We start from the raw sequence: 120,608 nt of genomic DNA on the forward strand, positions 1-120,608 counted from the left end.
CAGTTAACCTGACCATTTATCATGATGTTTCCTGTAGTGCGTTCTTCTAGCTATCAGGTATTTTGTATTATTGCTTTCTTGAAGGGGACTGAGCCCAGAGGACTTGGTGGCTGTTTTCAGAATGTGGAGGTGGGCAGGGTGACCCCAGGTTCTGACGCCAGAGCTGGGAGGACGAATGGCAGCAGGAATGGCCGGGCACGCGTGTCCACGAGGTCGCGGACTTGCCTCTCCTGCCCCCCGCTCCCCCAAGCGACTGCCCTGCCACGACACGCCTCGGCCTCAATGAGGGTTTGAGGGTCAGACTCACGAGCTGCTTCAAAGTCTTTATTGCAACCGGGGAGAGGGGCCAACAGGGCAGGGAATGCAGGTGGGTATGTGGGGTCCCCTAGAAAGGCCAGGGTGGGTCGTCACTGTGCCTGACAGTGGCTGTCACCCCAGGGCACCCAGCCGGGTGTGGGCAGGCCGGTCACCAGTGGAGGACACCGGGGCAGTACTTGTCAATGAGCCCCTGGTAGTAGGGCCGCAGCTTGTCCACATCTGGCAGGTCAGAGCTCTTGGTGTAGAGATCGAACTTGCTGCAGCGCAGAGGGACAGGGCCTCATGAAGCCCCGAGTGCCCTCCCCCCCTCCCCCCCACGGGCATGACCGTACTTGAACTCCTGCACCCAGGGCAGCATGGCCAAGTCCTGCTCATTGCACAGCTGCTGGTAGTCGCCGCCCGTGTGCCACGGGTAGAAGGAGTGGAACCGGATGATGTAGAAGGCCTGGGGCAGGAGGAACCACACCCCACGCTCCAGCTTGGGCTGGACTGGGCCAGGCTGGGCTGCACTGGGATGAACTGGGATGGACTGGGATGGACTGGGCCAGGCTGGGCTGCACTGGGATGAACTGGGATGGACTGGGATGGACTGGGATGGACTGGGCCAGGCTGGGCTGCACTGGGATGAACTGGGCTGCACTGGGATGGACTGGGATGAACTGGGATGGACTGGGCCAGGCTGGGCTGCACTGGGATGGACTGGGATGGACTGGGATGAACTGGGCCAGGCTGGGCGGGGCTCTTGGTTTGGTTCCTCCCCCACACCTACCTCCGGTGGGAGGGAGAATCTGTTGAACTTCATCATCTGGTACATGTACTCTGTGGGAGAGAGGGTGTCACCACCAGGCACCCAGAGGCGTGGCCCCCACCTCGGTCCCCACTGTTCCTGTCTCTAACTGGCCTCACCGTCATGGCCCCAGGACATGAGGACGTTCTCGAGCCCACAGTGGGGCTGGTACATGCCAAGCTCTGTGCTGCAGGGAGAGACAGAGGGTGAGGGGGGCTCAGGAACACCCCGCAGAGGGGAGGACCAACGGCGAGGGAGGCATACCTGTACAGAGGATCCTGGAGGTCAGGGTTGTCCTGGAAGGTAGAGTCACAGAAAAGCACAGAGCCTTGGGGACGGCAGCCAACTGGGAAGGTGTCTCCAACGACTGCCCACTGGGGAGGGACAGGCAGCGGTGGGTGGGCCTGACTGGCCTGCCCACCAAGTGGGTGTCCAGAGCCCAGAGCCGAGGCTGCCCTGGGCCCCGCCCTGCCCACCCCCTCCACCCCTCTCCTCACCTGGGGCTCCCCTGCCAGAGCCAGGACCTTCCCCAGGTCGTGCAGGAGCCCGACGAGGTGGAACCAGTCTGGGGGAGAGAGAGAGGCAGGGCAGGCTAGAGGGGGTGCAGGGGCCAGGGCAGAGGGGCAGCCTTGGGGCTGGGGTGGGGGGCAGGGCCTGCTGGGAGAGGGCCAGACCTCTACCCTCCCCCACCACCAGCTGGGGCGGGTGGGCAGCACACCCTTGTCAGGATGGGCCTTCCGGATGCCCTCGGCCGTCTGGAAGGCGTGGAAGGAGTTGGGGAAGTCCACGTCGGGGTCCGACTCGTCCACCAGCCCATCCAGCATGTCCACAGCCTCCATGACAGTCATTCTCTTATAGGAGAAGCTCCCAAACTGGGCATGCTGGGCCAGTAAGGGAGAGGTCAGCGTAGCCCCAGGGCCGGCCCTCGGGGGGTTCGGGTTAGGAGTCGTCCAGCTACCTTCCTCCTGACGAAGTCCACGGTCTGCCACGTGTGCATAAGCTTGTAGGTGGTGAAGACACGGTCCAGGAGAGGGCCGGACTGCAAGCCAGAGGGTCCGCCGGGCAGCTCGCCAACCCCTGCCCTTCACACCCAGGGGGCCACTGCCTCCCTCTCCCAGGCCTGGCCCCACAAGATGTGAACGGGGTATCCCCAGGGTGGCCTCTGGAACTGTGCAAGGGGACAGGTGCTGCCCTTCCCAGGGGCGGGAGAGGCAGGGGCGGAGTGGGGGGCGGCCGCAGGTGCTCACCGTGTAGTTTCGGAAGCTGCCCTTGTCTTTGGCCGCCTCTGGCTCCATATCAGGCCGGTAGACCAGGGGAGGGTCCGGGTCCTGGTTGGGTGGGGGAGTGAACCCATTTCACCACAATGCCAGCTCCATGAGGAAGTGAGGGCATCCCCAAGGGGGCACGAGACTGTCAGAAGTGGAGCAGCCGCGATGCAGTGGGCGCCCCGGGGCACAGCCCCTCCCAGCACAGGCGCGGTGGATACTCCAGGCTCCTGGTGTCCTTATCTGCAGGGTGGATGCCGAGGATGCCTGCTTCCCCAGTGATGCACGGCTCTGGAAGCACCCCTACCCGGCATCTCCTTCTCGAGACCTGGGTCTGCAGGGAGCCCAGGGGTTGGGCCGACGACCCTTGCCCCAGCTAGCCCACGACAGGAAGGACGGAGACCTTTGACCCAGATGAGTGGGCCGGCAGAAACCCGCTGGGAGAGGGCATGGTGTCGCTGCCCCTTCCCCGAGGGAGCAGGCTGTGCGGGGTCCGGGGCGCTCACCACAGCCACCTTCATCCTGCGAGGGGGCAGAGCTCCGCAGGCCCGGGTGCCCGTATATATGCCCACAGGTTACATAAGTGACCGGACACCACCCAGCCCCTTGGCCTTGGCCCTCGGTAATGAGTGACCATCCACCCTCCTCCTGGCCTCTGAGAGTTAATGTGTCAGCACAGGAGCAGTCCCAGCGGCCCGGCCCCCCCCCCCCACCGCCAGCCAACCTCAGCGTCCCTGGAGCAACTGACCTGCCTGGGAGGTCGAGGCTGCTCTGTAGCCAGACTCCCACTCCTGCTTCCCAAGCTTTAAACACCTCCGTGCCCCAGGCGGTAGGCCCCTCCCAACACCCAATCATCCCCAAGCACCTGGGATTTGGGGCGGGGCGGGGCTTATTTCAGAAAGTCATTTTGACACTTGTTAAAATGGGATAGAAGACTTTTATTCACGTTTCCCTAGAGGGGAGAGGTCGGGCTCCACTCTGAACACAGAGTAAATCCCCAGCACAGTCAGCTGGGGATTTACAGCCACCAGGCAGGGCGGGGGGCTGGGGTGGGGTGGGTGGGCAGGGGTCAGGAGGGAAAATTGCCAGTGGAGACATCAAGGGTGAGGGCACTCTTGCTAAACCCCAGGATTCTGTCAAGGGCGTGATTCTCGCTAATACTGGGTGAGGCTGGAGCCTTGGGCTCACGTTTGGTCCAGGGGGTCTTTGTCAGGCTCTTGAAGTGAGGGGCTCCATCTCGAGTCAGCGCAGACATGAATTCACAGCACTGGCCATGTGTGGGCTGAGTTAGGCAGGGAGGACACAGCAGGGGCCGCACTGCCTGGAGCTGACGGTCCCGTCATTGGAAAGAGGCCGGCGCTCTGGCGAAGGATGGGGCACTGAGTGTGGTCAGGGTGCAGTGGGACGGGAGAGGGCAGTGGGCGAGATGCGAGGGTGCTGGGCACTCCGCGAGGCTCCTCCTGCCCACGCTGAGAATCAACTGGGCCCCACTTAAAATGGCAAAGTGCTCTTGGCCCCTGTGAGCCCACAGCGCCTCCAGCTTCCCACGTGCATGTGCATCCCTCACGCGCTGTACTTTTGAGGTTGGTTTCCTCTGCCTCCTCCCACTGGAATCTCAGTCCCTGGGGGTGGGGGAGGCGGGGTTTATTCGCTGTTTCCGCAAGTGCTCAGAAAATATTTGCTGCAAGGATGGAGAGGGGACTGGGGAGGTGGGACGGGGACTGGAGCCATCACCCCAAAGCAGGTGGTGGCTTGGACCAAGAGAAGGGACAAAGGGCCGGCCAGTGGATCCGGATGAGGAGAGAGAGGGGCAGCAGCAGGGGGAGGGCAGCGGGTGGGGGAGCTGGGGGGTCTGGGGGGCTGCCACCAGGCCTCCAAGCGGGGTGCCAGATAGGCAGCCAGGACACGGTCTGGAGCTCAGGGGCCATGTGGACGACAGTGCGATGCTGTGACCATGGCAGGTGACCATAAGGAAAAACAGCCCAAGGCTCAGGCAAGGGCACCAGGTGGTGCAATCCTGGGGGCCTCCTGGCATTCTGTGTTGCCACAAGGAGGGTGCAGTGTGGGGTGGTGTTCTGGCAGGGGAAGCATCCTGCGTGGAGAACCAGACCGCAAGGGACTTTGCCCCAGGGCCGGAGCCAGGGAGGGTCTTGGCCGAGCTGAGCTCCTGACTCTCCCTGACTCGGCCCTCCTGGAGCCCTCCTCTTCCTCATCCCCCAGTCGCCCTGGCCCTGTGCCATAGCCCCCCCTCCCTGCCTGCTCTACCGACACCCCTCGGTGACCACAGGCTCCCGGCTCTGAGGCCCAGCCTGCCGCCCATCCAGCCCCCACGCACACACCTGTTCCAGCCTCCCCCCAACATCCACGCCTCCCCTGGGCTCAGGGCCTGGGCGCTCTCAGCTCCTCCCCTGGGGCCCCTGCCGTCCTCAGTTCATCTCCCCAGCGGGGCAGGGACCAGCCTGAACTATTCCCACGGGGCCTGGTGGAGGGAAGGTAGGCCCTGAGCTGGAAGAGCAAGCACAAGGGTGGGAGGCCAGATGGCGCTTCCAGGAGCCTCCCGCCCTTAGGGGGCCCCCGGGGGTCTGAGGGGCAGGCCTGCCAGCGACCCAGGGTATGGGCTGCAGGGACCCGCAGGCACCTCCCTGATCTCTGGCTGCAGAGCTGGGATAAAGGCATGCTCTCTTCACAGGGTGGCTGAGAGGGTGACAGGGCAAACGTCAACAAATTAAGTGCTGTATGAACATTTGTTAAATAACGGAAACCACATTTCTGAACCCATGAGGCATAGGGTGCCAGTACTACAGGACTGGCAAAAGGCTCTGGTGTCACAGCACTTAAAGCCCCTCCCCCTCCCCCCATCCCAGGTGGGGGGGGCAGACACACACCGAGAACTCCGCCCTCTGGCTGTGGACTTGTTCCTATTTGAGGCCAGTCCCCTCCCCCAGGCTCCTGGCAAGCCTGCTCCAGCCTCCTGTTGTCCCCACGCCAGGCAGGATGGGGCTCAGGGAGTCCCTGTGGCCCGCGGAGCCCCAACCCTTGTTAGGCCATCCCTACCCACCTTGAGGTGGTGGTGCTTCTGCCTTAACTGAGACATTTGCGCTGGGAGATTTGCCCCTCCCCACTCCCACCCTGCCCTAGGGAGTGGGAAGGGTGTTCTGCCCTGCTCTGCCCCGGAACCCCTACACCCTTTCCCCAGCTGCCCTCAGGGCACCCAGGCAGGGAGTCTCCATTGCGACCTTGGGCCCAGCTGGAACAGGGCAGTCCAGCCTTAATCCTACCATGTCAGGACCAGCAGGGAAGAGGCCATGCTGGGCCCACTCTGGGCCCCTCTCTCCTGCTTGCCCAGAGGTGGCCCAGGGTGTTCAGGTCCCTGGCATCTGCCCTACGTGCCTGGGCAGACCCTCTCCTCTAATGCTGCCAACCACCTCCAAGTGTTACACTCCCCAGGGGCAGAGCCCCTGGGTGTTCAGGCTCTGCTGGGTCCACACACGTGCACTGGCTTCTGTGTCCGCGGTTGTTCGAGGTTGGCTGCTGCAGAACCTGGTGGGGGTAGGGTGGGGCGGGGGTGTCCTCAGGGGCCTGCACCGCTGTTCCAGCGACCGCTCTTTGCAGCAGCTACGGGGCTGGTTCTGGGCTGGGGGCTCAGCTGCAGCTCCGGGATTAGGGCGCAGCATCCCAGCTGGGACAGGCAGGGGTACGGCCCGCCGCGCCTCAGCCGTAGCTGTGAGGGCTGCTGGGGTCCACAGGGGCTGAGTCGTGTGGGCCGGCTGAGCCGACAAGCTGCCATAGGCGGTGGCTGAGGTTCTGCACCTGGCAGGTGCCCAGCACACAGCCGACACGCAGGAGCTGGGCTCGGGGCCTGCGGGGACCCAAGTGTCGGCGGGGGCCGTTCCGGAGAGGCTGACCCATAGCAGGGCCCAGGCTGGCACTCCTCTGGGGCTGGAGGGCCTGGTGCAGCTTCCAGACCACAGACCGGGCTGCAGGGTGCCGGGACTGCAAGCCACTGGAAGGAGTCCGGGCTGGGGGCTCCCTGCAGAGGGAGATGGAGGAAGTAAGCCCGGTGGGCCAGCCTTTCAGGGACCCATGAACCCACCCGCTTTCCCTTCCACACAGGCCTGGGGTCACTGGCAGGGGAAGCCCACTGAGCTCAGGGCTCAGGGCCTGGCCCTCAGCCATCTCAGTAGCCCATTTACCTGCCCCTCCCTGGGCAAGGGGCAGCCCTGGCCTCTGTGGGCCACTAAGCTCAGGACTCAGGTGACTCCCTCTCAGCCCTTCCCTTGGGGTGGGGGAAGGTGGGCAGGCCTGAGGGCCCCTCCAGCCTCGCCTCCCACAGCTGACCTTTCCTTTTGAGGGGTCTGCTTGCCAGTGGAGGAGTGGGCATGCCTTAGGAGGAGAGGCAGAGAAAGAGGGGCCTCTTGCCCTGCTCAGGGGTTGCTTAAGGCCTGGGGCTGGCCCTTGATCTAGGGGGTGAGCCCAGCAGCAGGTGGGGGGTTTCCCCAACCAGGGGCTAGAGGGCCTGGGGAGGGGGAGTGGTCGGAGGGAGGCCTCCCCCAGCACTCCGGTTTCCTGCCCCGGCAGCCAGGGTGGTCTGAGACCTGCTCACCTGGGTCGCGCGGGCGGCCGGCTCCGGGCCAGGCCGAGGGACAGCGCGCCTGGGAGCTGCAGGTAGAGGAAGCTGATGCAACCGAGGGTGACCGTCAAGAGCCGGGCCATGAGGGCGGGGCCGGAGGGGGCAGTGAGCCGGGCAGGTGTTGGGGGCGGCCCTAGGCTGAGCCACCGCTTCCGTCCGCACCTCGGGGCGCGCGGGCTGGCGCCGGTGGGTCGGCGAGGGTCTCCAACACAAAGCGACACGAAGCGGGCGGGCGAGTCTCCTGCCGGTGGCGCGTGAACCTCCTCGGTCAGCTGGCGGTCGGAGCCCTGCTGGGGCCGGAGCCTCAGCACCTCGGGGCTAAATAGTCTTCCAGGGAGGCGGAGCCGGACGCGCCGGCGGGGCGGGGCGGGGTGCTCCCGCCCGGACCCCAACTCCGCCCGCCGCCCGAGAGAGGGCGGCGGCCGTAGGGAGCGCGGGTGACTGGCCAGAGACCCCGGCAGGCCAGCCTCACCTCCGCCACCTTCTGGTGGGGGACACTGGCCCTGAGCCTGGAGGGGTAAAGAGCTGGGAGCTGCGGAGTGCGATCGGCGGGGCTGGGTCCCGCCCGCCACCTCTAGGTCCCTGGGCCTCGCCTCCCAAATGTCCGCGCCGATGAGTGGCAGGGGCCTGGCCAGAGGCGATTTTGAGACCCCTCCTCAAGAGGTCCTAGCAGCTCTATTACTAAAAGCTCTACCCTCCCCGCTCCCCACCCCCCACTATTACTGAAGTATTAACTGGTTTTTGTCAGAAATTTAAATGAGTAAAAAGTGAGACCCTCTCACTGCCATCCGGTGGATTCCTCTCCCAGGTCCGGATGGGTGCCCCGTTCTTGACTTTCTCTTGTGTGCATTTTGTTGAGGGGGGGGGTTGCATCCTGTGTGTGTGCACTATATACAGACACATATGCATATATAGGTAAAAATATATGTAAACATAGAGACTGCCATTCTTTCTTATGGTTGATCCTACACCAAAATGTAGGTGTTCTGTGGCTTAATTGATCCTTTACTGGGAAGCAATTAGGTGATTTCCAAGCTTTCCGAGAGCAAGAACCCTTCTTCATGAGCTCATGGATGTGTCTCTATATGATACTTCCGCAGACATGGGAATTCTGGCTGAAGGTGAGCCCGTGTTTGTGTTGACAGATGGAGCCAAACTGCTCTCCACAAAGCTGACGCACTGTCCACCGATAATGGACTTGGTGCCAGGGTTCTTCATCCCTTTGTCCCTCTGAGAGGGGACAATTATTCCATCACATGCTCAGACATTTCTGATCATCTGAGCATCTCTGCACCCATTTGTATTTCCTCTTCTGTCTTCCCTGCCCCAGTCTTGCTCCCTCTATCGGGTCATCATGAGTGACCCGGTCACTCTCCGTCCCTCCTTCTGCACACGCCATGGGAGCTCAACAAACATTAGCTGCATGAATAAATCAACAAGTGGAGACCACCTGCCATGTTAAAGAGCGGTAGGGAAGCATCAGCAGGTATTCCCGTTTTTATTTGTTTATTTATTTTTACCGGAAGGAGGGTGGGTGATGTGATCACATCCATGTTAGAAAAGTGGAATTCAGCAGGGAGGTGGGTGCTGAAGGGCTGGCAGGAAGGGTGCAGTGGGGACAGAGCGGTTGGGTCAGAGAAACAGAGCAGAGTGGGGGGGCAGATAAGGAGGGTCAGCCCACCCATCTGTTTGCTGATGCAGGGAGAGTGGGGGGAGGGGTTAGCTACCTGGGGGACATCCTGGCAGGAATGTCTTGCTGGCCTCCAGCGTCCTGGGCCTCGGGCTGAAGAGAAAGCAGCCCTGGAACACAGTCTGGGGAGTTTCGGAGCTGGCAAGGCTCTGAGAGGTGAGGAGTGTGCTGAACATCACCCACAGAGAGTGAAGAGAGAGGACAGAACCTGGCGTGGGAAGAGGGGCAGGCAAGGGACCCCAGGGGTGGGCCCGGTTCTGCAGCTGCTTCTTCTCCCACCAGCACCCCCGTCCTCCCTCAATCTGCCTTCCACAGTGCTGCCAGTACCGTCTTTCCAAAACACATGTGACCGTATCACTCACCCCACCAATAAAGAAGAAATAGATAAATATTCGCAGTCTCTTAGGCTGTCGGCCACTGCATTCTTTCTCTCAGAACACTGGCTGCCACCACAGGCCTAGGGTCTCATTTCCCCGACAGCCCACGGGCAGGGTGTCCTCTGGCCTCAGGCCTCAGCCTGGGAGCTTATTTCGCCCCTATCCCTCTTGACTGGATCAGAGACCCCCTGTGATCCCACAGCCCCTGCACAGCACAGCTCATGGCACTTGTGGTCTGTAAGTGTCCGCGTGCCCCCCGGGGGGAAATCCACGGGCTTCCCGCACTGATCCTCGGTGGAGGAGCCGCCGCTGTGGAGGCACCCAGAGCACCGCTCACCCGTGGAGACACACAAGAAGCAGACCAGAGGTTCCCCTGGAGCAATGCTTTAGAGAGAAATCACCGTGGAGCAGGAAAAGCGAGGGTGGCAATTGGCTGGGCAGACAGCATCTAAGGAGGTTTCTCTTGAGTGTTTTAAGGTGGGAGAGACTGAGTGTAATCCCGATGGCGAGGGTCCATAGAGGGGGCAAGATTGAGGGTGGGGGTACCTAGCAAACAGCCAGAGGTGGGGAGGGGGCAGGAGGGGCAGAGCCTCTGTGGTCGCTGTGGAGGGGGAGGCGGGGCTGAGGGGGGCAGACTTGGGGTGATGCAAGTCTGTTTTCTCTGTGAAGGAGGGCAGTGGGGTCATCTCTGAGACACGGGAAGGGGGTCAGAGGAGACTGCAGAGAGAACCGAGCTGACCAGATGCCAGCAGGCTGGGAAGTGGGGAGAGTGCATCCACAGCTGGGGCCGCGGTGTCACTGTGGCTACTCTGCACCAGCTGGCGCTGCAGGCCTCGAGGAGACGGATGGGCAGGACTGTGCGTGGCTGGGGTTTGCCAGGTGAGGACAGTGACAACAGTTGGGGGGGGGCGACGATGTTGGCAGGATGACAGGTGACTGGAGCCACACTGGGAGGAAGCGGGCGGCAGCGAGTGCCTCTGAGGGTAACATGGACAGTGTGGTAGCCGGGAACTTGAGTGGGGCTATCTATCATGGTCTAGAAGTGACCCCAAACCTACCCTTGACCCTAAGGTGCTCAAGGAATGGGCTCCTTGCAAGGAGGGCATGAGGGTGGAACAAAATGGAGTGCAGGGTCCCCACCATCTCTGTGGAAGAGCCAGTCCTGGGCTCATGTGCTAGGCCAGAGGGCTTCCCTGGGACACTGCCTGCCCATGCACAAGCTCAGTGGTGTGGTAATGTGGCGGTGAGGACCTTTTTGGGTGTAAGTGACAAAAACCAACTCAAGACAGCTGGGGCAAAAAGGAGGGGTTCTCAGCCTATCTACCCAGTACCGTACAGAAGCAGAGGAGGCTGTGGCTGGGCATGTGCCCAGGGGCAGGGAGGGGAGCCTGGTGGTCCTCCCCCTCAGCTCTTGTCTCTGGGTTGGGTTCCACTCATTCTCCAGGCGGGCCCCTGCGAGGGGGTGGAGGAGGAACGCCAGCGGTTTGTTCCTTCATAGGTTCTTGAAGCAGCCAAAGTCACCCCAAAACAAGTTCAACCCTGCCTCCCCCTCCCAGCCTGTCAGCGAGCAGCCCTGAGGCTCCCCCTCCCCCCACCCCCTCTCCTAGCGTGTTCTGCCCTAGACTCTGTGTCCCCCTTGCCCATCCCTGTGTCACTGCGGGGGAGGCCCTGGCCGGCCCCGGCCCTGAGGGTGTTGGGCACCGTCAGGGACCCTGAGTGGTGCAGCCTTCTCCCAAGCAGCGCACCCGGGCCCCGGCGCCTCACGGCCTAGTACGCGGCTCTTTACAGCAGGACGTGCAGCGCGCCTTTTAAAAAGTACATGTGTTAAAAATAAATGAATGCATGAATGAATGAATGAATAAATAAATAAATAGAAATAAAAAAATAAAAGTACATGTGTTAAGCGTTTCACCTCACTTAGACTGGGCTTCCAAGTGGGGCCAGAGCCCTCCTCAGGCTGGGAACCCCACGGGTAGGGCCTGGGTGGGTACTCCCCCCTATCACCAGGCTGGCAGCCCCAGGGGATGGCTTAGGGCCCCAGTTTGGGAGACCTGTGGGTAGGGCCGGGCCTTCCAGCTTTCCTCCAGACTGACAGCGCCGGGGCAGAGAGCCCCGGGAGCCGCGCGGACCCCAGACAGAGCTCCCAGAGGCGGGGCCCGACCCCTCTCCGCCCTGCGTGGGAGCCGCGACGGCGAGGCGCGCCCTGACCCGGCCCGCGTCTGCCGCTGACCCGCCCGAGCCGCCGTCGCTGTCACCGCTTGAGGGTGGTGAGCGGCTGAATCCCGCCCCCGGGAACCGAGCCCGCGCCGCTGGTCCAATGAGGGAGCTTCGCTCCGGACCCCGCCCACAGGGGCGGAGCGAGGCCGCGCAGGCGCACGGCGCGGCCGGGCGGGCCGGCTGGCTGGGAAGATGGCGGCGGAAGCCCTGGCCGCCGCTGTGGAGCGGGCCCGAGGCGTCCGGGGTGCGCGGGCCAGGGCCGGGGCCGGGCCATGAGAGCGCCGTCCTCTCGTCCCCGAGCCGCGGAGCCCGCCCGCGCCCCTCGCCATGGCGCGGCTCGCGGACTACTTCGTGCTGGTGGCGTTCGGGCCGCACCCGCGCGGTGAGTGCCGGCGCGCGGCCGAGGGCTGAGGGCTGGGAACCGGGAGCCGGGAAGGGTCAGCCGGGGCGGCGGGGCAGCCCCAGGGTCAGCCGGGCACCTGCCGCCCTGGTTCGGGGTCCGGGGTCGGGGGTCACGGAGGGCCGACCTCCCCGAGGTGGGCAGCGCGGCGAGACGGGGCGGGCCGAGATTGCCCACCCCAATCAGGGCAGAACCGGACCGACAGCGCCTCGGCGTCGCCCCGGAGGTGGGAGGGCCCTGGGGCGGCTCGGCCTCCCGACTCCCAGTTGGGTGGGATGGGCTCTCTCTGCCTTGGCGGACTGCCGGGCGGCTCTGCTTCCAGGGGCACGGAACGTTCACTTGCAAGCCCCTCCTCTGACCCCCAGTGCCTCTGGTCTGGAGCCTCCGGCCCCTGTGCCGTGTCTCAGGTACAGGAGGCTGGGGGGCATGCAGAAAAGGGGTGGGGTTCAGGGACTACTGCTTGAAGAGGTGGTGTTTGAGTTGGAGGAACTGTGGAGAGGAGAGAGAAGAGTGTTCCTGGCAGAGGGCCTGCCGACTTCATGCCTGCAGCCAAGCCCTGGGTGGGAGAGTGGCGTGGTGACTGGTGCCGATGGCCAGGAGGTCCGTGTCTAGGGTCAGCGCCCGTGTCTGAGAGCCCTTCAGTCCAGGGGGTAGGAGAAAACAGCCTGACAGTGACATCAGCAACAGCCGTGGAGACAGCGGCGTTGGGGTGTGCACTCAGCGTGCCAGGCCCTGCACAGCCCTTTGTTGCGTGATCTCACTTCTTCCTCCCAGCAGCCCACCGAGGTTTCCCTGTCATTGCCCCCATGTGTAGAGTGCAGTCAGGGCTGAGAGGTTGAGTGCCTGGTCTGAGCCCCCAGAGGGGCTGGGACTTCGCACCCAGGCTACCCCAGAGCTAAGCTGGGGTCTCAGATCCCAAACTGCAGGAGGGCACGCGTGTCATTGGGGGGGTGGGGTGGCTGTGTGGTCAGGCTGGGGCTGAACCTTGAGCCTGAGAGTGGGGTCGAGACCCTCAGTCTACCCTGCTTCTTGTCACCCCAGCTGCCTCTGTCACCATCCAGGACCCGGACTTGCACTCCTCTTTGCTTTTCTTCTTGCTGAGCCTATACCTGCTGGACTCCACACTCTCCAGACCCTCCTCATGCCCTTTCACTCAACACTCACTCCTCCTCTCCGCTCCTCCTGTCGTATCCATCCCGACACCGTCAGTCATGAGCATGTCTCTCCCTTCAGGGAGGACATTCTTGTGGGCAAGGACCAGTTGTCCTCGTCCTGCAGTCTGCACGTGGCAGGCTCACTGTCAGTGTTGAACAGGCCCAGAGGGAGGGCCGTCTGCTCCAAGGCATGTGGGGAGGGGGCAGTGAGGAGGACATGCCAACTGCAGCAGCGGGGTGCACTGGATCCAGGGAGACGGGGCTGGCCAAGGTGCTGCCCCAGCGTGAGGGCCCCCAGGCTGCGTGCCAGGGCAGGGGCTGCATGAGCAGAGTGAGCTTGGAGGCTGAGGAGGCTGAGGGCAGGTGGGAGGCGTGCTGGTGGTGGTGGCAGCTGGAGTGAATGTGAGGGAGGTGCGAGGAGGCATGGGTGGGCTCCGTGACAAGCTGGCTGGAGCCACACGGGTGGTGGGCACCGCAGGTGTGTGTGGCCTCTGAGCAGAGCCGGGGAGAAGGCTGGTGCCACAGCGCCGGCTCACCCCGTGACTGGAAGGAGTGACTCTCAAGGTGTCCCTTCAGTAGGGCTGGGGGGCCATGGAGCCATGGTTAGGGGTAACCACTGTCTTCCGGGATTGGAGCTGGTCAGCTGCTGGCCGGCTGCCCAGCCTCAGGGCCTCCCTTGGCATGGCCGGTCCATCCCTGTGAGGAGCAAGCCCACGAGCTGGAGTCCCGGCTGTGGGACTGAGGGCAGAGCGAGGTGGTGGGGACGTCTGAAGCAGAGGAGCCCCGCGTGAGGCTCAGTGGTCCCTGCTTTGCCACTGGGACCTCTGTGACCTTGGACCAGTCTTTCGGCCCTCCGCACCTCACCTTCCTCATCTGGGGGTAGGGTGAGTGACACAGACCTCCCGGGCTGCCGTGAGCACAAGGTGGACATGCACACGTGGAGCTGCTCACACAGAAGGCTCCAGGAAGTGATGGGTGTCTCGTTAGTGCTGAGCAGCCAGTGTGTGGACGCCACTTGGCACAGACAGTGGGCACCTCTGCGGGAGGTGGGGACCCCTGCGTGCTGGCAGGCCTAGGACACGAGGGCAAGACATAGGATCTTTTGGGTTCAGTGGAGGGTGTGGGGGGGTAGAAGTGCTGTCCTTGGCCTGGGTCTGGACATCCTGCTGGAGCTTCTGGATGCAGGGCCTGGGTGCTGAGTCCCCGAGTCCTACCGGAGGAAGTGTCCTGGCTTCATGGTTACTACCTGGCAGACCGCTCCAGGCAGGAGGACAGGGAGGGGGTTGGGGGGTTCCCTCTCATTCATCCCAGAAGCTGTAGGCTCCTCCCTTGGTGAGTTGGGGGGGCTCCTTCACTAAGGACATGGGTTTAGCCTGTATTGCACCCTGGCCCAGCTCTGGGGACATCATGGGGGCCAGAGAGACTACCTTGCCCGGTTCCTGGCCAGGGAGTGCCCTGATGGTGGTCAGCTGATTTTACACAGTGTGACCAGTGCCGGGGTGTGTCTTTGATCTGACCAGATGGCCGAGTGCATATCTGCCAGGGAGGAGGGGCTGGACCCCTCCTGGTGCTGGGGTTTCCACCCCCAAACATCTGAGAAGAAGACTTTCCACCCCTGGCCTGGCCTCTTTTGGTCCTGACCATGTTGAGCTGGCCACATTCCTCCGCCCCATCTACTCTCCCCACCCATATTCCTGCCCTCTCTCTGGAGCAGGTTGGGGCTGTTTGGGATGGCCTTGGCTGGCTCCCAGCCCCACCCTGGGAGCCCGAGGGTCCAAGTCCTTGGGTCAGAGCCAGTCGGGTCTGACCGGAGAGGTTTGAGAGGTTGGAGAGGTTGCAGCCCCTCTGCACATGTCCCGTGCTGTGGCCAGCTGGGAGCGGCCTGTGTGTTGAGGTTTGTGTTGAGGTGGGAGGTTGGGTTTGCAGCAGGACGGTGCCGTCCTTCCTACGGCCCGGCTGGTCTCAGGGCGTGTGTGCTGGGTGTGGGGAGGGGCGGGCAGAGGAGGCTGCCATCCTCCCTCGCCTCTGCCCACAGCACATGCTGGCCTGGGCCAGCCCAGGCGTCGGAGCCTGGCACTGGTGACGGCGTTGCCAGCAGATGACGGACGTGAGCTCTGGGTTCCCCGCCCTGGGGCTGGCTGTGGGGACACAGCTCTTGTCCCCGTCTGTGTTTCAGGGGACCTCTGTGCCCTTCCTCCTAGGGCCCCCCCGAGTCCCGCCCTGTGACGCACGGCTGTGCTGGTTGGATTAGTCCTGTCACCATGGGGTGGAGGTGTCCTCTCTCTTGTCTACCCCAAGGTGTGGCAGCTCTGGTGGGGCAGGGGACTCAGCTGCTGTAGGTCCCCTTCACGGCCTCAAGAGCTCGACTGGGTGGGGGACACTGGGAGATGTGGCAGAGCCCTACCCCCACCCCTAGGATGCAGGCCAGCAGCCAGATTGCAGCCCGGCCCCTGTGCCTTGGCACAGAGCTGAGGCATGGGCGGGGGTCTCAGAGAAGGGTGAGGGAGTCAGGACACATCCACGGTGCACCCTTCCAGGGAGGGCCGGCGAGCGCTGGTGTGCCTTGGGGCTCCAGGAGCTGCCCTGGACTTCCTACTGAGGAACCTGTTTGCCTGTGGGGTGCGAGCGGGGCTGACGGTGGGGGGAGGGTGGTGCCGCGGCTGTCTGCGATCAGGAAGCCCTAATTAGGCGGGGGGCTGTGCAGCGCTGGACGCGGAGACGTGGCTTCTTGCTCGTGGAGCTCCTGTCTGGCTCAGCTGGCCAACAGGTGCACCAGGAATCCCAGAAGGCTGTGGTAGAGGGTGGGAGGTTCTTGGGGTCCCACTGCAGGCCCCAGACTTGGGCAGGGTGCAGAGAGCTGGCTAGAGGAGGTGACGCTCTTTGGGCTGAGACCTGAGGGCCAAGTTTGGGGCCATCATGGCCCAGAGGAGGAGCTGGCGGGGGAATGCTCACCTGCCTAGCCTAGCGCCATTCTCCCGCCCCCCCCCCCCACCTCTGTAGGCGGCCCAGACGCCTCCAGGAAAGCCTGCGCTCAGTTCTTTGGAGGGTGGAGCCCTGCACGTGGGAGTAGAGTAGACGTGCCACACGATGACTGGGGTAGGGAGGGTGGGCAGTGGCCGGTGGCCAGCCACTCTGCCCACTTCCCTGGGGGAGAGGCTGTGGAGAGCAGCCCCCGAAGGCCACCTGCCCACTGGCTTTGGGAGGGAGATGGGGCGGAGGCTACTGTCCCCATCCGCACACACCCCCCTTCCTTCCTTCTCCTCCTGCCTCGTGGCAAGAACTGGGTGAGCCCTGGGTGCCAGCCAGGGCTGAGCCCAGATGGTGGTTTGGGGCTGCACACAAGTTGGCCCTGGGGGAGGAGCCACAGTTCAGGGTGAGCCAGCCTGGGCCTGTTGAGGGTGCCCCTTGGGAGTGGGCCTGGAGGGACCCTGGGGGCTTCGGGGGGTGGGGGTGTGTGTGTGTGTGTGTAGGTAGGTGAGGCACCAGCAGACACCTGTCCTCCCCCACCCTGTCTTGTCTGCCACCTCCTCTCCGTGTCAGTGGTGGGAGGGGGAGGGGAGCAGGAAGCTGAGGTTTGGTGAGGCGGAGTCACGGTCCCTCACTACCCCTGCTCCCCCAGCCAGCAGCAGCCTGCCTGCTGCTGACCTTTTAGGCCTTGCCTCCGTGATCCTGGAGGGTGGCGGGTTCCTAAGATTGCAGCCCAGCTCCTCTGCCTCTGGGGGCCTGGGGAGTGTGTGCTCTTGGGCTGCTGGGGTCCGTTTGCCAGTGCCCTTGGGTCCAGGCCTGTGCCCAGGCCCCCAGCTCGGTCTGAGGCTCCTGTGCCCACTCAGGTCACAGGTGGACCAGACAGGCTGGACGTGGGACTGCATCTCACAGGTCCTCAGAGGCTGCACACGGGGGCTTTCTGGGCCTTCCCTATCCGCCCCTGCTCTTCTGCTGCTGTGGGCAGCAGTGTTGAGGCTGGTCTGAGTGGAGGGCTGGACCTGCTTGTCGAGTGTGGGAGGTGAAGGTGGAGAGCTTTTGCCTTTCCTGCTTCAAGCTGCTGCCATGCTGGGTGGGAGCTGGGGGAAGAACAGGGACCCCCGTCCTTCCTCCACGACGCCTGGGTGAGTGCTTCCCCGACTTGACCCTCGCCATGCCTCCAGGTTTGTCTCCACAAAGGGTGGGCAAGAGGCAGGGGCCTCCAGCTAGCCCTGCCAGTGTGGACTGGACCTGGGAGCACTGCCCTGGGCATGTAGTGGGGGGAGCAGACCGGAGGGGGCTCAGTGGGCCAAGTGGTTTCGGGAGTGGAGGGGGGTCTCTGGGGAACACATGGGGGGCTAGCAGGCTGGGGGTGCAGGGACATGCCCTTCTCCCTGGTCTAGAGGACCCTCAGGGCTGCACGTGGCGACCTGGTCTGTGGCTGTGTGCAAGGTGGCCTTTGCGGGCAGGGAGCAGGCCTGTGTGCCACCATGTTCAGGGCTCAGGAGAGCACTCCTGTCCTTCCTGCCAGCCCCACCCCTCTCTGGCTGTCTTCTGGGACCTTTGCTTGTGGCGTCTGCCTCCTGAGGCAGCGGGGACAAGCAGCAGTTTGGGGCTGTAGGCACGGGTGGTCCTTCCGCCGGCACAGGTGGCAGGTGTGAGACCTCTGCACCTCTCAGGTGGGCCCAGGGCTGGCAGGTGAGGCGGAGGCAGGGAGCAGGGCTGTGGGCCGAGTGCCTAAGCCGGGCGCTGGCTGTGGAACAGTCTGGAACAGCTCTCCCCTTGCTGGAGGGGCAGGTGCTATGCAGTTGGGCGGGCACGCTGGCATGTGGCAGGCTGGGTGTGGGTTCTGGCTGGGGGTGCTGACACAGTGGGCGGGACCCAGGAGGGGGGTAGTGGGGGTGGGAGTAGGGAGTACCCCCCCCTACTCCCCTGGGCTGGGGCTCCTGTGCCCTTTTTTTTTTTTTTTTTTTTTGAGGCTCTCACAGTTTATTTTATTTTACTTTATTTTTTAAAAATTTCCAGGTCATTTAAAAAAAGTTTTCTATTGGGGTATAGTTGATTTATAATGTTGTGTTAGTTTCTGCTGTACAGCAAAGTGAACCAGTTATACATATACATACATCCACTCTTTTTTAGATTCTTTTCCCGTTAAGTTCATTATAGAGTACTGAGTAGAGATCCCTGTGTTATACAGTAGGTCCTTATTAGTTATCTGTTTTATATACAGTGGTGTGTATACGTCAGTCCCAATCTCCCAATTTATCCATCCCCCCCCCCCCCCTCACCGGTAACCATAAGTTTCTTTTCTGCATCTGTGACAGGCCTCCTGTGCTCTTGTTGCCTGGCCCAGCCAGAGGCTTGCAGGGACCCCAACCCCACAGCAGGGGCTTCTCTCCATGCCCTCTGGTGGTCCTGGGGTCTGTGGCTGCCTAGCAGCCCCTCCTCACAGGACTGTCTTTAGGGAAACCATAGGTTTGGGAGCTGGGACTGGTCTGGTGCCACGTGAGGGCCAGGATGGGTGAGATGTTTCCACTCGGACCCTCGAGGCTCCTGACCGGGTGCGGGTGTGGGAGGTGGGAGGTGCTCTGACCCCTGCTCCTGTCCTCAGGGAGTGGGGAAGGCCAGGGCCAGATCCTGCAGCGCTTCCCAGAGAAGGACTGGGAGGACAACCCGTTCCCCCAGGGCATCGAGCTGGTGAGTGCGGGCGCTCCCCCGGGGCCCGGAGCCGAGGGCTGGGGTGCTGAGACGGTGGGGGGCAGGCACCGTGAGGGCCCCGCTGGGTACAAGCAGACGCCAGCGCGTTGGAGACCGTGGGGCGGGGGTGCAGGCTTGGCTGGCCGGGCGCTTGGGGCCCGCATCGCGCCCTGTTGTCCCTCCCTCGCGGTGGTGGGGACCGCGCCCTGCGTCACAGGGTTCTCGCCCCACACACTGAGGCCGGAGGCTCTTGCTCTCCTTTGTGGGGGAGAAGGCTGAGGTCCAGGAGGCAAGGCACGTGGGTCGCAGAGCAGGGCGCTGCTGGCTGCACTGGAGCCCGGCCTCCAGGCCCTGGCTGTGCAGTCCCTCGCAGGCAGGGGGCTAGAGGGAACTGACTGCTGACCCCCGTCCCCTTCCTCCCCATAGTTTTGCCAGCCCAGTGGGTGGCAGCTGTGTCCTGAGAGGAACCCGCCGACCTTCTTTGTTGCCGTCCTCACCGATATCAACTCCGAGCGGCACTACTGCGCGTGCTTGACTTTCTGGGAGCCCGTGGAGCCCACACAGGTAACCCTGCAGGGGCCGAGCCTCTGGCTGTGGCCGACTCTCTCTGTCCTGTGTGTGTCTCCCCGTGTGTGTCTCGTCCTGGTGACCCAACCCCACAGAGGCTGAAGTTTCCAGAGGGCCAGTCCTGTCTGAGTCACCTGTGTCCCGTCCGCCGCCTTCCCCCCGCCACCCCCGCCCCGGGCCTCAGGAGACCTGCCTGAGAGCCTGGCACATGGAGCTTCTGTCCGCAGGAAGGGCTGTGCACCGAGGACACTGCCGAGAGGGAAGAGGAGGCAGGTGAGGGAGGCCTAGTGGGACTGTCACCCGCAGCTCCTGGCCCGCCCGGCCAGCTTTTTGCTCCAAAGACGCTGGTGCTGGTGTCTCGACTGGACCACGTGGAGGTGTTCAGGGTGAGGTGGGCAGCCAGGGCACAGGGCAGGATGCGGGGTGCTCCCGCTGGCTGGGCCGTCATTCCCCGGTCTGTGGCCCTTGCAGAACAGCTTGGGTCTCGTCTACACCATCCATGTGGAGGGCCTGAACGTGGGCCTGGAGAACGTGGTTGGGAACCTGCTGACGTGCGTCATCCCTCTGGCCGGGGGCTCACAGGTGGGTCAGGAGGCAGCTGCTGTCCACCCGCAGCCACAGGCCCCGCTGGTGCCTGAGGCCACGGGGTGGGGCCTGCTAGGCATTCGGAGTCCAGCCTGGGCAGAGCGCGGCCCCGGCCTCGGACACTGTCCTGCGTCTTGGTGCCGCCGCCTGTCCCCTTTCCTTGGCCCTGCCTGTCTCGTGTCCCATGTCGCACCTGGCTCTCTACCTGGCACCCTTTGGTTCCTCTGTCCTCTCGCTCCTTGGGTGTGCCTGTCTCTGGGTGTCAGTGTTGGCTTATCTGTCCACCCCCCGTCTGTGTCCCCGCGTGTGGGTGTGTCTAACTGTGTCTCTCTGCCTATCTGTCCCGTGCAGCTGGACTCTGTTGAGGACGGAGTGGTACGGATTCTTTGTTTCTTCTGCCCACCCAGGCCCCATCCCCACCCCAGGTCAGAGGCCCGGAGTTTTCTCTGCAGCACTGCTTGGGCCGACAGAGGCCGGGCGTGGCCTTTCCCTTGTGCCGTGCTGCCCGTCCCGGCCAGTCCCGCCTCGGGGTCTGTCCTTCCCCCAGGCCCGCCTGAGGCTGTGAAGCTGGGGGTGACCCAGGTGTGGGTGGAGCAGCTGAGCACTGGTCCCTCTCTCTCCACAGAGAACCATCTCTTTGGGGGCTGGGGACCGGCAGGTCATCCAGACGCCACTCACCGACTCGCTGCCCATCAGCCGCTGCAGCGTGGCCCTGCTTTTCCGCCAGCTGGGTGAGCCTGGTGCCCCCAGCCCCAGCCCCTGCACAGTCCTTCCTCTCCCCTCCCGGGGCCGGTGGACAGACATCGAGGTTTCGCTGCAGGGCGGGCGCCTGCGCCCTCTAAGCCTGTCCTCCTCCTCAGGCATCACCAACGTGCTGTCTCTGTTCTGTGCGGCCCTCACGGAGCACAAGGTGCTCTTCCTGTCCCGGAGCTACCAGCGGCTCTCGGACGCCTGCCGGGGACTCCTGGCGCTGCTCTTCCCTCTCCGATACAGGTGCTTACCTTACCGCTGCCCACTGCCCCGCGGTCCCTCCGCTCGGCCCCGCCCCTTGGGCTGTCGCACTGAGCCTTGGCCTGTTGCAGTTTCACCTATGTGCCCATCCTGCCGGCGCAGCTCCTGGAGGTGCTCAGCACGCCCACACCCTTCATCATCGGAGTCAACGCTGCCTTCCAGGCAGAGGCCCAGGAGCTGGTGAGGGCCCTGCTTTGTGTCTGCCTCGCTGCTCCAGGCTGGGCCGACCCCAGGCCCCGCTGACCGGCCCGCGGCTCCCTGACCTCTCGCTCCCTTTGGTCCACAGCTGGATGTGATTGTTGCTGATCTTGATGGCGGGACGGTGACTGTGCCCGAGTGCGTGCACATTCCACCCCTGCCAGAGCCACTGCAGAGCCAGACGCACAGTATTCTGAGCATGGTGAGGCAGGACCAGGGGCCTTGGGGAGGCTGGTGCCTCGGGCAGGCTGGGGTGGGGTCACTTGGTGGCCAGAGGAACCCAGAGCCTGGGGCTCGTGTGCAGCTGGCCCTGCTCCCCACTGCTTCCACAGGTCCTGGATCCAGAGCTGGAGCTGGCAGATCTTGCCTTCCCTCCACCTACGACGTCCACTTCCTCCCTGAAGATGCAGGTGGGGGTCGCTGCCCCTCTGGGGGCCCAGGCCCACCCGGTGCTGAGCGCTCCTCCAGGGGGTCGCCAGGGCCGCGTGGGGTGGGTGTGAGCCTCGGAGGGTCCTGCACAGGAGTGGCCGTCGGCGCCGAGTCTTAGAGGAGGCACTGTGGCTTGTGTGGAGGAAGGTTGGAGGGTCAGGAGGGCGAGGTGCCTGGAAGGCTCAGGGCCTGGCACTCACCTGCCCTCACGTATGCCCCAGGATAAGGAGCTGCGCGCCGTCTTTCTGCGGCTCTTTGCTCAGCTCCTGCAAGGCTACCGCTGGTGTCTGCACATGGTCCGCATCCACCCGGAGCCTGTCATCCGCTTCCATAAGGTGGGCGTCAGGCGGGGGCGGGGGCGGGCAGAAGGTGAGTGCCCGAGGGGCTGACCTCTTTGTGCACCGCAGGCAGCCTTCCTGGGCCAGCGTGGGCTGGTGGAGGATGATTTCCTGATGAAGGTGTTGGAGGGCATGGCCTTTGCAGGCTTCGTGTCGGAGCGCGGGGTCCCCTACCGCCCTACGGACCTATTTGATGAGGTGCACCCCGACCCCACCTGGGAGGAGCCGCCATCACCCCTCTCCCTGCCCCAGCCAGCCCGCCTGACCCTGCTTCCTCCCCCAGCTGGTGGCCCACGAGGTGGCACGGATGCGGGCGGATGAGAACCACCCCCAGCGTGTCCTGCGTCATGTCAAGGAACTGGCAGAGCAGCTCTACAAGAACGTAAGGCAGGCGGCACGAGGGGGCGGGCTGGCCAGGTGAGGTCACTGTGCTGCCCTGGCCCAGGCTGCTCGCCCATCCTGCCTGTGTCCCCCCCCAGGAGAACCCGTACCCTGCCGTGGCTATGCACAAGGTGCAGAGGCCAGGGGAGGCCAGCCACCTGCGGCGGGCGCCCCGGCCCTTCCCCCGGCTAGACGAGGGCACGGTGCAGTGGATCGTGGATCAGGCCACAGCCAAGTTGCAGGGCGCACCCCCGGCCGTGAAGGCCGAGAAGAGGACCACCGTGCCCTCAGGGCCCCCCATGAGTGCGTAACCGGGAGGGGGAGCCTAAGTGTGGCCGAGGGTGGACGTGAGGTCAGAGGTAAGCACGTTCTCTGCTCCCCAGCCGCCATACTGGAGCGGACCAGTGGGCTCCACGGCAACAGTGCGCGCCGGCTGGAGGTGGTCCGGAACTGCATCTCCTACGTGTTCGAGGGGAAGATGCTTGAGGCCAAGAAGGTGAGGGTAACCCGGGCACAGGGAGCGCTGTGGGCTCTGGATGGGGGCGGCCTGGGCCAGGGCAGCGGCTCTCAGAGGAGCCCTGGCCCTCGTTCTCCTGCAGGGGGCTGGAGGGAGCTGGGCTGGCGAGAAGGGCAGGTGGACGCCAGGTCCGCCTCAGAACAGCTGGGGGCAGCCTGCTGGGGAGGCTCAGCGGGAGGAATTTACTTCAACTTTTAGTCATCAGAACGCTCTGAAAGTTCCTACTGTTAAGTTTCTTCTTTATCTCTCACAAAAACTAGTGTAGACTCACACGTGTGTTTTGTTTTACTTGCAGAAAGTGGAGTTCATTTAGCATTCTGCCCTCTGTGATGTCCACTGACACTTTGGGTCTCTCAGGACAGCCAGTTTGAGTCTGTCTTGTGTTTCACAGCTGCGTGGTTCTCTGTGAAGCACCTAGTTCTTAAACCAGCCCTTTATCGGGTTCGTGGTTGTTTCACAGTGTGCGGTAGTGTCAACAGGACAAGTGCAGCCCTTTCTGTGGCCCGCCCAGTGCTGAGCCGGCTGCTGGCTCTGCGTTAGGCTTGTGCGTTCTAGGCGCTGGGGCCCTGGCTGGCCATGGGGCCTCGCTCAGAGCGCTGGCAGTGTCGTGAGCTTCGTGTGGGGAGGGCTGGCTCCACTAGAGCATTGGTCTCTTTTGGGCGGTGAAGCCCCAAGTCTGGGCACACCTGACCAGATGGCTTTCGGTCTCCTCTGTGCTGAGAGCCTGGGCTCTGGCCCCCACGTCTGGGCCAGGCCTTCCCTGTGCCTCAGGGCACGGTTGGGTCCACATAGGCTCGTGCCCTCATCCCTTTGTTTCCCCGTCCGCAGCTGCTTCCGGCTGTGCTGAGGGCCCTGAAGGGGCGTGCGGCCCGCCGCTGCCTTGCCCAGGAGCTGCACCTGCACGTGCAGCAGAACCGGGCGGTCCTTGACCACCAGCAGTTCGACTTCGTGGTCCGCATGATGAACTGCTGTCTGCAGGTGAGGCCGGGCCTCACACCCTGCTGGCGCTGTGGCCACAGGGTGGGGCCGGGCAGGGGTTCCCCGGCCTACCCATAAGGGTGCATCTTCTGGTGGAGCCGCCAACTGGGGAGACCCCGGTCTGCCGGTGAGGGTGGCGTGGGGAGAATCCTTGTTGGAGGCTGGTGCAGGGGTCTCCTGCCCTCAACCTCCGAGCAGCCCTGGGGAACTGGTGCAGATGGTTCAGGGACGGACGGGAGGTGCTGCTCTGTCGGCGGTGCTGGTGGGGGTGTGAATGGCGCGGGCCCGGGATCCGACGCCCCCGGCCCTACCGCAGGACTGCACCTCCCTGGATGAGCACGGCATCGCAGCGGCTCTGCTGCCCCTGGTCACTGCCTTCTGCCGGGTGAGTGCTGGGGCGGACGGAGTCTCCCCAACCCCCTTCCGGCTGCACCCGCTGACTCCCTCTTGGCTTCTGCAGAAGCTGAGCCCAGGGGTGACGCAGTTTGCGTACAGCTGCGTGCAGGAGCACGTAGTGTGGAGCACGCCACAGTTCTGGGAGGCCATGTTCTACGGGGATGTGCAGACCCACATCCGGGCCCTCTACCTGGAGCCTGCCGAGGACCGAGACCCCTCCCAGGTGTGTGGGGACTCCCTGGGCCCGCAGGGTGGGGCTGGCCTGGCTCTGGCTCACCCGCGGCCCCTGGGGCAGGTTGGGGAGGCACCCGCACAGGCGGACGAGCGCTCTGCCCTGGACGTGGCCTCTGAGCAGAGGCGCCTGTGGCCCACGCTGAGCCGCGAGAAGCAGCAGGAGCTGGTGCAGAAGGAAGAGAGCACCGTGTTCAGCCAGGCCATCCACTATGCCAACCGCATGAGCTACCTGCTCCTGCCCCTGGACGGCAGCAAGAGCCGGCTGCTCCGGGAGCGCGCAGGGCTGGGTGACCTGGAGAGCGCCAGCAACAGCCTGGTCACCAACAGGTGCGGTGTGGCCTGGGGGCGGGACCTGAGCGGGACAGGCCTTGGGTTGGGTGGCCTGTGCCCACCGTGCCCCTCCCCGGCCCAGCATGGCAGGCAGCGTGGCGGAGAGCTATGACACAGAGAGCGGCTTCGAGGACGCAGAGACCTGTGACGTGCCCGGGGCCGTGGTCCGCTTCATCAACCGCTTCGTGGACAAGGTCTGCACGGAGAGTGGGGTCACCAGCGACCACCTCAAGGGGCTGCATGTCATGGTGCCAGGTATGGGGTCTGGGCCTGGAAACACTCCCCTTGGATGGGTGGGCGCAGGCCAGGGCATCAGAACTGCTCTCCCCCAGACATCGTCCAGATGCACATCGAGACCCTGGAGGCCGTGCAGAGAGAGAGCAAGAGGCTGCCCCCCATCCAGAAGGTGAGTAGGGGCGGGGGGTGGCGGGCACTAGGACTGCGCTATGTCTGAGGCGCCGCTCCTGTCCCCACACAGCCCAAGCTGCTTCGGCCACGCCTGCTGCCCGGTGAGCAGTGCGTGCTGGACGGCCTGCGTGTCTACCTGCTGCCGGACGGGCGTGAGGCGGGTGCCGGGGGCAGCAGGGGCGGCCCCGCACTGCTCCCGGCGGAGGGCGCCGTCTTCCTCACCACGTACCGGGTCATCTTCACGGGGATGCCCACCGACCCCCTGGGTGAGCCTTTGGACCCCTCTGCCCCCGCTCCCCCGGCCCAGGTCTTCGGACTAGTGGGACTTCTTCTGCCTCTCCCTCTCCCCTTCTCAGGGGTTTAGGGTCTCTGTGGGAGATAGGCTGTTGTCTTTCCTCCCCACCCTCCCGGTCTACCCCATAGCTCTGGTACCCTGAGACTCTCTGACCCCTGGCTCCTCCCGTCCCCCTGACTCTGCACCCGGCTTGTTATAAGTGGGGGAACAGGTGGTGGTCCGCTCCTTCCCGGTGGCTGCGCTGACCAAGGAGGAGCGCATCAATATCCAGACCCCCAGTGACCAGTACCTGCCGGACGGGCTGCAGCTGCGCTCCTGCACCTTCCAGGTCGGCTGGGGTGTGGGCTGGGTTGGGTGGGGTCTGTGGGCCCCTGAGTCGCAGCCCTCTCCAGGATGCAGCATCTGAGCCCTAGTCTTGTTCTCGTGAGCGGGTGTTGAGCCAGCATTGAGCCCTTTGTGATTCCTGAGTTTACGGGGAAGTCACTGTGCCTTAGCTTGGTGTCCTCTGCCCGCGCCATGTGCCAGTCTTTGGGGCTCTCCCGTTTCCCTTGCAAAGCCCGAACCCTAGAGACCGTGTCTGGAGCGTGCTGCGTGAGCCCAGCCCAGCTGAAACCTACACAGATTAGATGAAACACAAAGACTGGGTTCCTGAGTCTCCCGCTACATGCAGTCTGGGTAGCAGACCCTCGGCTAACCCTCTGTCCTTGGGGCGCTCCTTCAGGACGTGTCCATCACCAGATGGAGAGGCGAGCCTGGCCCTTCACAGTCCCACGGTAGACCTAGCCGCCTTTCTCAGGGCCGTCTGGCCACAGGGCCCTCACCCGTCCATCCTGTTAGAAACACCTGAGTTCCAGTGATGCAGCATGGGGCGTCCCGTAGGCCTGTCCACCTTTGTGGCCAGGGCTCAGGCCCACGGGCCTCCCAGCCTCTGAGGGCCTCATGTGTGACACAGCTGCTGAAGATGGTCTTTGACGAGGAGGTGGGGTCTGACAGCGCTGAGCTCTTCCGTAAGCAGCTGCACAAGCTGCGGTATCCGCCAGATATCAGGGGCACCTTCGCACTCACCCTGGGTTCTGCCCACACACCCGGCCGGCCGCCCCGTGCCACCAAGGACAAGGGTCCTTCCTTCAGGTAGGGAGCTGGGCTCCAAGGCCAGAACACCTTCCCTTCGCAGAACCACTGTGTGTGTGTGTCCCCTTGTCCATCTCCTCACCTCTGCTGACCCTGCAACTGTACTCCTCGGGCCCCCCCAGGACCCTGTCCCGGAACTTCATGAAGAACGCTAAGAGGACCATCGGGCGGCAGTATGTCACTCGGAAGAAGTACAACCCCCCCAGCTGGGAGCACCGGGGCCAGCCATCCCCTGAGGACCAGGAGGACGAGATCTCAGGTGGGGGTGTGGGAGCCATGGGCGGTCTGGGTGAAGACCCTCACGTGGAGGGGTAAGGGACCCAGGCAGCCTGTGGGTAATGACCCCCGTGTGCCTGGCCTGCCCCAGTGTCGGAGGAGCTGGAGCCCAGCACGCTGACCCCTTCCTTGGCCCTGAAGCCCTCGGACCGCATGACCATGAGTAGCCTGGTGGAGAGGGCGTGCTGCCGGGACTACCAGCGCCTGGGGCTGGGCACGCTGAGCAGCAGCCTGAGCCGCGCAAAATCCGAGCCCTTCCGGATCTCCCCGGTCAACCGCATGTACGCCATCTGCCGCAGGTGAGCAGTGAGTGCGGCAGGCTTGGTGGCCTCCAGGAGGCCGAAGGCCCAGGGGCGCCTGGCTGTGGGTCCAGAGTGCCTTTGGCCTGCTTCTCCCCTCACGTCCGCCTCCTCGCAGCTACCCGGGGCTGCTAATCGTCCCGCAGAGCGTCCAGGACAACGCCCTGCAGCGCGTCTCCCGCTGCTACCGCCAGAACCGCTTCCCGGTGGTCTGTTGGCGCAGCGGGCGCTCCAAGGCCGTGCTGCTGCGCTCAGGGGGCCTGCACGGCAAGGGGGTCGTCGGCCTCTTCAAGGCCCAGAACGCGCCTTCTCCGGGTAGGCTCCCTGCTCACGCTACAGCCCGCCCCGCCCCCGGCGCCCCGGCGCCCCGCCCCCAGCGCCCCGCGCCCGGCGCCCCGCCCGCAGCTCCACTTCCTCCCGCAGGCCAGTCCCAGGCCGACTCCAGCAGCCTGGAGCAGGAGAAGTACCTGCAGGCCGTGGTCAGCTCCATGCCGCGCTACGCCGATGCGTCCGGTCGCAACACCCTCAGCGGCTTCTCCTCGGCCCACATGGGCAGCCACGGTGAGGCTGCTCGGGGCGGGAGGACCTGGGGGGTTGTGACGGCATTTATGGAGGGCAGGCCAACAAGGGGGCAGAGTGGGGTGCGGGAGCAGGTGAGTGTCCTGAGGCCCAGCTCTGACCACTCCTCTGGGGGTTTACAGAGGAGGCAGCAGGCCCAGGAGTTTGGGGCATGCGCCCAGGGGCCATCCTGGGCCCTACCCCTTGCTGTCGGGGTACTGGTGCAGGGTGACCCTTAGAAGAGCATGTTGTCCACAAGCGGTGGTCTGGTCTCCTGGGGTGACACGCGGGGACCCTGTTGTGGCAGGGTGAGCCATGTGGACGCCTGGCGCTGGGAGAGGATTTTAGACAGAAGACACCCAGGAGGGCTCCAGGGCGTGCAGGCAGGGGAGGGTTTGTGTCAGGATGGGCAGCCTCACCCCAGGGTCTTGCTCCAAGGCAATCGCTTCTGCACCCCGCTTACCCTCCACCTGACCCCATCCTGCCCCCGCACCTCCCCCATCTCCCCCCGTGACAGCCTCTCCCCTACCTGCCCCTGTCTCCCCCCATCTCCCCTCCTGGACCCTCCGTCACTGATCTTCTGGTCCCGTCTGGTTCATCCTCTTGGCCCTCCTGGAAGCTGCTGGGCCTCCTGGAAGCTGCCCTCTAGCCCATGTTGGTGATCCACGAGCTGCCTCTCAGTGCGTGCTTGGAGGTTTCATCACCCCGCTGGAGGCATGAGGGCTGGGGGGCTGCCCGCACTGGGCCTGACCATTGCCCAGATGCTGGCCTGAGCCAACCCCCGCCTGTACCTCAGCAGATGCGGTGACAGTGTCTACCAGGGATCTGTACACACCTGGAGCCGTCCTGGCGGTTGTGTGTGCAGAGTTGGCAGATGTCACACGAGGGTCACTTCTCTCTGTGAGACCCTTCCCCCACCCTGGCTTGTGCAGGCATCACACCAGGGGTCACTTGTCGCTCAGGCCCTCCTGATTCCCTCCCTCTCCTCACACTTGTGTGCGTTTTTCTCTGCTGCTGCTCTAGCTTCCAGATGCACTGGCTCCCAGATGCATTGCTCTAGCTCTCAGGTGGCTTGGGGGCTGGCAGACCACCTGTGGGGCTGAACCTTCTAGAAGCCCGGGCATCGTCCTTGATTCTTCCCTCTCTGCCCACCCTGAGTCCTGTGAGCTCACCACCCGAGTCTGCAGCCATCCCCATGGCCAACTGCCCCCACGCTGGCCCAGGCTGCTCCTGCCCGTGGCACAGGGCCTCCTGGGGCAGCCGCCACTCGTTCCTGCAGCTGGAGGGCCTTCACCCCTCCCAAGTGAGGCCTGAGGCGCACCCCAACCGCAGGCACGTCCGCTGCTGCTGGCGCACAGCTGCCCCAGGGCCCGTGCAGCTTGTCGTTCGGTGCTCCGCCTGCAGCTGTTGTCACCACTTGCTGGCCGCCGGGGCCCAGGGGGCTGGGAACAGCGTGGCCAGGCTGCCCTCACGGTAGTTAACGGGGACGCTGCCCTAGGAAGCGCTGGACGCGGTGCCACCTTCCGAAGCGGCACAGGCCTTCCTCCTCTTGGTCCTCTGCTGGGAATACCGCTCTCTAGTTTGAGTGGCTTTTAGTTTTCCAAACATCAGAGTCCGTCACTAAGTATGTTCCATGGTTACGCTGTCTTCCTGCCTTCTGCCCCCTCCAGAGGTTCTGATTGGCCCCTGCCGGCAGCACCCTCCCCACAGGGTCTTTGGTCTCCTAGTGCCTGTGTCTTCCCTAGTGTTGCTTGGGCATCTCTGACTGTCCCCACAGCCCACTGGTGGTGCTTCTTGCTGTCCCCCGAGTTCTGGGCACGGGCCTTCCCCCTCATTGCCTAGGGGCGTACACCGGTTCCAGTCCAGACTCTGTGTCATGAGGACACACCATCCTCACTGGGGGTGACCGTGCTTCTGCCTGCAGCGTAGTGGGCTGGCGCCATGCTGGCCTCTGGTGCCCTGCGCCCTCTCTGTAGAGGCGAGTGAGCCCGGGTCAGAGCCAGGTGCAGGCTTTGGAATCCAGAGGCCACTGTGGATCCGCCTCCTGCGGGCTCCCTGTGCCTCCAAGCTGGGCCGTCCCAGCCCGTAAGCCTCGGGCCTGGTCCTCACAGGTGGCTCTGTGCTGGGACTCGGGCCTGCCTGTGTCCTGGACTGAACCACCCTCCGAGGTTCCAGGCTGGGAGCTCCCAGGCTGGGCCTCCTCTTCTCTGGGCTGCACCTCACGGGCACCTCCTGCTGCTGTGTGCTGGGCAGAGGCCGCTTGGTGGCCGTGTGTCATGAGCAGCTTAGGCAGTGTCCACGGGGCTGAGGGTGCAGAGGAGGCGGCCCAGGGTCCTGCCTGTCCCCTGAGCCTTTCTACCTGCCACCGGGTCCTCTGTTCCCTAGTTTGCCCTGGGGGCCCAGAGGGCCTTGGTGCTGATCCTCACTGTCTCTGGAGCCCCCGGGGGGGTTGGTGGCGACCCAGCCCTGCACCCAGTCTCCTTGGGCCACAGCTCCCCCCTTGCTGGGCGCACCCCCGGGCCTGGGGCCAGGCCTGAGCCTTCTCTCTGCTGTGCCCCCAGTGCCCAGCCCCAGAGCCAGGGTCACCACGCTGTCCAACCCCATGGCGGCCTCGGCCTCCAGACGGACTGCGCCCCGAGGTACCGTACTGGCCGTGCGGGCTGGCTCCCCACTCCTGGCACTGATGGCCCCGTGTGACTGCTCATGGGCACTAACGTCCCCCACACCTGGCACTAACGGCCCCGTGTGACAGGCCAGCATAACCCAGCCCTCCCCACAGCCCCGGGCACTAACAGCCTGACGCCCTGAGTCCCGCCCTTGCCCTCCCTGGGAGCTCAGCCCCAGGTAAGTGGTGCCCTGGCCCTGCTTTGGTGCTCACCTGGTTTCTCTGTGCAGGTAAATGGGGCAGTGTCCGGGCCAGTGGGCGCAGCGGTGGGCTCAGCACTGATGTAGGCACCCGGCTAGCAGGCATGGGTCCCCCCCAGGCCAACGGGGCCCCCCCCGACCCAGGCTTTCTCCGGCCCCAGCGTGCAGCCCTTTACATCATTGGAGACAAAGCCCAGCTCAAGGTGACTGGGACGGGGTCCTGGGGCCAGGTCGGGGCACGGGGCCTGGGCGCGTCTCACCACAGCCGGCTTCCTCCAGGGTGTACGGCCAGATCCCCTGCAGCAGTGGGAGCTGGTGCCCATCGAGGTGTTCGAGACGCGGCAGGTGAAAGGCAGCTTCAAGAAGCTGCTGAAGGCGTGTGTCCCCGGCTATCCTGCCACTGAGCCGGGTTCAGCCTCCTTCCTGTGCTCGCTGGAAGACTCAGAGTGGCTGATCCAGGTCTCTCCACTGCCCCTGCCCCACCGTGGTGGAGGGCTACCCGGGGGGAGGGGATGCAATGGGCCGGGCCCCCCACTTACCTAGAGCCATGGGTGGGCGGGGTCTGGGCTTGCTCTTTTGATAGCATTGGGCTTCAGGAGGGGATGCTGGCCACTTCCCAGTGGTGGTACCTGGACAGGGGAGGGAGGCCAGGGCCCAGCTGTGTTGGAGACCTCTGCTCTCTGTCAGGGTGGGGCTGGGCACGTCAAGGAGAGGGGGCGCCTCTTCAGGCCCAGAAGATGCTGATAGGCGGGTGGGTGGGTGGGTGGGCGGCCGGGCGGGAGGAAGCACGCCAGAGCATTTCGGGTCCATCCAGGCTGTGCTGCCTCGCGGGGTGTCCCCTGGCGTGGGCCTGCGCGGCCGCCGCTCCTGTGGATGTGTGGGTCCTGGGGGCCCGGCTGGGTGCTGGAGTCTTAGGCCGCAGGCTCTGGGAGGTGCTGAGGGGCTGCGGGTCCCTGCAGATCCACAAGCTGCTGCAGGTGTCGGTGCTGGTGGTGGAGCTCCTGGACTCGGGCTCCTCTGTCCTGGTGAGCCTGGAGGACGGCTGGGACATCACCACTCAGGTGCGCAGTGGCCGGGGTTGGGGGGGGTGGTTGGGCCAGGTCCCCACGCCCTGCTGACCCACGGCGCTGCTGGCAGGTGGTGTCCCTGGTGCAGCTGCTCTCGGACCCCTTCTACCGCACCCTGGAGGGCTTCCGTCTGCTGGTGGAGAAGGAGTGGCTGTCCTTTGGCCATCGCTTCAGCCACCGCGGGGCCCACACCCTGGCCGGGCAAAGCAGTGGCTTCACGCCAGTCTTTCTGCAGTTCCTGGACTGCGTGCACCAGGTGAGCGGGCGGCCGTGGTGGGGGGCGCTGTGCGTGCTGACCGCTGGCCGCTGACTCCTGACGCCCCACAGGTCCACCTGCAGTTCCCCATGGAGTTCGAGTTCAGCCCGTTCTACCTCAAGTTCCTCGGCTACCATCACGCGTCCCACCGCTTCCGGACCTTCCTGCTGGACTCGGACTACGAACGCATCGAGTTGGGTACGGCGGGGGCAGGGGCGGGGGACAGTGGGCGGGGGCGGTGGGCACGGGGGCGCGGTCGGCAGCCGGGGTGGGGCCGCGCTCAGCGCTGCCCTCCGCAGGGCTGCTGTATGAGGAGAAGGGGGAGCGCCGGGGCCAGCCGGCCTGCCGCTCGGTGTGGGAGTACGTGGAGCGGCTGAGCAAGAGGACGCCGGTGTTCTACAACTACCTGTACGCACCCGAGGACACAGAGGTGAGCCGGGGCCTGGTCGGGGCGGGTGGGCCCCTCCGTGCTCCGGTGCTCACGCCAGGCCCGCCCCCAGGTCCTCCGGCCGTACAGCAACGTGTCCAACCTGAAGGTGTGGGACTTCTACACCGAGGAGACGCTGGCCGAGGGCCCCCCCTATGACTGGGAGCTGGCGCAGGGGCCCCCTGAGCCCCCGGAGGAGGAGCGGCCCGATGGGGGTGCCCCCCAGAGCAGGCGCCGGGTGGTGTGGCCCTGCTACGACAGCTGCCCCCGAGCCCAGCCCGACGCCATCTCCCAGCTGCTGGAGGTGTGTGTGGCCCCTGAGAGGGGAGAGGGGGTCCTAGCGCACGTCAGTTCGGTGGCCCTGCCCCTGCCCCCCCCCCCCCCCGCCCCCCGACGTGGACGGTGCTCTGCTGGGTTCCCTCCTGCCTGGTGGTTCCCCCTTCAGAGAGAGATGGGCCTGGAAGCTTGGGGTTGATGTTCAGGCTTCTCTCACCCTCGCTTTGCCAGACTTAGTGGGCGTGTCTGCTTAGCCTCAGCAATCAGGATTCAATAGGACATGGGCCCCCGGAAGAGAGAAAAGAGCCCCTTGGGGTTGGGGTTTGGGGGGAGGCTGGGGTGGCATGGAGGGTGGCTGTCCGGTGGCTGGAGTTCTCCCCCGGGGCCTCAGGTCCGGACCACAGGAAGGTTTGCATGCCCCTCCCCACCCCTTGGCTGGGTGTCTTTGGAGGGATATCTAAGCATCCTGATCTTCTGCTTCCTTGGGGGGAAAGTGGGGAGGCTGATTCCTGCCTCTCGGGGAGGTGGTGAGGTGTAAACAAGCAGGTGACAAGGTTTTGACAGCCCAGCAGTGGCCCAGGCTGAAGGCACTGGCCCCCCAGGGTTTGGGGAGCCTGGGTCATGGTTTTGTGGGTGAAGGGGATCCACAAGCACAGAGAGCAGAGGACCGTCCTCTTATCTCTGGTACTACTCGTGGCCTTGGAGTCGGTGCCCCTAGGCCAGCGTCTGTGTGGCGTGATGTCTGGAGTGCTTTCACTTCTGACTGGTCTCTGTCTTTACAGTTAAGGTGAGTTTCTGGATGGTACTCAGCATGTGGTTAGGTCTTCTTCTTACCCATTTCTATCTTTCATTGGACTTTTTTTTTTTTTTTTGCTGCTTTCTTCCTTTTGTTATTTTTCCTGACAGTTGAGTATTACTTTTCCATGTTATCTACTTTGTGTGGCTTTTGAGCTGTATCTTTGTGTTATTTTTAGTGGTTGTCAGTGACTGCCGTCCCAGCCCCTCTGGGATTGAATTGCACACCCCCCACGGGAACTGCCCACTCCTGTCCTTCTGCCTTTGTCATCACCCCTTTTACTTTTACCTGTGACATCAGCACAGAGCATGGATTATGGTGGTTTTAAATGGTCAACTTTGTTTTAAAAAAATGAGGAAACAAGAGAAAAGCCTTCTATGCTTTTATGCTTTTTGCTGCAACCCAGTATTTTTCATTCTCAGTGTAGATCTGGTATTGTATCATTTCCCTTTAGCCTGAAGAACTTTTAATGTTTCTTGTAATCCAAATCTGCTAGTGACAAATTCCCTCAGCTTTTTTTTTTTTTACCTGAAAATGTCTTCATTTTCTTTTCTTTTCCTTAATTTCACCATTTCTGTTTTTATTGTATAGTTAATTTACAATGTTGTGTTAGTTTCAGGTGTATAGCAAAGTGACTCAGATATATATATATCCTTTTATAGTGTCTTTTCCATTATAGATTATTACAAGATGTTAACTATGGTATGCTGTGCTATTCAGTAGATCCTTGTTGATTATCTGTTTTATATATAGTAGTGTGTATATGTTAATCCCAAACTCCTAATTTATCCCTCCCGCCATCCCCTTTGGTAACCATAAGTTTTTATTTATTTATTTATTTATTTATTTATTTGCTGCGTCGGGTCTTATTTGTGGCCCGCTGGCTTCTCTCTAGTTGTGGTGCGCGGGCTCCAGAGCACATGGGATCCAGAGCATGTGGGCTCTTTAGTTGTGGCCCATGGGCTTAGTTGCCTGACCAGGGATCGAACCTGTGCTCCCTGCATTGGAAGGCGGATTCTTAACCACTGGACCACCAGGGAAGCCCCCATAAGTTTGTTTTCTATGTCTGTGAGTCTATTTCCGTTTTGTAAATAAGTTCATTTATATCATTTTTTTAGATTCCACATACGTGATATCATATGATATTTGTCTTTTTCTGTCTGGCTTACTTTACTTAGTATGATAATCTCTAGGTCCATCCACGTTGCTGCACATGGCATTATTTCATTCTTTTTATGACTGAGTAGTATCCCATTGTATAAATACGCCACATCTTCTTTATCCATTCATCTGTTGCTTCTGTCTTGGCTTTTGTGAATATTGCTGCTATGAACATTGGGGGGGGGGTGCATTTATCTTTTTGAATTAGAGATTTTGTTTTTTCTGGATATATGCCCAGGAGTGGAATTGCTGGGTCATATGGTAGTTCTGTTTTTAGTTTTCTGAGGAACCTCCATACTGTTTTCCATAGTGGCTGCACCAATTTACCTTCCCACCAGCAGTGTAGGAGGGTTCCCTTTTCTCCACTCCCTCTCGGCATTTATTATTTGTAGACTTTTTTTTAATTTACGTTTATTTATTTAATGTATTTATTATTTTTGGCTGCGTTGGGTCTTCGTTGCTGCGCGTGGGCTTTCTCTAGTTGCGGTGAGCGGGGGCTGCTCTTTGTTGCAGTGCGTGGGCTTCTCATTGCGGTGGCTTCTCTTGTTGCAGAGCACGGGCTCTACGCGCATGGGCTTCAATAGTTGTGGTGCACAGGCTTAGTTGCTCCGTGGCATGTGGGATCTTCCCGGGCCAGGGATCGAACCCTTGTCCTCTGTGTTGGCAGGCAGATTCTTAACCACTGCCACCAGGGAAGTCCCTCCCCTGTAGACTTTTTATGATGGACTTTCTCACTGGTGTGAGGTGATACCTCATTATAGTTTTGATTTGTATTTTTCTAATAATTAGTGATATTGAGCATCTTTTCATGTGCCTGTTGGCCATCTGTATGTCTTCTTTGGAGAAATGTCTATTTAGGTCTTCTCATTTTTTGATTGGGTTGTTTGTTTCTTTGATATTAAGCTGTGTGAGCTGTTTGTATATTTTGGAAATTAATCTCTTGTCCGTAGCATTGTTTGCAAATATTTCCTCCCAGTCCATAGGCTATCTTTTCATTTTGTTTATGGTTTCCTCTGCTGTGCAAAAGCTTTTAAGTTTAATTAGGTCCCATTTGTTTATTTTTGTTATTATTTGTTACTCTAGGAGATGGATCCAAAAAAATATTGCTGTGCTTTATGTCAAAGAGTGTTCTGCCTATGTTTCCCTCTGGGAGTTTTATAGTATCCAGTCTTACATTTAGATCGTTAATCCTTTTTTTTTTTTTTTTTTGGTGGCGCCATGCAGCTTGTGGTATAGTTCCTTGACAAGGGATCAGACCTGTGCCCCCTGCAGTGGAAGTGTGGAGTCCTAAGCACTGGACTGCCAGGGGATTCCCTTTAATCCATTTGGAGTTTATTTTTGTATATGGTGTTAGAGAATGTTCTGATTTCATTCTTTAGCACGTAGCACCACGTATTGAAGAAGCTGTTTTTTCTCCATTGTATATTCTTGCCTCCTTTGTTGTAGTTTAATTGACCATAGGTTCATGGGTTTATTTCTGGGCTCTCTATCCTCTTCTATTGATCTGTGTCTGTTTTTGTGCCAGTACCACACTGTTTTGATTACTGTAGCTTTGTAGTATATTCTGAAATCAGGGCACATGATTCCTCCAGCTCTGTTCTTTCTCAGGATTGTTTTGGCTATTCGGGGTCTTTTGTGTTTCCATACAAATTTAAAAATTTTTTGTTCTAGTTCTGTGAAAAAGGCCATTTGTAATTTAATAGGAATTGCATTGAATCTGTTGATTGTCTTGGGTAGTGTGGTCATTTTAACAGTATTGATTCTTCCAATCCAAGAACACAGTATATCTTTCCATCTGTTTGTGTCATCTTCAGTTTTGTTCATCAGCATCTTATAGTTTTTGGAGTACAGGTCTTTTGCCGCCTTAGGTTTATTCCTAGGTATTGTATTCTTTCTGATGCAACGGTAAATGGGATTGTTTCTTTAATTTCTCTTCCTATGCCTTTATTTATTTATTTTTTAAAGGAATATTTATTGATTGATTGATTGCCACGTTGGGTCTTCATTGCTGCGCTCGGGCTTTCTGTAGTTGCGGCGAGCAGGGGCTACTCTTTGATGCCGTGCACGGGCTTCTCATTGCGGTGGCTTCTCTTGCTGTGGAGCACGGGCTCTAGGTGCATGGCTTTCAGTAGTTGTGGCTCGTGGGCTCTAGGAGCACAGGCTCAGTAGTTGTGGCACACAAGCTTAGTTGCTCCGCATCTATGCCTTTATTTATTATTATTTTTTAAATTTATTTATTTATTTATTTATTTATTTATGGCTGCGTTGGGTCTTTGTTGCTGTGCGCGGGCTTTCACTGCGGCGGCGTCTCTTGCCAGAGACCACAGGCCCTAGGCGTGTGGGCTTCAGCAGTTGTGGCTCACGGGCTCTAGAGCACAGGCTCAGTAGTTGTGGCGCACGGGCCCAGTTGCTCCACGGCATGTGGGATCCTCCCGGACCAGGGCTCGAACCCGTGTCCCCTGCATTGGCAGGCGGATTCTTAACCACTGCGCCACCAGGGAAGCCCTATGCCTTTATTTTTTAAAGGGTGTTTTCTTTGGATGTAGAATGCTAGGTTGACAGCTTTTTATACTTGGCAGTTTAAAGATGTCGTTCCAGTGTTTTCTGCTTGCATTGTTTCTGATTGAGTGTTGGTGCTCGTTCTTATCCTTGTAAACCGTGTGTAACATCACCCTTTTTTTCCTTGACTACCTTTAAGGTTTTGTCTTCATCTTTAGTGTCAGCAATTTGGCCATCACATGGTTTTTTTTGTGTGTTTGTTCTGCTTGGAGTTAAGCTTCTTAGATGTATGGGATGATAGTTTCAATCAAACTTCGTACATTTTAGGCCATTGTTTCTTTTTTTTAGTCTGTGCCCCGCGGCATGTGGGATCCTAGTTCCCCGACCAGGGATCGAATCCACGCCCCCTGTGTTGGAAGCGCAGAGTCCCAACCACTGGACCACCAAGGAAGTCCCTAGGCCATTGTTTCTTTAAAAAGTTTTTTCTGCATGATCTTGTCCCTCATTTCCTCTGGGACTTTTTTGCCCGATAGGTCACTGAGGCTGTATTTGGTTTTTTCCTCCAATCTCTCCTGTCTGCAGTTTTTTTTTATGATTCCTATTACATTGTTTTCAACTCTACTGCTCTTTTCTTATGTTTAATGTGCTCTTAAGCCTATTTAATGAATTTTCCACTTTAGATATTGTATTTTTCAGCTCTAGTGTTTCCATTTTTTTTTATAGTTTTTCTTTTCTGTAGAGATTCCCCATTTGCTCAACCATTATGTCCATCTTTAAATCTTAAATGTATTTATAACAACTGTTTTGAACTTCTGGTATGCTAATTGAGTGTCTAGTTCATTTCTGGATCTGTTTCTTTTAACTTTTCCCCTGAGGATGCTTCTTATTTTCCTGCCGTTCTGCTTGTCTAATAATTTTTTTTAAATTTATTTATTTTTGGCTGCGTTGGGTCTTTGTTGCTGCACACGGGCTTTCTCTAGTTGCGGCGAGCAGGGGCTACTCTTCATCGCAGTGCGCGGGCTTCTCACTGCGGTGGCTTCTCTTGTTGCGGAGCACGGGCTGTAGGCACGTGGGCTCAGTAGTTGTGGCGCACGGGCTTAGTTGCTCCGCGGCATGTGGGATCTTCCCGGACCAGGGCTCGAACCCGTGTCCCCTGCATTGGCAGGTGGGTTCTTAACCACTGCGCCAGCAGGGAAGTCCCTTGATTATATTTTTTATGTCTCTTCAACTGTTGTCTCCAAATACTGATTTTGCCCAATCCCTCCCCCTTGCCTCCTCCTCCTCCTCCTCCTGGACAACAGTTATACATTCGTTAGATCTTTTCCCTGTCTCCTTTCGTACATCTTCCATCCTTTTATCCTTTCGTGTTCTAGTCTGGGTACTTTCTTCTGCGTCATCTCTCACTGATTCTTCTCCAGGAGCTGCAGCGGCTGGAGACAGAGCTGGGCCGACCCCCTGAGCGTTGGAAGGACGCCTGGGATCGGGTGAAAGCTGCCCAGCGCCTTGAAGGCCGGCAAGACGGACGTGTGAGCGGGGGTGGGTGTGGGGGGCTGGGGTGGGCTTGCTGCCAGGAGGAGGTGGAGGCCACCCCCCTGACACGGGCCCACCCTCCTGCCCCCAGGGCACCCCCAGCTCCCTGTTGGTGTCCAGTGTGCCCCACCACCGCCGCTCGCTGGGTGTGTACCTGCAGGAGGGACCCGTGGGCTCCACCCTGAGCCTCAGTCTGGACAGCGACCAGAGCAGCGGCTCAACTGCATCCGGCTCCCGCCAGGCAGCCCGCCGCAGCACCAGCACCCTGTACAGCCAGTTCCAGACAGCTGAGAGCGAGAACAGGTGTGAGAAGCAGCTCTCTCTGCACCACGGACACCTCTGAGCTAGAGGGACTCAACTGGGGTCCCAGGCAATTCTCAGATGGGTGGGGGGCAGGTGTCTTTGGGGAGCTTCTAGTTATTTCTTAGGTGGACTGATTTGCGGGGGAGGCCATGATGGTGGCCTGAGCCTAAGCTGTGACCATTACTGGGGAGAAGCAGGTGGGCTTCGAAGGGGTTTGGGATATAGAACTGGTGACCACAGCCAGGCCACGGTGGCTGCGGAGGAGGAGAGGGACAGGGACCATGGGATACCTGTGAGGGTGGGCCAAGTGCCCAGTGAGGTTGGGGCAGCTTCCAGCAGAGGCTGGGGCCCGGCAGGCTGCATGCCACCCTCTGGGCCTGGAGGGGCCACGTTGCCGCAGTCGCCTCCCCAGACCTGCCTGCTCCGTGTCAGGGGTCCCTGCTCTGCACGTAGGGCTGTTTCCCTGAGACCCTGAGGCTCTGGTGTGGGACCCTCCCGAAGTGTCTGTGCTGTGACGGGCATGAGGGGGTCCTTTCTGGGAACAACCCCAGGCTTCTTCGTGTTCCCTTGCCCAGTGCTCCGGGCTTGGGTCGGTCTGGGGACAGGGACCTCGGTCTTGCTGCTGGGGCTGGCGGGGCTGGCGAGGCGGGGCCGTTGCCGGGCCCTGATGGCTGTTCTGGCTGGTTCTTCTGCAAACGCAGGTCCTATGAGGGCACCCTGTACAAGAAGGGGGCCTTCATGAAGCCCTGGAAGGCCCGCTGGTTTGTGCTGGACAAGACTAAGCACCAGGTGAGTGGTCAGTGGGCCGGCAGGGGTAGGGAGTTGAGGGAGCCCTACCCTGACCTCCTGCCCTGCTCAGCTGCGCTACTACGACCACCGAGTGGACACGGAGTGCAAGGGCTTCATCGACCTGGCGGAGGTGGAGGCCGTGGCGCCTGGCACTCCCACTCTGGGTGCCCCCAAGACCGTGGACGAGAAGGCCTTCTTTGACGTGAGCTGCGGCTGGGGGACGGGGGGGGCGCGGGGGGGGGGGGGAGGCAGCCCGCGTGGGGCCGTGGAGTCAGTGTCCCGTGTCCCCAGGTGAAGACGACGCGTCGTGTTTACAACTTCTGTGCCCAGGACGTGCCGTCAGCCCAGCAGTGGGTGGACCAGATCCAGAGCTGCCTGTCGGACGCCTGAGCCCGGCCCTGCTGGGCGGCTCTGCGTCCAGTCGTTACAGACCACTAGGGGTGGGCAGGGCCCCCCGGCCATGTTTACAGCCCCCGCCCTTGACAGTATTGAGGCCCCGCCCCCAAATGTGTGTACAGCCCCCGCCCCCACCCCGCCCCGCCCCGCCCCGCCCGGCCAGCTCTAACTTATTTTGGAGCCCTGGCTGAGCACCCGCCGGGAGCAGCCACGGTACAGCCCTCGCGGTGGGCCTGTAAATATCCCCCCTCCCGCCCTGTCAACGTGCTGGCCCCGGCCGGCCAGCCGCAGACAACCTGTTCCTAGAACCAGAGTCTATAAAGAGCGCTAATGACACACCGCACGCCTGCGTCTCCTCCGTGTCCTGGGGCCGGGGTGGGTGGCGGGGGCCAGCATCACCAGGCTTCTGCTTGGTGCCCGGCCACCCATCCCTCCAGGCCTCAGAGGCGATCCTGGGGCTGGTGCAGAAGGCGCCCCCTAGAGGTGTGTGTGTTGTGAAGAAGTGGGTACAGGGGAGGTGGCCCCCAGGAAGCTGTCCGGAGTCCAGACGTGCTGGTTCTCCCCTGGTCAGATGAGAGTCAGTCAGTGGGATGGGGCCTGAGGAGGGGGAGACAACACCAAAGAGGGTGGGCTCTCTGGAGAGCAAGGGTGCTGGAGGGCTTGACATGGGGGGCTTATGTATGGGGAGGTGGGTCCCCAAGGACCCGACGGCCTCCACTATGGGCACTTTGCTCCAAAAGCCTGCCTCTGCCTCTCCCCTGGGGTCCTGACCATCCTCACCCGGCCCCAGTCTTGGCTGTAACGCGGGTCACTCTCCCATTCAGACGTGAGTCCCACCCAGGCTAGGGCCTCACTCGCAACGGGTGCCAACCAGGGGCGGGGCGGGGCAGGGCTGGGTGGGCAGCAGGTGGGGGGTGTGTGGGGTGGAATGTGGCACCGCGGAGGCTGGGAGAACATCCCAGAGTGGTCGGGGTGGCGGCCACAGCTCCTGGTCAGAGGGGCTGGTGGTGCGGGGGGCCCGGCCAACAGCGGCACCCGTCAGTGGGCGCCAAGGCGGGGCTCACCCAGGTCCTCCCTGGGCCCACGGACAGCCGCCGGGCCGATGTTCCTGTTGCCCAGGAACCTGTGGGTTTGGGGTTCCTGCCCGAGACTCAACCTCCAGGCAGAGCTCGTTTCACAAAGAAAAAAAAGCTCGGTCTTTACTCAGGAGTTGACTCAAAGACGGGCCCGGGGGCAGCAGACGACCCCTGCTGCCAGCCAGGTTGGGGATCCAGGGCCCGCAGCGTAACAATACGTGGGTCTGTCGGTGAGAATAACAACTTTTATTGGGAGTCGTGGGGTCTGGGTGCCCTGTCAGATCATCAGAACAGTAACATGAGATACCCCGCCCTTCCCGGCAGGTGCAGGGTAGCCCCCCACGCCCGGGCACTGCTGGGCCCTCCACACCCCGTCCTGCACGCCTGTGGCCAGCTCCTGCCAGGCGCCCCCCACTGCCCACTGTGGACAGCCTGCCAGGCTGCGGGGGGCTTGTTTGTTTTTTTAAGGCAGTCAAGTTTGCAGCCTGGCTCAAGGCCAGCTCCCAGGGCCACCGGGCAGCTAAAACCCTGCCTGGCCAGCCCAGCTCCAGACCCACATTTGTCCCCAGAGCCTAGGAGACCCTCTCCTGCGCTAGATTAAAAAGTGCAAACACGTGGCTCTATCCGCATTTGTTAAAAAATGGATAAAAACAGGCTCAGAGCCTGTGGCGCAGGCAGAGCCCCTGTCTGAGGCCTTATTGCTGTGCGTGGGGCTGGACCCTCAAGGCCCACCCGGAGTCAGGCAGGAGAAATGCAGGCTGGGCCGTCTGACTGGTTCCAACTGCCAGCTTTACCAATGCAGCATTTATTTTAAAATTAAATTAAATTAAATTAAAAAAGACAAACTGCGTCACCAGGTAGTTTTCTTGGTTGGGGTGCCAAGGCTGGGCGGCGGCAGCATCACACGAGGCCATTTAAGGCGGCTCCCGCGGGCGGCGGCCCGTCAGTCTGCCTGCGGGGGTGGGTAGGAGTCGCTCAGGGCAAGGGTCCCCACCCAGCCCCTCCCCTGGTCCGACCTGCTCACCTGTCCTTTGTCACCGTCCCCAGGGTGGCCGCTGTGGAGACAGCTGGGCCAGCTGGGGCTGCAGGGGTGACGGCCGCGGCCAGCACAGGAGAGACTGCTGGGGTGGCTGGGGCGGGGCTGGCGTTGCCTGGTACTGTGGTGGCCGCCACGGCAGCCTCGGGGAGGACGGCCCTGACTGGGGCAGAGGTCACTTCCACAGGCGCAAGGGAGGCCAGGTCTGGAGGCGTGCTGGTGGCGCACTCAGCCCTGCGTGGCCGACAGGCTCCGGTTACTGGACCACCTCCGGTGGGGCTCCACCCTGCAGAGTGGCGCAGGCCCTTCTGCCACCCCAAGTTCCAAACACGCCAGAGACCGCCTGTCAGTCCACCAAAGCGTTGAGCCTCCTCCCCAGCAGCACTCATCCCGGGCATCCCATCCCCCTCGGCCCCCTCCAGACGGCCCTCGCCACACCCCCACCCCAGTCTGGAACATGCCGCCTAGGTGCTCCCAGCAACCCTCCCTCACCACTCTGTGGACCACACAGGCCCAGGGCCCTTCCCTGGACACCTCTCAGGCCACGTCTGTCCACAACACTCCCGCCCACACCTAGAAAGGCTGAGAGCAGGAGGCAGGCGGCCTCGGGACACCCAGCCCTGGCACTCAGCTCTGGTCTGGGGCCCGGAGAGCAAGCCCATGGTCCCCCCACCAGCCCAGCGCCTGCTTCTGCTGTGTGACGTCTCCTCCAGCCTGGCACTGACCCTTGTGAGCCAGTGAGGGCAGAGCCTGGAGACAAGCCCCGCGTGTCCACCCACAATGGCCCAAGGCTTGTGAAGACCGCAGGCTGCGCGAAGACCACCCCGAGAACCAGAAGGCTTGCTTTCAGAACATCAACTGCTTCTTGGAGCCGGGTGGGTTTTTGGGGGAATGGGGAGTTAGGAAGAGGAAAAGGTTTTAAGAATTTCGATGACTCTAAGCTTCAAGAAGGAATCAAACCGTTTGGGAGCCGCGTGTGCACCTTTACCCCAGCGCTGAGGTTCTCCCTGGGCCCAGGCGTCAAGCTCGCGCCACCCTGCAGCGGCGGCGTGAACCGCGCCTCCCCCGACACGCACTGCGCAGCTTGACCCTGCTCCCTCCAGGCTGTGCCCACTGCCGCGAGCCCCAGCGCAGGGCGCCAGCGGGGACAGGCGCGCCCTGGGGTCCTGGGAGCTGGACTGGACCCCCAGCATCAGCAGGGACGCTCCAGGGTCACTGGGTGGGGACCTCACAGGAACAGCACCGTCACTCTCTGCTCCTCGTCCCCTCGTGGGGGTCTGGCCTGGCCCCCCGGGCCCTGCCAGCCCCTTCAGGCCTTGACCCCAGCACCACCTTCTCCCTCACGTCTCACCAGCCCTCCTGCCCCGTTCCGTCTTCACCACACGCGGTTCCTCACGCTGCCCACCCGCCCCACCCACCCAACCAGGAGGCATGTGTCCACCAGCTGATCCCAGAGGCCTGGACCTTCCCCCTGGGCGCAGGGGTGGGGTGCGCGGGCCAAGCCTGCAGGGAGGACGACCCGGGTCAGGGCCCCAAGCACAGTCCCGAGACACCCCCGTCCTACCGGTCCAGCGTGATGGACATGTGCGTCCGAGACACCCGGCTGAGGCGGGCGCAAGTCTGGGACTAGGCACCCGCCCCAGGAGAGCGGCAGCTCCAGAGCCCACCCGGAACCCCCAAAGCCTGGCCATTCTCTCTGATGCGGCCTGAGATGGGCTAGTCCCGTGCTGTCTCAACGACCACCCCAGCTTCCACTTGGACGAAGCGGTGTCCCTCCTGTCCAAAGCTGGCCTCCAAGGAGCCACGGGGCCACCAGGGCAGGAGGGTCGGCCTGCTCCCAGGCCAGCGGAGTGCTGGGGACAGCCAGACCTCCGTGTGCACCCGGGGGCCCCCCACCCAGCCTGTCCTGCTCACCTGGGGACGAACACAGGCGGCGGGGGGGCCTCCCGACCGGGGCCCATCCTAACGGCCTCCGAGGCGACAGCCACCTTCTGCTTGTCCTCGCGGCCGCTGGAGGCCACCAGGGGCGCCTTTCTGGCAACACATGCGTTCCAGGCACCCGGAGCGGCCGGGCCAGCTGCAACACAGGGAGCCGGCGACACCAGGTGAGGACAGAGGGACCGGTACAGCGCACGCGAGAACTTCAGCCTGCAACTGGCGACAGACCTGTCCCCCACACCCCCTGCCGCGTGCGTGTGCCATGCACACGTGCATCTGTGAATTCACAGGAACTTCAGGAGGAACGGTCCTCCCTGCAGGGAGGGCCACCACTCAGCCTTGTGGCTTCCAAGTCCCTCCCCGTGTGGCCCTGATACCCTGGGGGGGCTTCCAAGCCCATCTGACAGGGAGCTCAGGGCCAGGGCCCTAAACAGGTCCTAGGACAAGCACTGGGGTGGCACGGCGCACACGTGTGATCCACACCTAGAAGGCGGCCGGGCCTGGGGAGACAGGCTCTGCCGGGGGTCCTGGCAACACAGACGGGTGTGGGCTGTTCGGACCTGTGCGCTGAGGCCAGCCCAAGGGCCTCGCCGGCCGTCCTGTGCCTGGAGCCGGGGCCCTGCCCCTTCCACACACCCACTCCAGTCCCCGCACGTGGCGCCAACCCCAGCATCACCAGGGCAACACGGCGGCCCCGAGGTCTTGGCCTCCCTCTCCCGCCCCCCTGCCCCTGGGGCCGCCCCTACTCACGGGTTCTCTCTGGGCCCCGGTTCAGGCCACCCTGGGCATCGCCATGACCTCTGTCCACGGGGGAGCTGCACCTGGGCCCCGACTCAGAGCTGCAGACAAGGCCAACTCTGAGCCCACGCCCAGGAGACCCGGCCGCCAGGCAGCCGGGGCCGCCCCCCGCCCCAGCCCCGCCTTACCAGCAGAATGGCTGGAAGTCGGCGAACTTGGCCCAGCCTCTCTCCTCTGCAGCCGAGGCGCTGGGCGCGCTGGCCGCCCACACACTGGAACCCACGTCCATCGCCACTGCCGGGGCCAGGCCCGAGGCCGTGGAATTCACCGGCTCATCAGACACCGTCCACGGGGCGCCTGCTGGGGGAGACGTGGTGTCCAGGCCCCACAGCAGTGGTGCGGGTGTGCCTTCCCCCACGGTACTGGGGCACACCCGCCTCTAGCCGTGACGGCGTGGCCACGAGTGACTGTGACAGGGCGGGAGACCAAGGGCTGAGCGTCACCACAGTCAGGGGCATAGGAGCATATTTGAAAGTGTGTGCCGGGGGGGTCAGTGGGCATCAGGCCCACGGCAGCCCAGCCACACACACACACAGGCCAGGGCACCAAATCCTCTGTCCCCCATGTTCCCGCCCAAGCCCCTTGCCCGGCCCGCACCCTGTGGCCCCATCATCTACCTTCTGAGCCACCCTCAACACAAGGACCTTCCTTCTGGACGGCAGCCCGAAGGGCGCCCGCCCGAGCCCCGTCCCCGTCTGCTTCCGAGCTCTCCTCCCCACCTTGACCTCGGCGCTCCGGGCCGTCCTTCCGGCAGCTCTCTGAAGCGTGAGGGCCCCCGAATCTGGGGGGAGACCCATGGTCAGAGCAGCCCTTCCCGCCCGCCCCGGGCGCCATGGCACGGCTGAGACAGGGCTGGTGCCCGTGTGGCGCCCAGGCCCACCTGGCCCACCTGGCTCTGGTCACTCGGGCCACACAGTGTGTCTCCTCTTCCTCCCAGAGGTCGTCGTCCTCGTCGAAGGGCTGGATGTGGTCACTGCAGCAGGCCTCAAACAGAGTGGCACCGGGCTGCAGGAGAGCACACGTGGGCCACATGGCCCCCACACCCGGCCACCCCCAAGGGGCACCCACGGGACTCACGCTGTCCTCGTCAGCGTCGACGCTGAAGTTGATCTCCGCGATCCTGTCAAATGGGGCGCTGCGAGGACAACAGGGACGCCGTCAAGTCCCACCAAGAGGGAGAGAAGGAGGAGGCAGCCCACCAAGGGAGGCAAAGGCAGGGGCGGGGGGCCAGGGCTGCAGGCCAAGCCCGGGTGGGTGCACGGGCTCCCCTCCCCCACCTCTGGATGGGCGGCCAGGGGTGACTCCCCACCCGGCTGCTCTGCCTCCCCAGAGGGCGTCTCCAGGCCGTTGGGTCACATGTGGCTTCCAGCTGAGGAAGTGGTGTGATGGCCCCAAAGGCCAGGCAGGGCTGAGCCACAGGCCAGGGACCTGGTCACACCGAGCAGAGCCTGGCTCCCTCCCAAAGGCAGGAGGGTGGGGCAGGTGGGCACGTCCCACTGGGCTCACTTGACGCTGTCGTCCTGCTCAGCAAACTCCTCGTCACTGAAGCCAAATTGGTCCACGAAGGTGGCCGTCATCTGCTGGACCTGGTACTCGGAGAAAGCCTGGGCGACAGGACCCCGGCTGCTCTCAGGAAACCCCCTGCTACTTCAGTGGCTTCTCCCAGGCCCTGTCCTCTCGGCTGGGCGCCCACAGGCAGCCACGTCCAAACAGCCTGTGACTCTAACTTTCCATTCGCCTACCACGTCCCCAAGGGTCTCATCAATGTCAAGTGGCCCTGGGGGCGCCCCCTAAGCAGAGGAGGGTGAGGCTGCGCCCCCTGCAGGAGCGCGGGGATGAGCGCCTCCCCCGGTCCCACCCGAGGCTCTGGTGACGCGGGCAGGACACTCTCGAGGCCGAAGCGCCGCCGAGAGTGTGGGGATGAGGGGGCCTGGCCTCACGCACCTGCTGAAGGGACAGCTCATTAGGGAAGACGCCCTCCATGTCCTCGTCTTCACTCGAGGGGTGAAGATGGTGGGTGCTAACCTGCAACGGCCAGGGTGGGTGGGCATGAGCCGGCGTCCGGGGCCGCGCCGACCCACCCTCCCCACGCAGGGCGCACCAGGCCTCGGGCACCAGGAGTCCAGCGAGCCCAGGGCGGGCAGGGACCGGGGGGAGGACAGCGCTCTGCCCGGCCGGCCTGGGGCCTGCTCACCAGGTCCACCGCGTTCCTGCGGTTGGCCTCCGTCAGCGTCTCCTCCACAAAGCTCTCCCAGCGCCCGCGGCAGTCCGAGGGTAGCCCTGCGCGGAAGGCTGCCCGGTGAGCCCTTGAGACGGAGCCAGCGGCTGCATCCTGGTCCCGCGAGGGCTCACGGGCCGACCGGGGAGCCCCGGGGGACACAGGAACCACGGAGCACAGTCACGTCCCTCTTGGCCTCACAGGCCCAACCCAGCAGGCCTGGGTGTGTCTGTTTCTCTGGGGAGGTCGGAGCCCAGAGACATTCACAGTCCAGAAGGAGAGAGCCTCACGCTCGCCCCCAACCCCACACCGGGCCGTCCCGGGTGCGCACAGGTGCCGACGGGCTGGGGGCCAGACCCCAGCCCAGACACCACCGACCGAGAGCAGCCCCCCGAGCCTCCTGGCTCACAGCTGCCCCGGGACCACAGGGGCCACGGCCAAGGTCACCATGGGGCAACTAGGCAAGGGCACGGGGGCGGGGGGCCACGGAGGCCACGCCCCCTGCACGACCAACTGGACGTCTGCGGGGCAGCTTCCCCAGCCCAGGACAGGGACAGGCCCAGCACCTCCCCTGCCTGCCCCGGGCTCAGGGCACCACGGCCCCCAGAAGGGATGGGGACCACCCCACCCCGACAGCACACTCAGCACTCAGGGGCCCCTCAGACAGTGCTCACTCCCGTTCGCTGTTCACTGAGCACACGCGCCCCCCTCCCCCTTGGCCAGCCCTGTCCTCAGGCCCCCACACAGCACGGGGGACGAACTGTCTTGGCTGTGAGACCAGCATGAGCCCCCAAGTGCTCTGTGGGCCGCCACTGTCCATCACCCTCAGGCTGCCCCGAGCGCATGCCCCTCCTGTCACCCTAGCACGTGCTGCTCCTCCCCAAGAGGCCACACAGACCCTTCTAAGCTGCCCGCCTTCTTCCATCTGAACCGAGACCCCTCGGGCTCTCCCCAGCTCAGGCCAGAAAGCCCAGTGCCTGGGAGCTGCAGACTGGGTGCCCAGGATGTGCGAGGGCTGGTAGGGGGCGTGGGCGGTGGCCCCCCGGTCGGGGCCCCGGATCGCGACGAGGAGGCCCGGGGGGTATGAGGGAGAGAAGGCCTGGCCAGGGGGGCCTCTGCTCAGCCCCTGCGGCCGCTCTCAGGACACAGAGGCCCCCTCGCCAGGCTCCCCAGATGAGCCACGAGCTCAGAGAAGAGCCGGACGGTGGGGCAGGAGTGCAGGCGTTCGGGCAGGCGCGGGTGGTCCAGGGCACAGGGGAAACTGCCGCCCAGGCCCAGGCCCAGCTGACAGGACAGCCCCCGTGGGAAGGTGGGCCAAGTGCCTGGTACCAGTGCTGGTCCCGTCCACTGAGGGGCCGAGGGCAGGGGCAGGGCACCTCGAGTAGCGACACCTGGGCCTGGAGGCGCTCACCTCGGAGGACCTCGCTGACCTGGGTCTGCACGGGGCCCCCCTCCAGGCTCTGCACCACTGCGTTGGCGATCCGCGTGAGATGGCCCATGTTCCCGCGCCTCATGCCACCCGCTGCCCTGAAAGAGAGGGTGGCGTCAGGGCTGCTGCCGGCCCTTCTCTGCGGTGCTTCCACCCGGCCCGGCCTCGGCTCTGCAGCCTCCCGCGGGCCTCCTCCCCGCGGCCCCCACTGCCCTGCGAATCTGTCTCGTGGCCTCGCCTGCAGACTGCTTATTTTTGGAGCACCTGGTCCGCACCAGCGTCACTCCACTCCCCGCCTAGAAGTGGGATGGGCATTCGCTGCTCCCACTCTGCGCAGACCACAGGCCTGCAGACCCGCGCCCAGTTGGGGCTGCGAGTGTTGACCAAGCACGTCCCGAGCCCCCAGAGAAGACCGAGGATGGACCCAGGACCCGGGAGTGGGCAGGGCAGCAGGGGCAGTGGCCTGGCTCCCGTCCACATGCACGTCCCACACGGCCGCAAACACATGGCTCTCCCTCAACTTCTCATCTCTCCCACACAGGACCCAACAGAACAGCAAGTTTTCAGATCCCTGATGCACTAGGAAGAGCATCAGATGTAAGACTTCCGCACGTCTGTTACAGAATCACAGCCCTTGAATCCCAGAGTGGACAGCACTTGCTTTCAGCAGTGTTCTCTCTCCTCAGAGCCTGACGACAACCAGAGAGGAAGCGAAGGTGGTCCTCAGTCGGTGGGCCCACCCGGCAGAGGAGGGGGGTCAGGAGAGACCGGGCGGAACTGGCCCAGAGGTGAAGCGGGGCTGAGGGTGGAGGCCTGTGGGCAGCTGTCCAGGTCGCAGAGGACTGCGCCGAGGCCGCGGCCTGCAGGCACCCGGGCGCCCACGCCCGCCCACGGCTTACTGTGGCCCAGGGGCCACTCGGTGACAGCCGTGAGCCCCCCCGACACAGGCACACACATGTGTGCACCAACACGCAGAACACACAGGAGCAGATTCGGCACAGGACCCCCTGGGCACTATGCACACCGGCCCCATCTTGCTTGTTGCTCCTTGGGAGCGGACGCAGATGTGTGGATTCAGTAACAGCAGGACAGAAGGGATGAACTAGGTGAGGTCGCAGAGCTCTCCCCACCTGCCCAGAGCAGCCCCTGGTAGGGCAGAGTAGGAGCACAGGGGGGCCAGGGCTGCCCACTGGACCCTGCAGTCACACCAGGGACCTGGGCAGTCAAGACTTTCAAGCAGGAAGTGACACCACCTGCTGGTTTCAGAAAGATACCAGCTTATCATGCAACAAGAGGGCAGATGGGGCAAGAAGGAAGCAGAAAGTGGCCCAGATGCTCTTTCACGGGTTTGAGGCTTCAGTAAGAGAAGTGGCTGGAGGCTGGGATGGGGACGTGGGAGGATTCGGGACACAGTGCAGGCACAAGATTGGGGTCTCCGCTGATGGACGGGCAGGGGAGGAAGAGGGTGAGGGGCCCACGGAGCCAGGGGCTGGGGTGTGCAGGCCGCGAGGAGCAGGACCAGGACCACAGCCCAGGCCGCGTTACCCTGCCCTGCGCCCCAGCCTCGCCAGCAGCACTGCAGCTGCTCCCACAGCGGTGGGACCCTTCCTTGAAAACAAACCCTCCGTGGCAGCCCTGGAGCCCCACGCCGAGCCCCAGTGGTCCTTACTGTGTGTGGTCATTGGCTTCCCAGGCCTCCAGGATCCTCTGGACCAGGCAACACTTCTGGAACAGCTGGCAGACAGGCGGCACGAGTCAGGCCAGCAGGGCTGCACACTCCCCTCCACCCCCGAGTGGGCTGAGCAGGCAGCAAGCTCACACGTCAGCCCCAAGTTCGCTGTGGGCAGTGACGGCATTACAGCCCAGCCCTGTGGTCCCCATCCGACACCCAGGCCGGCGCTGCTCAGGGTCGCCCACATGGAGACGGGGGTCAAGTCAGGACATTCTCATTCCCCGCAGTCTCCCGGCCGGTCGTGTACTCCCCCTTGGGCCACTCTACTGCCTTCTCTGTCCAGGAGGAAGGCCAGCGGCCCCAGGGCTCACTTGCTTCCAGGCCCTCACCACAGGCAGCTTCCCGCACCTGGAGTGTTTGTTCCGGGCCCCAAATCACATGCCCACCCGCGTGTGGCCTCACCCTCTGAGTGAGGATCCCTTGCTGGCCTGCATGGCCGCCGCACACGCCCAGCCCCTGTGGCTCTCAGCACTGAAACCGCCCGCTCCGGGCCATGTACCCCCTTGGCTGTGTTCCGGCTCAGGCCTGCAGGTGCGGCCCTTCACGACCCTCTCCCAGGCCTCTGACCAGAGACCTAGGGGCCCCGTGGCCAAGCCCCTCCTGTCTGAGCCTTGCAGCCACCTGGGGGTGGGGGGCAGAGCTGACCCCCAGGGCCCTGCATGCAAAGGTGGGCTCCTCGGCTTGGGGACCGTCTGTGCCACGTGCTCCACCCACGTGCTGCTTCCTTCTTCCTTCCTTAGCGAACACCCACTACGGCCGACTCCCTGCAGGCCCCGCGCGGCCGCTCAGGATGCCTCTTGCTCGCGGCCCCGGGAAGGGCAGCCCCAGGCGGTCTCCGCACGGTGTGCTCGGGTGAGCGGGAAAGCGTCAGGGAAGAGGCGGGCCGTGCAGGGCACCCACACTTTCCAGAGGCTCAAAATCCCAGAAAGTCTTCTTGTGAGAACTGGCCATGTTCACGCCTCCCCTGGCACTTTCCCGGCATGGCATTCACACCACGATGGGGCTGCTCGCCCTCACGGCCTGGAGAAGCCGACTCGGGGGCAGCAACGGGGCTTCTTCCACACCCCTCCCGGGCCCTCCACTCGACCAGCTCTGGGGCCCTGGCAAACAGGGACACCTTCCTGGTGACTTCCCGTCTCACAGGTGAAAGGAGAGCAGCGCACCCGTGTCACGGGAGGATTAGAGGAGAAAACACACGAGGGCCCAAAGCAACGTTAACGTTCCTATGGTCTGGGTGGGGTTCAGCACACGCAGCAGCACACAGGATGCACAGGACACGCAGTGACACACAGGACATGCAGGACACAGCTACACGCGTGACACTGGCTGGACTTACGTGGGTCACCATCGTGCTCTCAGGGTGGCTGGCGGCAGGCTGGGGGGTCTCTGGGTCCCCGCTGGAGGGTGGAGGCTCCACCCCGCCCTCAGGTCCACTGGCCACAGCCCTGTCCTCCCGGGCAGCGTGGGACAGGATGGCGGCTATGCACAGCTCCACTTGCAAGTGCAGGAAGTTATTCCAGGCGTACTTAACAAACAGGTCCTGGGGAGACAGAGGGTGAGGGAAGCCCCGTGTCTTGCAGACTGAACGTGAGGGGCCCTGCTGCTCTGCCCACCTCCCCATGCTGTGTCCTGACATCCGGGCGGCCACGGGCCTTCCATCTCCATCCAGCTCCGTAATCTCTGCTCATATGACCGCTTCCTATGGTTTCTTTATCCTCTGTCCTAGGTTAGAAGCTTCACCCGCAGACCCTCAACCTCCCTCCTTCTCCAGTGCATCTTTACAAGGCTGTACGTTTCCCTGTAAAATCCACCTCAGCTACACTCTACACATTTTGCTATGTAGTATTTTTATCGTCTTTCCTTTATGATTTTATCTTTGACCCACAAGTTACCGGGAGTGGGTTCAATTCTCCAACCCCTGGGGATCCTATTCAGGAGGGCCATGGAATCAGGAGGCGCACACATGGACACTCCCCAAGGGAGCCCCAAGGGGCCCAAACAGAAGCTCCCAGGCGGACGCCGCCAAGGAGGCTGAATGGGCAGCTGCATCCCCTCTCCCATGGCCTTTTCCAGACCTGCCCCTGAGGTGAGCAGGGTGGCACCAGCAGGGAGGCGGGACAAGCACACCTACCACGTCCGCAGGGGCACCTCACACCCAGCAGGGGCCACAGCTGCCTGCACCCTACACCCTCTGCTGCCTACATGGAAGGAAGTGGGGTGTGCAGGATGGGGAGACGGGGCTGGGGAAAGGGGTGTAGACTCCAGCCCAGGATATAAGTCTGGACCCTTCTTTCCCACTAGGGAGTGGGGAGCTGGATAAGGAAGGAGGCCCGTCTGCCTGACACAGCTCTCCTCCCCCAGAGAAACACAGTCTCCAGTCTCGGCTTCACCTTCTCTGCCTGTGTGACTTTGGGTGACATTGGAGGTGGCTTCATCCATGCTGCCTCGTCTTCAACAGTGAGACCCACCTCCCAATAAAGAAATGCCCATACCAGTTGCCTCAGGCAAAACAACCAACAGGGAGGGAACCCAGCCCCACCCATCAACAGTCAAGTGGATTAAAGTTTTACTGAGCTCTGACCACCACAGCAACAGTCAGCTCTACCCACCACCAGAGCCTCCCATCAAGCCTCTCAGATAGCCTCAACCACCAGAGGGCAGACAGCAGAAGCAAGAAAAACTACAATCCTGCAGCCTGTGGAACAAAAACCACATTCACAGAAAGACAGACAAGATGAAAAGGCAGAGGGCTATGTACCAGATGACGGAACAAGATAAAGCCCCAGAAAAACAACTAAATGAAATGGAGATAGGTAACCTTCCAGAAAAAGAATTCAGAACAATGATAGTGAAGATGATCCAGGACCTCGGAATAAGAATGGAGGCAAAGATTGAGAAGATGCAAGAAATGATTAACAAAGACCTAGAAGAATTAAAGAACAAACAAACAAAGATGAATAATACAATAACTGAAATGAAAACTACACTAGAAGGAATCAATAGCAGAATAACTGAGGCAGAAGAACGGATAAGTGACCTGGAAGACAGAATGGTGGAATTCACTGCTGCGGAACAGAATAAAGGAAAAAGAATGAAAAGAAATGAAGACAGCCTAGGAGACCTCTGGGACAACATTAAATGCAACAACATTCGCATTATAGGGGTCCCAGAAGGAGAAGAGAGAGAAGAAGGACCAGAGAAAATATTTGAAGAGAGTATAGTCAAAAACTTCCCTAACATGGGAAAGGAAATAGCCATCCAAGTCCAGGAAGCACAGAGAGTCCCATACAGGATAAACCCAAGGAGAAACACGCCGAGACACATAGTAACCAAATTGGCAAAAATTAAAGACAAAGAAAAATTATTGAAAGCAGCAAGGGAAAAACGACAAATAACATACAAGGGAATTCCCATAAGGTTAACAGCTGATTTCTCAGCAGAAACTCTACAAGCCAGAAGGGAGTGGCATGATATACTTAAAGTGATGAAAGGGAAGAACCTACAACCAAGATCACTCTACCCGGCAAGGATCTCATTCAGATTCAACGGAGAAATCAAAAGCTTTACAGACAAGCAAAAACTAAGAGAATTCAGCACCACCAAACCAGCTCTACAACAAATGCTAAAGGAACTTCTCTAAGTGGGAAACACAAGAGAACAAAAGGACCTACAAAAACAAACCCAAAACAATTAAGAAAATGGTCATAGGAACATACATATCGATAATTACCTTAATGTGAATGGATTAAATTTTCCAACCAAAAGACACAGGCTTGCTGAATGGATACAAAACCAAGACCCATATATATGCTGTCTACAAGAGACCTGCTTCAGACCTAGGGACACATACAGACTGAAAGTGAGGGGATGGAAAAAGATATTCCATGCAAATGGAAATCAAAAGAAAGCTGGAGTAGCTATACTCATATCAGATAAAATAGACTTTAAAATAAAGAACGTTACAAGAGACAAGGAAGGACACTACATAATGATCAAGGGATCAATCCAAGAAGAAGATATAACAATTATAAATATATATGCACCCAACATAGGAGCACCTCAATACATAAGGCAACTGCTAACAGCTATAAAAGAGGAAATCGACAGTAACACAATAATAGTGGGGGACTTTAACACCTCACTTACACCAATGGACAGATCATCCAAAATGAAAATAAATAAGGAAAGAGAAGCTTTAAATGACACAATAGACCAGATAGATTTAATTGATATTTATAGGACATTCTATTCAAAAACAGATTACACTTTCTTCTCAAGTGCGCACGTAACATTCTCCAGGATAGATCACATCTTGGGTCACAAATCAAGCCTCAGTAAATTTAAGAAAACTGACATCATATCAAGCATCTTTTCTGACCACAACGCTATAGATTAGAAATCAATTACAGGAAAAAAAACGTAAAAAACACAAACACATGGAGGCTAAACAATACGTTACTAAATAACCAAGAGATCATTGAAGAAATAGAGGAAATGAAAAAATACCTAGAGACAAATGACAATGAAAACACGACGATCCAAAACCTATGGGATGCAGCAAACGCAGTTCTAAGAGGGAAGTTTATAGCTATACAAGCCTACCTCAAGAAACAAGAAAAATTTCAAGTAAACAACCTAACCTTACACCTAAAGGAACTAGAGAAAGAAGAACAAACAAAACCCAAAGTTAGCAGAAGGAAAGAAATCATAAAGATCAGAGCGGAAATAAATGAAAAGCTGGTTCTATGAGAAGATAAACAAAATTGATAAGCCATTAGCCAGACTCATCAAGAAAAAGAGACAGAGGACTCAAATCAGTAAAATTAGAACTGAAAAAGGAGAAGTTACAACAGACACCACAGAAATACAAAGCATCCTAAGAGACTACTACAAGCAACTCTATGCCAATAAAATGGACAACCTGGAAGAAATGGACAAATTCTTAGAAAGGTATAACCTTCCAAGACTGAACCAGGAAGAAATAGAAAATATAAACGGAATTACATTCAGTTTTAAGTAGTGACATTGAAACTGTGATTTTAAATCTTCCAACAAACAAAAAGATGGCTTCACAGGTAAATTCTATCAAACATTTGGAGAAGAGCTAACACCCATCCTTCTCAAACTCTTCCAAAAAACTGCAAAGGAAGGAACACTCCCAAACTCATTCTATGAGGCCACCATCACCCTGATACCAAAACCAGACAAAGATACTACAAAAAAAGAAAATTACAGACCAATATCACTGATGAATATCGATGCAAAACTCCTCAACAAAATACTAGCAAACAGAATCCAACCACACATTAAAAGGATCATACACCATGATCAAGTGGGATTTATCCCAGGGATGCAAGGATTCTTTGATATACGCACTCAATCAACGTGATACACCATATTAACAAATTGAAGAATAAAAACCATATGATCATCTCAATAGATGCAGAAAAAGCTTTTGACAAAATTCAACACCCATTTATGATAAAAACTCTCCAGAAAATGGGCAGAGAGGGAACCTACCTCAACCTAATAAAGCCCACATACGACAAACCCACAGCAAACGTCATTCTCAATGGTGAAAAACTGAAAGCATTTCCTCTAAGATCAGGAACAAGACAAGGATTTCCACTCTCACCACTATTACTCAACATAGCTTTGGAAGTCCTAGCCATGGCAATCAGAGAAGAAAAAGAAATAAAAGGAATACAAATTGGAAAAGAAGAAGTAAAACTGTCACTGTTTGCAGATGACATGATACTATACATAGAGAATCCTAAAAACGTCACCAGAAAACTACTACAGCTAATCAATGAATTTGGTAAAGTTGCAAGATACAAAATTAATGCACAGAAGCCTCTTGCACCCCTATACACTAACAACAAAAGATCAGAAAGAGAAATTAAGGAAACAATTCCATTCAGCACTGCAACAAAAAGAATAAAATACCTAGGAATAAACCGACGTGAGAAGGTAAAAGACCTGTACTCAGAAAACTATAAGACACTGGTGAAAGAAATCAAAGATAACACAAACTGATGGAGAGATATACCATGTTCTTGGATTGGAAGAACCAATACTGTGAAAATGACCATAGTACCCAAAGCAATCTACAGATTCAATGCAATCCCTATCAAATTACCAATGGCATTTTTTACAGAAGTAGAACAAAAAATCTTAAAATCTGTATGGAGGCACAAAAGACCCCGAATAGCCAAGGCAGTCTTGAGGGAAAAAAACGGAGCGGAGGAATCAGACTCCCTGATTTCAGACTATATTACAAAGCTACAGTAATCAAGACAGTATGGTACTGGCACAAAAACAGAAATACAGATCATGGAACAGGATAGAAAGCCCAGAGATAAACCCACACACGTATGGTCAACTGATCTATGACAAAGGAAGCAAGGATATACAATGGAGAAAAAGACAGTCTCTTCAATAAGTGGTGCTGGCAAAACTGGACAGCTACATGTAAAAGACTGAAATTAGAACACTCCCTAACACCATACACAAAAATAAACCCCAAATGGATTACAGACCTAAATGTAAGACCGGACACTATAAAACTCTTAGAGGAAAACATAGGAAGAACACTCTTTGACATAAATTACAGCAAGATCTTTTTTGATCCACCTCCTAGAATAATGGAAATAGAAACAAAAATAAACAAATGGGACCTAATGAAACTTAAAAGCTTTTGCACAGCAAAGGAAACCATAAACAAGACGATAAGACAACCCTCAGAATGGGAGAAAATATTTGCAAACAAATCAACAGACAGAGGATTAATCTCCAAAATATATAAACAGCTCATGCAGCTCAATATTAAAATAACAAAGAACCCAATCCAAAAATGGGGAGAAGACCTAAACAGACATTTCTCCAAAGAGGACATACAGATGGCCAAGAAGCACATGAAAAGCTGCTCAACATCACTAATTATTAGAGAAATGCAAATCAAAACTACAATGAGGTATCACCTCTCACCAGTTAGAATGGGCATCATCAGAAAATCTACAAACAACAAATGCTGGAGAGGGTGTGGAGAAAAGGGAACCCTCTTGCACTGTTGGTGGGAATGTAAATTGATACAGCCACTATGGAGAACAGTATTAGAGGTTCCTTAAAAAACTAAAAGTAGAATTACCATATGACCCAGCAATCCCACTACTGGGCATATACCCTGAGAAAACCATAATTCAAAAAGACACATGCACCTCAATGTTCACTGCAGCACTATTTACAATTGCCAGGTCACGGAAGCAACCTAAATGCCCGTCGACAGACGAATGGATAAAGAAGATGTGGTACATATATTCAATGGAATATTACTCAGCCATAGAAAGGAACGAAGCTGGGTCATTTGTAGAGACATGGATGAATCTAGAGACTGTCATACAGAGTGAAGTAAGTCAGAAAGAGAAAAACAAATATTGTATAGTAACGCATATATGTGGAACCTAGAAAAATGGTACAGATGAACCACTTTGCAGGGCAGAAATAGAGACACAGATGTAGAGAACAAACGTATGGACACCAAGGGGGGGAAGCGGGGGGGGGCGGGGTGTGGTGGGATGAATTGGGAGATTGGGATTGACATGTATACACTGATGTGTATAAAATGGATAACTAATAAGAACCTGCTTATAATAAAATAAAATAAAATTCAAAAATTCAAAAAAATAAAATAAAAGGCATCTAAATTGGAAAGGAAGAAATAAAATTATCTCTGTTCACAGATGATACAATCTTTTTTTTTTTTTTAAAGGTTTGCATTTTTTTAAAATTTATTTATTTATGGCTGTGTTGGGTTTTCGTTTCTGTGCGAGGGCTTTCTCTAGTTGTGGCAAGCGGGGGCCACTACTTCATCGCGGTGCGCGGGCCTCTCACTATCGCGGCCTCTCTTGTTGCGGAGCACAGGCTCCAGACGCACAGGCTCAGTAACTGTGGCTCACGGGCCCAGTTGCTCCGCGGCATGTGGGATCTTCCCAGACCAGGGCTCGAACCCGTGTCCCCTGCATTGGCAGGCAGATTCTCAACCACTGCGCCACCAGGGAAGCCCCAATACAATCTTATATGCAGAAAATTGTACAAATTCCACATAAACTGTTAGAGTTAATAAACAAATTCAGCGAAGTTCCAGGATACAAGATCAACACACAAAATTCTGTTGCATTTTTTCCCACTAACGATAAACAATCCTAAGAACTAAATCTTCACATATATGGTCAATTTATTTACAACAAGGGTGCCAAGACAATTCAGTGGGAAAAGGATAGTGTTTTCAACAAAAGGTGCTGAAAGAAATAACGAGTGTTGGTGAGGATGGGCAGAAGAGAGGACCTTGTGCACTGGTTGTGGGAATGTAAACTGGTGCAACCCTTGTGGAACACAGTGTGGACGTTCCTCAAAAAATTAAAAATAGAACAATCATATGATCCAACAATTCCATTCCTGAGTATTTACCCAAAGAATACAAAAACACTAATTTGAAAAGATATATGCCCCTCCATGTTCACTGCAGAATTATTTACAATAACCAAGATATGGAAATGACCTAAATGCCCATAAACAGATGAACGAATAAAGAAGATGTGGTACATACATACAATGGAATATCACTCAGCCATAAAAAAGAATGATATAATGCCATTTGCAGCAACATGGATGGACCTAGAGGGTATTATGCTAAATGAAGTAGGTCAGATGGAGAAAGACAAATACCGTATAATTTCATCAATAAAAAACAAACAAAATAAACAAACCAAACAAAAACAAACATGTAGATACAGAGTAGTGGTTACCAGTGGTAAGGGGCAGGGTAGAGAGGAGGACGAAATGGGCAAAGGGGATCAGCTGTATGGTGACAGATGGAAACTAAATCTTTGGTGGTGAGCATGCAATAGGGTATACAGAAGTAGAAATATAACCTACGCGTGAAACTTACATTCAAAAAACGAAACAAAACAAATGGTGCTGTGATATCCACATGCAAAAGAATGAAGTTGGACCCTTACCTTACACTGCATACATATACAAACTCAAAATGGACCAAAGACCCGAAAGAGCTAAAACTATAAAGTACTTAGAAGAAAACACAGGGGGAAAGCTGCATGACAGTGGATTTGGCGATGATTTCTTAGGTATAGGTATGACACCAAATGCACAAGCAACAAAAGAAAAAAACAGATAAACTTGGGACTTCCCTGGTGGCACAGTGGTTAAGAATCCGCCTGCCAACGCAGGGGACATGGGTTTGAGCCCTGGTCCAGGAAGATCCCACATGCCGCAGAACAACTAAGCCTGTGCACCACAACTACTGAGCCTGCGCTCTAGAGCCCACGAGTCATAACTACTGAAGCCTGCACGCCTAGAGCCCGTGCTCCACAACAAGAGAAGCCACTGCAATGAGAAGCCCACGCATCACAACGAAGAGCAGGACCCGCTCACTGCTACTAAAGAAAGCCCACACACAGCAACAAAGACCCAACGCAGCCAAAAATAAATAAAATAATTAATTAAAAAAAAGAAAAAAACAGATGAACTGGACTTCATCAAAATGAAAACCTTTTGTGCATCAGAGGACACCATCAAGAGAATAAAAAGACAACTCACAGAATGGGAGAAAATATTTGCAAATCATGTATCTAAGCGCTTAATATCCAGAATATATAAAGAACTCCTTCAATTCAACAACAACAACAAAACAAACAACCCAATTCAAAAATGGGCAGAGGACTTGAACAGACAGTTCTCCAAAGAAGATACACAAATGTCCAGCAAAAGCACATGAAAAAATGCTCAGCATCACTAATCATTAAGGAAACGCAAATCAAAACAGTGTGAGATACCACCTCAGACCCATCTGGATGGCTATTATCAAAAAAATGGAAAATACGTGTTAGTGAAGAAATTGGAACCCTCATACATTGCTGGTGCGAATGTAAAACAGTGTACCCACTGGGGAAAACAGTGTGTGGGTGCCTCAAAAAGTCGAACATAGAATTACTATATGACCCATCAATTCCACTTCTAGGTATGTAGTCAGAAGAAGTGAAAGCCGGGGCTGAAACAGATATTTGTACATCCATGTTTATAGCAGCATTATTAAAAATAGCCAAAATGTGGAAGCAACCCAACTGTCCACCAACGTATGAATGGATAAACAAAACGTAGTATATCCATACAATGAAATATCATTCAGCCTTAAAAAGGAAAGAAATTGTGACACATGCTACCACATGGATGAACATTATACTAAGTGAAATAAGCCAGACAGGAAAGGCCAAACACTGTTTGATTCCCCTTACATAGGAATCCCTGGAATAGTCGGGTCCACAGAGACAGAAAGCAGAAGGGTGGGTGCCAGGGCTGGGGACTGGCGGGGGGAAGAGGACCGAGCATTTAATGCTCAGAGCTGGAGAAGATGAGAAAGTCCTGGAAACAGTGGTAATGGTTATACAACAATGTGAACGTTGAACCATACGCTTGTAAGTTATTAAAATGGTGTATTTCGTGTTACATATATTTTGCCACAATAAATGAAAAGCAGAAAGGGGGAGTGGGAGAGAGAGAACTTTCTCAGAGAAGAGGAAAGGAAACGAGGTCTTTCCTAGTCGCCCTCTGACCCACATCCAGGTTCTACAGTCACAGCAGAGCCCAGTGACTTCCAAACGCTGAAAGGACTCCTGAGGCAGGCAGTCCTTCAGGCCCAGGTCCAAGGCAGCTCCTGGGATTGAGACTTAAATTTAAGGATATTTCAGCTTCCTGGGAGCAGAGGCCCAAGGGCAAGGCTGAGGAGAAGGCTGGGGATGCATCAGCCGGGTGCACAGCTTGGGCGAGGTCCCCTCCCTGTCAGCACCGCCCTGTGGTCACTGCCTGCAGACCCTCCCTCAGACGCCCAGGGCATGCTCACCAGAGGAGCTCCCCACAGGCTCTGCCTTTACTGTGGGGACGAGGAGCAGCTCTTTAGGGCGTTTTAGGCTGAAGAGCTACAAAGTTCTCCACTAAGGCAGAAATCAGAAAGGGGAAGGACCATATTACCCGCCCCCTCTGCTTCCAGGGCAGCCCTGCATGAGCCTACGCGGAGGCGGGTCCCAGCGTTGCTCAGTGCGCCTCACCAGTGACCTGGCGTCAAGCCTGGGGGGCAGGATGCAGTCTTTGCACAGACTGTGCCTGTCCCAGGACCGAACCAGAGCCTCCCTTTGGGTAGGCCTTCACCGGGGTGCTGAGGTCCGGCTGCCCAGCCCCGAGGCCCCAGGCCGGGCAGATGTCCGCTCACCAGCAGCAAGCCCATGGTGTTGAGCCGGCAGAGCTCCTGGTTGATGCTGGGTGTGTGCGTGTGCAGCAGGGCGGCCACGAGGCGAGCTCCGTGCAGGCGGGCGTTACCCAGGGGCTCCTCCAGCACGCCAATGGTGGTCAGGATCGCTGCTTTCTGCAAACACAAAAGGACTGCCCAGTTAGAGCCCTGCGACCAGTGCGATCACCACCCACGTGTGGGCTTCTCTTTGACCTGGCCCTGCTCAAAGGGCCAGGGCCGCTGCTGCACGACGTGGCCCAGCCGGGAGGGGTCCTCAAGGCAACGCGGTCTGCAGGAGGAAACGAGGGGTCAGTCGGGTTAAGAGCCCCACCGCTCCCCTCAGGGCTCACAAGAGTGACTGAGGGTGGGCCGCTGCTCCTGGGTGCCTAGGGCACTCTGGTCTCAGCCTGCCAGCCGAAGGGATGTGACCTCAGCGTACAAGACAGAGGAGACTGATGACAAGGCTGGCCTCGTGAGATGGGGTGATCCCATACACGGAGCACAGTGCGTCTACCTTTTCATTAGCAGAATGTTCCAGAATCCCTGACTTCATGAGTCCTCCTTTCTAGCGGGGAAGGCAGACCACAAGCAAGCTGATAAATGTAAGAAACAGTATGGTAGACCACGGCGGATGCCAAGGAGAGGCACCAGGAGAGGCGAAGGGGCTGTGCCCGGGGCACTGAGGTGGAGAGGGACTGGGTCTTCCTCACCGTGACCACCGCCGCTCAGCTGAGCAAAGGGTCTCCCCTGGGACCCCTTGACCCCTTGGCTGGGTGCCCCCAACTCAAGAGTCCGGTTCTCCAGTGCACTCTGGCCCTCGGACACCCCCCCGTCAGAAGGCAGGAGTTGCCTGGGGGGTTGGCGAACCGTCCAACTCCCCAAAGAGAAGATGGACACTTGGCAGATGGGGTCTGAGTGCGCTTGTCATCCTGGGCGACGAGTGGGGTCCTTGCCTTGTAAGCGACCCAGCCCACGAGGTCTCCTGAGCCCCCCCTTGCTCAGAGCACCTACCTTTGGCGGGCTGAGCAGAAGCTGGTGGAAGTCCTTCAGCCGTGGCTCGATGCCACGCAGGACGCCGGAGCTGACGGCACACAGCCTGTCCAGTCGCTGAGAGCAGGAGTCCAGCAAGCCCTCCATCCTGAGGACCAGAGGCAGCTGGACACGGGGACACCGGTCCCATCACACCACACCCCCTACCGACATGCCCACTTGTTGCCTCCAGGGAGGCTGCTGACCGTGTGGGGGTGGGGGCCGTGCCCAGGTGATGGCCCTGACGGGCGGTGGGCGTCACACCCCCGAACCAGCTCTGCTCCCTCCTCCCGCCTTGAAAACCCTCACTGTCGGCCCCACTCCTCGGCTGAGAAACAGACAGGACTGGCCATAAGAGGATAAAAAGGGCCACATAAAAGGATAAAAAAGCAAAGAGAATGAACCGGCTCGTCTGTGTTCTGCACTGTCGTGCTGTCCCTGCACCGCAGGCGAGGCCCTCACCAGAGTCCCCACTTCCTGCGGGAAGGGCCCAGCCTTCCTGGGCTCATAAAGATGAATAAGCAACATTCTGGTTTCTAACTAGGGAAAACGATGATAACATCATAATTCTATTTTTAGGTAATAAACTAATAAATATGTATTGGGTACCAGAGTGAGAGAAAGAAACTGCTAATAATCTCACCAAGATTAAGTCAATTTCTTGTTATTTTCTGGTTGTTCTTTTTCTTTAAAAAAACAGCACAGGCTATCAGTGCTGGGGGCTACAGTGACGCTCCTTCCAGAGCGAGGGCACAAGGGAACTGCAGCCTCCTTGGGAGTCAGACCGCCAGCACGGCATGTGACAGGACAGAGCAGACAGAAATGCACACGCACACACACATGCACACATGCGTGCGCGCGCACACACACGCGCGTACATATACACACATACATATACACACATATAGAGACACACACACACACACACACACACGTGCTGGGGGTACTCATCGGGACAGTCCTTGGGGAAGCCCACTGGCCGTGCCTGTTCTGCACACACGTCTATAAACACTCCGCAAGCTGGCGACAGGGGGTGCCTTTGTGCTGAGGTGGGAATGTGATTGATGGCGAAGGTCAAAGGGGACTTCACAGCCGTAAAGTTTATCTTTTCAACGAGGAGAATCTATCCCCGTGATTACTTGCATCATCAGAAACATTAAAAACACAAACAGCACACCCGGCCAGCCCCCTGGGCCTCACGGCACTGAGGCGGCAGCACTCTCCCTCTCGCGAGACACTCACCCCGCCCGCCTGGGCTCAAGCAAGCTCAGTAACACCTGGGTCCCGCTGACGAGGCAGAGCTCGGTCTGGGCTCCGTCAAACATGTTCCTCAGCAGCTGCTCCACGCAGCCCTGCCTGCCGGACACGCGCAAGGTCACTGCCTGGCGGAAGGGGCTGCCCGCCGAAGGAGCAGCGCCCTGCCTCCCGGGGAGGCCCCGCTCGGGGCTCAGGCCACGCACCCAGGGTTTTTAGGACACGGCTGCCCTGGGGGCCCGCGCTCTCTGAACCTGCCAGGAGACACGTCCCGTGAGAAAGAGGCCCATCAAGTTAACTCTGGATCGGGGCAAGTTCCTCAGAAACGATCAGAGGAGGTGGCGGTGCCCCTGGCCCCCAGCCCAGGCCCCCCAGCGCCGCAGCCCACACTCACGACTCCAGCACCGTGAGGAGGGGGTCTGGCTCTGGAGCCTCCTGCAGCTGGCTGCCCTGCTCCCTGCCCAGCCTGACGATGTCGCAGAGTGTCTGAGAAGCGTTGGACTGCCTCTGAAAAGACAGGGACGAAGAGCTGCCTTCAGGGCCAGCCTGCCGCATGGTCAGAGCGGCTCCTGTGGCGGGTCCGCTGAGGCGCTGGACTCGAAGCCGGTTCGTCTCAGAGACGCCTGGCCTGCCTCTCACCACAGGGCGCAGATCTGCCCGCCCCCCAAGAGCTCCCACGGGGCCTCGACGGTCCAGCACGCCACGCAGACACCGCTCTACCCTCAGACAGACACCGCGAGTGTGCCCGTGGTACTGACACAACAAGTGGCTATTAATACACAGGGTGGGTCCTGTGAGCTCATGAAAACAGGACAGTTGCTACAGAGAAAATAAAGGACTCAACTCTTCTAGAGAAACGTTAAGCCCACACAAATTCAGAATCTCCGATTCGGCGCATTTGCCCACCACGTGGGGGCAAGTCTGTGGAGCAGGTGAACAGGGTCAGAGAGAGACTCAGGCGCCGGCTCGGCGCAGGGAGCACCTCACAGGCCCCTTGGCGTGCACGCCACGGGAAACGGAGCGGAAGGAAGCGCTTCGTGCCTGTTTCAGGCAAGACTGAAAGCAGCCAGGTCGCCTCCGCGGCCTCCCAGCTGCCTCGGGGACTGGGAAGGGGCCAGTCAGCTCACAGCGTTCACACTGGTGGAGGGGCGTCTCCCTTCCCCGATGTGGAGCACAGACACCCTTGTCCGGCTGCCTGGCCAGGCCCGGGGGCCAAAAGAGCCCCAAACAGCACAGCCAGGCAGCAGCAAAGGCTCAGACACGAGTCAGCACCACCGTTCTCCAAAGTGCTGAGGAGACCATGCGTGTGCAGTTGTCACGTGTAGGAAAAGGCCTATCGGGATATACCCCACACTCTCAACAGTGATACCACAAGGAGCGGGCAGGGGCTGAGAGAAGGAGCCCCACTGCCACCCCACTCGCTCCGTCCGGAGCTCACGCCCCTGCAGACCCATCTCCTCGAGCGCAGGCTGGAACCAGCACTCACGGGAGTGGGATGCTGCCAGCGAGGACTGTCACCTGCAGGCCAGGTGCCTGCCCCAGAGGAGGCAGCAGCAGGCTGCGAGCCGCCCTGCGGAGAGGCCCGGGGGGGCGTGGGGCCAAGGGCAGCCTCAGCCAGTAGCCCTCAGGAAGCTGAGTCCAGGCACTTCCCTGGTGGTCCAGTGGTTAACTCTGTGTTTCCAACGCAAGGGGCATGGGTAGGGGGCGTGGGTTCGATCCCTGGTCGGGGAACTAAGATTCCACATGCCACAGAGCCAAGAAGTAAAAAATAAATAAATAAATAAGGAACTGAGTCCTGCAGAGCCACCGGTGACCCTGGGGGTGGACCCTCCCCTCGTTGAGCCCTGAGGTAACCACAGTCTTGTGAGAGACCCTGGGCAGAGGACCCGTGACCCCTGGCCCATAAAAACTGAGATAAAAAATACTTACTGTTATAAGCAACTAAGTTTTGGGGTCATCTGTTACTCAGCCATAGATAACTAATACAATTCTATTCAGATTGTTTTTTTATAATATGTATGTACTATATTTTAGGAAAAAAAAGTCTAGAAGTCAGTGCTTGATTAAAGGAAGAAGAGCGTCTGAGGAAAGGAGGGACTTGCCCCTCAGACAGCAGTGGAGAGCGCTCTCCGCCAGCCCGGAGCGAGGGGCTCCTGCTCAAAGGTGGGGTCCACGAGCCCCATACTCACATCTTCATCCTGACTCGGATGGATCAATTCCACGAGCCTCTGGATGATCTTCTCTTCATTAAGCCACTGAAAGGGAAAAGAAGGCCTGTAAGTGACTCTGCTCACACCTGACGAAGTGGAAGGAAAGTCCTTCAGTGCAACAGAAATCCACGCACCAGGTTCTGGCACAGAGATACTTCACCCAACACGTGCGTCCACCCAGACCCAGAAAGCACAAGCAGTGGCCGAATTCTGGAGTGACCCAAAGATTATAAAGGAGGGAATCCCCTTCCACACGCCCTAATGGTTCAGACTCTTAAACACACGCGAGCTCTATTTTTAGGACGTCTCCAAAGCGGAGCCCGGAGCCACCCGCGCTGGCGGGGCTCTCCCAGCACACAGCCCAGCTGCTCCCTGCAGCACCCGGGCCTTTCCAGGTCAGTCCGGCTCCTCCATGCACTTCCTTATCCAAAAACGGGCCCAATGTAGTCAGGGCAGGCTTCCCACTAACGTTCAGCAACGGCTGATGTTCACGCTGCTCTCACTGTGCCACATCAGCTGCGATGATTAATTCTTAGTGGGAGGCTGCTCCATGATGAAGCGAGTTATGAATCTAAGAGTGACAACTGTCACCTAATTCCAGGAGCTGGAAAACTGTCAAGAAGGACCAATGGTTTACTTATTCTGTTTTAAGCTGCATTACAAACAAAACCTGCCGAACAGCAGCAAACAGTTTGTCCAGCACTGATTTCCTGGGCTTCTCTGGGTTAAGCATCCCCTTTTCTGGGAAAGCCCTCAGGGAGCTGTGGACAGCCCCTCTCGCTGTGAATACTGTCAGGACAGACACAGGCACACGCTCCAGGACAAACAAAGGCCAACCCTGGTCTTCGAAACTTCTCTGCATGGAATCCTCTTCGGCGACTGTTTCCTCTCGGGCACGTGCTCGGGCACAGGACCAGCGCCCACTGGAGACCTAGCAGCCCCGGGGGTGGGGCACAAGTGAGGAAGCCTACTTCTGTTCTCTGCTAATGAATGGACTGAGGCAGGAAAAGAGAAAAGGTGCAGACGCCCGACCCAGTCTCAAATACAAGCCTTGACTAGAACCCGTGAAAGGTTCTCATCCGGAGGGGAAGGTCCTGCTGGGTGGAAAGCTGGGGTGCTGGGCACCCCGGTGCTGCTTCACCAGCTCCAGCCTCCTTGTACCAGGCACTTACTCCACACTCGGAGAATGTGCAGAACCCACGCAGACGGGGAGGGGCTCCAGGGAGGAGGGGGCCCACACACTCACATGCAGGACCTCCTGCCGGAGCCCGGCGGGCTCTACGCAGCTGACCAGGCGCAGCAGCAGGTCCATGAGGGCCGAGGTGCCGATGTGCTTCAACACCAGGCTGATGAACTTGTCCTTCTTCCTCAAGAACACTATCACCTGCAACCAGACAGCCCCTGAGAGGTGAGCAGGGCAGACCCTGACCACCAGGAGATGCTGCCCCCAAGAACTGCCATGGGAAAGATTCACTTTCAACAACAGTGAGCAGAAATAGTGGAAAGACGTGGAAAGAGTTGTAAGAAATCCGCCCCCCGCGCCGCCCCCCAGCAATGACTGGCAGAGACCTGAACACAGGCGAGTCCACGAGGCGGTGGGGGCCTGAGAGGACCCCGGGCTGGCAGAGTTTGCCGCACACCGAGACTGGGCACCAATGCAGCCCCAGCACCCGAGTGAGATGGCACAGCAACCGCTCCACATGCACCAGCTCAAGTCTTCCCAGCAGAAATGACCAGTGCAGACGGAGCTGAGCCTGGGGTGGCCATCAATGACAGCTCCCGGACAGGGGACACAAACCCGGAGAGCTGACAGGCCCCACAGGTGGCTGAAGGGAAAGGACTGAGGTTTCAGAAAAGCAGAGGCGGAGGGGTGCGGCTGGCTGGTGACCAGAGCCGACAAGACACAATGCAGCTGGCTGGCTGAGTGTGCAGTCACAGGGTGTGGTGCCTGAGCGCAGAGGGGTGGGAGAAGCCCAGGCAGAGGCCTTCTTGGCCACGTGTCGGCAAACTCGGCTCAGTTGGCCACAGAGATGAGGTGCCTGCGAGTCCAAGTCACTGCACAGACCCAGGAGTCTACTGGGGGCAACGGGGACACGGAAGAGGCAAGGGATCCCAACCATACTCACGCCAGAAGTGAAGGGGAAGGAGGAGGAAGGAGGAGGAAGAGGGAGAAGAGAGGCAACAGGGGTGGGAGGCGGGGGTGGGGGTGGGGGGGGGAGGGGTGGTTCTTTGAAAAGCGTGATTAAACTCCTAGAAAGACTGAAAACAGCAGAGAAGGCTCCAGGGAACATCCCTACACACCCTACAGATATAAACACTATTACAAGAGGTTATCCGGAACAAGTTTATGCCAATTTCTGTAAATTTGGAAAAATGAAAAATTTCTTTGAAAAACTCACTTAAGTAAACTGACAAGAAGAAAGAGAAAATCTGGAGTTCTAGAGCGTCAAAAGAAACAAAATCTCTAATTAAAAGTCTCCCCATACAGAAGACTCCAGGCTCTAAAGGCTTTACTAGTGAATTCTATCAAACATTTAAAGAAAAATAACCCCAATCTTATGCAGGACTCTTCCAGGGAACATAAAATGAGAGAATATGCCCCATATCATTGTATGAGGACATAAAACCTTGATTCCAAAAACTTGATGTGGGCACTTTAAGAAAAGGAAATTATATAAGGACCTACTGTATAGCACAGGGAACTCTACTCAATAGTCTGTAATGGCCTATACGGGAAAAGAATCTAAAAAAGAGTGGATATGTGTATATGTATAATAGATTCACTTTGCTGTACACTTGAAACTAACACAACATTGTAAATCAATTATACCCCAATAAAAATTAAAACACAAAAAAGAAAAGGAAATTATAAGCCAATCTCACTGATGGCCACAAATACAAAAATTCTTTAAAAAAAAGCAATATGGGGGGCTTCCCTGGTGGCGCAGCGGTTGAGAATCTGCCTGCCAACGCAGGGTACACGGGCTCGAGCCCTGGTCTGGGAGGATCCCACATGCCGCAGAGCAGCTGGGCCCGTGAGCCACAATTGCTGAGCCTGCGCGTCTGGAGCCTGTGCTCCGCAACAAGAGAGGCCGCGATAATCAGAGGCCCGCGCACTGCGATGAAGAGTGGCCCCCACTTGCTGCAACTAGAGAAAGCCCTCGCACAGAAACGAAGACCCAACACAGCCATAAATAAATAAATAAATAAATAAATAAAATTTAAAAAAAAAAAGAAGCAATATGAAAAAAAGCATAATATATCACAATCAAGTTGGGTATATTCCAGGAAATCAAGGTTGGTTTAACATTAGAAACCCAATCAGTGGAATTTACCTATTAACAGAATAGAGAAGAAAAATCATATGATGAACTCAATAGATACGGTAAAAACATTTCATACATTTCAACATTCATGTTATAAACTAAAAAGACTAGGAATAGTCTTATAAAAAAAAATCTACAAAAACTCCACAACAAACAACATACTTAATTGTAAAACAGTGAAAGCTTTTCCTCAGAGGCAATAAATAAAACAGAGGCCCACTATCACCACTTCAATTCAACAATGTATTAAAGGTTCCAGACAATGCAACAAGGCAAGAAAAAGAGACTAAAAGTGTAAGATTTATAAAGGACAAAATAATATTGTCATTAATCACAGATGGTATCATCTTATACATAGATTTAAAAAAAGTATATAAGGAATTCCCTGGCAGTCCAGTGGTTACGACTCCATGCTTCCACTGCAGGGGGCATGGGTTTGATCCCTGGTGGGGAACTAAGATCCCACATGCCATGCGGCATGGTCAAAAATAAAAATTTAAAAAGAATTTAAAAAGAATTTAAATTATTAGAACAGCAGCTTTATTGATAATTTCCAAAAACTGGAATCAGCCCAGATGTCCTTCAACATGTGAATGGTTTAACAAAGTGTGTTCCATCCACACCATGGAACACTGCTCTGCAATAAAAGGGAATGTACTACTGAGACATACAGCACCTTGGGTGACTCTTCAGGGATGTATGCTGGGAAAAAAGCCATAAGGCTGTATGTTACATGATTTAATTTAAGTAACAGTTTGAAAAAACAAAATTTCTGAAATGAAACAGACTAGTGGTTGCCAGAGGTTAGGGATGGGTGAAGGGATAGAGGCCAGAGCAAGGTGGGAGTAGTTATAAAAGGGCAACACAAAGGATGCTTATGGTTTAAGAACCGTTCAGTATCTTGACTGACGGTGGAGACACGAACCTACACAAGTGATAAATTGTATTGAACTTAATACACATACACACACAAATGACTACAAGTAAAATGTCAATGTCCTGGTTGTGATCTTCTGCTAGTATTTTACAAAATGTCACCACTGAAGGAAACCAGGCAAAGTGTACAAAAGATAGCTTTATATTATTTCATAAAACTGCATGTGAATCTACAATTATCTCAATAAAATTTTTCAATAAAAAAGACACTGCTTAGAATAACATGAAAATATCAACTACTTAAGGATAAACATAACGAAAAATATGTAAGACCGCTACCCAAAGAACTAGGTTACTGAGAGAAATTAAAGAAGCCCTAACTACTCAGCGTTTTGCTATAGCACAAAAGCAGCCATAGATAACATGTAAACAAATGGGAGCAGCTGTGTTTCAGTAAAGTTCCTTTTACAAAACAGGGGCAGAGGCTGGTTTTGGCCTGCGGGGCATCATTAGCCAACCCCAATCTATAGGAAATGCAAGCCTAATCAAAACTTCAGCGGGTTTTTCTGGGGAACAGGGGAGAATGTGGAAACTGACAAACTCACTCTAAAATTTGCTCATCCTAAAATAATGCAAAAGGCAAAGAATAGTAAAAACAACCTTGAAGAAAAACAAAGTGAGAGGACTAATTCTACTGAACATCAAAACTTACAAAGCTACAGTAATTAAATAGTGCTGTGTTCATAATTACAAACAGGACAGTAGAACAGAAACATATACACACACGATTGCTTGATTTATGACAAGAGGGACACTGTAAAGCAACTGAGAAAGAACGGCCTTGTCAATACAGTGCTGGGCCAGCTGGGTAACCATATTAAAAAAAATACTTCAATCTTACACCATTTACAAGAATCAATTCCAGGTGGATTGTAGGTAGAAATATGAAAGGCAAAACAAAGCTTCTAAAAGAGGACACAGAAGAGTAGTAAGAGCATTATCTTTATGATTTCGAAGTCGGCAGAAGTTTCTTAACAAAACAACAGCAACAAAAAAACCAAACAGAAATAAAGAGAGTTATGACTTGGACTATATGAAAATCAGGATCTCTGCTCATTAAAAGATACCATTAAGAGAGTAAAAAACAAAACAAAACCCAGCAAGCAGAGTGGGAAAAGATGTTTGCAACACAAAATCAACAAAGGGGGAATTCCCTGGCAGTCCAGTGGGTGGGACTCTTGGCTTTCACTACCGAGGGCGTGGGTTCAATCCCTGGTCAGGGAACTAAGATCCCGCAAGCTGCGTGACACGCCACCCCCCCCACCACCAAAAAAAATCAACAAAGGACTTGTATCCACGAAATAGAGAGAATTCCCACAAATGAAAAAAGAAGAGACAGCCTGATGGAAAACAGGCAAGAGACTTCACACAAAAAATATCCAAATGGCCAATGAATATATGAAAAGGTTCTCACCCTCACTAGTCACCAGGGAGACGCACACTAAAAGCACAATGCTGTTATATACACCATCAGAAGAGAAAAGATAAACCAACTGATAATATTAGTAAGGGCTGGAGGGGAAGTGGAAGAGCAGGAACTGTCACGCTCTGCTGCTGGGACTGCAAACTGGCTCAACCACTCTTCACTTCAGCCATTCAAGCTGACCACACGTACAGCCTAGCTACGACCACGTGGCGTAATGCCTGGAGAAAAGGAAGTCCTTGTATTTTAGAGATACACACTGAAATATTGACAAAAGAAATGACATGCCGTCTGGGGTTTGTTTTGAAATAGTGCCTGGGGGATGGCGAGCAGGGACAAAGGTGAAAGAAGACTGACAAGGCCGACTCCTGAAGCAGGTAACAGGCACAGGCGCCAGCAAACCTCATGCCCCTTCTGTGCCATCTACGGTGTGTGGTGCTGAAGCACGCCAGGGCAGATGTGAGGCAGGAGCAACCGTGGAGCAAGTGCGGCCTCCAGGAGGCCCACGCTCCAGCTGAATGAAACGAGTTTACTCCCTGCTTTTACAGAAACGTATTAGTAGACATTTCCTTTTTTTCTTTTTTTTCTTTTTTGGCTGCACCGCGCGGCTTGTGGGATCTTAGTTCCCCAACCAGGGATCCAACCCACAACCCCTGCAGTGGAAGCACGAAATACTAACCGCTGGACGGCCAGGGAAGTCCTAGGCATTTCCTTTTATTTGCTTTGAAACAATAAGTGCCCTAGACATACAGGCACCCGCCACCCACACAGATGCAGCAGCAGACACCCTAATGTCCTGCCATGATGCAGGCATGTCCTGGATCTCACACCCATGACTGGTCAGTGACAGGACGAGCTGGCCTAGTTTGGGGCCCTGCGCAGCTCCCAGGGGTGGCAGAAGTGCTGCTTATTCCAGAGCCGGCCAGAGGAAGTCTCTCTTGGGAAGCCACTTTCTTAATCAAATCCCAGCTCCCACAGCAGCAGCCCACACTGCTCCACGTGTGTCCCACGGACAGTCAGAAGCCTGCCCCCCACAGCCTGATGCACGGGTCACACAGCAGTGGCTGAGGGCAAGATGCGATGGCGTCAGCCACGCCTCCCTCCCACATCTCGCGGGCTTGGCGGATGAGTACCTGTTCAGTTCTTCTTGCAATGAGACTGCCAATGGTCTTGCTGAAAAAACTGGCGAGGAGAGGATTGAGAGGCGGCTCACGGTTCAAGAAGTCGTAAAGAAGGTTGAGCAAAGTCTCGTCCCCTCCCAGCCTGTCATTGATCTGCGGCACGTCACACGTCAGCAGCTCACAGGCTGTGTTTGGGTACCTGAAGGGGCACAGTGCAAGCAACTGGAGGTGAATGAGACTTCGCCACCGCTCAGCAAGCTACTTGAATAATCTGCCTCTTAGGAAGCAGATCCACAGGCAAAAACCAAACATGGCTAGACCTTGGAACAGAATAAAAATGTGATTATCCTGTGACCAACCAGCATTTTTGACTATTAGAACCTCAATGTTTTTATCATACCTTTTTCTGGCTCCTCATACCCTAAACTCTGACATCCCACATTTTCTGACTCTATTTTCATTCTCTACGGAACCTTTCCTGATCTTTCGGCTTCTCCTCTGCCCTCGTACTCAGCTGCCATGTCTCTCACCTCCATCAGGTTCGTCCTCCCCTCTCCATGCCCTTCCTGACCCCACGTGTCAGCAAGCACAGATCCAGCTTGTTCCCAGACTGAAGAGATGCTTCATCAGCAGTTTACAATGCAGTACCAGTTCTGAAGTGTTATGCAGGCAAATTATTATTAAGAAATACCAATACATGTAAACTATGTACTATTCACTTGATAAAAATGATCAGACAGGGACTTCCCTGGTGGTGCAGTGGTTAAGAGTCCGCCTGCCAATGCAGGGTACACGGGTTCGAGCCCTGGTCCAGGAAGAGCCCACATGCCACGGAGCAACTAAGCCCGTGCACCACAAAAACTGAGCCTGCGCTCTAAAGCCCACATGCCACAACTACTGAAGCCCGCGCACCTAGAGCCCGTGCTCATCAACAAGAGAAGCCACCGCAATGAGAAGCCCACGCACCGCAACAAAGAGTAGTCCCCGCTCGCCACAACTGAAAGAAAGCCCACGCGCAGCAACTAGAGACCCAATGCAGCCAAAAATAATAAATAAATAAATGAATAAATTTATTTATTTACTTATTAAAAAAAAAAATCAGACACAAAATGATCCTGATCCCATTACGTGTAATCCCATACCACTGTGCTCCCTGCCTGACCCTCTGACAGACATGGGGTCACTGCTGTGGTCCTGGGACAGGCCTACCCAATGTCCTGCTGCATCCAGGACAGAGCCCACCATAGCAGTACAGTGACAATGCCTGGTGCCACACTCAGCACATCTGGGAACACAGGTGAGCGTGCCCAGGGCCAGAGCAGGCAGGGACCTGGCAGGCGCATCCTGTGGGGCTGGCTGCCCTGGAGCACACCTGGCGCCGAGCTACACGGGACATGCTGTGCAGCCTCAGGCTCCTTACCCATAACGTCTCTGTGTCTAGGCTGCTTTATCTGAACATGGAGGTCTGAGTGTCCGCCTTCCCCACGAGGCTGTGTACAAAGCAGAGCAGCAGCGCCGGGCACACAGTAAGCCCGGGATCAAGGTCAGCCACGATGACCCTCCGGCTTCGGGTAGCCACCCACACGGCCCCAGCAAGGGCCTAACCCCAGGTGGTCACTGTGGTCAGCTAGGGCCTGGGTTTGAGAGTCCAGAGGAAAGAGCTGGCGGAGCGCGCGGCCGGCCCAGCGTGGAGCGGAGGCGACAGGGTCTCAGCCTGGCTGTGGGGTGGGCGCTCCCCGTCACCCAGAGAAGAGGGCCTTCTGAAGCCAAGCGGGCAGCCGGGTATGAGGGAACGCCCGATCCACACAGAGGGGCCCAGACGAGGTGTGGCCAGCGCCCAGCTCATGGGGTCGTGACGAGGCTGAGATGGGGCAGCTCCGTACCGTGGACGTGCCCCACGGTGACCAGCACAGCAGACAGGGGCAGAGGCCAGAGAGCCTGCTCAGAGGGCAGCACCCAAGGCCGGCACGAGGTCCCACAGGACACGGGCGGAGAGGTGTCCACCAGACTCCAAACAACAAGACAAGACTCGCCGAGCAACAAGGGAGAAGCATGCCCCAGAGAAAGGCATAGAAGCTTTTCCAGAGCACACGGAAAGGCTCCCATCCAGTCTCTGCGTGTGCGCACGCGCACACACACGAATTGTGCACGCGTGTGGCAAGCTGAGCCACAAGGCGCTGTTGTGCTTAGACAAGGTTGCATCTCGGTGGAGGGACTGAGAGCTCTATTAGTATTTTATAATTATTCTTCAGAAAAACAGGTACTGCTCTAATAATTTATATAATTTATGCAGGGAATAGCCATTCCAGTTACACACGGCAGATGGAACCTAGAGGTCTGTGGCCACAATGCAAAGAAGAAAAGACGAGGGAGGCAGAAACTACGCGGAATGAACCTGGAGGGTGGGCAGCCAGGGAAGCGGGCCAGGTGCACGGGGCAGGTCTGTGTCTCAGGGTCCTGGGGGAGGAGGGTGGACAACCAGACACACAGCTCATGAAGCCGAGAAGGACCCCGTGGAGCCCTCCAGGGCACAAAAGCCTTTCTGTGTCCACTAGTTCTTGTTTGTAGGAAATCGGCTTCATTCAGCCTCCTGACGTTCTGCACGTTCCAAAGGGCAGGTCCCAACAGCTGCTGACCAGGGAAGGGAGGGGCAGTCAAGCACCAATGCTGCTGGTCCTGGCTCCTCCTCAAGGGACACACGTAAGGTATCCTTGAGCTCTTCGGCAGAACTAAGGCCTCCATCCAGGACGAGGACAGTAACTTCGGGCTGAGCCCAAGGTTCCTGGAGCTCCGCCCTGTCACCTGACTACCAACCAACGAGAAGAAAGCCACATACCCCGCAGCCCTCACCCCAAATTCTCCCTATAAAACTTCTCCCCTGAAATCAGGGAGTTTGGGGTTTTTGAGCATGAACCACCCATTCTCCCGGCAGGGCCCTGCAATAAAAAACCTTTCTCTGCTCCAAACTCTGCCGTTTCCGTTTGTTTGGCCTCACTGTGCTTCGGGCACACACACTTGCGTTCTGTAACACTCAGAGAGGCCTGGATGGAGACAGCGTCCACCAGGCAGGTGGAGGGTCGGGTCGGTGCACGGAGCCTCCCAGCCCCTCCTCCTTGTTTTGTTTGCTTAGTTTTATACTTATTTACTACTAATTTCTCCCAAACTCTCTGACTATAAAACTCTCCTGGATTATTGGTGCTGCTTCTGAGATTCCCCTATCTTAACCCAGGGGACAAAGTTACATTGCTGGGAAATTCCAGAGCAACAGGATTAGAAAAGGCCCTGAAATGCCCCTAAGGAAAGCTGCAGACCTGTGGCATCAGACTTGTCAGCAGCAGGGCTGGAACTAGGAACTAGAAGATGTGAATGAAAAATGCCGCTGCCCTGTCACTAAACAAAGGATGCTGCAGCCATCAAGCCACTAGAGCCTCTCCGGCGGCCCCGCCCCGTGAGCCCTGAGGGAACTCAGGAGAGAGGAAAGCGGCTCAGCCGCAGCAGCCACCCTCAAGGATGGGAAAAGCACAGGATCCTGGCCCTAGACAGCGGAGGTGCAGATCAAAGGAATGATTTCAGGGAGCCCAGACTCCCAGACTCCTCTTTTTTTTTTTTTTTTTTTTTTTTGGCTGTGTTGGGTCTTCTTTGCTGTGCACGGGCTTTCTCTAGTTGCAGAGAGTGGGGACCACTCTTCGTTGCGGTGCGCGGGCTTCTCATTGCGGTGGCTTCTCTTGTTGCGGAGCACGGGCTCTAGGCGTGCAGGCTTCAGTAGTTGTGGCTCGTGGGCTCTAGAGCGCAGGCTCAGTAGTTGTGGCGCACGGGCTTAGTTGTTCCGCGGCATGTGGGATCTTCCCGGACCAGGGCTCGAACCCGTGTACCCTGCATTGGCAGGAGGATTCTTAACCACTGCACCACCAGGGAAGTCCCGAGCCCAGACTCCTGCATCTTTCCATACGCAGAAAAGTGCTAAATTCCTTAACTTAATATGTCTGGTTTTCTTTAATGAACAGTAAGCTTTTCAAGTCCTGACTACCTGGTCTTTTGTTGCAAAAACTCCTATATATCCTGGCCCCTCCCTCACTCTTTAGAGCTGTCCCTCAGAGCCATCTGAGAGTCCTGTCTTCAGGGCTTGAAGTCCTTAGAAATTCCACCAAATAAAACATAATTCTCAGCTTTTAGGCTGTGCGTTTTTTTTTTCAGTCGACGAAGACACCTATGGAGTCTTCAAAATTTCAGGAGATGCATGTCCAGTCTGGACTGGAAACCAGAGGGAGCTTAGAGCCAGAAGGAGGGAGAACGATGCACTCAGGCTGCGCCCCAACCTCGCCACCCACGCAGGCCTCCTCAGGAAGCTGCCAGAGAAGAGTGTTCGCCAGGGGAAGGAGACAAAAAAAAAAGAGGAAGACGAAATCCTGGAGCACGGAAGGTGGACTCAGGAATTATCAGAGCGAGGATGGGAGAGTCCAGGAACCTTAACGGCGGGGATTCATTCCCTCTCCCCTCTTCACGCCTCCCTCTGGGCCCTGCCCTGCTGATCCCCAGGGGCTCAGCTGGGCAACTGGGCTCAGCCGTCCTCTCTGCTCTGCCCCTTAGTGCGGCAGGCAGGGTTATTTGGTGGGGGTGGGGGTGGGGTCCTTCCTGGGGTCCTGCCCTGACCCAGCACTGCTTCCCGCTGGGTGAGCAGTTCTAACTCTGATTTGGAAAGAGGAAGCCCGCCACTCAGAGCTAAAACAACATCCCCCCCACACCACCGCATGAGGAGCAGAAGTGGTAACTTGGCATCCATCTGCTGGCTTTTCTGTCTTATTTCTCAAATGGTCCAGAACTCCGCAAAGTGCACAGGAATCTCAAGAAAAAGGCCAGAAGCATCCGCAGGGTTCTCAGGCTGGACCAGGTGGCCAGCTCCCGGCCCAGGGCTGCTCCACAGAGGTCTCAGCTGCATGGAGCAGTCTCTGGCTTTAGCAGAACAGCCAACCACTCAGGGCAGCGCCTCTGGACCCGTGTGGCTCGGGCACACTCCCTGCTCTCGGGAAGGGTCTCTCCGTAACCAGCCTGCAGCCACAAGGGTGAAGCCACACCGGCTGTGCTGCAGAGGCACAAAGGCGGCTGGAGGAGGTGCTGCCGCCCTGCCCAGGCGGCCTGGGGCGGCCATCTAGAGGCCGAGCAGCACAGGCACTCGCTCCGCGCTCTCCGCCGTGTCACCTGCTGCTGCCGCACGCTCCGAGGCCGAGCTGAGCGGCTCGACAGAGACCTACGGCTCAAAGCCTGCAACCGGGCCTATCTGTATCTTCGGCATCTTTAAAAAATGATCTTGACCCCACTTCTTCCTTCAGCTACTACCTCATCCATCTATCCAGCCTATTCCTCTTCTCAAAAAGGAGGTTTTGATTTAATTTTAATTAAAAGCAAATAAATTTTTAATAAAAGCAAGTTAATTTTAAAATTACTTTTTAAATTAAAAGCTTTTTACTTTTTTTAACAGGTGAAATGGGGACTTCCCTGGTGGCCCAGTGGTTAAGACTCCACGCTCCCAATGCAGGGGGCCTGGGTTCAATCCCTGGTCAGGGAACTAGATCCTGTGTGCCGCAACTAAGACCCAGAGCAGCCAAGTAAATAAATAAATATTTTAAAAAACCAAAAACAGAAAACAGGTGATACGCACAAATGCTTTTAAGACTCTGTATGACAGGGCTCGTGAGGAAGAGCGGCCCCCTCCCTTCCCACTCCCACATCCCACTCCTGAGACAGTCACCACAGGCTCCTGGCATTTTCTGTATTACTGACCTCCATGTTTCCAAATAAAATACAAGTACACTTCTTCATCTAGCAATTTTAGGTATTACAAATTGACTTCTTATGGTGGAAGATGAAGATGTAGCTCTCACATCTCACATCACCCTGCCCTGCCACCCCACTGCCCTTTTTCCCTCTCTCTATAAAATTATACCACAATTTCTAGTTAAATCCATGTCCCGTGTTGCCCTCTGTATGAACATGCAAACACTGTTCTATTTGCTTACTTACATACATCCTTCCCTCAGAGTTAAAGGTTTTCTCACTGCCTTGTTTGCTTTGTTTGTACCCACCCACTGCTAACCTCTCCCAAACTCTGACTATAAAGCTCTCCTGGCTCACTGATGCCACGCTGGGACCCCTCTACCCAGAACCACAACATCTGCCCCAGCCCTTCTCTCCGTCACACTGTCGCCAACACCCTCCAGACAGGGAGACTCTCGACGGGTCAGCAACAGGACACATTTGGGAGTGAGAGAGTGAAAGGAATGGAGCCCATTAATGGCGATGATGAGATAAGAGGCGCTGACCAGGCACATCTCAGGGACGATGGCCTCTGACCTATCACAGTTGATCACCATGGCCCCAAGCCCCTGGCTCCTCCACAAGCAAGCTCCCGCCTCTTTCCAGAGCTCTCCTCCTCCAGCGCAGGCTGACTCCCTGTCAGAGGGGCGCGGTAGACCACCACGACCGCAGCACTACTCCCCATCACCCCATCCTTCTTTATTTGCCTCCTAAGTCATCAAAGACTTCCTGTAAAAAGTAAAGGGCCAGAGAGTCAATATTTTAGAACGTCTATGTTGTCATGGCCAACGGGTCACGGGTGTGTCCAACAAGACTTTACAACGAAAATGACGGACAAGGAAATGTGAATTTTGTCATTTTCATGTGATATTATTATTTTTCTATTTTTTCCAACCATTTAAAAATGTAAAACCATTCTCAGCTTGCAGGCCTCACAAAAACAGAATCTGACCTCGGGCCATAGTTTCCCAACTAAGACTTTACCACCACACGCCGACTCCCTGTGGGACACATGAGCAGCCGAGGGCACCCTGTCTGCCCTGAATCCCTCTGCATCACTAGCCCCAGCTCCCCCGCTTCCCAGAGCCTGCTCGGGCCCAGAGAGGCACCCTCAGAGCCAGAGGCCGGCTCTGCTGTCCTTCCTGTCACCCAAGCCCCGACCCGTTCACACTCTGTCCTCACTCCAACCCTTGTCCCAAGTCCTTGCCCTGTCCCTTTTGTCATCCCCTAACATCCCAGGCCGCCTGTTGAATGGAACATTTTACGAAAAACTCTGAGAACGTTCAGGATCACTAATGACACAAAATACGTCCTCCAGGCCCAAGACCCCACAGTCGAGCAGTCAGATGCCGCCTGTCTCTGGGGACTGGCTGTTTCACCAGTCAGGCCGAGGCTGCACCCATCCGCCTCTGTCAGGGCTCAGCCTTTCTTCAGCACATATTCACCCAAAACGCTCCAACACAGTGCAGCTCGCTATAACCCAGAGTGAGGAATCACACACAGGAGGTCCCCAAATCTTCAACATCACAAAGCAAAGCCCACTGGAGGGGCCTTCTCACACGTCAGGCGGGGCAAACGTTTACGGTCAGCCATTCTGTCAGAAAGCCCGGCTCTGACCGTCCTCCAGCCCTGCCCGCTGCCACCCTGCACACTGCCCAGCTCCAGGCCACTCAGAGCCGCGGTACGTACTTGAAGCGGACCTTCTCTTCCATGTCCGGGGCCGGGTCCTGGGTGACGAGGCTCACCAGCTCCTCCATGCTCTGCTGCCTGCACAGGAAGTCCAGCAGCTTCCGGTTCTGGGCCTTGCACTCCTGCAAGATGTCATCTTCGTCCATTAACTCTCGCAGCGTCACGTCCTCCTTATCCAGCAGCTTGTCGACGTGGGACGTGGTGTTCAAGTCAAACTTCCAGAACATGGTGACGGCCACAGAGCTGCAAGCAGACAAGAGGGTCACTGCCACCACGTGCGAATCCGCCTCAGCAACCCCCGCACCCAGGTCCCGAAGTCCACCCACAACGGGGCCTGGGCTGCAGGGGGCGCTCCCCCACGTACGGCAGGACAGCTCGGCCTCCTGTCCTCCCGGGGGGCCCCCGGAGCTCTCACCACTAGCCCCTTGGCTCCGAGGCCAACACATGCCGGTCTCCCACACGTCAGACGGGGGACGCCCCTCCACCCAGAAAGTGAGACTCGCAAACCTCCTTCCCAGTGCCCAGCCCCTCCTCAGCAAACACTGGACATCTCTCCCCAGACGTCTCTGTATCGTATGTATTTTTAATTTTCTGTATATTATGTTTTGACATCTTTAAAAAACATTCTGATCGAGGAGAGACTGCCCCTCCCGGGCGGCCAACTCCTAGAGATGGCAAAGGGTGCCCAGGAGCCCTCCTGTGACCTGCAGACTGACCCCCCGGAGCCCTCCTCCTCCATGGGCCCCCACACACCAGGGGACTCCGTTCCACTGCCTTCATTATCCCAGGGCCAGGGGCCAGGCAACCAGGAGCCACCCATATAGCTTAGAGCCCGCCGAAATCATCCAAGCAAGCTGACCCGAAGCTGTGCACCTGCCCAGCCTTGCCTTCCGCGGGGAAACCTCAGTAAAAGCCGCAGCCTCGGCTCTGCCCTGGCTCCTCCCCCTTCTGCCTCCTGCCCCCCTGGGGCTTCCCGCACGTGGCCCGCGTGAGGTCGGTGCCTCCGGCCTCCAGGACCCGGGAGTGTAACGAGCTCTGCTTCCCTGTCCCTCCTACGCCTCCTCTCGCGGCCGCCCCCGCCTGGCCATCCCTCACGGGACACAGAGCAGCGCCCAGACCAACCTCAGCAAAAGCCAAACTCAGGGCAGCTCCTTCTGCTCGACCCTCTGCTCCTCTGCCGCCCCCACCTACTCGGCCCCTCGTTTCCTTGCGTCACCTTGCTGAGTGAGCCAGGGCTGTCCCTGAGGCCACCACCTCCCTCACACGCACACACCGAGTACTAGGTCCTGTCACGCCACCTAAGGACTCTCGATCCACCCACCCCTTCCCCTGCACCCCACATCACCCTCTGCGGGCTCCTGCTGTCTCTGCCTGGACTCTACAAGGTCTGAAGCACTCAGTGAGTCTCATATGTCAGTCTGTGGGCCTAGGTTGGTTTGCAACAAAGTTTTCGCTGTTGGATACAAAATGAAAAACATAAAGCCTGCATCTTCAACAAAGTTACACCTGTATCTTGAGGTTATCTTTTCAATGTTACACAGATCACTATGTGCAAAATCATGGTGACAGTAGATGGGACTTACCTAATAGTTTTACTTAGAAGAGCAAAGAACTTCCCACGTGACGTGAGCCCCAGTGTGTCTGTGCATGAAGCCCAGCTGCCCAGGAGTCCCGGACACAGGCCCCTCAGCTGTCCAGCCACACCCTCCACAGCCTCTTGTCTTTGCTGCGTCAAACTCACTTTCCCAAAACGCAGACACACGTCTTCACGTCCCTCTCACGGTGGTTTAAAGCCTGTGCTGGCCTCAAATGCCCACCGCTCACCAGGCCGCCCCTCCCGACGTGCCTCCAGGTCCTCTGGGCACTTCCCGCTGCCTCCCCGACCCCGAGGATGCCGTGTCTCTCTTCCCACCCACACCGCACTCTCTGCCTTTGCCCTTCTGCGCACACTCCTGTGCTCAGCCCCTTCGCTGACAAAATCCCACCTGCCCCGCCAGACTCAGAGGTGGGGCCGCTTGGACTCGCAGCGCAAGGGACTCCACAAGCTGACCTGCACTCAGTTTCCATCTAGGTCCTAATATCTTCCTTATTTCTCTCGTGAGGAGTGCAGATGGGTATATGCCGGTGTTAGTTACAGACTCTGGGGGACCAGAAATAATGATTACTAGATGTAACTTCAGGAAAAGATGGATGTCCCCACACACACATCAGGCGCCCTCTCTCCTAAGGCCCTACAGAATGACTCATGTGCTTGGATAACATACAACCCAGGGAAAGAGGGGAACCAGAGGGAGGACCCCCACCTAGCCAAGGCTTTGTTTCCAAACAAGAACTTGCCAGACGTGGCAGCTAGAGGTGGCTTCTATGCGTCCTGTTTTCAGCGAGAGTGGGTGAGTGTCTTGAAGTGAATATAGAGTATCTTGAAGTCTGCTTTGTCTGACACTATTACAGCATACCATTCTTGTGGTTTATATTTGCTATATCCTTTAACATCCTTTTACTGTCAACCTATTTGTATTTTTATATTTAAAGTGGTGTGATGAATTGGGAGACTGGGATTGACATGTATACACTGATGTGTATAAAATGGATGACTAATAAGAACCTGCTGTATAAAAAAATAAACAAAATTTTTAAAAAAAGTATGATCCTCAAAAGAGTCACATAATTCTAAAAAAGACTTGAGACAATATTTTATAAAATATTTAATTTTACTCATATGCTTTGTTAATTCATTGAAAAGCATGTATTTAGCACCTATTATAAGCCAGAACTGCATTATATATAGGGGTTATAACAGTGAGCAAAACACATACAGTCTATGATTTCATGGAAAATTCAGCCTACTAGGGGAGTTTCGTAATGATTATATAATCGTGCAAATATATAATCAGTTATACAATATTTAAAATTTTATGTACAATAGGTATAGAGAGCTATGGAAATATATGATACAGGGGCAGAACTCAATGACTAATTGGATGTGGGAGAAAAAAGGTCAAGGATTAATTTTGGTTCTTGACTGCATACATAGCTGGAGACGTTCACAGATATAGGACTCTTAAAAGATCATTACATTGCACAATTTCAAAGGGCATCATTCACACATTTGCAGTGAAAATCATTAACTTCTTTGGCTTTGTACACAAGCTTGATATTCATTTGAAAGATCTAAGAAAATCTGGCATGTAGGCAATTAGATGTATGCATGGTAAACTCAGGGTAACAGTTTGAGGTGGAGAAATAAATGAAGCCACAGAGAATAAATGAAGCCATGATATTGTAGAGAAAAGATATAGGATGAGAAGAAAATAGCATCTGTGAAGCTAAAATATTTTAAGGCCTAATAGTGGTCCTGAGCAAAGAATACAGACTAAGAATAGCCAGATAAATAGAATGAAAATCAAGACAGTATGCTAATTAGCTTAATGGTGGTAATTATTTCATGATGTATACATATATCAAAGCATCAGGTTGTACACCTTAAATATGTACAATTTTTATTTGTCAATGATACTTCAATAAAGTTATTCTTAATTTAAAAAAATAAAAATAAAAAAAATAAAGTGTTTCTTTTTAAACAGCAAAGACTGATTGATAAGGTCTTGCTTTGTTATTCCGTCTGTTATTCTCTGCCTTTTAATTAAAATATTTAGATCATTTACATGTAATATGGTTGGGTTTGAGTAATTTGAAAAAAATACAACACACTTTCATGACACTCTCAATAAATGAGGAATAGACGGGAACTTCCTGAACCTGATAAAGGGCATCTACTAAAAAACCTAAAGCTATCAGCACACTTAATGGTGAAAAGACTGAATGCTTTCCTCCTAAGACTGGAACAAGAAACTCTAACCACTTATATTCAAGATTGTAGCGAAGGTCCCAGGTAGTACTATAAGACAAGAAAAAGAAATAAAACACATACAGATTGAAAAAGAATAAGTAAAATTTTCTTCACTGACAAATGATATGATTGTGTAAGCAGAAATGCCTAAGAAATCTACAAGGAAAAGAGCTACAAGAATTAATGAGAGTGAACAGCTAGCTTACCAGTTACAAGGTCAATATCCAAAAAGTAATTGTATCTCTATATACTAGCAATAAAAATTGGTAAATAAAAAATATTTAACTTCTGCTAACAACAACATTCAAAAACGTGAAATACTTCAGGATAATTTAATAAAATATGTGCAGATCTGCACACTGAGGGACTTCCCTGGTGGCGCACTGGTTAAGAATCCACCTGACAATGCAGGGGACATGAGTTCAATACCTGGTCTGGGAAGATCCCACATGCTGCGGAGCAATTAAGCCCATTTGCCACAACTACTGAGCCTGTGCTCTAGAGCCCGCAAGCCACAACTACTTACTGCGTGCCACAACTATTGAAGCTGGCGTGCCTAGAGCCCATACTCCGCAACAAGAGAAGCCACCACAGTGAGAAGCCCCCACGCAGCAACAAAGAGTAGCCCTCATTCACCACAACTAGAAAAAAGCCCAAGCACAGAAACAAAGACCCAACGCAGCCAAAAATTAAAAAAAAACATAACCATTATTAAAATTTAAAAAAAAAGAGTTCTCATGCCACAACTAAGAAGTCAGCATGCCGCAACTAAAGATCCCTCATGCCGCAACGAAGCACCCATGTGCCACAACTAAGACACAGCGCAGCCAAAATAAATAAATAAATATTTTTAAAAAAAAGAAGAAGAGAAGAAGAAATACCCATGACAAAAGATCTTAAGTTCAGGGAGGCTACACACACACAAAAAAATTAGAATGTGTAATTTTAATCAGCAGTAAAACAAAAACAAAACAATCTATCCAACGGAAAACAGAAAAGGAGAAATAAAAGCAAAAGGAAAGTATTAGTAAATGAAAATGTGAAATAAAATGGTAGAAATTAGTACTAATACACAACATTGTAAATCAACTATACTTCAATAAAAATAAATTTAAAAAAAGAAATTAGTACTAATATAATAATAATTTCAACAACTGAATATGGGATAAACTAATCAATGCAAAAGAGTTTTCTCAGATTTAATTTTTAAAAAACAATATCCAACAAAAGACACACTTTAAAAAAACTGAAAAAGGTAGAAATGAAAAGACTGAAAAACATACACAAGGCAAATGCGAACCAAAATAAATCTGAGCCACAATCTTTATGTCTGACAAACTAAAAGTTAAGATAAAATGAGATGCAAAGGATGTTATAAACAGGTAAAAGGGACAATAGGACAAGAATATATAACCATCACAAACACAGAGGCATTTTATAGTATTGTTCAACCTCTATAAACTTTATTGCAGCAATTGAGAGAAATCCATAGATGAAAAATGCCTTGGCCCTGGGCATTTATTCTAGAGAAATAAAAACAAGTTCAAACAAAATCCTGCACATGAACGCTCACAGTAGCTTTATTTGCAGAAAGTCAAAAACTGGAATAGGTCCAGATGGTCCTTGACACATGAATGCTGAAGTGTGGTCCATCCATACCATGGGACACGACTCAGCAACCAAAAGGAACAAACTACCGATACGTGCAACAACTTGGAGGAGTCTCTACGGCAGCAGTCCCCAACCTTTTTGGCACCAGGAACCAGTTTCATGGAAGACAATTTTTCCACAGATTGTAGGGGGGTTGGTTCAGGCAGTAATGCGAGCAATGGGGAGCAGCGGGAAGCAGCAGATGAAGCTTTGCTCACTCGCCCACCGCCGCTCACCTCCTGCTGTGCGGCCCGGTTCCTAACATGCCATGCACTAGTACCGGTCCACAGCCCCGGGTTTGGAGACCCCTGCTCTAGAGAATTATTGCTGAGCAAAAAAAAGCCAATCCCGGGGACTTCCCTGGTGGTCCAGTGGGTAAGACTCCATGCTCCCAATGCAGGGGGCATGGCCTTGCCCTGGTCAGGGAACTAGATCCCGCATGCACGCTGGAACTGAGAAGTCCGCACGCTGCAACTAAGAAGTCTGCATGCCGCAACTAAGAAGCCCACTTGCCGCAGCTAAACATGCCACAACAAAGATCCCTTGTGCCACAACTAAGACCCGGCACAGCCAAAATAGATAAATTTTTCTTTTTTAAAAAAGCCAATCCCCAAAGATTACACACTGTATGATTCCATTTATATATAACATTTTTGAAATGAAAAACTTTAGAAATGGAGGACAAATTAGTGGTTACCAGTGGTTAGGCATGAGGAGCAGGTAGGTGGAGAGAGGGAAATGAGTGTGGTCATAAAAGCGCAACAAGAGAATCCTCGGGGCTTTGGAACTGTTCAGCATTTTGTCTTTGATGGTGGATACACAACCACACAGACGACAAACTATAGAACTAAACACCTGCACACACAATACAAATGCAACTCAGGAAGTATGAGTAAAATCAGTGGACTGTATCAATGTCAATTCCTGGTTGTGATTTTTCTACTATAACTCTGCAAAATATTACCACTGGGGGAAACTGGACAAAGGGTACAAGGGATATCTCTGTATTATTTCTTACAGCTGCAACGTTAAAAAGGTGAATATTATTAATAAGCTCAATCTATAAAAGAGACACAAAATTCTACACCCAAAGGACAGAGAATACAAATTCTTTTTGAAAACACCATGTAACATTTACAAATACAAACCAGATATTAAACCAATAAAGGAAGCCTCAATAGACTCCAAAAGACCACTATCTTGCAGACTGTGTTCCCCAAACAATAAAGTATAGAAATTAATATAACAAGGATAGTTTTTAAAAATCAGTGATAAGCTGATCCTAAAATCCATATGGAAATGCAAGTGGCCCAGAACACACAAAACAATCTTGAAAAGGAACAAAGCTGGAGGACTCATTCTTCCTGATTTCAAAATTTACTACAAAGTTTCAGTAAACAATACAACGTGGTACAGGCCTAAGGAACGACATGTAGATTGATGGAATAGAATTGAGACAAGAAATAAACATTCATGGGCATCCCTGGTGGCGCAGTGATTAAGAATCCGCCTGCCAGTGCAGGAGACACGGGTTCGAGCCCTGGTCCAGGAAGATCCCACATGCCGCAGAGCCACTAAGCCCGTGCGTCACAACTACTGAGCCTGCGCTCTAGAGCCCGTGAGCCACAACTACTGAGCCCGTGTGCCACAACTACTGAAGCCTGCGCACCCTAGAGCCTGTGCTCCGCAACAAGAGAAGCCACCGCAATGAGAAGCCTGCGCACCGCAACGAAGAGTAGCCCCCGCTCACCACAACTACAGAAAGCCTGTGTGCAGCAATGAAGACCCAACGCAACCAAAAATAAATAAATTAATTAAAAAAAAAATAAACACTCAGATTTACAGTCAACTGATTTTTGACAAGGGTGAAAAAACAATTCAATGGGGGTTAGAATAGTGTTTTCAATATATGATGCTGGAACAACTAGATATCTGCATGCAAAAAAATAAATGCGGGCTTCCCTGGTGGCGCAGTGGTTAAGAATCCGCCTGCCAGTGCAGGGGACACGGGTTCAAGCCCTGGTCTGGGAAGATCACACATGCCGCGGAGCAACTGGGCCCGTGAGCCACAGCTACTGAGCCTGCGCTCTAGAGCCTGCGCACCACAACTACTGAGCATGCGCATCTGGAGCCTGTGCGCCACAACAAGAGAGGCCGCGATAGTGAGAGGCCCGCGCACCGCGATGAAGAGTGGCCCCCGCTCGCCGCAACTAGAGAAAGCCCTCGCACAGAAACGAAGACCCAACACAGCCATAAATAAATAAATAAATTTTAAAAAAAAAACAACAATAAATGCAGACCCTTATTTATACACTATATACAAAGATTTACCAACATAGATCAAAGACCTAAATTTAAGTGCTAAAACTATAAAACTCTTAGAAGAAACAATCATGTATTTGCCGATGGTTTCTTAGATATGACACCAAAAGCAACAAAAGAAAATATAACTTGGACTTCCTCAAAAATAGTTTTTGTGCTTCAAATGACACCTTTAAGAAAGTGTAAAGACAACACACACAATGGGAGAACATTTTCACAAAAGAAAATTTTTGCAAATCATATATCTGAAAAAGGACTTGCACCTAGAATATATAAAGAACTCTTACAGCTCAATAATAAAAAGACAAATTTTAGAACAAGTAAAGGATCTGGGATTCCCTGGTGGCACAGTGGTTAAGAATCCGCCTGCTAATGCAGGGGACATGGGTTCGAGCCCTGGTCTGGGAAGATCCCACATGCCACAGAGCAACTAAGCCTGTGTGTCACAACTACTGAGCCTGAGCTCTAGAGCCCGCAAGCCACAACTACTGAGCCCACGTGCCACAACTACTGAAGCCTGCGCGCCTAGAGCCCGTGCTCCGCAAAAAGAGAAGCCATGACAATGAGAAGCCCGTGCACTGCAACAAAGAGTAGCCCCCGCTCACCTCAACTAGACAAAGCCCGTGCACAGCAACGAAGACCCAACACAGACAAAAATTAATTAATTAATTAATAAAGAAAAAAATGAGTAAAGGATCTGAATAGACATTTCTCCAAAGAAAATATCCAAATGGACAAAAAGCATACAAAAAAATGCTCAGTACCATTAGCCATCCGGGAAATGCAAGTCAAAAGCACAATGAAGGGACTTCCCTGGTGGTGCAGTGGTTAAGAATCCACCCGCCAATGCAGGGGCCAGAGGTTCGATCCCTGGTCCAGGAAGATCCCATATGCCGCGGAGCAACTAACCCCATGTGCCACAACTACTGAGCCTGCGCTCTAGAGCCTGCGAGCCACAACTACTGAGCCCGTGAGCCACAACTACTGAAGCCCGCACGCCTACAGCCCATGCTCCACAACGAGAAGGCACCGCAATGAGAAGCACGCGCACTGCAACGAAAGAGGGGCCCCCGCTCACCGCAACTAGAGAAAGCCCGCGCGCAGCAACGAAGGCCCAAAGCAGACAAAAATAATAAAATAAATTAAATAAATAAAATTTTTTTAAAATGTGGTCTATCCATACAATGGAATATTATTCAGTAATAAGAAAGAATGAAGTACTGATAGGCCCCCACGGAGCCTGGTTGGTTTCACCGCAGCAGCACAGAGGCGGCCTCAATGTGCCAAGCGCCCACACTATGCTGCTCTGCGTGATGCCAGCACTGCACACCAGGCCTGGGTCTGCACACGCCAGCCCACAAGCCACAGGCTCCTTCATGGTGGGGATGGTCATACATCTCATGTGTTCCACCAGACAGCACCGGAGCACACACAGAACAAATCTTGACCAACAAATAAAACCAAAATTTCACCCAAATAATCATCATCATGCTACTCGCTTATTTATACCTTTTATAGTTTGAAAGAATAAACTAAGTTAACATCTACTTATTTACCCCTAAATCATAAAAGAGCAAGTCTCGGCAGGATTTCCACCCTGTAAAGAAGAGTAAGACACTCGAGGGCCTCTGAGAACCCATGCCTTCGGCAGAATCTGGTGCACCAGCGCATCTGCCCCAGGGCCTGTGTGCTAAAGGCGGCCCAGCTCAACGTTCCCAGACACGGGGATTTCACAGGCTGGCTAAGTTCTTTGCTTTTTTTTAAAAATAAATTTATTTATTTATTTATTTTATCTTTGGCTGCATTAGGTCTTTGTTGCTGCGCGCAGGCTCTCTCTTGTTGTGGTGAGCGGGGGTTACTCTTCGTTGCAGTGCGCAGGCTTCTCTTTGAGGTGCCTTCTCTTGTTGCGGAGCACAGGCTCTAGGTGCGCGGGCTTCAATAGTTGTGGCAAACGGGCTTAACTGCTCCATGGCATGTGGGATCTTCCCGGACCAGGGATCGAACCTGTGTCGCTTGCACTGGCAGGCGGATTCTTAACCACTGCGCCACCAGGGAAGTCCCAAGTTCTTTTATTTTAATTTAGAAAACTAACAGGGTTGCCAACTTTTTCACTCTGCCAAGCCAGGAGGAGGGAGGGAGGGAAAGAGAGAGAAAGAAAAGCAGACACAAAGGGGCTTCCCTGGTGGCACAGTGGTTAAGAATCCACCTACTAATACAGGGGACACGGGTTCAAGCCCTAGCCCGGGAAGATCCCACATGCTGTGGAGCAACTAAGCCCACGTGCCATAACTACTGAAGCCCATGCGCCTAGAGCCTATGCTCTGCAACAAGAGAAGCCACCACAATGAGAAGCCTGCTCACCGCAACGAAGAGTAGCACCCGCTCGCCACCACTAGAGAAAGCCCGCACGCAGCAATGAAGACCCAATGCAGTCCAAAATAAATAAATTAAATTTTTAAAAAAGGAGGAAAGGATAAACTGTCATCTACAATCACCTTCAATTCAGACAACAATGGCTTTTTCAATATCAAAAGAAGAAAGCCATAATAATATCAGGATTGAGGATTATGTCTCACTTTAAAAAAAACAGTTTTAAGGGCTTCCCTGGTGGCGCAGTGGTTGAGAATCTGCCTGCCAATGCAGGGGACACGGGTTCGAGCCCTGGTCTGGGAAGATCCCACATGCCGCGGAGCAACTGGGCCCATGAACCACAATTACTGAGCCTGCGCGTCTGGAGCCTGTGCTCCGCAGGAAGAGAGGCCGTGATAGTGAGAGGCCCGCGCACCGCGATGAAGAGTGGCCCCCGCTTGCCACAACTGGAGAAAGCCCTCGCACAGAAACGAAGACCCAACACAGCCATAAATAAATAAAAATTAAAAAACAAAAAAAAAAAAAAAAAAAAAAACAGTTTTAAGAAAAGCTCACCTTTGCTCATCTCACCAATATTACATACAGACCAGCATCTGAGAACCTCTATTTACATTCCCACTGACACCTGAAATAAAAATAGGTTACTCTCAAAGTCATTCACTTAGACTGTGTGCCTCACCAGCTCACACCTAGGCCATTAAACCAAAAATCTCTGTGCAGCAACGTTTCTGTGCTTCCGTCAGCTATCCATGCATTTTAAGAAATACGTAATCTCATCAGTGGCATCCCTTAAAGAGTTCATAGCAATGGTACTGGTTTAGGTTCAGCTAACTTCACTGCCTAAGGAACTGGTTTAAACTGGTTCTAGAACTGTTACTCAGGTAATACTGCATACTTCTTTTCCAAACGTTTCAAGATGACTTTACTTTTTTTTTTAATATTTACTTATTTATTCATTCATTCATTCATTTTTGGCTGTGTTGGATCTTAGTTGTGGCACTCAGGATTTTTCATTGCGGCGAGCAGGCTACACTCTGGTTGTGGCATGTGGGCTTAGTTGCTCCGCGGCATGTGGGATCTTAGTTCCCCAACCAGGGATCGAACCCGTGTCCCCTGCATTGGAAGGCGGATTCTTAACCACTGGACCACCAGGGAAGTCCCTTCCAAACGTTTCTTGTACCCCAACAACTATGCACTATCCTCCAAAGAGATGCTAGCATTCTCTTAATCGGCCCTCACCTACAGGAAGGCTAACTTTCCTTCCTTAGATGACCTAGAGGCCCACCACCGACAGCATATCTTTAGAACAAGCTACTGGCTCACAGTACTGGCGTGTTGACTTGAGATGTCTCTGGTTATACGTGAGATGCAACACAGCACAAGGATTCCCGTCACATCCTGACAACAGCCTCCACAGTCTGTCTGGAATGCCAAGCAAAGTATTACCAGCATCTTCTAGACTCTTATCCAACAGCCAAATGAGAGGAACTTCAAGTTCCTCTTAAACTACCTCTCATTTACTTCTTCTGGTGAGTATAACCATCAGACACAAGGCAGCTTCCAAAGAGAAATGTTGTCCATACGATCATGCAGTTCCACGGACAGAGCCCTTCAGAAAAGAACATTCTGCAGTAGAGACTGTTGCTAAGAGAAAGTGAGACTCTGAAACGCACCCTATACCTGTCTGACCAATCGCTCTTTAAAAAGTTTCACAACCAAGGCCCCGGCTCTGCTATGTGAGCTGACCTCTTGTGGCCTGGTGCCCTCGCCTGTGAACTGGGGACAAGGGGCACCCTCCGCGCAGCGCCGCTGTGAGGGTGAGCTGAGCTACCCCGTGAGGAGCCCGGAGCAGGGGCGGGCACACTTCCTCCTCAGTCTCCTGACTGCAGAGGAGAGAAGGAAACAGAGACAAGGTCACCGTGCCACAGAGGACGGGCTCAGCAGTGGCTGGAGAGGCATGACTTGCTCACGGGAGCTGACCGTGAGCCTCTCCCAGTGCCACCTTCAAGTGGCATCACACTGGTAGCTCAAGTTGGACATGACAGAAGCATTAGCACTGTAGAAATCGACAATGCTACAGGCCAGGAGATTTTTGTGCTTTTTTTGTTTTTGACTTTTAAAAAATTTTTTTATTATTATTTTTATTTTTGGCTGCATTGGATGTTCCTTTCTGCACACAGGCTTTCTCCAGCTGCAGCGAGCGGGGGCTACTCTTCATTGCGGTGCGCAGGCTTCTCATCCTGGTAGTTTCTCTTGTTGTGCAGCACAGGCTCTAGGCGCATGGGCTTCAGTGGTTGCAGCACGTGGGCTCAGTGGTTGCAGCACTCGGGCCCTAGAGCATGCTGGCTTCAGTAATTGCGGCACGCGGGCTCTAGAGCGCAGGCTCAGTAGTTGTGGCTCACGGGCTTAGTTGCTCTGGGGCATGTGGGATCTTCCTGGACCAGGGATCAAACCCGTGTCCCCCACATTGGCAGGCGGACTCTTAACCACTGCGCCACCATGGAAGCCCCGTGGCCAGGAGGTTTTTGACTCTCCCAGAGAGCCAGATATTAAACATTTACCAACACACCACTGGAATTCTATTGGTCTGGAAAAAAGCGACAATGTGAATCCATGGAGAGCAGTGGATACTTGCACAACTAGTCAAACAACAAACAAGACCATGTCTATACTGGGCACAGTCCACTGGGGGTGGCGGGGGGATGGGGGGACCAAAAAGAAGGGGGTGGGATGGGAGGAACAGATGAACAAAAATCTAAAATCAGAAGTGAAAAGAATAGCCACAGGAAGCCCCTGGTGGCACAGTGGTTAAGAATCCGCCTGCCAATGCAGGGGACATGGCGGAGCAACTAAGTCCGTGTGCCACAACTACTGAGCCCACGTGTCAAAACTACTGAAGCCTGTGCACCTACAGCCTGTGCTCCGCAACAAGAGAAGCCACTGCAATGAGAAGCCCGCGCACCACAACGAAGAGTAGCCCCCGCTCTCCGCAACTAGAGAAAGCCACGTGCACAGCAATGAAGACCCATGCAGCCAAAAACAAATAAATAAATTTATTTAAAATAAGTAAATAAAAATAAAAATAAGGAGTATGCTTATTTAATAGTCTGTTTCTTTTTTTAAATATTTATTTATTTATTTACTATTTATTTTTGGCTGCGCCGGGTCGTAGTTGCTGCACGAGGGATATTTAGTTGCAGCATGTGGACTTCTTAGTTGTGGCATGCAGACTTCTTAGTTGCGGCATGCAAACTCTCAGTTGCAGCATGCATGTGGGATCTAGTTCCCCGAACAGGGACCAGAACCCGGGCCCCCTGCACTAGGAGCATGGAGTCCTGCCACTGGACCACTGGGGAAGCCCCAATAGTCTGTTTCTGATAATCCCCAAATCTAAAATCTAGGAGGGCTGTTTCTACTGGTTTTCATGCATGGTGCCTTATTTCCTTGTGTGCTTGTCCAGTTTTGTCTGTGTACTAATTAACATCCTTAAAAAATATTCATAGGTGTTTTTTGCATTTTAGGATGATGGTAACTTCCTCCAGAGAGGTTTTATGTTTGGTCCCACTGTTGCCTGAAGGCATTACCAAACCAGAAAACCTTAGATTCATGCTTCATTTCCCTGAACTACCAAGTAATATGAACCTGGGCCACAAATCCTCCCAAAGGCCAATCCACAGCCACAATTTTCCCCCTTTTTTCCTGCTACATTTAGTAAAAAGGAGGGGGCAAAGATGGAGATAGGCAGGTCTGCTTCTAGTTCACCCTGCCTGTGAGGGCACTGACTTTCAGAGCCCATTTAATATGAGGAGGGCCCCTTTTAGGTTCTCTACCTTGAGAGGACTGCAGATCTTCACTTCAGAGGCCGGCAAGGACTCAGAAATCAAAGCCCCACTTTGTCCAAATCAGCAGATGTCCTTAAGGCAAAGGCAGATTCCATCCTATGGTGTTTAAATTACCTTTCTGGGTTCTTTCTTTGTTATATTTTGGTTTAAAACTTCCTTGCAATATTGTCAGTCTTTTTTTTTTTTTTTTTTTAAAGAGCAAGTGATATACAAGCTGGCTTTTTTTTAATTTTTATTTTTATTTATTTAAACACTATTTTATTTATTTATGGCTGTGTTGGGTCTTCGTTTCTGTGCAAGGGCTTTCTCTAGTTGTGGCAAGTGGGGGCCACTCTTCATCGCGGTGCGCGGGGCCTCTCATTATCGCGGCCTCTCCAGATGCGCAGGCTCAGTAATTGTGGCTCACGGGCCCAGTTGCTCCGCGGCATGTGGGATCCTCCCAGACCAGGGCTCGAACCCGTGTCCCCTGCACTGGCAGGCAGACTCTCAACCACTGCGCCACCAGGGAAGCCCTATTGTCAGTCTTTTGATTTTTTTTCTTTTTTTTTCTTTTTGGCTGCGTTGGGTCTTCGTTACTGCGTGCAGGCTTTTCTCTAATTGCAGAGAGCGGGAGCTACTCTTCGTTGCAGTGCACGGGCTTCTTATTGCAGCGGCTTCTCTTGTTGTGGCCCATGGGCTCTAGGCACTCGGGCTTCAGTAGTTGTGGCACGCGGGCTTCAGTAGCTGTGGCTCACGGGCTTCAGTAGCTGTGGCTCACGGGCTCTAGAGCACAGGCTCAGTAGTTGCGGCACCCAGGCTCAGTTGCTCCATGGCATGTGGAATCTTCCCAAACCAGGGCTAGAACCCGTGTCCCCTGCATTGGCAGGCGGATTCCCAACCACTGCGCCACCAGGGAAGCCCTTGATTTTTTCTTTAATCCAATAATTTTAATTGTTTTCCATAGGGTGGGAGATGGGAGGATAGCAGGTAGTCCAAATAATCTAGCCTAACAATTACCAAATACATAAAATCACTGATGTTTTTCTGTAAAATATATCTGATACACAATTCTATACTGAAACTTATATTCTCTCATCACTTTGAGGAGATACTCCACTCTCTAGTGGCGTCTATTCATGCTAATGAGACATCCGTTGTCAACCTAACAGACATTCCTTTGCAGGTAATCTCTCTTACCTCTGGGCTTAAGGTCTTTCTGTCTTTGTTGCTACACAATTTCAGTGTATGGGTGTGGGTTTCCTTTTACTTATACTGTTTAGGACATTGTGTGCTTCCTAAATCTACAGATTTATCTCTCATTAGTTTCTGAAAAGTCAACACTATTAACACTTTGAATAACGCCTCTCCTCCTTCTCCCTACTTTTCCATCCTGGGGTTCCAACTACACGGTCACAGCACACTTTTAACCTACCCTCCACTTCTCTAGTCTCACTTTCCATCTCCCATCTCTCAATGCTGCACACTGGATAATTTCTTCAGGTATATATTCCAGTTCACTAATTCTGCCTTCAGCCATGTTTATTTAATTCACATATATTGTTTTTAATTTCAACTTTTTTTCATTTCTGAAAGTTCTACTTGGAATCATTTTGATACCTTGGTTTTCATTACTAATTTTTATTCTATTTTGTATTTCTTCAAAAATTTCATACATTATTATATATACTGCATCTGATTATCCAATACCTGCAGACCTCGGGGCATCTAATTGTGCCAACTCCTCACAACGGTGTGTGTCCTGAATATAGAATGAAGCTTGCTTGGACTTCCCTGGTGGTGCAATGGTTAAGAATCTGCCTGCCAATGCAGGGAACACGGGTTCAAGCCCTGGTCCGGGAAGATCCCACATGCCACGGAGCAACTAAGTCCATGCACCACAACTACTGAGCCTGTGCTCTAGAGTCCGCGAGCCACAACTACTGAACCCACGTGCCACAACTGCTGAAGCCCACGAGCCTAGAGCCTGTGCTCTGCAACAAGAGGAGCCACCGCAGTGAGAAGACCGTGCACCGCAACGAAGGGTAGCCCCCGCTTGCCGCGACTAGAGAAAGCCCGCGTGCAGCAACGAAGACCCAACGCAGCCAAAAAATAAATTAATTAATTTAAAAAAAAAAGAAAAAAGAATGAAGCTTGCTTAAACATAATCTACAGAAATCCCGAGGGCCTACAATGAGTATGCTTTGCTCTGAAAAGGATTTAACTTCTCTTCAGCAAGGAGCAAAAGAGTGCTATCATAATACTCACTGTTTCTTTTCTTTTCTTTTTCTCTTTTGGCTTTTGAAGAGTTAGCTTAATTTTTAAGCACCAAAGGGCTCCCGGGAAGTTGTATCTACTGTAATCTATCCAGCATCTATCTAATTGGATTGCGATGGGCAAACCTTTTAGGGGCATCTACTGCAGCTGGAGGCACAAGCCCCTCCCCGCCTTTCCAGCTCCTACTTGGAATGTGTTCTGACAGCGGCCATAACACACATAAGCCCGTCTCACCTACTCCCCACGGGTGAGACACGGCACGTTCCTCACTACAGGTGCATGACTGTCCCGTTTTATTTGCATTACCCTTTGGCTTGGAGAGACCAAGTAACTTTTCCACAACACAGCACCTCAAAACCAGACACAGGAGGGTCAAGAATCCCTAAAAGTCAGGACACTACATGCACATCTTCAAAACTAAAATTTTTGCTGTCATCCATCTTCGAATGTCCCCTTATACAGTATATTTGCATAAATTACACAATAAAACAGAACCAAAAACAATTATCTTACCTTCTGTGGAAACTCCTTGTTTAAATTTTGTATTTAGGCAGAATATAAAAACATTTGGGATTTTCTCTTGGAGTATATGCAACTTTAAGAAAAATTTTTTCATTCAGTAGACTTATAATCTCTTCACCTGAAAAATAAGAGGAAGAAACTTATTTTAAGTTCTACTTCTGTAAAGTTAACTCACCAAAATGATAGAGAAAAGGAAAACAACAATCATTAGCTTTACTTAGTATTTAAATTATCAGAACATTTCATGATTAAGGATCTAAAAACTCCCTTGTCCATGCTTGTCCTACAGAGATTGGTACCAACGATACACACCCATTTTAAATCTGGTTAACTAACTCAGTGGTTGGAAGTGAAGGACAGGAGGAGGATCTCTGTGAAGCCATCTAGTTTCATGCCTACACACTGTAACTATCAAGAGACACATACCCTGGTCACAAGATGCCTGGACGGCTCACTGATGACCCATCACAACTTCTAGAAGAAAAGAGTTCCGAAGCGCTCCAGCTGGGATGCCTAACACCGTTTCCAAATAACGTGACTAGCGCTCCTTGGCAAAAGGACTGACTTCAAGGCATGCAGCAAACGCACAGACTAGGGGGCTTCCCTGGTGGCACAGTGGTTAAGAATCCGCCTGCCAATGCAGGGGACACAAGTTCGAGACCTGGCCCGGGAAGATCCCACATGCCGCGGAGCAACTAACCCCGTGCGCCACAACTACTGAAGCCCACGCGCCTAGAGCCCACGCTCCACAACGAGAAGCCACCACAATGAGAAGCCTACGCACCGCAACGAAGAGTAGCCCCTGCTCACCATGACTAGACAAAACCTGCGTGCAGCAACGAAGACCCAACGCAGCCAAAAAAGTAAATAAATTAAATAAATAAATTTATTAAAAAAAAAAAAAAAACACACAGACCAGCAGAGCCCAGGACTGTTCATTCTGTATTTGCATGGAAGTCATGATTTCACCTTTTTTAAAATAACTAATTTTTTTTTAATTTATTTTTTTGGCTGCGTTGGGTCTTTGTTGCTGCACGCGGGCTTTCTCTACTTGCGGCGAGTGGGGGCTACTCTTCGTTGCACTGCATGGGCTTCTCATTGCAGTGGCTTCTCGTTGCAGAGCACGGGCTCCAGGCGTGCAGGCTTCAGCAACTGTGGTTTGCAGGCTCTAGAGCGCAGGCTCAGTAGTTGTGGCACACGGCCTTAGTTGCTCCATGGCATGTGGGATCTTTCCGGACCAGGGCTCGGACCTGTGTCCCCTGCACTGGCAGGTGGATTCTTAACCACTGAGCCACCGGGGAAGCCCAATGATTTTACCTTTTGAAAATTATACTTTAGCAATAAGGAGGGGTGACTGTTCTAGAATATAAGAGCCCTAAGAGACCTAATCATCAAATATAATATTTAGATCTTGTTTGGGTCCAGTTAAAACGAATCAACTGGAAGAGTATATTTTTGAAGCTATTGGGGAAATCTGAATATGGACTGGTATTAGATGGTATTAAGGAATTACTGTAAATCTCTTAGTTGTAAAAATGACATGACCACTATGTTTTTAAAAATAAAAACTTTCCTTGTCTGTTAGAGAGAAAAAGTGAAGTATTCATGGGTGAAATGACATTATTTCTTGGATTTACTTTTAAAACACTCCACCGAAACACAAGAACGAAACAAATTTTAAAAGCGTGAGAGAGATATTACTCAGCCATAAAAAGAAACAAAATTGAGTTATCTGTAGTAAGGTGGATGGACCTAGAGTCTGTGATACAGAGTGAAGTAAGTCAGAAAGAGAAAAACAAATACCGCATACTAACACATATATATGGAATCTAAAAAGAAAAATGGTTCTGAAGAACCTAGGGGCAGGGCAGGAATAAAGACACGGAAGTAGAGAATGGACTTGAGGACATGGGGAGGGGGAAGGGTAAGCTGGGACAAAGTCAGAGAATGGCACTGACATATATACACTACCAAATGTAAAACAGATAGCTAGTGGGAAGCAGCCGCATGGCACAGGGAGATCAGCTGGGTGCTTTGTGACCACCTAGAGGGGTGGGATGGGGAGGGTGGGAGGGAGACGCAAGAGGGAGGGGATATGGGGATATACGTATGCATATAGCTGACTCACTTTGTTGTACAGCAGAAACTAACACGCCACTGTAAAGCAATTATCCTCCAATAAAGATGTTTAAAGAAAAAAAGACGGTTCACAACAGTAAAAAGACAAAGTGTGAGAGAAAGGGGCAGATGAAGAAACCGTCACATAGCCGGCAAAGCACCGATCACCGATAAAGCTGGGAGATGAGCGCATGGATGCTCGTTATCTTCTCTCTGCATCTGTGTGTTTTTAAATTTCATATAAAAGTCAAGCAAAAAAAGGCGCTCGAAGTTGTGCTGCTAAGCCAGGAATAAGTCAGTGTTATCTCCTAAAACAGGAAAATCTTTTTACATCTGTGAAACAGAACAAAGGAAACTTCGTTTACAATAGAGTCAGGAGGCCAGAAGGGGAGCCCGCACCCACTGCTACTCAGCCTCAACCACAGACCCCCGTGGAGGAAGGTTTCCTGTTTGCCCAGCAACTCAGCCAGGGAGAAACCATCACCACCCTGAACTCTCACTTTCCTCCAATGGACTTTTGTTCAAAATAGCCCCTCCCAACTTCCTCCTTTTTCTCTACAAAGTAACCTTCCTCTGCTTTGTTCATGAGACGTGCCTCTGGCTTTTGCTATTGCTTGCTTGCCCTGAATTGCAACTCTCTGCTATTCCCAAAGAAACCCATTTTGCTGGTAAAATAACTAACTGGTTGTTTTACTTTTAAAGTTGGCACATCTAACATTTCAAAATTATTAAGTAAATAATTCAAAATTGGCTTTTCAGCACTTTATACACAGTTTCAAAATAAGGAAGTATCTCTGTAAGGGCCCTGAGACCTGTTTATTCTGACTTTGAACCAGTGCTTTTATAACATACATCTTCTTGACAAATTCTGCTTAGTCTGAGCCGGAGGAAGCCCGAAACAGCCGGGACATCACGGGGGACATGCAGCCCGGGAATGAGTGGCACCTTCTCCTCGGCGGGCACACAGCCTGAGCGTCCTCCCCATGCTTGCTCTCCCTGGCAGCGTCACCCTCTCCCACGTCCTCCCACTGCAGGTACGAGCGTTCTGTCACCTGTGGCCTCCAGCCCACACCCCGCGGGCTCTTCTTCTCAGCAGGCCCTCAGGATCTCATTCTGTAGCCTGGTTCTCCTGTGACACCTTTCTCCCAAGCCCTATCCCCACCTCCTTCCCTAAACACATGAATTCCCTTCATGTCCACCCAGGTAAGGCCACCTCTGCTCTACCACCCAGGCATCCCGAACTAGAAAGGGGTCAGCATTCTCATAGGTCCCATCACTATCTTCTATGCTTCCTAATACCTTCATTCAAATACCTGTTTTTGATACTTTTGCTTCTGGCCAAGACGAAATAACAGGGATCAGATTTACAAATGAAATGGTTTTCAAGACACTGGCTATCCTGCAGTGAAGAACAGTGATCCCTGACAGGAGGGAAACAAGAGGAGGCCCTTAACTGCCCAGTTTCCTGCCTGACAAGTAGTTCTGGGTAACAGCAGAGACACCAGGTGGGGTCCAGCAGTCCCCCGAGGTGAAGAAACAGCACTGGGAGTCCAGGAAGGCCAAGGCGCTAGAGTCCACAGGCAGAGCACTGGAAGGGACAGAGTCGTAGACAGCGCTGAGGATCTGCTGGCTCCAGCCAGGTACTGATCAATGCAAGTGTGTAAGAAAGGCATCCAAGCCAGGGATTAGCAGGAACCACCCTCCGAGTTCACAGGGGGCCAAGGAGAGTTACTCTTTCTCCCAGTCACAGTGGAAAATTTCCTAATTTCGGGGCACTGGACAAAGTACTCAGAAGACTTTTGCCTCAGTGGTGGGGCAAAGTGACAACACTGGACTCAACATAACTCTGGTCCCACCTAACAAAGCCTAAAAGCCAGACCCACAGAATCAAACTGTTTCTAAGTAATTTAACAACATTCCAGAACAAAGGTCAAGAATATTTATAGAAATACAAAAATACCCAGCATCCAACAAGATAAAAGTCACAGTGTCTTGGCATCCAATCAAAAATGGCCAGACATGCAAGGCAGCGGGAAAACACAAACCATGACCAACCTAGAAATGACACAGGTGATGAGATTAACAGACAAGGGTATTTAAGCAGGTGTTGTAACCATAGTCCATATGTTCAAAAGCCTAGGGGAAATATTAGACGTGTCAGAGACATGAAAGCTATACGAAGACCCAAACAGAACCATAAATATACTCTTAATCCAAAAAAAAGGCAGAAAAAGAGGAAAAGGGAACAGAGAGCACACTGCCAGCCTCGACACCAGGCCACATTAAGTGGGGCCACCACTCGACACAGTCTCGGTTCTCTTTCCTCATCCCCACCCACCTCCCCAACCACACCAGCACCCACTACTTCTTAAATATGCTGCGAGTCTCTCATAGCTGACACCTTGGCACGTGGGTCCTCTCTGCCTGGAACACCCTTTGTCCCATCTTCCTACTTGGCAAATTCCTGTCTGTTCCTCAACTCCGAAATTCACCGAAAACCACTTTTGTCAGGTCACTGAGTCCTTCCTCAGTGCTCTCACAAGAGCACTTCCAGAGAATCAACACACTATAATAATCTGGTTTTACGTATTTTTATTTATTCTAAATTATGAAAATATTTAAAACATAAAAAGGTCCAGAGAAGAATATAACAAATACCCATGTACTGAGATTTAATAAATGTTAACATTTGCTCACATATGTCACCTACTTAAAAAAATAAATAAATTGTTTCTAATACACCGAGGAATTGACAACCTATTTAACCCCCTTCGTCCACAGAGATAATCATTAATTTGCAGTATCCATAACTTCATTCTTTTACTACTTATATAACTGTAAGTAATGCATTATTTTAAGAGTATATTTAGGACTTCCCTGGTGGCACAGTGGTTAAGAATCCACCTGCCAACGCAGGGGACACGGGTTCGAGCCCTGGTCCGGGAAGATCCCACACGCCACGGAGCAACTAAGCCCGTGCGCCACAACTACTGAGCCTGCGCTCTAGAGCCCGCGTGCCTAGAGCCCGCGCTCCGCAACAAGAGAAGCCACCACAATGAAAAGCCCGTGCACCGCAACAGAGTAGCCCACGCTCGACACAACTAGAGAAAGCCCACGTGCGGCAACGAAGACCCAACACAGCCAAAATAAATTAATTAATTAATTTTAAAAAATAAAAAATAAAAAACAAGTATTTGGAGGTACCGGAGACCAATCAAGAACGTGCAGAAACTGGAGGGAACATAATCACTGGAAGAAGGAGAGCAAGGAGGAAAGAGGCCAGAGTTCAGGGTGACCAGCATGGCTGAAAATCCAACAGGAAAACCAGAAAAGAAGGGAGCCCCCCAAACCTGCATTAAATTCCTCCCAAATCCTTGGCTGACTCCTAAACAGCAAGTGGTGGGATGAGACACCAAGAAACCAAGCAGAAAAATAAGTCAAACTCAAAGAAACAGAGAGTAGAAAAGAGGCTGGGGGGCAAGGGGGTGCAGGGAGAGGTTGGTAAAAGGGAGCAAACACTCAGCTATAAGATGAATAAGGTCTGAAGATCAGATATAAGAATATGGTGACTACAGTGAATAACAATGCATTGAAATTTGCTACGACGAAACTTAACTGTTCTCACCAAAAGTATATGTGTATGTGTATATATATAGCTCTAGCTGTGACGCTTAACTAGTTAACTGTATACTTGCATCAAATCATCACGATATACTTTAAATATCTGAAAACAGCTATGTGAGGTGAATGAGCTGAGCCAAGACTCAGCAGCCGTCCAGCACTGTGGAGACAGACTCTGGAGTTTAAGTTCTGCCAAACTAGAAGGGTTTTCTATTAAAACCCCAGAAAGGCCATGCCTTAGGAGTAAAAAACATGTTCCAGAATTAAAAGCTATGCCCTAAAACTTAGTACAAAGCCAAAACAGATCTACCCTAGAAAAGCTCCTACAGGATCGAGATCACCTTCCAGTCATTTAACAGCCTGCCCTAACAAAACTCAACACTCTTTAAGGACAGATAACCTAAAACAGAATTTCTAGAATATACTATCTACAATGTCCATTTTGCAATAAAAAATTATTACACGTGCAAAGAAGAAAAATATTACCCATGATCAAGAGAAAAAACAATCTACAGGAACCAAAAATGACCATACATTGGAACTGGCAGATGAAAACGTCAGACCAGCAATTATAAATATTTTTTAAAATTTTAGGAAAAGGGAACAGAAGAAATGAACAGGTGGAGAATATTAGCAGAGAAATGCAAACTTGAAAGAAGAACCAAAAAGAAATTCTGGAACTGAAGAATACAGTATCTGAAATTAAAATGTCACTGGACGGAATTAATAACCGAATGAGCACAAAGAAAAGCAGGGAATTTGAAAATAGATGAAAAGAAAATATACAAATATAAACAAAGAGAGAAAGAAGAATTTTGAAAATACCAACACATTCGAAACCTGTGGGACAACATCAAACAATCTAAAATAGATATCATTGGAGGGACTTCCCTGGTGGTCCAGGGGGTAAGACTCCACATTCCTAATGCAGGGGGACCGGGTCCAACCCCTGGTTGGGGAACTAGATCCTACATGCATGCCACAACTAAGAGTTTGAATGCCGCAACTAACAGTCCGCATGCCGCATGCAACTAAAAAAAAAAAAAAAAAAAAAGGGCTTCCCTGGTGGCGCTGTGGTTGAGAATCTGCCTGCCAATGCAGGGGACACAGGTTCGAGCCCTGGTCTGGGAAGATCCCACATGCTGTGGAGCAACTGGGCCCGTGAGCCACAGTTACTGAGCCTGCACATCTGGAGCCTGTGCTCTGCAACAAGAGAGGCCGCGACAGTGAGAGGCCCACGCACCGCAATGAAGAGTGGCCCCCACTCGCTGCAACTAGAGAAAGCCCTTGCACAGAAACGAAGACCCAACACAACCAAAAATAAATATAAATAAATAAATAAATAAAAATTAAAAAAAAATCCTGTGTGCCGCAACTAAGACCCAGAGCAGCCTAAATATATAAATATTAAAATAAAATAAAATATATATCACTGGAGTCTCGAGAGAAGACAGATGATGAGGCAAAAGAATTATTTAAGAGGCAATGGCCAAAAAGTTTCCAAAGTTGATTAAATACATCAACCCACAGATCCAAGCAAATACAAAAACAGCACACCTAGAAGATTACAGCCAAATTGAAGAAAAGTTTTTAATAAAAAATTTATTTAATAAAAATAAATAGGGACTTCCCTGGTAGCGCAGTGGTTAAGAATGTGCCTGCCAATGCAGGGGACACGGGTTCAAGCCCTGGTCCGGGAAGATCCCACATGCCGCAGAGCAGTTAAGCCTGTGCACCACAACTACTGAGCCTGCGCTCTAGAGCCCGCAAGCCACAACTACTGAGCCCTCATGCCACGACTACTGAGGCCCGCGCGCCTAGAGCCCGTGCTCTGCAAACAGGAGAAGTCACCGCAATGAGAAACACGTGCACCACAAGGAAGAGTGGCCCCCACTCACCGCAACTAGAGAAAGCCCGCGCACAGCAACGAAAACCCAGTGCAGCCAAAAATAAATTAATAAAAAAAATAAAAAATAAAAATAAATAAAAATAAATATACATCTTAAACAGCAGGAAAAAGGGTATCAGGTAAACAAAAGTAAGAATGATAGCTGATTCCTCATCAGAAACAACAGAAACTAAAAGACAACAGAATAACTTTTTCAAAGTGCTGGGAAAAAAAGCTGTCAACCTAGAATTATCCAGCAAAAATATCCTTCAAAACTGAAGGGTAAATAAAGACTTTTTCAGACAAACAAAAGTTGAGTGATTCTGTCCCCAGTATACCCACAACATACAAAATACTGAAGGAAGTGCTTCAAGCCAAAGGAATATGATCCCATACAGAAATCCAATCTACGAAAAGAAATGAAGACCTTCCCAACTCACTCTCTGGGGCTGGTAGTACCCTAATACCAAAACAAAAGATATCATACGGGAGGGACTTCCTTGGTGGCACAGTGGTTAAGAATCCGCCTGCCAACACAGGTTCAAGCCCTAGTCCGGGAAGATCCCACATGCTGCGGAGCAGCTAAGCCTGTGCACCACAACTACTGAGCCTGTGCTCTACAGCCTGTGAGCCACAACTACTGAGCCCGTGTGCCACAACTACTGAAGCTCACGTGCCTAGAGCCTGTGCTCCACAACAAGAGAAGCCACCGCAACGAGAAGCCCGCACACCACAACGAGGAGTAGCCCCCACTCGCCGCAACTAGAGAAAGCCCGCATGCAGCAACGAAGACCCAACACAGCCAAAAATAAACAAATAATTTTTTAAAAAAGATATCATATGGGGAAAAAAGTTCATACACAAATATCTCATGAATATATATGATATATGCAAAAATCCTTAACAAAACACTAGTAAACCAAATCCAGCCACTTTTTGTTTTGTTTTGTTTTTTGGCTGTGCCACACGGCATGTGGGATCTTAGTTCCCTGACCAGGGATTGAACCCGTGCCCCCTGCAAAGGAAGCGTGGAGCCCTAACCACTGGACTGCCAGGGAATTCCCCCCAGCCACATTTAAAAAGGATTATACACCCCACACTAACGGGATTTATCCTAAGAATGCAAAGTTGCTTTAACATCTGAAAATTAATTAATACAACACATCATATTGACAGGATAAAGGACAGAAACCAAATAATCAACCCAACAAATGTAGAAAAGGCATTTGACAAACTCCAACACCCTTTCATGGTAAAAACTTTCCATAAAATAGAACCAGAAAGCAACTTCCTCAACCAATGAAGACCCACTATCACCACTTCCATTCAACATTATATTAGAGGTTCTAGCTGGTACTACAAAGAAAAACAAATAAAAGGCGTAATAATTGGAAAGAAAAAGTAAAACTGTCTTTATTCACAGATGATATGATTATACAGATAGAAAACCCAAAGGAATATACAAACCTACCATGAGAACTGATAAGTGAATTGAGCAAAGGTGCAAGATACATGATAAGTATACATAAACCAACTGTGTTTTTGTACATTAACGTTGAGGGACTTCCCTGGTGGTCCAGTGGGCAAGACTCCGAGCTCCCAATGCAGGGGGCCCGGGTCTGATCCCTGGTCAGGGAACTAGATCCCTCATGCATGCCACAACTAAGAGTCCACACGCCACAACTAAGAAGCCCGCATGCTGCAACTAAAAGATCCCACATGTTGCAACTAAGATCCCACATGCCACAATTAAGACCCGGTACAGCCAAAATAAAATAAATAAATATTTTTTAAAATACTTATTAAAAAAACAAGTAGTTGAAAAACAATATAAAAATATTTTAAATAACATCAAAAATATCAAATACCTACAAATATACTTAATGAAAAAAGTGTACTTTTCACACTGAAAATTACAAAACGTTGCTGAGGAAAATTTAAATAAATGGAGAGATATACCATGTGCACAGATCAGACGACTCAAAGTTAATAACTCAATTCTAAAACTGATCTATAGGGCTTCCCTGGTGGCGCAGTGGTTGAGAATCTGCCTGCCAATGCAGGGGACACGGGTTCGAGCTCTAGTCTGAGAAGATCCCACATGCGGCGGAGCAACTGGGCCCGTGAGCCACAATTACTGAGCCTGCGTGTCTGGAGCCTGTGCTCCGCAACAAGAGAGGCCGCAACAGTGAGAGGCCCGCGCACTGCGATGAAGAGTGGCCCCCGCTCGCCGCAACTGGAGAAAGCCCTCACACAGAAACGAAGACCCAACACAGCCATAAATAAATAAATAAATAAAATTAAAACTGATCTATAGATTCAACGTATTCCCAACCAAATTCCCAGCAAAAATTCCTATCCAAATTGAAGAGTTTATTCTGAAACTGGCAACATAATTTTGTAGAGGAATAAAGGTGGAGGTCTCACACTACCTGATTTCCAGACTGACCATAAAATTACAGACATTAAGACAGCATGGGGGGCTTCCCTGGTGGCGCAGTGGTTGAGAGTCTGCCTGCCAATTCAGGGGACACGGGTTCGAGCCCTGGTCTGGGAGGATCCCACATGCCGTAGCGTAGCGGCTGGGCCCGTGAGCCACAACTACTGAGCCTGCGCGTCTGGAGCCTGTGCTCCGCAACGAGAGGCCGCGATAGTGAGAGGCCCGTGCACCGCGATGAAGAGCGGCCCCCGCTTGCCACAACTAGAGAAAGCCCTCGCACAGAAACGAAGACCCAACACAGCCAAAAATAAGTTAATTAATTAATTAATTAAAAAAAAAAAAGACAGCATGGTGCTGGCACAGGACAGAAAAATAGACCAATGGAACATAACAGAAAGCCCAGAAATAAGCCTGCATACACATGTTCAGTTAATTTATAACAAAGGCTCCAATGCAATTTAAAGGAGGAAAAAGAGTCTTCTCAACAAATGATGCTAGAATGATTGTATATCTCATATGGGGAAAAAGTGTACCCTTTTTCCACCTCACACAAAAAATCATGCAAGATAGATCATTCATAAAGGAGATCAGTATTTGCTTGGACGTGGAGGGGCAAAAAAAGGGTGGAAAGGAGGGATCCAAAGGGGCATTAGGAAATTTGGGAAATGATGGATACATTTCCTATCTTGACTGTGGTGATGATTTCACAGGTGTACACATATGTCAAAACTTACCAAATTTTACACTTTAAACATGTGCAGTTTATTGTACGTCATTTGTATCTCAATAAAGCTGTTTAAAAGAAAAAGACCGGGACTCCCCTGGTGGTGCAGTGGTTAAGACCCCATGCTCCCAATGCAGGGGGCCCGGGTTCGATCCCTGGTCGGGGAACTAGATCCTGCATGCCGCAACTAAGAGCCCACATGCCGCAGCCAAATAAATAAATAAATACAAGACCCGGCACAGCCAAATAAATAAATACAAAAATAAATAAATAAATATATTTTTTAAAAAATAAAAGAAAAAGAGGAATCATAAACCTGAATACAAAAGCTACCACCGTAAAGTTTCTACAAAGACAAAACATTGGACAGTGTCTTCACAATTCTGGTACAGGCACAATTGTCTTACAACACGTAATAAACGTAAAAATAAAATATTGACCAATTTTGACTTCATACAAATTAAAATTTTCTGCTCGTAAAAAAATACCATTGGGGGGACTTCCCTGTTGGTGCAGTGGTTAAGAATCCGCCTGCCAATGCTGGGGACACAGGTTCGATCCCTGGTCCAGGAAGATCCCACATACTGTGGAGCAACTAAGCCCGTGTGCCACAACTACTGAGCCTGCACTCTAGAGCCTGCGAGCCACAACTACTGAGCCCACATGCCACAACTACTGAAGCTCACGCACTCTAGGGTCCACGTGCCGCAACTACTGAGCCCGCATGCTGCGACTACTGAAGCCCGCACACCTAGGTCCCGTGCTCCGCAACAAGAAGCCACCACAATGAGGCAATGAGAAGCCCGTGCACTGCAACAAAGAGTAGCCCCCACTCGCCGCAACTAGAGAAAGCCCGTGCGCGGCAACAAAGACCCAACACGACCAAAAATAAATAAAATTAAGAAAAAAGAAAAAAGATACCATTAAGAAACAAATAGGCAGGGGCTTCCCTGGTGGCGCAGTGGTTGAGAATCTGCCTGCCAATGCAGGGGACATGGGTTCGAGCCCTGGTCTGGGAAGATCCCACATGCCGCGGAGCAGCTGGGCCTGTGAGCCACAACTACTGAGCCTGCGCGTCTGGAGCCTGTGCTCCGCAACAAGAGAGGCCACGATAGTGAGAGGCCCGCGCACCGCGATGAAGAGTGGGCCCCGCTTGCCGCAACTACAGAAAGCCCTCGCACAGAAACGAAGACCCAACACAGCCAAAAAGAAAGAAAGAAGCTTTCATTAAAAAAAAAAAAAAAAATAGGCAAACCACAAAATAGGAAACATTCACCCCTCACTTCCTCTCCTCCTCCCACTCCCTCACTGTATATGTATGTATGTACATACACACAAATATCATAAAGGACTTACAACCACAATATTTTTTTTTAATTTATTTTTATTATTTTTGCTGTGTTGGGTCTTCGTTTCTGTGCAAGGGCTTTCTCTACTTGCGGCGAGCGGGGGCCACTCTTCATCGCGGTGCGCGGGCCTCTCACTATCGCGGCCTCTCTTGTTGCGGAGCACAGGCTCCAGACGCGCAGGCTCAGTAGTTGTGGCTCACGGGCCTAGTTGCTCTGCGGCATGTGGGATCTTCCCAGACCAGGGCTCGAACCCGTGTCCCCTGTATTGGCAGGCGGATTCTCAACCACCGCACCACCAGGGAAGCCCCACAATATTTTTTTGAATTCCTAAAACTGAATAATAAAGACAATCCAACAAAAAGTGGACAAAAGACCTGACACTTCGCAAGAGATACACAAATGGTCAAAAACCATATGAAGAGTTGCTCACCATAATTATTAAAACCATAATGAAATACCACTACCACCAGAATTAAAATTAAAAAGACTGACAATAACAAGAGTTGGTATAATGTGGAGAAACTAGAACTATCATACATTACTGATGGAAGTATGAAATGGTACCAGTTTGGAAAACTGTTTAGCATTTTTTTTTTTCTTAAATTTATTTGGCTGCATTGGGTCTTTGTTGCTGCGCGTGGGCTTTCTCTAGTTGCGGCGAGCAGGGGCTACTCTTCATTGAGGTGTGCAGGCTTCTCATTGTGGTGGCTTCTCTTGTTGCGGAGCATGGGCTCTAGGTGCGCAGGTTTCAGCAGTTGTGGCACGCGGGCTCAGAAGTTGTGGCTCTTCGGCTCTAGAGCACAGGCTTAGTAGTGGCACACGGGCTTAGGTGTGGGAATCTTCCCAGACCAGGGCTCGAACCCATGTCCCCTGCATTGGCAGGCAGATTCTTAACCACTGTGCCACCAGGGAAGTCCCTGTTTGGCATTTTCTAAAAACAAATTAAACGTATATCTATACTATGACCCAGCAATTCCACTCTTAGATATTTACCCAAAAGATATAACACATGTCCACAAAAGAACGTACGATAAACTCAGTGACTTTACTCACAACAGCTAAAAAGTGAAAGCAACCCAAATGTCCATCAGTAAGAAAAATATTTTCACACAAAGGAGTACTACTCAAATAAACTATAAAACTATAAACCTACAGACACAGGCATCAAAATCAATAAATTTCAAAAACATTATCTGAGCAAAAGAAGACAGACACAAAAGAGCATATACTTTGTGACTCCATTTACATGACTGACGTTCAAGGACGTGCAAAATTAATCTGTAAAAATAGAAATCAGAACAATTGTTGCCTTGCGATTTTGAAGGATGGCTTTAATACCTGAAAAGGGACACAAAGAAACTTTTAGGGATGACAGAAATGCTCTATATCTTGACATGAGCGATGGACACATGGGTGTATACATTTGTTAAAATTCATCAAACTTATATACTTAGGATCTGTACTTTGCATTGGGTGTAAAATACTCTTCACTAATTTTTAAATGGTGGACTATTTTTAAAGAAATAAAAGACTGCACATTGTGTTAAAAAGAGAGCTGCTTGCTGTATGTGGACATGACATGATTTCCAAGAGGAAGAGGATAGCTGATGGACAGGGTGAGAATGATACACATGTTGGTGCCCTCTGAATTTTATGCTGAGCTCAGATTCCCATGTACATAACCACCCACTGGAGTCTGACCACATGAGCCGAGTCCTGGCTCCCCCATTTATTTACTGCTACCCTTGGGTACATTACTTGTTTGTGCCTCAGTGTTCTCACATGAATATTAACAGGAATATTAAGAGTAACGACCTCATTAACTTGTTTTTAAGAATTAAATGGATTTCTCTGGCGGTCCAGTGGTTAAGGCTCCGTGCCTCCAATGCGGCAGGCGCAGGTTCGATCCCTGGTCGGGGAACTAAGATCCCACATGCCACGTGGCACAGCCAAAAAAAAAAAAAAAGAATTAAATGATTACTGGGTTAGATGTCCAAATATAGAATTTAGCACTGGTTTTCACTCTCTGGTCTATAGTAAATTCTGCACAAGTCACGTACTCACTTTATGTCAAAATGTTATGTCTCATGAAAATACAAAGCTAACAACAGGTAAAGCACTTTGTTTAAAAAAAAAAAAAAATCGGGAATTCCCTGGCTGTCCGGTGGTTAAGACTTGGACTTTCACTGCCGTGGACCCTAGTCAGGGAACTAAGATATCACAAGGCGCGGTGCGGCCAAAAAAAAAAAAGGTAAAAAAGATTAAATGAGGCACTTTATTTTTTTTAATGAGGTACTTTAAAAAGTGGCTGGGCTTGTTTTCTAAATGAAGTTTTATTGGAACACATACGTGCACGAACACCAAAGTGCCTAATACATAATCGATTACCATTATTATTCAAAAATGTAAAAACAGTACTTTAAAAGTTAGCCTTTTCCTTAACCAAAAAAAAAAAAGGGGGAGGAGAGGCTTTAACCAGCCAGCCTGGGATGCAAATCCTGGCTCTACCACCTACTTGTTGTATATCTTAGTTTCTTCATCTATAAAACAGGAAAATAACAGTTCCTATACCCTAGGGTTCCTGTGAAGATTAAATGAAATAATTCATATTAAGCATTTAAGACAGCAGCACACAATAAACGATCAAAGTGTTCTGCTACGTGTGTGTGCAAATAAATAGCCGTTTCCTAGGCTTCAAACATTATCCTGTGCTGAGGTCGTATACCTGCAGCCTGACCTCTCCTCTGGGCTCCAGATTCTTCTGCGAGATTCCTTCTCCCTAACGACCCTTTAACTTGTCAGACTTCTCCCACTACTTTCAGCCACAAGAAAGCCTTGCTTTCCGCCTCCAACCTAAAACAACTCCCCTGCAACTGCCACCACCACCCCCAGCTTCCCCATCCACCCATCCAAAGTGCCCCAGTCCACCCATGTACGCCACCAATAAGCCTGGAAATCATCCTGAGTCCTCTCTTTCCCTCACACCCCTCTCCTAATCCATCAGCACGTCCCAACAGCTCTACCTCCAAAATCGCTCCCTCAGTCGTCGCCAAGGTCTAAACCACAAACACACTCACTCCCAACGCCTTGCCTCTCCCCCTCTTAGTCATGTGTTGATGGCCCTCCCCAACTCAATCTCCAGCCGGGGTCCCTCAAACTCAGACTCAACAGCCTTCAAGGAACAGCATGATTGGAAGGCCAATGCCCCAACCAAGGCTCTTGTGTGTCTCCCCCTAACCCTGGCCACATATCAGTCTTATCTAGGTTCCTGGAGGTCCACCTCAGGGCCTTTGCATGTGCTGCCCCCTCGGTCTAGAAGTCTCTGTCCCCCACTCTCCTCACAGCCAGCTGCTTCTTGCCTTCTAGAGCTTAGCTGACATGACAGTTTGAGATGCCAAAAGGGAAGAGAAGCCAGAAAGGAAGGGACATGAAGAAGAGGTGAACAGCTGAGAGTGCCAGTGAGGGCCTGGGCACTGAGAGGCCAAGGGCATGGCAGGAAGAGGCCATGGGGGGAGGCGACAGGTGGGTGAAAGAGTAACAAGCTGGAAAAGGCCCTAAGGACAAGACAGGTGGGCACAGGGACAAAATGGGGGAGGGGGTACAGTGAAATGCAGGAACTAAGCGGAAGGGACAGACTGAACGAGCTGGTGGTGACAGGGCGGGGCGGTAGCAAAGTGGGAGCGGTCAGTAACAAATGGGTGGACGAGGCAGGTAGTCAGGCGGTAAGGACACAAAGCAGAAGTGGGGGTGTGTGGACGCCGTCACAGTGATGGTGGGAGGACATTCAAGGGGCCCGTAAAGTACACGGGGGAAGGTGACAGGTGTGAAGGGAAGAGGTGATGGAGATGAAGGAAGAAATGGGGCTGTGAGGGGTAAGCAGGTGACAGAATGGGGGTGGGTGACTGGAGACACATGAGCCCACACGGTCACGGAAAGGGGACAGTAGCAGGGAGAGGAGCCAGTGAGTGGATACGGGGACTGACGACAGCGGGCAGTGGGGAGGGGAGAGTCCCACATCGGCAGGCAGGAGAGCGGCCCTGGCGGGCACTGCGAGGGGCAGCACTGACAGGTGGGTCAGGGCGCTGACCCGAAGGGTCCCTAACAGAGAGGCGTGAGGGAGGAAGCAGCGAGGAGGGAAGTGGGGACACCGGCGATCGTGGGCGGACTGATGGGGGATCTCGCCTGGGGGGGCACCGATGCTGGAGGCACTGGCAGCACGGGGGGGAGGAAGGACATTAAGGGGGAGGTTACCGACAGGGAGGAGGGCACCTGGGGGGTCGCTGACGTGGGAGACACTGACCGGAAGGGCACCACAGGTGGGGGTGAACACCGCTCTGGGGGACTCTGAGGGGGTAAAGGAGGCGGGAGGGCACTGACATGGGGCACTAACGGAGTGGCGCGGTGGACACTGGCGGGGGGTCACTGGTGCGGGCGGACCGTCATGGGAGACACTGGCGGGGGACACTGGCACGACGTCACTGTCGGGGTGGGCACTGCTGCAGAGGACACTGACGGGGCGGGCACTGACACGGGGGAAACTGACCTGGGGGACGCTGACCAGGGTGGGCGCTGACAAGGCGAGCATCACGGCGGCAGCGACGGGCGGGGCGTGGACGCTGACAGAGGGGTGGACACTGAGGGGGCAGCGACAGGCGGAGGGTGGACGCCGACATGAGGACACTGACGGGGTGGCCCCTCCGGGCCCGGCCGGCCAGTACCGCCGGCTCTGAGCGGCGGCCGCACTCACCTGCCCCGCGGGCCGGGCGTCGCGGCGGCTCCTCGGAGGCCCGGGTGGAGGCCAGGGCGCGGGCGGAGGCGAAGCCCGGGCGGCCTGGGGCGGGCCGCGCGCACATGGGCCCGGCCGGGCGAGGCGCCCACGGACACGGCGCCCACAGACTCAGCGCGGCGGGCCGGCGGCTCGTGACCGGCTCGGGCCGCGGGCGGCGCTCCGGTCACCCCAAAATGGCGGTAGCGGCGGCCGGGCGCGCGCACGCCGGGGGCGGGGCCTCGTGCGGGGGGCTCGCGCTCGCAGCGGGGCGGGGCCTCTAGGTGGGCGGGCCCTCTGTTGGGCGGGGCTGCGCGGGGTGGGGCGGGCGCCGTTTCCTCCTCTGCTGGTCACTCTGAGGTATCGCAAAATTTCTGCACGAGCGTAAGTAAGTTTTGATGGGATAATGCGTTTGCGGTGATAAATTTTCTAACGCAACGTCAGCAACAGAACAACCCCTCCGGAGGCCTGAAACGATTTGAGGATCACACATCTGGGGCAGGGGTATCCCTGCTCCCTGGGAGCCTTCCTCTAAGGCTGAAGGCCTCTGCGACTGGGGCAGCTGGGTGTCTCCTGAACTCCTTGGGCACGTGGCGTGGACACGGCCAGAGCAACAGTGAGCAGTGGTCAGCTCTCCGTCCTCTCTGCTACCCGGACTGGGAGCGTCGGAGCAGCAGCCACCAGACCCATGGTTTTTCCAGGTGCCCCCCAGGTTCTTGTAGTATTTTGCACATTAAAATATGTGCCCATTTGGCATTTGTCGAAGTTGTTTGACTCAATCAAACTGATCTCTAAAATGAGAATTGTTATTTCAGGTGGCAGCGTGAACCATGGGAGACGTTGGAAAAAGAAATGGAACACGTAAGGAACATCTAACGCTCTTGCCAGTCATCCCCTTACTGCCTCTCGGCTTCCAACGCACGTGGTCCGTGGCCGAAACGGATCTGACCCCTGGCCATGCTGAGCCTTGGCGGCAGAGGGCGCGGGAGAGGTTGCGGCAGAGGGTTTGCTCCGGGGCTGCTCGGCGGGCGGGAGGCGCCCGCTTCCCCACGGCCGGCTCCTGCGGAGACAGCTTCCCTGAACGTCTTCCCCAGGCAAACGGCAGGGCAGATTTCTGGCAAGTTCTGTAGAATGAACTTTCAGGAAGTGGGTATAAAAAAAGCGTCAAGCTTACAGCCGAGAATAGATTACAAGCCCTGCAAGCGCAGACCCCACCCCCAAGGCTGGAGGTGCGGTGGGTAGAGCTGCAGAATAGGGGCTCAGGGCTAGGAGGCCCAGTGCTTGAGATGCTCCCACCGGTTGTCCTGCTGTGAGTGCCTGCAACCCTTATCCTGATCGTGATGTTCTTCTGGGGTCAGCCAGGGCGCCTCCCCTCTCCCACCCCACCCTTGGTTCATCGGCAGGTCCCTCAACTTCTAACTACAGCCGGCTCTCCTCCTGCAGCCCTGGTCCAGGTTTCCCTCACCTGACTCACAGCAGCAGCCTCCCAGCAGGCTCCCTGCTTGTATCCTGCCGCACTTGTTGGAGGCCAGCTTGTCGCAGTCAGCAGAGCACCCAGTGAAAAGAAGTCCAATCCCATCCCTCCCCCAGGGGTTCCCGTGTCACACAGCACGAAAGCCAGTCCTTGCTGCCACCCGCAGGTCCTACACAATTGGGTCTCATTTGTGCTCTGCCCCTTGTTCATCTAGCTCCAATCAGGAGACCCTCCTGCCGCAGGCCATTGAATGTGCATCCTGTCACACCCTCTAATTGTCCCCATGCTAACTGACCTCCTACATCTTACTCCATTGTCCCCTTCTCCATGAGGACTTCCCTGGCCTTCCTATTTGAAATCTCAAACCTACATACATGCTTGCACAGACAGACACGCACATGCATGCACATGGGCACACTCACAGCCCCTTTCCCTGTTTGGTTTTTCCTCCTTGTATCAGTAGTCAGGGTTCAATAGGGGACAGAGAGCACACAGTGACTTAAGAGAAAGTTTGATATAAAAATTACTGAGGGACTTCCCTGGTGGTGCAGTGGGTAAGACTCTGCGCTCCCAGCTTAGGGGGCCCAGGTTCGATCCCTGGTCAAGGAACTAGATCCCACATGCATGCCGCGACCTAGAGTTCACATGCCACAACTAAGGAGCCTGCCTGCTGCAACTAAGACCTGGTGCAACCAAATAAGTAAATTTTGTTTTAAATTACTGATAACGGGATTAATTATAAAGGAGTAAAGAACTCTATATTCAAGAAAGGACAAAACGTTCCCTGCTAAATGCTTCTGGAATCCAGCTCCATTATTGCAGAGCAGGCAGAGAAGTGGATTTGGAGCTGAGGCAGTAAGTGGAAAATGGGCAGAGTCCGACCTTCTGGAAAGTCAGCTTCTGTATGCAGCCTTTCAAGCATATTTGAACTTCCATACAACAACAAAACAATGCTATATTCTCACCTAACAAGGTACATCCATCCTTATTGCAAGTGAAGAAATTCTCACTTTCCCTCAAATGAGCATAAGTACAGTCCCAGCAGTCATTGTATCTGTCACTGGCTACATTCATTACTCCTCAAATTCTGTCACTGTCCCACTGAATACTCTCTTATGCTCTTAAAACTAAATAGTAGGGCTTCCCTGGTGGTGCAGTGGTTAAGAATCCGCCTGCCAACGCAGGGGACACGGGTTCAAGCCCTGGTCCGGGAAGGTCCCACATGCCACGGAGCAAGTAAGCCCGTGCGCCACAACTACTGAGCCCGCGTGCCACAACTACTGAAGCCTGCGCACCTAGAGCCCATGCTCCACAGCAAAGAGAAGCCCCCGCAATAAGAAGCCCGCGCACCGCAACAAAGAGTAGCCCCCGCTCGCCGCAACTAGAGAAAGCCCACGTGCAGCAATGAAGACCCAACGCAGCCAAAAATAAATAACTAAAATAAATTTAAAAAAAAAGTAAATAGTAAAGTTAACTTCTGACAACTTGTATTTTTTTAAAGTAAATTTGTTATTATTCAGTATAATATATATTATTCCATCTCACTCAAATTTTTTTAAAAATTGGAGTATATTTGCTTTATAATATTGTGTTAGTTTCTTGCTGTACAGCAAAGTGAGTCAGCCATACATATGCATATCTCCCCTCTTTTTTGGATTTCGTTCCCATTTAGGTCACCACAGAGCATTGAGTAGAGTTCCCTGTGCTATACAGTAGGTTTTCAGTTATCTATTTTATGTATAGTAGTGTATATATGTCAATCCCAACTTGTATATTTTTAAAAAATGGAAAGCAGAGGGGACAAAATGGTTAGTTTATATATTATATATGCAAAGAGAAAATGTGCAAAGCTACTACAATCCTTTTTTCTGTAATTGGTCAGAAGAAGTAGTTGATAGTTACGGCTCTTTAACAAAAAGATGAGTGGGTACCAAGGGGTAGGGGGTCAGGAGAGATACACAGGTAGAGCACAAAGGATTTTTTTTTCAAAGGAATTCCTTTATTTTTATTATTTATTTATTTATTTATTTATCTTTGGCTGTGTTGGGTCTTCGTTTCTGCACGAGGGCTTTCTCTAGTTGCGGCGAGCGGGGGCCGCTCTTCATCGCGGTGCGCGGGCCTCTCACTATCGCGGCCTCTCTTGTTAGGGAGCACAGGCTCCAGACGCGCAGGCTCAGTAGTTGTGGCTCACGGGCCTAGTCGCTCCGCGGCATGTGGGATCTTCCCAGACCAGGGCTCGAACCCATATCCCTTGCGTTGGCAGGCAGATTCTCAACCACTGCGCCACCAGGGAAGCCCAAACAGTGTTCTCTTCTAAACTGCCTTATAGTGTACACAGAACAGTTAGAACAAAGCAGGTTGAATTCAGTATTTCTGACACAGAACAACCAAATAAAATAAATTCTATCACTACAAACACCAAATGCAAAATTATTCACCAGTCAATTAGAAAATGTACAACTCTGATATAAAATGAGTGTGCCCTTGGAGCACAATCAGAGCAGGAGGAACTGTGGTTCTGTCCTGTCCTTCTCTTCAAGAGCCCCAACGGCGCAGCGGGACACAGACTGGGACATCAGACAACTACTGCTCCATAAACCAAGTAGGATCAACACAGAGAAGTGGGCTTCCCTGGTGGCGCACTGGTTGAGAATCCGCCTGCCAATGCAGGGGACACGGGTTCGGTCCCTGGTCCAGGAAGATCCCACATGATGCGGAGCAACTAAGCCCATGTGCCACAACTACTGAGCCTGTGCTCTAGAGCCTGTGAGCCACAACTACTGAGCCCGCGGGCTGCAACTACTGAAGCCTGCGTGCCTAGAGCCCGTGCTCCGCAATGAGAAGCCCGGGCACCACAACGAAGAGTAGCCCCCGCTCGCCGCAACTAGAAAAAGCCCGTGCACAGCAGCAAAGACCCAACACAGCGAAAAATAAATAAATTTTTTTAAAAAACACACAGAGAAGTCCACACTTATATACACCGTAACCAAATTCCTGCATGCCAAAGACAAAGAAAACCATGAAAGCCACAAGAGAAAAGTGACCCATCACATAAAGGGAAAGAATGATACAATGAATAGCTGACTTCTCCCAAGAGATGATGGAGGCCATAGGCAGTAAAATGGCATACTGAAAGTGTTGAAGGAAAAAGCAAACCTGTCAATGAATAAATTCTATACTCAGCAATACTATCCTTCAAAAATGAAGGTGGGAGAAAAAATGAAGGTGAAATAAATACATTGCCAGATAAACAAAACAGAAAATTTATTGCTAGGAGATTTGCCTTACCAGAAATACTAAAGAAAGTTCTTCAAGCTGAAAGAAAATGACATAAGATGGTCACTCAAGTCAACAGGAATGAAGAACCAAATTCAGCAACATGTAAAAGGCTTATCTACCAAGACCAGTGGGCTTTATCCCAAGAACACAAAGTTGGTTTAGCATCCAGAACTCAAATCATGTAATACACTGTATTAATAGGATAGAGGATAAAAACCACAGGATTGTCACAATAGCTGTAGAAAAGGCATTTGACTAAATTTAATACCTGTTCATGATAAATACTCTCAACAAATTAGGACTAGACGGGAAATTCCTCAACTTCATAAAAGGTATGTAGGAAAAATCTATAGCTAACATCAGACTTAATGGTGAAAGATGTAATGCTTTTTAAAGATTGGAAATGAGGCAAGGATGTGTGCATTCACCACCTCTATTCTACACTGTAGGATTCTGCATGCAAGGAGCTTGGAAGTCACCAATCCATCCTAAGAAGTAAAGGGCTAAACAGACTGAAGGATCAGCAACTCTTCTTGGATCTATAAGAGAAGGGAGGACACAGAGCAAACCACTGCTCCCAAGGTAGGAGAGACAGGCAGGTGAATACAAGTCATCACAGCTTACCAGAGCAAAGATTCATGAGAGAAACCGGCCTGAGAACCTGTGTGTGCGGGGGAAGCGGGGTGGCGGGGGGCTGAACTGTAATTGATGGATTTCTGGAGGCTCAAAGTCGTCAGCAACCGCGAGAGTTAAAAGCTCCGGGGGACCCAGTCATGAGGGAGCCCACACAATACTGTGCGATTTACCCCTGGAGCGTGAGCAGGTTCCCAAGTAAGCATCAGAGCCGCGTCCCCTCCAGCTTTCTGCAGGGGCGGGAAGGAGCCATTTCCTAATGTGACAGAACACCCTGCTCTCCTTAACAAGGCTGCTCTCCAGGCAGGCTCGTTAACCAGAGCCTGACCTGCTGGGCTGTTATCAGAGCCTAACCGACCAGGGGAAGGGAAATGCCCAGCTCCAGCCTCCTCTGGGCAGCCTGCCCCAACCAAGGGGAGATAAAGGACTGAGAAGCACTTGTGAAGTTCACAGTCCAGAGGCACAGGCTCAGTAAAAGAACTGAGGCCCGATCACAGGACCGTAGAAGGCTTCCCCTCTCCCACACCTCACCTCCGCGTTATTAAGGCCTACTTATAGCAGTTCCTTTCACCCAGTACATCATGTCTGGCTATCAGGAAAAAATTACAAGGCAAATTACACAATTAAAAGGCAAAAAAAAACACAATTTGAAGAGATAGAGCAAGGTTCAGGACCAGATATGGCAGAGATGTTGGAATTATCAGACTGGGAGTTTAAGCAACTATGATTAATATGCTAAGGGCTCTCATGGATAAAGTAGACGACATGTAAGAACAGATGGGCAATGCAAGCAGAGAGATGGAAATGCTAAGAAAGAACCAAAAAGAAATGCTAGACATAAAAAACGCCATAGCAGATATGAAGAATGCCTTTGATGGGCTTATTAGCAGACTGGATAACACTGAGGAAAGAATCTCTGAACTGGAGAATATCTCAATAGAATCTTCAAAAACTGAAAAGCAGGGGCTTCCCTGGTGGCGCAGTGGTTGGGAGTCTGCCTGCCAATGCGGAGGACGCGGGTTCGAGCCCTGGTCTGGGAAGATCCCACATGCCGTGGAGCGACTGGGCCCGTGAGCCACAATTACTGAGCCTGCGCGTCTGGAGCCTGTGCTCCGCAACAAGAGAGGCCGCGATGGTGAGAGGCCCGTGCACCGGGATGAAGAGTGGCCCCCGCTTGCCACAACTAGAGAAAGCCCTCGCACAGAAACGAAGACCCAACACAGCCATAAATAAAATAAATAAATAAATAATTTTAAAAAAAGAAAAAACTGAAAAGCAAAGAGAACAAAGACTGAAAAAAACAGAACATCCAAGGACTTTTGTTCTACAAAAGGTGTAACATACACATAATGGTAATATCAGAACGAGAAGAAAGAAACAGAAGAAATATT

The 120,608-nt window shown here is 53.9% G+C and overlaps 4 protein-coding genes across 15 annotated transcripts; 1 reads left to right on the plus strand and 3 right to left on the minus strand.

Annotated features, from left to right (window-relative positions):
- Nucleotides 1-303: 303 nt before the first annotated feature.
- MIOX (myo-inositol oxygenase) lies at nt 304-2,948 on the minus strand. The gene is made up of 10 exons (XM_082420777.1): nt 2,877-2,948; nt 2,353-2,433; nt 2,064-2,144; nt 1,824-1,986; nt 1,603-1,670; nt 1,370-1,479; nt 1,225-1,292; nt 1,088-1,137; nt 651-763; nt 304-575 (listed from the first exon to the last, which is right to left on the minus strand). Exons 1-10 carry the CDS (start codon nt 2,889-2,891, stop codon nt 467-469), a joined length of 858 nt encoding a protein of 285 aa, XP_082276903.1. The 5' UTR covers nt 2,892-2,948; the 3' UTR covers nt 304-466.
- A 336-nt stretch (nt 2,949-3,284) lies between these two features.
- On the minus strand, nt 3,285-7,447 carry ADM2 (adrenomedullin 2). Its single transcript, XM_082422417.1, has 2 exons — nt 6,974-7,447; nt 3,285-6,400 (listed from the first exon to the last, which is right to left on the minus strand). The coding sequence occupies exons 1-2, from the start codon at nt 7,081-7,083 to the stop codon at nt 6,082-6,084; spliced, it is 429 nt and encodes a 142-aa protein (XP_082278543.1). The 5' UTR covers nt 7,084-7,447; the 3' UTR covers nt 3,285-6,081.
- A 3,990-nt stretch (nt 7,448-11,437) lies between these two features.
- SBF1 (SET binding factor 1) lies at nt 11,438-40,128 on the plus strand. 6 transcript variants are annotated; one of them, XM_082420764.1, is made up of 42 exons: nt 11,438-11,666; nt 18,411-18,496; nt 18,923-19,060; nt 19,291-19,449; nt 19,535-19,645; nt 20,000-20,023; nt 20,274-20,379; nt 20,509-20,641; nt 20,731-20,839; nt 20,946-21,059; nt 21,190-21,267; nt 21,508-21,621; nt 21,694-21,822; nt 21,908-22,006; nt 22,104-22,308; nt 22,389-22,501; nt 23,351-23,500; nt 23,817-23,885; nt 23,961-24,119; nt 24,192-24,457; nt 24,543-24,715; nt 24,793-24,866; nt 24,939-25,134; nt 25,364-25,491; nt 26,116-26,294; nt 26,417-26,553; nt 26,662-26,869; nt 26,988-27,184; nt 27,293-27,430; nt 29,989-30,066; nt 30,323-30,495; nt 30,572-30,751; nt 31,252-31,353; nt 31,430-31,615; nt 31,687-31,813; nt 31,915-32,045; nt 32,116-32,346; nt 38,193-38,300; nt 38,396-38,607; nt 39,309-39,396; nt 39,467-39,598; nt 39,688-40,128. In XM_082420764.1, exons 1-42 carry the CDS (start codon nt 11,612-11,614, stop codon nt 39,784-39,786), a joined length of 5,694 nt encoding a protein of 1,897 aa, XP_082276890.1. In that variant the 5' UTR covers nt 11,438-11,611; the 3' UTR covers nt 39,787-40,128. The 6 variants fall into 6 exon arrangements, with proteins under 6 accessions (XP_082276890.1, XP_082276888.1, XP_082276892.1 ...); XM_082420762.1 differs by having other exon boundaries at nt 23,961-24,457; XM_082420766.1 differs by lacking the exon at nt 20,000-20,023.
- Nucleotides 40,129-41,095: 967 nt separating this feature from the next.
- Nucleotides 41,096-114,050, minus strand: PPP6R2 (protein phosphatase 6 regulatory subunit 2). Of its 7 annotated transcripts, none has more exons than XM_082420772.1 (24): nt 113,814-114,050; nt 96,918-97,044; nt 80,118-80,360; nt 72,630-72,816; nt 67,058-67,195; nt 65,791-65,856; nt 63,996-64,108; nt 63,590-63,703; nt 62,330-62,456; nt 61,301-61,453; nt 51,356-51,559; nt 49,957-50,021; nt 48,270-48,385; nt 46,835-46,920; nt 46,585-46,665; nt 46,147-46,244; nt 45,718-45,775; nt 45,530-45,645; nt 45,258-45,421; nt 44,769-44,937; nt 44,593-44,681; nt 43,819-43,981; nt 41,893-42,138; nt 41,096-41,820 (listed from the first exon to the last, which is right to left on the minus strand). In XM_082420772.1, the coding sequence occupies exons 3-24, from the start codon at nt 80,342-80,344 to the stop codon at nt 41,769-41,771; spliced, it is 2,832 nt and encodes a 943-aa protein (XP_082276898.1). In that variant the 5' UTR covers nt 80,345-80,360; nt 96,918-97,044; nt 113,814-114,050; the 3' UTR covers nt 41,096-41,768. The 7 variants fall into 7 exon arrangements, with proteins under 7 accessions (XP_082276898.1, XP_082276897.1, XP_082276896.1 ...); XM_082420771.1 differs by having other exon boundaries at nt 44,769-44,940; XM_082420770.1 differs by having other exon boundaries at nt 45,521-45,645.
- Between the last annotated feature and the right edge of the window lie 6,558 nt (nt 114,051-120,608).

The sequence above is a fragment of the Balaenoptera physalus genome, assembly GCF_965194825.1.
Source record: "Balaenoptera physalus genome assembly, chromosome: 13".
NCBI classification, from domain to species: Eukaryota; Metazoa; Chordata; class Mammalia; order Artiodactyla; family Balaenopteridae; genus Balaenoptera; species Balaenoptera physalus.

What these genes read in the sequence shown, in the direction of transcription:
- MIOX (XM_082420777.1), bottom strand. An exon ending in CTCCAGGATCCTCTGTACAG is followed by an intron (nt 1,293 to 1,369) that starts GTATGCCTCCCT and finishes CTCTCCCTGCAG; the next exon opens with CACAGAGCTTGGCATGTACC. An exon ending in GATTCTCCCTCCCACCGGAG is followed by an intron (nt 764 to 1,087) that starts GTAGGTGTGGGG and finishes CTCCTGCCCCAG; the next exon opens with GCCTTCTACATCATCCGGTT.
- ADM2 (XM_082422417.1), bottom strand. Translation starts at nt 7,083, where the DNA reads ATGGCCCGGCTCTTGACGGTCACCCTCGGTTGCATCAGCTTCCTCTAC. An exon ending in CGGCCGCCCGCGCGACCCAG is followed by an intron (nt 6,401 to 6,973) that starts GTGAGCAGGTCT and finishes CTCCCTCTGCAG; the next exon opens with GGAGCCCCCAGCCCGGACTC.
- SBF1 (XM_082420762.1), top strand. Translation starts at nt 11,612, where the DNA reads ATGGCGCGGCTCGCGGACTACTTCGTGCTGGTGGCGTTCGGGCCGCAC. An exon ending in CTCTTCCCTCTCCGATACAG is followed by an intron (nt 20,642 to 20,730) that starts GTGCTTACCTTA and finishes GGCCTGTTGCAG; the next exon opens with TTTCACCTATGTGCCCATCC. An exon ending in ACGAGAAGGCCTTCTTTGAC is followed by an intron (nt 39,599 to 39,687) that starts GTGAGCTGCGGC and finishes CCGTGTCCCCAG; the next exon opens with GTGAAGACGACGCGTCGTGT.
- PPP6R2 (XM_082420768.1), bottom strand. Translation starts at nt 80,344, where the DNA reads ATGTTCTGGAAGTTTGACTTGAACACCACGTCCCACGTCGACAAGCTG. An exon ending in TCGACGCTGACGAGGACAGC is followed by an intron (nt 45,646 to 45,717) that starts GTGAGTCCCGTG and finishes GCTCTCCTGCAG; the next exon opens with CCCGGTGCCACTCTGTTTGA. An exon ending in ACCAGAGCCAGGTGGGCCAG is followed by an intron (nt 45,422 to 45,520) that starts GTGGGCCTGGGC and finishes GTCTCCCCCCAG; the next exon opens with ATTCGGGGGCCCTCACGCTT.